This window comes from Xenopus tropicalis, chromosome 7, assembly GCF_000004195.4.
Source record: "Xenopus tropicalis strain Nigerian chromosome 7, UCB_Xtro_10.0, whole genome shotgun sequence".
In the NCBI taxonomy this organism is placed as follows: domain Eukaryota; kingdom Metazoa; phylum Chordata; class Amphibia; order Anura; family Pipidae; genus Xenopus; species Xenopus tropicalis.
The window spans coordinates 106,040,537-106,184,715 of NC_030683.2; the positions used below are offsets into that span (position 1 = coordinate 106,040,537).

A 144,179-nucleotide genomic window follows, 5' to 3' on the forward strand; every position below is an offset into this window, starting at 1 on the left:
TTATATAGAGCTGCTGTTTAAACACCTACACTATAGTAATAAATAGAACATGAGATATAGCACTTACAATAGTCCTTGTACACTGCTCCAGAGAATAGATTTGCGCAACCATATTCATTATGGGACAGTTATGTTTGGTATTAATGCTCATTTACTTTAAGCCCAATAAGTCTTCATCTAAATAAACGTTTCTCCAGAAAACAAAGGCAACAATTTTTTAAGGTCACTGAAAAAAACAGCTAGCTGAGCCCTGATTTGTGAACTAATTATCCAGCCAAAGAATTCTGGGAGCTTTTATTGACATGTGTAGGGTCAGCTTTATATTGTCCTGAGGAGTACTTACCCATGTAATGGCTACCATCCCAAGCTTTTGGCTATTTGTAAGCCCTATAGTTCTCACACAAAATGGGCTGTACAGTGTGACTGCCCCCAGGAGTACTCTCATACTATGGGTTGTACAGTGTGACTGCCCCCAGGAGTACTCTCATGCTATGGGTTGTACAGTGTGACTGCCCCCAGGAGTACTCTCATACTATGGGTTGTACAGTGTGACTGCCCCCAGGAGTACTCTCGTACTATGGGTTGTACAGTGTGACTGCCCCCAGGAGTACTCTCATACTATGGGTTGTACAGTGTGACTGCCCCCAGGAGTACTCACACACAATGGGCTGTACAGTATGACTGCCCCCCAGAGTTCTCACACTATTGGCTGTAAATTGTGACTGCGCACAGGAGTTTTCACACACTATGGGTTGTACAGTGTAACTGCCCCCAGGAGTTCTCACACACTATGGGTTGTACAGTGTGACTGCCCCCAGGAGTTCTTCTACACTATGGGTTGCACAGTGTGACTGCCCCCAGGAGTTCTTCTACACTATGGGTTGTACAGTGTGACTGCTCACAGGAGTTCTCACACACAATGGGTTGTACAGTGTGACTGCCCACATGGGTACACAAACAAGGACTTAGAAAAGGCATGCACCTTACATGTAACCTCTTACCTTGTGCAACAAATTGGCACATATGTGTTTGTGAAGTCTGAACAAACCAAGATGCAGCACTAATATGGCCCTCATGCAGTCTGATAGAGCCCTGCCTGCAGTAATGTACACTAAATACCATGTGTTGCAGTTCAATTCAGTCGTGTTCCCAAAAACCTTCTTGTGCTGAGGGCTTCAGGGAGCACAGCTTGATGCCTTTCCCCATTAGCCCCATATGGGCAAACAGCTTGAGAGATTCTTGGAATTCTGTGCAAAAATGTTGATTTTAAAACCATACCAATATGGGCCCTTAATTTGTAAATGCATTTATTTGCATATTTGTTTCTGTTCTGCCTGACTGCCAGGTGAGTACTCTGGGTTCAACCCAATACTGGCAGTTATTTCCCCTTGTATCTCAGTTTGTGCACAGTGAGCAAACACAACACTCCCTGATAAAAACATTAAACCTCATCTCCACTTTAGTTAAAAGGGTAATATAGCCATTTTATAGGCACTCTTTATCTGCTCTTTATTTTCCTGCAAATAGGCACTCAATTAAGATCAAGGGCTGCGCAGCGGGTTCATGCTGAGGGAAAGTAAAGAAACTCCATTGTGCCCCTCAAGCAATGGGCAGCAACTGTCTGAAGGTGAGGTGGTCATACACGGGCCAATATAAGGTTCCCACGCGTATGGGGTCATCAGACAGGCCTGTCCAACCAATATCTGTCTGTAAAACAATCAGATCTTTCAGTGTATATAGTTAGGCAATGTCAGTAACAAAAGAAAAACCCACTTCCTAGACCCTGGGCACACAAGAGCTGCACTGCTACATTCAGGGATGATAACAAATACATAAGATTCCTGTCCATTTAATGATAGGTCTAGTTATATAACAACTGCTACATTAAAACCACCACCACTATAGCTAGGCTGTGGGAAGCAATATGGCAGCTCCTGATCTTCATTTTTTAAAGATGTTGACAGCCCCTACCTCATATTGACATTCTAATTAGGGGAAAATATCAGATTAACACTGATTTCCAATAAGGTGTAAACCCTTTTAACTCTTTAGGTGCCACAGAATTTATAGTGCTGGCACCGTGTAAGTAAAGATAGCCATACTCAGGCCAATAAAAGCTGCAGAGGAAAGGATTCAGCAACTTATCGGTCCGTTTATGGGTCGCTTACCCTGTATGGGGTGCTTAAGGTGTATGGGGCACTTACTTGGGCTTACCAGCCCAATATCTAGCTGAAAATTGGGCAGATGTCAATCGGCCACATCAATGTGGTAAGTTATCACCCACCTCAAGGTGGACATATCAGGGAAAGATCTGCTCCTGGCGACCTTGCCAAATGAACGAATCATTCAATGTATGGCCAGCACCATAGATGCCATGTTTGCAGCTTCCTCTTTATTCAATGCAGATTGAAAGTTGCCCAGCAAGTTGTGATTCCACACATAAGGAGTTAAATATTCTGTTTGTTCACTGTGATGGCGCATTAAAAAAACTGTATAAGTAGCGCTTCCTTCTTTTTCTTCCAAAATATCTATGGAGTGATGCAAAAAAGAAATGCATGAAAGAAATTCAGCGAGAGAGAAGAAGTGGGTAGTAGAGAACAATAGAGGGAAGCGTGTGCCCAGAGAGGAACATGCCGCACATACAAAGTAACAAGACTGCAGTCATTTTGCCTCACTAGAAGGTACAGTTACAGCCTGGTGCTATTAGGGATATGATGGAAGGCACAAAGCACCAGGAAGGGGACTTGTTTCTAAAGAAGGTCTTTGAATTTGCCCTTTAAAAAAAATTCTGTTTATTTCATACCTATGGATATACAGAACAGTTTTTAGGGTAGAAGAGAAAAATCACATGCCCTGGGCCCCTAAAGGCCAATATCCCCAAATCACATTATATGGTTGTTAGAAATTTTCTGCGTATTTCCTATTGGTTACCAAGTATAAGCATAAGCTTACCTCTAATGGGCACTATTTGCATGTAATCTGTATGTTTTATGTATACACTTATTTTGTACAGTGCTGCAGAATATGTTGGTGCTTCTTCATAATAAAATAACAACAAAAACCTCAACATATTCCCCAGTTCTGTACAACAGAACCAACCAACTATTTTTTTTTTTTAACAAAATTTTTCAGCCTTGTTATGCAGTCGTCTCTTCAGGCGACTTCCCCGCTCGTCTCTAAATCAATATTCTGAGAGGAGCAATGCTGCAGTTATTGTCCTGACATCTGGCAGAGAGTGCAAGAAGAGGCGAATGAATGAAAGTGAAGAGGTGATGGATAGATGGAGGGAAAGCAGGAAAAAAGGGATGTGGAGACACAGCACAGACTGACAGAGAAACATAGGTATCAGGGTTGCACGGATATGGGTGCCCTGGTGTAATGCAGCCCACCCCCCCCAGGATGGGAAAGGTTAACACGGCTGCTATTTCTTTATGTCTTCTCTGCAAAACCAACCAGACGTGGAGAATTAACTGTTTCTTGGCACAATCTTTACTGAAAGGGAGGATATATATTGGATATGAGGAGGGGACTGGGTGGGTAGATAGGCAAATAGCTCCCCCCTTCCTAGACATTTGCAGCCAATAACAGCAACTGGCTGGCAGAGGGTGGCTTGTTTTAGCCAATGGAATCAAACAGACATCAAGTCTCATTTTTTTCCCCATGTTTTTTCTTTTTTGGAAAGCACAGAAGAAATTCATTTTTATAAAAAACAAGTGCTTAATTTTTATGGTCTGTGTGTTTTGTACCAAACTGACTCCTGCTGCAAAGAAGAAAAAACACAAAAAACAAAGGAAAATAACCGAACAGCAAATATCAGCAACAGATTTTTCTACATTTTTGCATGGATATTGTTCACTGGGAATTGAAAGTACTCACTCCAATACTGGATTTTATACCTGAGGATTTTTTTTTTCTACAGGGGGCAACAAAAAAAGGTAAGTGCCTACACTAAGGCATTGCCGGTATGTGTCTATAGGAATTGTGTTGCTAAATTGTCTTTGTTAGGTGGGCATTGCTTTGGGCATTGCATGCAGGGCACAGTACAAAGGAACCCAGTATCCTTAGCTGTATAAGAACCCACAGGCTATGCTCTGAGTCCGGTTCAGCAGTCGGATCACAGAGTGCGGCTGTTGCTGAATTCACATCTATTGATTCTAAAGCTGATTAGGTCATACTTGCAAATGTCCTATTTTACTACCGGCTTTTTGATGATATGCTCAGTACATCACTAATATCTGTGTCTTAAAGCAAATCCCCAGATACACATTACCTAACAATGAGATTTGCATTATTTTAGGGATTTTTTTTTCTCCTATTTAATTAATGTGTTTTTTTTTTATTTTTAATTTGTATACAGTGCTATATTTGTGTAGCTGCCAGTTATATTGGGGAATATAGGATAAGCAGGTGCCGGGTGCTTATGAGAGCATGTGTTTGGAATAATAACTAATAATCAGTTTTATGGCTGGATGCAAACAAGGCTGCTTTCATTACAGGGACCAAATGACCAAGTTATTCATGATACGAGTGAAGATTTATAGCCCGGGGTGTGCGCAACATTGTGTGTGAATGGAGTTAGCCACTAGGGAAAATTGTTTGGTTTGTTACTTACATTGTTTGAATGTTTAGACAGAGCTGGCAGATTGTGTGTGTGTACCTGTATGGAAAGGAGGTTCCACAGTGCAGTAAGGCAATAGCAACATGTATGAATGGCACTTGCCTCCCCCCCCCCCCCCCCCCCGCTCTGGCATGGAATACAGCAATGTGGCAATGCCTGTGGATGATATGGGATTGTGCACAGTTAGTAAAAGGGCAAAGGGAGTATAGAGACAGCATCCCGAAAGCAGCAGTTAAGGATGGGGGGGGGGGGGGGGGGGGGAAGGGTGCCATTTGCACAGTGTGGGTTGCCATGGAAACAGTACAGGCTGCCTGGCATATTTTGCATTGGTTAGGTGCACTGTAGAATGAATGGACAGATGAGGGTGATGGGGGGGAGGGAGAGACAGAGATATATAGATTAAGGAAGGCTACCTGAAGACTGATTCACTTCTTTGTTGGTTGGCCTATGGACTATAGAGGAATATTCAGGGCCAAACGACAGGCGCTGTCAGGGGCCCCAATGTTAGAGAGAAAGAAATGAATGTAACTCCGGCCCTTGGACCTCCAGCCGCTGTTCAGCTACAACGCCTCAAGTGTCAGGGCCACAGAATTCCTGTGGATTTCTAAGAAATATTTTATATATTAATTATTAAACAATATACTGTAACCTGTTATCAGAAATTTCTCACATATCCACCCCCACCCCCGGGGCCACTGTGATAAATGCTCTCTTTGTCCTACCCTAAAACCTGCGCTAGGAACATTTCATGCAAATGGGGCCCATTGCAGAATACAGACCTGCCGACCATGTGCAATAGCATACGGCAAGGAGCCAGCTGGAAAGGTGTGAAACACTATTCTACACAATAGGCACAGGTGGTAGCAGTGAGAGGGAGAGATAACAGCTCAGGGCCATGGGACTCACACTCAGGGTTCTGATATAAAAAGGTGCTATCAGCTAATGGCTCTGCATTTCACTCACTAGTAGTTTGGCTGTTCCTCCCTGATGCCATTTATCAGCCCACATAGTGCATGTGGGGTCACCGACTGGAACTCTTAGATAAAAAGGCTTGGTATTCTTATTTATTGTCCTTTATTTATATAGTGACTTACATATTCCTGGTGTTATACATCCCCATAAACAGTCTATACCCCAATAAAGCTTGCCATCTAAGGTCCTTAGCACACATTAACATTATGATTTTATCCGGAGCCAGTAAAATATGCTCCTGTACATGCACCTTGCTAGCTAGCTTTATGTAATGGGGAGATATCTGTACCCCAGAATCAAATGTACAATAATACGTTGTGTAAAGGTCCAGTGTCAAGGAACGGCAGTTTTTAAGCAGGGAAAGGCATGGTCTATCATTCAAATTACAATGCAGCCAAACAGCCAGCCCCCTAACAAACAAGCCATGCCCTCCCTTTGTCTGACCCAGCCAAACATATAGGGTTTTGTCCCAGAGAGCTGCTTAACCCATTAGCTCCCAGCAACTTGTGCAGCAATGCATGGCCTGGCAACCATTTCAACCAGTTCTCTTTATATATATATATATATATATATATATATATATATATATATATATATATATATATATATTATATATATATATAAGGCTTCTACAAAAAAGATTCACATTAAATAATTCAATATTGATTGATACATGTGATAGCAAGCTAGTGAAATTAAGTTGCCTATTTACATTAGAACAGCGCTGCCCAACTTGTGGTACAGAGGGCCAGAATTGGACATTGGACCCTGGTGGAGGGCCGATAAAGGAAGACAGTGTTGATCATTCCCTTTTTTTAACCACCCCTACTTTAAAGCACAACCATGTTATTACAAGAACTTTTAAGATCATATCCACATTATTGGTGGTAGCACATCAGTGGTGCCCACTGCTAGAATATCACCCACCACTCATATGTAAAAAACGTTCATGAAGCTCTATTTAAAGATACCCTCAAATCCAAATGCCCCCCAAGCACTTAATTACACACCTTGGGGCCATATAATAACCATTTCAAAATGCTAACAACCCTCACCAGGATCAACTCCCACAGGCAGCATAGGGCAGGCAGAGTATGGCACACACAGGCAGAGTAGGGCCGGCAGAGTATGGCACACACAGGCGGAGCAGGACAGGCATAGTATGGCACACACAGGCAAAGCAGGGTAGGCAGAGTATGGCACACAGGCAGCATAGGGCAGACACAGTATGGCATACACATGCAGAGAAGGGAAGGCAGAGTATGGCATACACACACAGGTAGAGCAGCACAGGCAGAGTATGGCATGCAGGCAGAGCAGGGCAGACAGAATATAGCACACACAGACAGAGAAGACCTGGCAGAGTATGGCACACACAGGCAGCCTAGGGCAGGCCGAGTATGGCACACACAGGCAACATAGGGCAGGGAGAGTATGACACACACAGGCAGCGTAGGGAAGGCAGAGTATGGCACACACAGGCAGAGCAGGGCAGGCATAGTATGGCACACAAAGGCAGCATAGGGCAGGCAGAGTATGGCATACACAGGCAGCATGGGGCAGGCAGAGTATGGCACACAGGCAGCATAGGGCAGGCAGAGTATGACACACAGGCAGTGTAGGGAAGGCAGAGTATGGCACACACAGGCAGCATAGGGAAGGCAGAGTATGGCACACACAGGCAGCATAGGGAAGGCAGAGTATGGCACACACAAGCAGTGTAGGGAAGGCAACGTATGGCACACACAGGCAACATGAAGCAGGGTAAAGCAGGCACAGACAGATTAGGGCAGGAGACAGGGAAATCGGGCACTCACAGTCTGAGATGTCAACAGTACAGGGGCTTGCAGCCTGAATATGAGGTGTTAAACATGGGGCCAGTTGATCTTAATACTGATACCATTAAAAGCTTACACAAAGGTAAACAGACACAGCAGCCAGACTTTAATGGGGGGGACATACAAGGGGAGGCCGCGGGCCTCCAGTTGGACAGCACTACATTAAAAGAAGCAGAGGGGTTTTGGACATCTTCATTCCAGAGCCCCAGTAGAGTATAACATGCCTAGTGTGACATGCAAAGTACTGTACTTTATAATGCACATCAGATTTAGGTAGGGAGGATGAGGGATAGCAGGTATAGATGATGAAGATGGCAACAGTAGGGCAGCATTGTGAAACTTATATTAAGTGCTGTCCAACCTGCAGTCTTTCAGTTGAAACTTTCAAATGGAGCTCTCTGCACACTCTGGTAGCTAAAGGCTGTTTGGGATTTTAGAAGCTGTAGTCAACATAGATCTTTTCCCCAGGGTACAGAATTTAGATACATTATAAAGGACCATCTGTATTAGCTCACGGTCCAAAATCCTAGTTACTAGTATGCCTGCAAGAGTAAGGTAGACATCAAAAATAGGTGGAAAAGGTCCCCATAATTATGTGTTACCGTAGCAACATGACAGAGTCTAGAAGTGGAGCATAGTAGCACTTAGATATGACCTGTGTAAACAGTGTCAGTTAGCTGTTGAAATAGGATAAATGTAGCCCTACTGCTGTATTTTACTGTATTCCCATACCTGTTAACACACATATACACACAAACACCTATATTTATGTGTGTGTATGTTTATGTGTATATGAATAACCTTTAAAATATATCCTTATAAATAGTGTTTTGAAATGTCATCAGTTATCCAGTCTGGACTGAGCTTCAAAATAGACCCTAGACCCTAGCATTTGCCAGAATCCACAGATTGCCAGTTTAGACCTGTCAGTTATAATCAGAGTTTAGTGATGCCATTTGACTCAGCAAATGATGTACCCTGTGTATGGTTACATTTACAATATGTAGTACACCGATACGTTCAGTGACCCCCAAGTCAGACACAGTGCCACGGATACTGGAAGTGCCAGTAGTCCACACTCCTGACCCCTTATCCTCACACGAGACCACACAATGCAAACTTCACTATAGTACAACTATCCACCAAGCAAATGAAGGTACGGCTGTAACTCCCTTAGGGATCAGCTGCCTTAAAACATTCTTAGTCATTCAGTGGAAGTGTTTGAGATTCACCTGTTTGCTTCTGAGAGGCCACAGATAAAGCAGAATACAAATGCCCACAAGAATGGGGCACAAAGATCTTGGCAAACATTTATATCAGGTTGAAAAAAAATACTGCAGAATTATTGAATTATAATTTGACCCTTCTGTGCTATATTTCCAACTTCTGTATTAATCCAGCAATGGGCCTTTGGAATTAGTTTAAAGCTGTATCATAGTTATATTTGTACATCATTTTTTAAACCTGCAACGGGGACACTTTTACTATGAACTGTAGTAGTCAATAGAATGGCTAGGTGGCATTTAGCACACTAGATAAGTGCCCCACTGCCAGTCAGTACAATGGCACTTTCCTTACTTCTGATATTAATAGGGCAGTTTATCTTCTCCCTGAGGGGAAAGTCTCAGACTGAAAACATGCACCCATAAAGTCCTTAGACTGAATTTTCCACGGAAAAATGATCACTTTCCCTGAGTGATATCTGATTGGTCTTATAAAGGCCAATAAAATGCTCACTAGATCAAGAAAGGCCAAATGAGAAAAAAATAATGTCTTCCCAACTATGGAGGCAGCCAGCAAAGTTTTGCTCTACCATTACTGTGCCATGGGTTTTAAGAGCATTAAAAAACGTGTACAATTTTTTTTGTGGGGAGTGAGTGGGTTCTGTTTAATGTAATGATTACTGCATGCTATATATTCCTATATAGGCTGAATGGGCAGTTCCAGATATAATCCTCAGGATCTTTATGGTGCTGTACAATGTCATATGTTCTGTTGGATATTGTAGGCTATGAATAAAGCTCTGTTTCTGTTCTAAAAATAAGATCCTCAATGTTTCCTAATTAACTCTTAAACTACCACTAGTCACACAGCTATATTTGGTTTCTTCCTTTTGACCCAACCTTCCTGTCATCCCAATGCCTTCTGTAGCTTGATGGTTCCTTCACAAGAATTCAACTGTAGTGTGATGGTTCCTTCACAAGAATTCAGCTGGAGGCATGGCCTAACATGACCCACCACATATAACACCACATATTTCTTAACGTATTGTGATGTAAATCTAGTGTCAGTCTCCTTTTCTTCAGATACTCTATGAAACTGACCTCAAAATGCAGATGGAGCTTAAGATATCTAAAATAACTGTGTAATCCAGTCATCCCATAGCAAGATAATTCTGGCTTTTTACAACTGCTGTCATTGACTACAATGCAAGAAGGTTATGCAGTACAATGCCGTGTCATGATAGATAAGCCCTTTCATTGAAGGATTATTTATAATATCTATAGCTCCATCTGTGTCAAAAATCCAAATCGAAAGGCCATGGATGTCAGCGCAATAGCGTAACAATAGGGGAAGAAGACTCCATGGTTGCAGGGGGGCCCAGCGGACAGACAGAGGCCACTAAGGACCACCAAACCCCCTACTCGCCTGTCACTGAAGTTGTGAGCATAATGGAGGGGGACCCATGGAGGTCAAGTTACATCCCTGCATCTGCATAAGGCAGAACTAGATTTTCTGATCAATAAAATGACTATAGTACATATTTCCCCCTCAGCCCTAATAGCCTATATACTGGGTCCTCTTAGAGCTGACCCAAGGTCACCATTAGCTTTCCTAGAGCTTCTTATTGACAAAATCCTGCAATCACTGTATAGGGGAAAGCTGACATTAAATTCTGTGCATCTCTGTTTATCTAAGCAAACAATGGAAACAGAAGGCTGGCCCCAAGGGAAGGCCATTTGCTTTGCCAAATGCAGAGGCTGCTGGGGGATACAGGGAGGTTGGACTCACAAAAGCTTGAGTGCTGTGAGTTTGACAATCTTGGATCAGAAACACAGATAGAGCTGGAAAGGTACAAACAGATAGATTGATGGATGGACACTACAGAACTGACAGCATTGCATACTGCAGTCTAAATGGCCCCTCAAGAGGCTCTGCAGCAGCTTAGTCTTCAGTTCTGGATGTTGTTCAGATGGACAAGTGCAAGCCACCTTTGTTTATACAGAGTGAAATTACTGCTTGCTTTATATTTGTGCCTGTAATATCCATTTGCCCCAGAGCTACACAAGCATCCAGCTTGTCTCCAGCCCCATAAATACATTACTAACTAGTCAAGCACAAAATGTATTAATATTCTCAAAAGGCATTTCATTTCTTGCCCTGCTTTTCTTTCTCCGAATTAGGATGCAGTGGATTCTCAGAGCGCCGTGAAGTAATTGATAGCGCCAGTGCTCATCCTCAATTTTGAAGTATAAATATTTTATGAAACATGCAGTTTATTTCCATTTTTTCTGCCTGAAAGCAAAAAGCCTTTCAGAAAATGCCTTCAAACGCCTCACTTAATAACTTGGCACAAGGTGCAAAGTGCAATTTTCAGACACGAATGACCATGTTTTTTTTCCTAAAATGCAGCCTGTTTTCCTCGAATATGTGGTGTTTTATATAAAGAATTTTACACTGTCCAACTGTCCAATGCTAGGGAAGTATGTATTAACATTGTAGACAAATATCACTTGAGATATTGCCTATAGCAACCAATCAGCAATTAGATTTGAACGGTCATCTGCAAGCTAGAAAACAAAAGCAAAGATCTGATTGGTTGCTATAGGCAACCGCACTGGTGATGATTGTTTCCAGTGTTAATAAATATGCCCCTAGGTCTGTTATTCCTGCCCCAGCCTGGTTGCTCAGATACATGGGACACTGGTTACAGTTTAACCTAGTGTCAGCAGTCACCTCTTTGATCTGTGCTGCATCAGTGTTTGACTAGAAGTCCAGCCCCCATTGCAAGTTTGCTTATGAGCACCTGTAACTTTACTATAGTGTTATAGGAGCATGGTTTAGTGGGCTATGGGCAAAGCATGATGGCAGTAGGGACACATCCTGGGAAAAGAGGGAAATTATGGCTTTGCGAGAGAAAATAACTAAGCCCATGTCATTAGGGTGATATATAATCCACTCTGGGAGTAGGTATTCTCTTGTACTAGTTCAGCAGTAAAATTATGTTGGTTATGGCTAGTTGCTATTTAAAAGTAAAGCATCACAACACATTTCGCTTCAGAAGTATTAGACTATATATATTAAAGGTGTAGTTGAGCTTAAAGTGGACCTGTCACCCAGACATAAAAAGCTGTATAATAAATTAAACATGAAACCCAAAATAATTTTGTTATTACCACATCCATACCCATTATAAAGGCAATATAAAATCCCAGCTGTCAATCATATATTGCCTGCCCCGCCTCTGTGCCTTAGGCATAGAGGTGTGGCAGACAGTTACTTTCACTTTCAATTCAGAACTTCTTAGATGTTGCTGCTTTTCTCACATTCCCCCTCCCTCCTCACTATGTAATTATGTAACCAGTGCATGGACATGGGTATCAGGTCCCCCCATACTGGCACAGAAACAAGATTTTGGCAGGATGCAATGCCTGCTTTGATAACAGTGTCCACAAAATGGCCCCTGCCTGCTTGCTGCAATTGTGAATTCCAAGTCTGAAGAAAATAAGATTAAAATAATTTATATAGTGTAAGTAAAGTTTATTTTGCTTGCCAAACACAATAGAAAACAATTTGAAATTATTTCTTAAGGTGACAGGTCTGCTTTAAATTAGGCAGTTGGTCTTTATTTTTCAGGGGGTGTATGTGGTTTTTTTTTTTTAATGATTTACCTTTTTTATTCAGCAGCCCTTCAGTCTGGAATTTCAACAGTCATTGAGTTTGAGATGAAACATACCTTAATTATATTTTCAAATATGCAACAGCAAAACAGGCATTTAGAAATGTTTTAGAAGTTCCAAAAAAAATCAAATATTGCAGGGGTTAAAATAAATATTGTAAGGAAGCAAACCACAACCACTATTGGCTTCTGCATGTGAAGAATGTGCATGGGCCATGTGCTGGCGACTATGGAACTAAAGGTACATAACAGGAAATAAGGTGGTTCTAGACATGATAAGAGTGTGGCATTTTGAGGGTTTTTTCCCTTTGGGATTGGATCAGAAGGGGAGACATTAGAGGGTGAGGACAGAGCTTACTAGGAGAGGGATGCCATTCTAACTAGGGTTACCAGATCGCTTGAAAATTTAGGGACACGTCCTGAAAATACAGCTAACAAAGCTGAACTGAGTGCAGTTTAATTTAAATGCAATTAGCGCTGCCCTGCAATATGTATTTATTAGATGTGTCCCTGAATTTTCAAGTGATCTAGTCACACTAATTTCACCATTAGAAGTTGTGTTGTACCTTTGCTGAGGTTAGTTTAATGGGGAAGACAGTGGAAGAAGCTTTCCTTAGGTTGTAGTTAAGGATAGGGCTTTGGTCATGTAAGGCTTGGGACTTACATGGGACTCAAGATCAGATCATGTTGTAGGCAAGAGTAGGAGGACTAGCATAAAACCAGGATGGCAAGCTGAAGCCAAGTTGCAATGACAACTGGGACTCTTGTGCCTGGGTTAATAGGACAAACAGGTAAGAGATGGCTGTAATTAGTGCATGTAAAAATCTAGATATAAGCACCCATCCCTTGATGAGAATAAGCATGTCACAGTTTTATCACCCTAATATTTTAGAGTTTGTGCAGTGAATCTGCTGCTGTCCTAAAACAACCTACCTATACAATATTTACAAATTCCAAAATGTGTTCTGACAACACTGATCCCTGGATAAATTCAGAACTAGATTGTATTTATCTGAGACTGACAGGCCTTGGCTGTTGCCCTGGGCCCATTGGCCAATATCTGCTTTAATTGGAATCTGAGTGAGCTTGACAGATATCAGGAGCAAGGAACATGGGCACAACTATATTTTGCATTCCCAGCGAAGGTCAGGTGGATAATCTAGGTTGATATATAAATGTCTAAAATTATATATAAATGTTTCAAATAATTGTAATGCTATTTACTTGGACTTTTCAATCAATCCAAACATTTAAAGGTGAATATGAAGGACAGTAGATTACCAAAATATTTCCCTCAAAAATAACACATAGTTGCCAAGCATTCATGCAGAGATTTTCCTGGGGATAAAACACAGTCAGATGCCTGTGAAGTTAATAGAGATATAGCAGTTGGATCTGATTAAAATATAAACAACATGCAAAAGTTGGTATTTATATAAGAAGAGTATATGTGGGGGGGGGGGGGGGCAAAATTCGAGATATTGTTAATTGTGCCCCTAGGTATAGAAAATGTCCATATGCCCAAATACCCAATCTAATATATAGGTACAAAATAATGTGTTATTTTAGATTATTTCTCTTCTGTTTCTTTATAGAATATTAAGTGTGCAGAGCCAGAGTTGGATAACAAGGGGCCCCTGGCAATGTAAAAAGGCTGGGAAGGGGAAAAAAACTCATAAATAAGACATGTCCAACCTGCTGTCCTCCAGCTGTTGAACTGCACGTCCCAAATCCCACTGACAGCCAAAGAAGGCTGCAGGCTAGACATCCCTGCTGTATATACTAAACATTATCTATAAATCATTATACAGTATATGTTCTTTGTATTTTTACCTGCCTCCACCCTTTAGACAAATTGAACCCCCCAAAAAACACCCTCAGTCCTACCAAAAAAACATTTAAGTAGAGATTTTGGAAAGCAAAAGGTTAACCTTAATTGCAAGTATCAGCTCAATATAAGAAAGCTGGCCTGTGTATATTTAAGGAAAACTCCCTATGAGAAGTGTCCTTAGCAGAACCAGAGGGGATGACAAATCCTATAAATGTATCTCCATATATCAAAGCTACACAGTCATCACAATAATTGTTAGCGGGGCTTAGGGGGGGAGGCATGCCATCGGCTCTACATGCAATGTATTTCTTTTTGCTTTGTGCTTTTAGAACTCTTTATAGGGAAGGCTCTTTGTTATTCATATGCTCGCCAGCTTTGTCATACTCTATAATTGTATAATGGCGCCTTCAAATGCACATTATGTAATATCAGTGAGGAACTGAAATGCATGACCCTATTACCCTTTAATGTAGAATGCCAATAAGATGTGGCTGGAGCCAAAGCTTTGGATGTGACAGAATCCCAAGATTTGCATTGTGAATAACAAGCTTATGTTAAAGGTTGTGCGTAGTTAACCTTGAAATTGAATTTCATGCCACTGATTCTCAGCTCATTCTCATTAAGCTGCTACTGAGGCTAATAAACAGGGGCTTTACAGACAAAATGGGGGCACAAGTGTGGTGGTAAAATTCCAAGTGTATCTGTATTTTAATAAAGAGCAAGGCCAGTTTTAGGGTACAGCAGTGGGGCACAATGATTGCAGGAGCAGTGGTGTAACTAAATGTTATTGAGTCCCCACAGCAAATTTAATGTAAGGGCTCAAAACATTGATAAGTTGACTCATCTCATCTATAATTGTTCCAGACCTTGTTTACTGAAATCTAATATCAAAGAGCTACAGTAACATTAATATCTATATTTTGTTTGAAAATGCTGCCAAAACTTCATCTCTTCCGTTCTTCTCAACCGGCACAAAGATTGCAATGGAACAGTTACCCAGGTCCTCAAACTTGAACAGTTTTTTCCTCCACTTCAGTACTTTGCTCCTGCGATCATAACAAAAATGGCTTATCAAATGCAATGGTGAGGGAATGAATGGTCTAAGCACATAGTAAGAGAAGTCATTATACTATAAGTTTAAGCCTACATAAATAATAAATAGAGTTCATTTATAACACGGGTGCACTTTCGCTTTATGTGGCAGCCTCACAGCCTGCAGTCGTCCCACCTTGCTTTGCTATTTTAGGGTATTTAAGCAAAACTACATAGACAGCACATGCATTTTTTATTTATTTGTATGCAGCATAGTAAGAGCTTTTACCATTTGTTTGACCTAAATAATGCTCTCTGAGGCTGCTGGGAGTTGGTATTCTTAGCAGCAGGAGAGGAGTAAAAACTTTGCTTTGCTTTTGCTGGCTGAAGATGGTGACAATGTTGTGTAGATAATTCACTGGGGTCAGTACACGGTGCCAGCACTGTGACATTAATCCATACTGCCTACTCTGCACGGCGTGCTTGCATATTGTGATGTAATGTGCTAGAAATAACCTTGTGACGCGCTTATCTTTCAGCATTCATGTATATCCAATGGCATGATGATTGTGTATACAGTATGTGCGTCTGATATAACATTTGAACTATATTTAAACTGGGTTGTATTATTCAGAATAGGAAGTACCAGATCCAAACTGGCATACAATGTGCTTACAATAGGTTTTTATTACTTTCCTCTTGTCAGCAACTTTCAGCCCTCAGTTGTAATTAACTTTTGCCCAGAGGAGTTGTGGGGTTTACATTGTACCAAGCCAGAGGGATAAACACATAGGGATGTCCAATGTGTGGCCTTCCGGCTGTTCAACTATGTTGCCTGCAGCCCCTTCTTCTTTAAAACTGTCTCTGAATAAATGCAATGGATCAGTTAGGGAATAAGGAAGGTGAGTTTTGGTTTAAGAAATAGCTGTATAGTTTTATAGGCTTTTCACTGTGCATACAGGCACATAATAATGGCATCACATGCATACTACCAGCCTCATTTAAAATCCTTCTGCTGTGTTGTTGATTATTGATCAATTAAGGTGTAGTATAGTCTGTGGTATTCATTTGTGCTGATTGTAAAGTAGATGTGACTGGTACAGGTATGGTATCCATTATCTGGAAACCCATTATCCAGAAAGCTCTGAATTACGGGAAGGCCGTCTCCCATAGACTCCCATAGACTCCATTTTAATCAAATAATTAAGATTTTAAATTTGATTTCCTTTTTCTCTGTAATAATAAACCTTTACCTTGTACTAAGATATCATTAATCTTTATGGGAGTTGAAACAATCGTATTGGGTTTAATTAATGTTTTATTATTTTTCAGTACACTTAAGGTATGGAGATCCAAATTACAGAAAGACCCCTTATCTGGAAAACCCCAGGTCCCAAACATTCTGGATAATGGGGTCCTATACCTGTATAAGGAATGAGTTGGCAACATTACCCGACAGCATGCCATCTGTATACAGCAGTACCCATGTACCCATGTTGGAATTCCTTTACTGCACTCATGCATTTTCCTGACAGCCTCATACTATTGTATTTGATTTGCATTTATTTGATTTGCAATTATAGTTTCATGCATTTAGGGATACTACTCTTTTATGTTGCCACAGACCCAAAAAAGTGCATGTTAAAAGTACATTTTAGGTCCTTTTTATAATTGAATTAAAAAAAAAGTAGTCGTTAAAAGTAGTCGTTAAAATACAGTTTCCATAACCACTTGCCATGGTGAAGCATGTAATGTCACGCTTATTTGTTAACGTGCCTAGTGATTTTATGCAAATGCGCAGCCAAGTGTAAAATTCTTGTGTAAAATGAGGTGTTAGCTTAAAAAAAGCCGTGTAAACACAAGCGGTAAGTGGCGGTGCTTTTACACAGCATTTAAACCACTTTTCATGCATTTTTTGCCTCTTGAATTTGTCCTATGGACTTCAATGAATTCTGCCAGATCTCAGGTGGTGCAAAATAATGCTGTAATTTTTCAGCGCAAGTCTAGTGAAAAAATTAATTACACGCCTTCATAAATTTGCTGATTATTATTTCAAATGAATTGTACAGTCTCATTTAATTCATATATAGGGCTGCAGTAGAGTTTAATAAATAGGCCACCTACTGTTCTTAGACATAAAATATGTTATACGGCATTAGAAATACAGCGCAGTGATTTTTAGTATTTTTTAGATGCAAAGTTTTGTATTAGTGTTTTTTGTGGTTTTTACAAATCATGAAAAATTTGTTTTAGTCCATAAAAACAGGAATCATGAAAAAAATACAAACAATAGGAATTTTAGAAATAAAAAGTACACCATAAAAATCATGTCAGAATCCCTTTAAGATTATTACCTGACCCATGCATTAGATCTAGTAGCACACAAGTTGCAGAGGCTTTGCAAAGGCGGTAGTATATAATTAGTGATGGGCTAAATGTTTCGGCAGGCATGGATTCGTGGCGAATTTCTGCGTTTCGCCATTGGCGGACTTTCGCGAAATGGATGAAAAAATTAGCCGTGGAAAAATTCGCTGCACGTCCAAAAATTGTTGCAAGAATAGTCGCAAGCGTCAAAAGAATAGTCGCGCGTCCAAAAATTGTCGCAAGTACATCAGGCGCAGCATACACATGACGTCACTTCCACAAAACTACTCGACCCCCTACCCCTCACCCCCCCTGCTCCATTGCTGGATTTTCTATGAAAATCTGTGGTGGATGCTGGGGGCATATTTTAAATCTAATATATAGGCACCTGAGGTTCGCCCCTTAAAACCTTCCTCACAATTCGCAGGCCTTTGGGTGAATATATATAATTACGGCCCTGCCCCCACCACTTGCACCCTCTCTCACCCACCTGCTGTCCCTCCTGCCGTTTCTGTTCCAGTGTTATCACTTCTCCTTGGGACTGGGCGGGCAGGAGATTTAAACGGCTGCCATAATCTCCCACCATATCCCCAATAGAGATATAGCCAATATTTGCCTTTGTGGCCTGGCCAACAATCCAGGCTTGAATGTATTACGCAGACTTGGTGACCATCATTCATATCTATCCCAGATTGCACAAAAAATGCACAACCTTTCTACCTGATAAAGTATGCATTTGTGACGCATGGGCAGATATAGAGGCTGATTTACTTGTGTTTACGTGCACAGGTGCAGTTACCCATAGTTACTAGTGATGCATGGTTCGGCAAAAAATAAACCTGGTGTCTGACCCTATCCCGCCCTTTCCCAATCTGAAACCAACTTAATATACTAGTGCCCGTCACACCCTACTCTAGCAACAGTGAAGGGGTTGGGCAAGCACAAGTACAGAAATAAGCAATGGAATTAAGAGCAATCTAAGAATGCTGATGTCAAGGTGGCACAGAGAACAGAATTTAGCCAACGCCTCTGTGACCCGCTGGAAGAGAGGCCATTCAGATTTAATTTTCTAACTAGCTACAGTAATTGCTAGCTCCTTATAGCAACCAATCAGCAATTCGTTTTGATCAGTCTAACACAAGTTAGAAAATGAAAGCAAAAACTGGATTGTTTTGCTATCAGTTGCACATTACAGTAAAGCTCATTACAGTGTATATAGGTAGGGAGACTGTAATGTGTTACTATACATTCCTCCTATCAGTAATTCTGTTTCATTTCATTTTGCTCGCCAATCATCCAAGAACTGCTCACATTCAGAAAAATATACCCTTGTTAGTCCAAATATTTTCATCTTAATTGCTTCTGGTGTATAACACATTCTCCTGAATGACACATTGCTTTGGGAAACTAGCAGCCATCATTTGGCCGAAGCATCTGTCCCCGCACTTACTGGGAGTCAATGAATGAATGAAATAAGCATAGTTAATAATGAGAATGTGTTCTCATCTACAATCCACGGAAAACTAAGCCCACAGTGCTTTCCTTGTATAATAATCCTGACCCCCATCAACTCTATAATGCATAATTAAATGCATCACCGATGGAAGTCGGAACAGACAATAGATAGTCAATGTAATTGTAGAAATGAAATGTAGAAAAAACATAAATAGAAAAATAATAAAACATTAATCTATAAATAGATTTGTTCTGTACTTAAGAGTTTACATCCTAATTATACTATTCCATTTTACAGCCATGAATATAAATTTAAATACTGTGTGTAAATAACCTCCCGGGATCCTCTGGGGACCTTATAAGGTTCTAGATCAATATGTGTGCAGCACTGTTAATATAAGAAAGAAAGATCTTATATTCAGGGAAAAACTTCAAAGTCCTAGGTGAAAGTGAAAACTGAAACAGTTCCTGCTATTGGTTGTACAGGTACAGCTATTTAGGATCAAGTAAAAGCTACTGTTTTTTTACTACAGAGAAAAAGTACTCTACAAGAGATGGCCTTCCAGTAATTGTAAGCATTCTGGATAATGGTTTTCAGAATAACGGATCCAATACCTGTACCCCATATTTCTACCTTAACATTGAACCGTCCCTGTTCTTTAGAGAGTAGCAAGCAGTTTATTTTAGGGTACTTTTTATGCCTACATTTGTTGGGGTGTGTACTGATTCCTGTTCCCTGCAGATTTAATCATTCACTTTGGCTGGTGTCTCTGAAGTTTCTATATTTTTATTAGGTCTAAACCTGTGTAATTCAGTAAAAGGTTTTATATAGAAAGATAGATCCCATTTCCAGATTTTAAATGGGGGTTTCTGACAAAACCTATTTTATGACACTACAGTTTTATTGCTATTGTTACTTTTTATTACTTACCTTTCTATGCAGCTCCTCTTTGTGAATGGTATAAGTTCACAGAGCAATAGTTTTTTGGCTTCTGGGGTCAGTGACCCCCATGTGAAAGCTGGAAATATATAGAAGAGGAAGACATACTATAAAATACTAGTTAACACAGAGTGAACCACCCTTTTTAGCACTGAATACTGTATGTGCTTTCCTATTTACTACTTGATGGCACAATGTGCCAGTCAGTTTTAGCCTTGATGCCTCTTCAACTGAGAAATATGGAAACAGTATGGAAAAGTATCAGAAGAATCCTTAATTATGTTCAAGTGATTAGAAGAGAAATAACTTGCAGTCGAGACGTGCCACAGAAGGAAATGGAAAGCTTCAGCTTTCGTACCTTCATAATCTTTCCTAGAAATCATTTTCATGTAATTATTGTAACAGTAATATAGACTTGAGTGGAGACAGCATGCAAAAGTAATGAGAAATACAGTATAGGGTAACAGTGGCAAATGAAACAAAGACAACCTGAGAGGTAAAGCAATGGGAGGGGTTGTATTTGCATCTTGTTTTCTAGACTTTAAGCCCCCCGGTTATGGTTGACACCTTTTCCAGCTTTCTTATAATGTTGTCTTTCTTCAGGTGTCAACCCAAGCCCCCAGTACAGGAATCAAAGTGACCCTAGCGAGTGCTTGGATTTATGAAGCTAACATAGTTTGCTACATGATTATTTTGATTATGGCTTACATTGGTAGCCTTGGGCTTGTAAAAAGCATAAGTGCAATGCACAGTATATGAGCTTCCACTTCCACTCTGCGGCAATGTTGACCTTGATCTAATAAACCACAGAAACCAATCACATTTTCTATGATTTTCTTACAAACCCAGGCTGGTAAAAGTTACTCTACCTGTTGATTTGTTGTTATTTCCGCCTAAACCAGAGTTCGTTTGATGCAGGATTAAAGTACATCTAAACTCCCAAATACTTTTTGTACTTTTGCAATTCACTTTATTTTTTTTTTTCTTTTTAACTATTCTTAAAATAATAGCCATTTATGAAATAGCGGTCAACTGAGAGTCTGAAACTGCTGTATGAGGGGCTTCATGGTTAACTGAATATGCAGGTGGCATTACCAATGAGGCATTTCATATTACTTTCTGAATCTTAGCACTGTGCTAATGTTAGGAGGGAAGCAGCTACTTCCAGGTCTGGACTGGGCTTCAAAATAGCATTTGGCATTTCAAGTACACAGAGGCCCAAACAGCCCCCCACCAGCTCAATAAAAATGACTGTCTATGGCATCTTACAGCAGCCCTTCTGGCATTTGCCCAAATCCACAGACTGCCAGTCTGGCCTGGCTACTTCCCTCTAGCTTATTGCAGGTTTATGTCTCCTAATGCATGTCAGGTCCTGTCAGGGACTTGGATCCCATACACTCACATATTTACCTTAGAAAAAAGTGTATTTAACAATTCCCTTGAGACTATAATAAAAAAGTACAAAGCTAAAGCAAGACAATTGCTAATGTGTCCAAAATTGTGATATATTTGCTAAAGAAAAAAACAAATATGAAACATTTTGTACCTCTTGGGCACATAGATACAAACAGGCCCTCTTCAGACATTCTTGGGCCTCTATAACCTACATATAGGCACTTTGTGGCCCCTAATCATAGACGTAGATTTACAAAAACACTCTAATTTAGAAAAAAAAATGATTTCCACGAATGTCTGACATTTAGAAAAAAAAAATCTGAACTGAAAAAGCATGTGCTGGAAAAAAAGTAGCGAAAATTGTGACTTTTTCAACTTGTTGCATAATAACTGCAACTTTTTTGTATTGTTGCACAAAAGCCAGCATCCAAAAACCTCTATAAGATTCAATGCAAAGAAAGATCTTCCAGTTGTAAGGGGGACATCGATGACTGCTACATGATCTTGACAAGTTTTAGATGGAGTATTTTCGGATTCAGAATTGTCACAGTTTGTTGCAGAGTTTTCTCGCAATTCCTGCTAAATAATCTGAATTGAAAAACACACAAATTGAACAATTAGTAAATGGCCCCCATAGTGTACAATGCAGCATTAGTCCCATGACTGCACTGGTGCCATATTAGACTAAGGGAACATGAGTCAGCCTATGATTCCCATTGTGTAGCAAACAGACAGCGGCGTGAGTCAGACACCGGAATGCCAAGCTGTCAGGCAGTATGAGCCAGTTAGTTGTACCAGGAACAAATACATGTCACATCGAGGTAGCACACTTGTAACTTTAAATATTTAAAAACTATATTAAAAACACACTATGGAATATTTACTTCAGTTACCAAAAGTTTTGGCACATACTGGGAACAGTTTAACTGAGGCTATTGTGACCTGAGACAGGGATGGCCCTCATTATAACAATATAAGTGCCTATTGTGTCTCTTTAGGAGTGTTAGCTTCTAGGATAGCATATAAAAGTAAATGAAGGGGTTTTGTGTTTTGCTAAGCCTCATAAAAATATTTTATGAATAATGTGTTTCTCTATGGCATTGCACTCAGTTTTTAGGTTCAAATTATCTGCTGTTGCTTTCTCTTTTGAATCATTCTCTTTGCGACAGGAACATCAGTAGCTGTAAGCAGACCAAAGATGGCTGGTAATAATTAGGAATACTTACTGGGGTCTACAAAAACTAATAAAATAAAATAAAAGCATGTAAGCAATCAGTCTAATTTAAAAACGGGGGGGGGGGGGGGCTACATCTTATGATGTTCTTTTACATTTTTACATCATTTAATATGACAAAACTAGACTTATTTGATAACAATTACTTCACTTTGTCAACACTGTACCTTTCACATCCATGGAAAACAGGCGAAACAGTTGTCTTAATTAATATGGCCCATATGTGTTTAAATAGTTATTCCTCTGTCTTATTTGTCTGCATTTTGTGATAAAGCCCAGAAAACTGCGGTGATGCGGTCACCATAGTTATTATTGGGATTGCCCAGTAGTGTGACATGTCGGATTGTTATTCACCATCATTGCTTTCAGACAATCATCACACCCATCAGCCATTTTCAAGGGCAAATACTATTGATTATAAAAGCAATTGATTCACACCAGTTCTCTGATACTGACACTTTTTAACTAGTTGGAACATCGCATTTCTAACACTGAGATTACAAAAATGCAGTGTCAGGACCCACAGGTTCCCTTAGGAAATCACAACACACAGGTAGATCAAAAATTTAAATTTATGGGGTAAATTGATCAAATGTCAATTTTCAACAGTGGAAAAAAACAAATTGGCGTGAATGTTTTTAAAAAAAATTCTCATTGTTTCATAGAATGTTTCTAGTATGTACAAATGTAATCAAGCTGCAAGACTTTAGATTTGCACTGAATTAAAATTCTGACTTTTCATTCAGTCAACTGATTTGGGCCCATAGCATAGCACTTTCAGGTGAAAAAAGGGCAAGTGGGTAGATGCTTTAGCAAGGTTTCAGAAAGTCAGGAAAAATTTTGATGAACTAATGAGAAAAATGCTACATTTCACAGGGCTCAGAGAAAGAATATGCCCTTTGATAAATTTGCCCCAAATGTTTTGAAATGTGAGACCCAGGATTTGGTTTATGTACAGCTGGGCAGAAAGGAACTGTGCTGGGTGAATTATTCTACTCACTTCAAACAAGAGAAATACAGACCCCAATCATCAAGGTAATTCAAAGTGCCAAAGTATTTGGTAAACATAGATAGGACACATCATAATATCAACGCAGAACATATCTGAAGAGTAAAAAATTGTGCCTAATGCTTAAACCAGTGTTCGTCAACCAGTGGCTGGATGTTGCTCCCAGTAGCAGGTGCTTATTTTTGAACTGCCAAACAGAGTCTACTGTAGGCTGCCAATCCACATAGGGGATACCAAATAGACAACCATAACAGTTACTTAGCACCCCCAGGAACATTTTTCATGCTTGTGTTGCTCCCCAACTCTTTCTACATTTAAATGTGGCTCATGTGTAAAAAAGGTTGGGGATCCCACAGCGCAAAGAAAATACTCAAAGTCATTTTGGGATTCTGGATGTAGACATATTAATAGGCGCATGTTAAATATGTGGCTACGTCTTGTCAACCACTAGATCATTTTCTACTATTCTTGGGTCTGTTTGTAAAGGAAATTCTCTTATCCTTGTCAGCTGATTATTTTCCTTGCTGTCAAAATTGAGGTGTATTGTTTTTTGGCATTAAGCACATCTCCCCAGGGCAGAATGTTAAAGGTGCCCAAGCATTCCCGCCCTCAATTGCCATGACTGGGGGTGAGCATGCCTCTTCTGCCTACCCCTAGTTCCAACCCTACATCTCCCTTATGGCATGAGTAGGCTGTGCCATGCTAGCCATGAATTAAATAAATGTATTGGTTGGCCAAGTAAACTCATCTGACAAACTTCAGGCAAAAGAATGACACCCCTCCTTGATGAATGATTTAAAAAAAAAAAAAAAAATAGAGAATTTCCATTAGATATTATTTTTGTCAGGCAAATGTCCTTAATGGGTCCATTTAAGTTGTGATCTAGTTTTTCTTATATTGGCTGAGAATATCCCAGGTGAAAAGTAGGACCCGTGCTACTTTATATATTTGGATACTACAAATTTTAGTTTGAGTCCCCACTAATCACAAGTGGGAGCTATAAAGTCATGCAGAGAAACATTACAAAGTGGCTGCTTATTGCATGGGTGTCAGCGGCCGAATTATTTGAGTGCATAAATACGTATAAAGAGATAAGGGATAAGGGAATATTTAAGTAAGCAAGAGAAAGTGGCAAAACTTTAGAGCATTAATCCATCTGTAATAGCTCTATACACATTGCTCTTTCCCTTACTTGCCTTCTGGAGAAATCTGTTCTTAGAATGAGTCAGCCGGTGTGTTCTCTGTTAACTGACATTTTGCTGTGGATTTAGGGGCCATTTTTTATGCTGGGTAAAAAACGGCAACAAAATTCAACATACAACCCCAGGCTTCCCTACGTAAAAAATGGCATAATTTGTTATTATGTGTTTTTTCTTCTGCCAGAATTTATGTAAAATAACAGCTTAAAATCTGGTGTTTGGACAGTGAAAGTGCCCATTGATTTTACACAGCTTTTTATACCGTTTTTTTGGCGAATTTTGTTTCGCACTGGTTAAGGGGATGGAAGATTTAAACTATGAGGTTAGACTGTCGAGGTTGGGGTTGTTTTCTCTGGAAAAGAGGCGCTTGCGAGGGGACATGATTACTCTGTACAAGTACATTAGAGGGGATTATAGGCAGATGGGGGGGGTTCTTTTTTCCCATAAAAACAATCAATGCACCAGAGGTCACCCCTTTAGATTAGAGGAACGGAGCTTCCATTTGAAGCAGTGTAGGGGGTTTTTCACGGTGAGGGCAGTGAGGTTGGGGAATGCCCTTCCTAGAGATTTGGTAATGGTTGATTCTGTTAATGCCTTTAAGAGGGGCCTGGATGAGTTCTTGATCAATCAGAATACCCAAGGCTATTGTGATACTAATATCTACAGTTAGTACTAGTGGTTGTATTTATAGTTTATGTATGTGAGTGTATAGATTGGTAGGTGTGGGTTGTGTGTGCTGGGTTTACTTGGAAGGGTTGAACTTGATGGACTCTGGTCTTTTTTCAACCCTATGTAACTATGTATAACAAAGAGGCCCCTTAATGTGTTGCTCTCAGAATAGTCAGCAAATTGCTAACACCAAGTTCATGGCAAGATATTGTAGCGCAGAGATTTTCCATTATCATTCATGGCGCAGGCTAATAAAACAGATTGATCCAGCATGCAAATGTCGGAGTAACATTAACAAATAGAAATGATACCTTCAACAAGTGGATGAAACTTGATTAAAATTCGAGAGAGTGATTTTTCCCACCATTCAGGAAATCATAGCAAAAAAATCCATGTTATCTCATGTCATTTTTTAAACTTGAATTTTTAAGAAAAAGTGAAAACTTAACCAACAGATCATTTATATTATAAGTGTCCTATTATAGAATGTTATCAAATCGGCCGATATATATCTGTATATATTTACAGATCTTTCCCCTTGAGCCACCATTTTGTGATTGGCTGTGTGTTCCCTTAGAGATCACCTGACAGGAAATAATGCAGCTCTAACTGAAACAGGAAGTTGGAGAGTAAAAGATCTCTGTACATTCATTGGCTGATGTAACATAGCATGTATGTGTGCCCATGAGCACAGAACCTCATATAAACCAGTGGGTGGAGCTTAATTCTTTAAACGGCAGATTTTCTATATGGGATTATACAATCACACATACTACTAGAAAAGTGCAATTTTTGATAAAAAAGTTTTATTTATATGAAAGTGTTTTAAATATGGACTCTAAGGGGCACATTTACTAATCCACGAATCCGAATCACGAATGGGAAAAAATCGTATTGGAAACAAAAATTTCGGAAGATCGCAAATATCACGAAAATGCTTACGAAAAAATCGTATTAGTCACGATAATATCGTATTGGCGATCCGAAAGTCACGAAATTTTCGTACCGAACAATTGTAAACAGCGGTAAAACCTTTCCGATTTTTTCGTGCAAACGTCCGAAAAAGTTGTGCACCGTACGAAAAAGTCGTGCGCCGTACGAAAAAGTCGTGCGCCATACGAAAAAGTCGTGCAGACGCCCGAAAAAATCGGCGGAAATACGCTCGGAGCGTTCGTGCTTTTGTAAATGTGCCCCTTGGGCTAATTCCAGAAATGGAATACACTCGGGTGCAGGCACATTTTGAAAGTCTCGTGTTTTTATGTGTATATTGGCTACATGTGCTTGCACCCGAGCGTATTCCATTCATTTGGGTGCAGGCTCATGTAGGAGGCATAGGGCGGTATTTTCAGCAATCGCTTTTCCGCTTGCTGAAAATATCCGCCCTACGCCTCGTCTGGCATTAGCCTTATGCAGTTTGATTTTACCTACCACTTTAGGGGTATAGATCCCCTTTAACACAAATATGTTTTTCAAATTCAAATTTTAAGCTAAATAAAGAGGAAAAAACCCCAATCTCGAACCTTTTTTTTGCGTAATTGGGTTTTAATAAATGGGATAGACATTTCAGTATTTACTTACCAAAGGATAACATGGTTACTGCTCAGTGAAAAAATGACCAATACTTAATACTTTTATATCCCTAAAAACAGATATGACTAGAAAAGTAATGAGTTGGAAAAGGTCCATTTGTTAATAAGAAGCATTTTCCTGCATGATTTTTATTATAACAAACCTGTGACCCATGTACCATGTTATCAGGGCTCTGTTTTTTTGTATTTTTATCTTGCAACCTCCAACCCCACTTTTTCAGAAGGAAAGCACTGGAGGTGATTTCAGGCATTTTTCCAAGGACTTCTTCATGCGCATTGTAAAATCACTTTCGTCTGGGGTCTGGCTGTACTCTGCACCTAGCACTGGCTTTATGCCTTCCCTCACAGATCCTCATTAATACAGAGCTGGCAACCATAGGAAGCACTGTGTTCATGGAGCTGAAATTAAGGGAATAAGTCATGGAGCAAAGCATAAAAAACTTGTCAGATTGCACCCATTTTTGGACTTTGCACCGTGCCTTGCACTTTGTAATTGACCCCTCATGTGTGCCATAAACCTTAAAAGGGATATTCACCATAAATTGTACTTCTGGTATGTTGTGGGCAGTGGAATTTAAACTGTAATCTTGTTGCTAGGATCCCACTGACCTGACAAACCATAAGAGAACGACAGACTGGGCTATGGAGAGATGAGGTACCTGACTAGGGGTCACTGACCCTGGCACCCAGTAAGAGCAGATAATTTAAAAAAAAAATGCACACACACAAATCGGGGACCAATTACATCCAAAAATGAGCGCAGTGTGTAAAGTGCAATATCGGCGTGTTTTTTTTTACCTACAACGCAGCATTTTTTTTACCAATAAATTCAGTGTAACAGTGGTCACAAGGGCTGCTGCAATTGTGGCATTTAAATGTGCTCAATTGCCTTAATACAGTTTCACTGAATATCTTTGGTGTTCAGATCTGCTCAGTGTTAGGTCAGCAACAGGCCAACCCAGACGGCTTTGTTCCCCAACCCCACCACCCCCTGCACACAATCGGACACACATATGGGCAAATTGAGCAGCCGTCAGTGGGAGACTGAGGGACTAGTGATTACCAACATTTTTTGCCAGGCATGGATACATGGCGAATTTCTGTGCTTCGCCATTGGCAGATTCTTTCACGAAACAGGCACAAAAATTCATCACAGAAAAAATTTGCAGAGTAAGGTAAAAGTTGCAGTTGCATAAAAAAGTGAAACGGGGCAGATTCGCTCATAACTACAAGGGACCGAACTAGAAGTACAGAATAGTGACATCATTAGGTCCCCCCCACTGCACCCTAGGCTTACATTAGGGCAGGGATCCCCAACCTTTTTTACCCGAGAGACATATTCAAATGTAAAAAGAGTTGGAGAGCAACACAATAATGAATAATGTTCCTGGGGCTACAAACAGGGGCTCTGATTGGTTATCTGACAGCCCCTATGTGGACTGGCAGCCTACAAGAGGCTCTGTTTGGCAGTACACCTGGTTTTTATGGAAAAAAAAAAAACTTGCCTCCAATCCAGGAATTCAAAAATATGCCTTTTTTATGCACCTGCTTTGAGGCCACTGGGAGCAACATCCAAGGGACTGGGGAGCAACATGTTGCTTGGGAGCCACTGGTTGGGTATCACTGTATTAGGGAATCCTAGAGCTACCGGCACATACAGTCAACAGGCGCACTGTACGCCATTCATAAAAAGGAATGCGATGGACCAAGCATCAGCGAGCGCAGCTATGCATAAGGGGCGCCTTTTGACACAAGTACCTTTAATGAATGGGATTTTTTGCACAATTGCATGTGTCAACCTCAACTGCATCTGCACTTACCAGTTGTAAATGAGCCCCATTATTTGAGAATATTAATAACTAGAACATAACGATAAAGGTTAATTCCACCACTAGTGCTCCCCTTAATAAACCCACTGAAGATATTTTAATTAAATGCAAATCCCATGGGCTTAAAAACCAGGGGGAGGGGCACATACAATTTCTAGAGCAGAATATTTCCTGTTTTTTTAGTGGTTTCTTCAAAAAACTGCATCTCCTGTTTAAGAAATCTCCATGTTGAGCAAATACACAATCAAAATCTGCGTGAAGCTGCTGCGTGGCATACGGGGGAATTAGTGGCAATGCTGCTGTTCTGCGTATTTGTGAATGTACAGATTTGCACGGAGGGTTTCACGCTTGTATGCACATACATAAAGCATATGATTAGTACATCGCTCTATGTGCTTCAGATGTCTCCCGTTTCACCTTCCTCCCTTCCCCAGCTCGGCGCTAGCTCATCTGCATGACAGTCAGGTACAGAGACATTATATTCTGTGGAACGGCACAAAAGAGACGCACGGCCAGAGGAAGGCACATTGTAAAGATGTGTAATATACAAGATGTATGCCCAAGAGCCATGTTCTACTTAATAGATAACCAGGGAAGGAGTAGGGAAAGAAGAGACACTCTGTCCTTAGAAGCAAAATGTTCCATGCATAAAACTCTCAGCCACAGAAAGGGACGAGCAAGGCAATGTTTTTACTACATATCCTTTATATGTGGAGTTTATTTTCACTTAAAGGGGAACTTTAATCGCTACAAGCCTGCACCTTGACAGACAGGGAGCTTCAGAAACCCATTCCTTTTTTTATAAAGGTTAACCTCAGGTCTGGACTGGAATTCTAAAAAGGTGGTGGCCTTTTAGGCACACAGAGCACTGATACAGCACCCCATTTTTGTTCCTTTTTGTTTCCTTTTCATAATAAATTTTAAGCTTTTTGGGGCAGGGACCTCATCCCAACTGTGTATGAAACCCCTAAACGCTTCAGCATATATTTATGTATTTCCATTGTACAGGTATCGGACCCCTTATCCGGAAACCCATTATCCAGAAAGTTCTGAAATATGGAAAGGCTATCTCCCATAGACTCCATTTTAATCAAATAATTCACATTTTTAAAAATGATTCCCTTTTCTCTGTAATAATAAAACAGTACCTTGTACTTGATCCCAACAAAGATATAATTAATCCTTATTGGGGGCAGAACAGCCCTATTGGGTTTATTTAATGGTTAAATGATTCCCTTTTCTCTGTAATAATAAAACAGTACCTGTACTTGATCCCAACTAAGATATAATTACCCCTTATTGGGGGCAGAACAGCCCTATTGGGTTTATTTAATGGTTAAATGATTCCCTTTTCTCTGTAATAATAAAACAGTACCTGTACTTGATCCCAACAAAGATATAATTAATCCTTATTGGAGCCAAAACAATCATATTGGGTTTAATTACTGTTTAATTTTTTTTTTTTAATAGACTTAAGGTAGAAGATCTGAATTACAGAAAGACCCCTTATCCAGAAAACCCCAGGACCCAAGCATTCTGGATAATGGGTCCTATACCTGTATAACCTAAATAACTATAACCTTGTTTGTGTCTACATCTTGTAAAGCTCTGCATACAGTTGTGGTGCTAAATAAATACATACATACATACACATATAGGCTTAAACAGACCCCTATCAGTTTTATAATAGTAATTGTGTATTGCATCTTATAGCAGCACCTCTGGCATTTGCCAGAAACTACAGGTTACCAGTCTGGGCCTGGATAACACCACTCCATGCACACTTGCACCATATGAGCAGATCTTTCTCCCAATATGCGCATCTATGGTGGGCCCTAGGGTATAGGAGCAGTTAGAGCAGATATTGGTTGGGGAGGCTGTCAGTGGTCCCCATACATGGGCAGATAAGCTGCTGAATTGGTCTGAAGGACTCAAACTGGTAGTGTAAACCTGCCCATGTATAACCACCTTAAAGGACAATGAAAGGTTAATATAAATTAAAAGTAAGTCTAAAGGCATTCTTTTTAAGTACTTACTGCATATCTAAATTCCCAGATCCCTGCTTGCTTCTCTGAGATATGGTGCTGGCAGCCTACAGCAGTGTGAAGCCTACAGTGACATCACTGAAATCTCTCTCCCCTTCCTGTAGGTGCCAGCGGCAGCCTTCCTATTCTCTGAGCATGTGTGTAACTTGATCCTGTCTCCTGTTCTGAGCTACACATGCCCACCAGCCAATCAGAAGCGGATCTGGCAGAGGGGAGGGGGGGAGGGAAAGAAACACATGTGCAGTATGAAGCAAGGAGGGAAAGGAAGGGAGAATACCTTTTTAGAGATGGCTGCCTGTTCTAGAAAATGTGAAGTAGGTGTGACTGAGTAAATATTTGATTAGGTGAGTCAAAAGTGTGGTGTTTTTACTAAATAATAGGAGGACTATTGGGCAGTATGCTTTTTACATTTTGACTTGCATTCTCCTTTAAGCCTACCAAGCCTTTTCCTGCTGTAAACAACTCAGTTATGCTGTTTGGCAGCTGCCCATGCTTTATACCAGATTCAGGATTTTGCTTGATAAGGGAGGGCAATATTTACTGTTGGCTACAGTTTATTGAGTTGCATCAGGGCCGGAACTAGGGGTAGGCAGAAGAGGCAGCTGCCTAGGGCATAACGATTGGGGGGTGTCTGACAGGAGCCTCTCTTGCCTACCCCTAGTCTGTGCTCCGATATCATTACCTCCACCGCTTGTTGGGGCAATGAAGTATCGCTTTGCGAACTGTGCGTCAAAACACACATGGGAGGGAGCGATGCAATAGCGATGGTGCAGTCTTATAGGGTTGCTACATGGCCGGTATCTTATAGCCAAGGCTGGTATGCAGTTGCTGATAAATTTGTAATACCCAGCCATATACCCTGAGTAGCTTTTCTCCTCTCGCTTCCATGTGACATTTTAGCTGTGCTGCCTTACATTATCTCCCCTTATTGCCGCCTCATTGTCCCACACTTTCTGCATCACAAACCACCCCCTTTTTTGCCCCCATCTGCCATTACTTTTTAAAAAAGGTGGCAACCCTATGTGCAGAGTGTCTGTTTGCATAGTGAGAGCTGGAATAATGCTTCCTCTGCTGGGGCTCAAGCATCAGCCATAAGGGTTCATTTACATCCGCAAGTGCAGTGGGCGCAGTAAATAGCGCCTAAAAACACTTTCATTAAGGCACTTGAATCAATATGCGCTCCTTACATTTCCCTATAGTTGCACTCAGTGGCACTCAGTCCTTCCTGCCTTCTGTTCTGGATCTACTGCCACCTCCTGACTAGGGAGTGGCGCACTTATGCCAAAAGAATAGGGCGCACATATTATGGGCACACTGAATACCAAAATGACACTAGGCAGACTGCGCCCAAATTGAGACAAAGCACACGTGAACTCGCTTCCAAAACAGAATCTCTTGTACAGCCTCTTAGACCCAAGATATAATTTTGTTCCTCTGCAAATAAAGACAATTTAAAGTTATGCCCCTATGGGAATTTTCACATATTTTTCTCAACAGAATGACTGGCATTAACTGATTTCAGTATGTGCTGTAGGTCTGTACCCAAGAGATTGGGCATGGATGCTAAATGCAGCATTAATCACCTCTCACTCACCTCTCACTATACCTCCGGGTGAATAACTGCCTAGAAATAAGGTTAAATCCACCGCACAGAGGAACACAGCAGCATATAAATAACGAATCCCTGTAAAACTGGAGTCCCACAGCTCTCCTGTTCCTGAGATGCAGGGGGGTCACTGATCCCGACAACTTGATAGAAAAGAAGAACAGAATAGAAAATCTAAAAACATAAAAAGAGGGAAGACCAATAGAAATGTTGCTTAGAATAGGTTCTAATACAATGTGAATTTAAACATGAACTTCCCCATTAAGATGTACTTTAGCATATTAGAAATCTGCTAAACTTGTCTAAAGTTAAACATTTTTTTGGGGTGGGGCACTTTTAAATCCGTTTACCATTTTAGTTTGATCTCACAACCTGCACATATATTTACTAGCATGGGTTTGTTTATTCATATGAGAGGGAGCTGCCATATTGGTTGTATTGGAACAAACTGAAATCTTGCACCTAGGTGGACTTGTAGTCCAGTAACCCATAGCAACTAATCAGGAACTGGCTTTCATATTCGGTGGTTTGTAACAAACCCCCCCATGAGTAGCTATTTTTAATGCTCTTTTCTGTTCTCTCCATATGCTCTGCTATTTGAATGCCAATGTTTCATTTCTCTTTTTATTTGCATAGCTTCAGACAGCAGCATGCCAACACTCTGTGCCCTATTGTAAAATCCTCTCTGCATAATGTGGCGGCGAGTAAGACAATGCTACGCTGTGCGGCAGTGCTGATTAGGCAGCTTTCTATAGCTGGGTTATATCCGCTCATCCCCAACTGTGTGATGGGGCCGGGGGGGTGCATTTTGCATATCTCCCTCAGTTGGATTCTTTTGCCTGCACTGCTTTCTGCTCTACACTTATCCCTATACACTCCACCCAGCTCTAAAGAAAATCAGTTTGCGTTAAAGGGGAAGTAAACCCAAATATAACATTTTGCAAGCATGAAAGCTAAGCCTAAGCCATTTTTCACTTATTATATCTCCTGTCACTATTACCACTACAATACCATGGCAGGCCCTTTTTCTTATGGACTCTTCCAGCAGCCAGCAGGCCCCTCGTGCAGTGTGGTGTTAAAAGCAAAGATTCACTAGGAATTCACTCAGAATCCCCACTGGGTTTATTGCAGTAAATGCAGATTGTTTATTGTAGAAATGGGAATCTGGAAAAAAAATAAGTATCAAAGGTTCCATCAGCAGCTCTATATGTTTCAATTAAAAAGTCTGTTCAAAATCAGTTGGAGAGTTCTGCAGATGCAGTGCATATGGTGCAGTTATGTTGCCCAGAATAGCTGCACTGTAGCTGTGAAATACATGTGGCATAAAATTTAGATGAACAGAACTTCAGCAGACCTTACCTTGCATATAGGATGCCCATGAAAAAGTCATTTCCTAAGCCCTGCGCTATGCATCTTTAATAAGTGTCTTGCCTATATGTCCAGGTATGATCTCCTAATATTTCTGATGGGTATCATGGGAAATCAGGCAGCCAGGAAAGTCTTAGGGATACAAGACCACAGGAGATTTTCATCAGATTTTGTGGGACAGATTTAATCTGAACTTTTATGCAATACCATGCAACAGCATGAGATTTGTAATGTAATGCTGGATCAGATAAAGTCGGATAGAGTGTGTTGTTCCTGCATCTACAAGCGACAGTCAATGTATTTCAATATGCAAAAAAAGTTGCTGCATCTGGATGCAACGATATTGGGTCAGACTCAGGCGCAGCATACCGCGACAGTGGTGTCACATCTGATGGAAAAAGACTTAGTTTACGCATTACCAGTTTTTGTACCAGTCGCATTATATTTTGATGCTTGTGACTACATGCGATTTGGTGCATGTGTTTTGTCGATCCAACGTCCGTCAGCTCAAAAGACTCAGAGTTTAGCCTTTACTTACCTACCTAAATGAGAAAGTGCTGGGGTTGTTTACTGAAAATGTGCTGAAATTTAAAGAGCAGTTATAGTTGAAGTAGAAGTGGTGTCTATAGCAGAGGAGTTTCACAAAAGACTTCCTATTTATATCAGATATTTCCCTGATATTTCTTGCTTACCTCCTTGGGGAGCACAAAGCAGAGCGCAGAAGGCCAATAAGGGTGACATTTGAGGAATAATCCTGAAGAGAAGTAGCATGACCCCCCCACAAACCTTGAGTTTCTGCTTTCTTCAGTAAATGAGGTAAAATCTCCCCTTTTGGACCTGCTTTGTCTGTTGCTCTGGCTCCTAATTGCATTTCTTTTATAGCCAAAGAAACCACTAATCCAGCCCTGTATATGTTAATGTGCTGTTTTGCAATAAAAGTAGCTCATTCTTGTATTTTATTGTCAACTCCATGGGGCCCGAGCCTCCTCCTTCCTGTGTCACTTATAAAATTACATTTTCATAGACAGATTTCAGATATAGGGTTGCTTTAAAAGAGCAATTGGAAGAGGATGAAAAACATATCAGATAATAACATACAAGTGATTTGTAAACACCAGCCTGAATGAATGGAGGGATGAATCATTGACAATTATTCTGCTTATTTAGACAATAGGCTCACAAGGTGCTTGATCACCCCGACCGAAAGGATAATTACCTGGTTTGCCCTTACCTTCTGCCCAACCCTCGCCTCCTTCCCACAAGACGCATTGTTAATTGTATCTTTGTGAAATTATAGTGTCCCTTATAATGAGTAAGGGGGCCAGTTGCTTCAGTTGTCATTCAGTGTACATTTTAGCCTTTGGACTCTTTGGCTCTCGGGAAATTTGTGTCCTTGAATGATGATGTGCATTTGTGTTATTGAGTCTGCGAGCGGCTGATTAGGTACTGAGGATGAATGGCTGCCATGGCCAACAGTTGGTGCCTCATTTGTTATATTTGAACTACAACTAGAGATGGAGCTTTCACAAACCAATCACAATGCTGGAATCGATAATAAGGTTTCAGATAAATCAATTGATGCTACTTTCATTTTGTGCCAGTGTCCATGATAAGCTGGGGGTAGGAGCACCAGGGACATCAAATATCGAAATATCAAACATCAAAATAACAAGGGACAGAGACAATGGAAAGTATTGGGTGGGTTAATTTGGTGCTTTCTTTTTACCCACCAAAGTAGTCATTGTTAGAGGGTTGGTTTACCAAGAAAATAGGTGGTGTTCTGGTAGATTGAGGTTGCATTGGGGCATGAAAGGCTTCAATATGTGGCTGGTATTAAAGGGGTGAGGGGGCAACACTAGTTGCTCCCTACATTGTGTTAAATATACTGGGGCAGCCACAGTTCTCTGTGCTCTGAAACAAAGTACAAAGAGCTATGGAAATTGTGCAAGAGGCAAAGGCAGTGTGCAAAGTACATTGCAGCTGTTGTTGCGTTTGCACACTGCTTCAGGGATTGTTTTCTTGTAAAACTGTGCACCTAACGATGGCCATAATGGGCAAAAAGCGTTTGGTTATGTTTTTGATCCAATACATTTTGTATTTTTTCTATGTGAGTGCCCCACCTTGTATATATTTCTTTAGAAGAGTATATTTCCAGATAATAGTCTAACTATGTCAGAGATTGTAAATGACCAATTCTCTCTTGCTAAAATCCAGCTACAGATACTATGATACATTTTCCTGGACATTTGCATTCTCAGCTTTCAAAACAGCCACAATATTCCTAAATATCTCTGCCCCTCCCAAGTATAATAAATATATCAATCAAACCTGCATTAACACCTGGAGAGAAGCGAAACCCCAACCTATCACTTACCTAACCATGTTTTTCATCCAGCTAAAACATTCCCCTCTCAGCACAAGGGTCTGTGCACATTAAAGCAGATTTATGAACTGATGCTTACATTTACAGCTCCTCAGGGGGAATGGAACATGAGGCTGCAATTACATTTGTTCAGCTGATGTGGAGAAACATGCCTGTCCTGTGTGCTGAACCTGTTGCACTTTGCTTTCTAAAAAGGCTGCCCTCCAGCAGTTCATGAACTACCATTCCCAGCATCCTTTTGTCATTTTTTTTGTTGCTCTGAAATAGATGTTAAGTTAGAACTCTGAGTACCAGGACCCCCCCTCCTATCTAGAAATCCACATCTCTAAGGGATTCCACATATTCCACATGATATTAGGAAATAACATAATAAACACAATTGTTTAGACCAGCGGTTCTCAACCTGTGGGTCGGGACCCCTTTGGGGGTCGAACGACCTTTTCACAGGGGTCGCCTAAGACCATTGGAAAACACATATTAAAGGGTCGCGGCATTAGGAAGGTTGAGCACCACTGGTTTAGACCTCTTATTCAAGTAGATAGAACATCAGCAGCCAAAACATCTGCCCTGGTTCTGTCTTTGTAGATGCTGACAATGTGGTCGTAATGAAAGGGGAGGTTTTACACCCCTAATAGCTACGTTGGGCAGGAAAATGCATTCTGACCAGCATAGTCACATTTGCCTTGTGTCCGAAAGGCCAAAGAGAACCTCAACCCTTATCCCACTTGCTAACCAAGGGAGTGAATGTCCTGCTCCTTAATTAATATCTCCCAACGCACACAAACACACTCAGGCATTCAAAAGGGAAATTTATTTGATGCAGACACTGGTATTCTGCAACAACTTGCAGTTGGTCTTATCCTGTTTTGTGGGTTTCTCTTTGGCTGTTGGTGGGGTGCTGGGATCTTCAGCTGCAGGCCACAATTTTGGCACATGTAATTTGTATGCAGATATGAAATCTATTATCTGAAATTCTTGGGACTTGGGGTTGTCTGGATATAGGGTCTTTCCTTAATATAGATCCCATAGCTGTACTATAAATATGATTAAGATTGTAAAACATAATATATCTTCGTATCTTTTCCATGTACACCTCCGTTCCATCCCAGTAGGGCTATATATCACTAACGCAATATTTTGAGCTTTATTTATCAAGCCTATAGAAAATCTGTCTAAAATAAAATGTGTGACAGAAGCAAACATGTTCAAGCAGAGTTATTGTGCATGCAGCTTTAGGAATGGATAGAAGATTAATAAATGGATAGAAGATTAATACCAGCTCCACGGCAAGGGTTTTATTATATGGCACCCAGCGCTGGCTGGAAGTGTTACAGAGAGACAGTGAGCAGCGGGGTGAGATGAAATATATCAGCAGTCGGCAAATCCCAGCACTAATCCTGCAAGCGGAACAGTCAGACTCATCACCCTTTTGCTTAAAAATCTTTATATTTTTATTTAACTTCTGTATTGCTCTGGGATCCAACCTGCCATTCCCTTGGTGTTCTGAAATTCAACTTCCAAAGTCAATCACAGAGTGAATAGGACTCTCTTTTTGCCTGAAATACTAGGAAGCTATTAAAGGGATGGGTTGCCTTAAGATTACATTTTAGTGTAATGATCAATGATGTACAGTAGGGTATAATGTAATGAAAAGCACAGCGATAGAGTGCAAGGTATTGCTGCCTTGCACCACTGGGGTCCTGAGTTCGATAGAGGGCAGATCACTGTATGAGTTGGGTTTGTATGATCTCCCCATGCTGGTGTCGTTTCTATATAAAGAATCATGTACCCTGTGATATTCAGAGATTGGATTAGACCTTTGTCTTTCGTGGTTTTTGCAATATCCCTTTAGATTTATCCCTCATTATTTTTGTTTATCTGTCTGTTCAGGTTCTTTAGGGCTCTGGCACACGGGGAGATTAGTCACCCGCGACAAATCTCCTGTGTCTCGGACGACTAATCTCCCCGAAATGCCATCCCACCGCGGCGGCGCGATTTCACTGATTTCACTGCGCCGCCGCGCATGCCATCCCACCGGCGATTTAAATTTTTGCCAATGGGATGGCAATCCAGGGAGATTAGTCACCCGCGAACAGGGAATTTTGCCGCGGGCGACTAATCTCCCCGTGTGCCAGAGCCCTCAAAGAGCTGATGTGTATGAAGCCTATACTGTGTGACTGCTGTCATTTAGTAATATATCCAAGTGTTGTAACTAGGGAGGCAACAAATCCAAATTTGGATTCGGTTCAGCCAGGAGCGTGGATTTGGCAGAATCCAAATCCTGCCGAAAAAGGCCGAATCTTGCATCCCTAGTTGTAGCTGCAACAAAACAAGTATAAAGAGTGGCGTGTAAATGAACCCCAGTTTTCCAGTGTGTGGGTGGCACAATGGCCCTGTGGTTAGCATTGCTACATCCCAGCTCTGGGTCTGAGCAGGGTTTGTCTTTATATGGTTTTCGTGCTTCAGTGTCTACATGAATTTCCATGGATGATACCTCAATCTAAGAACATACCAGTAGGTTCACTGACTTCTAATAAATCTGGATTTTATATGGTAAGGAGGTTACCCTCTGGTAAGGAGTTGCACCGGGGAAGCAGCTAAAGCCTCACAATTTTTCTATCCAGTACTGCAGAATAGGAGGATAATAAAAATATTAAATATAGTAAATCATTAAGGTTTGGATATTCCCAATGATTCAGGCAAAGCGCAGCCCTGACTCTGTTCTCTAGTCACCACAGGAGCCTTTTCTGGGCAAAAACACTTTGCAAGTTTGCATTTTGCCCTTGTGATAAATGAGCCCTGTTATCTCTTGTATTTTAGCTCCTAAAAGAGAGACATTTTTCATTACCCCATGAATCCGCCAAGGCTAAGACTTTATTAATTAACTGTACAAAGCTGCGGAGAGCAGTCAGAGTTAATACAGTTTACACTTCATTAAGGTACATAATTAGGACACACTGTAACGGCACTGCATTAGCATTCCCTCTACAGAACACTAAGCATGACGGCAAGGAAACAACCAAGCTTTGCCTTGGAATGGCACTGATCTGACATCCTGGTTGAAGCTGACAGTGCCAATATATTGAAAGTATTTTGTATTTTAGGCAATTGTTCATTAAGTATATTAAGCCTTAGAGCAAGCTTGGGTCTACTCAATAATAAAGCCGTATTTGTGTTTTTTTTTTTTTCTTCACATATGCATAGAAGCAAGCCTAGTCAAGCAAAATGTAGGGAAGGAACATTAAGACAAAAGCAAGGACATGGGGTTTTAGTATAAAAAAGGCTACAAATGAAAATTGCATATGGGAAATCAAAGGCCTATTTACTAAAGGAAGCAAAGTAGTGCACGACTGCACCCTATTAACAAAGGGACTTTGTGATTATATATATTCTTTAGCTGATGGCAATTCAAGGGTTCCTTTAGCAGCTTGTGGCAACCCAAGCTGACTTGCAATCAGTTAATTGGATGCTAACAGACCTAGACTGGCAATTTGTAGATTGTGGCAAAAGCCAGAGGGGCTGCTGTAAGATTGCATAGACAGTTATTATTTATTGGGCCTGTTGGGCAGATTCCAGAGTTCAAATGGGGTGTGTGGGGCCCACTGAGGCTGCCACCTCAGGGGCTCCCTCACCCCCAAGGGGTCCTGATGACCAACCACTCAACCCTCTCCCAAGTGTGCGGACCTTATACTTAACTTTGCCACGTTTGGGGGGAGTGAGGTCAGCATTGGAGCACCAATGCTTTGAATTGGGTCTGGGTTGTCCGGACCCACTGGATATTTTCCAAGTGTTCCACCAGCATAATACAACCCTGGGAGGTTTGGACTGAGATTCAAAATAGGACCTGCCATTTCTAGTACACAGAGGCCCAAACAGCCACTCACCCATTCTTGCCAAAAGTGTTCTTTGGGCTTGCCCCCCTTGCCATTGCTCTGGGTTCCTTAATGGAGAAAGCACCACAGTTTTAGAAACACTTGCTTTTGTTCATGTTACTATGTAACACTGATAGCTCAGCATATGCATTCCATCCTACTAAGTTACTTCAAGGAAATATTTGAGGTTAGAGTGCCTTTATGGACCCAAAAGAAAATGTTTATTGTATGAACTGTGTATTTTCCTCATGGAAACACACTCACTAAGCACCAGGAACAACTTTCCTCAAAGGTAAAGAAAGTATCTCCCAAGGGTTTCTGGGAATGTGATGTCTGGCAGGGCTACCCAACCCCCCTCTACCTTATAGATTTATAGAGGCAACATGGCCAAGTAATGAGTAAACTGTATCTCCAATCAATTACAGTGATTGTCACCAGGATTTTGAACCAGCTTTGAAGAACCTCATAATCTCACAATTTTACTAAACTCTGATAAATCTACTTCCCCACTAAGAATCCTTAGTCCCAGCTGTTTGTGGGGTGCAAAGAACATCTGAGCATATTATAAATGTGATAATAAATTCCTCTTCCCAGCACATATTGTAACGTCCTCTTGTTCCACTGATAAGTCTATTGTCTCCCGGTGGAGTTAATGTTCTGCTAGATGGGTGCCGAGTGTATCTTGTGCTGTGACAGCAGTCGTTCTCAAGTCACTTCCCCGCAGTCTCACACAAATACAATAAAACAAATGACTGAGAACAGTTCTCTGTGGTAAATGATTTAGAACCCCAAGGATATTCATCAGCAAATAACAGAGTATTGGGAGGCAAACGATCGCTAACGGGCTGAATGTAACAATGATTGAGGCAATTAGTCACCCTGGAACACGGTGATATAAAGAAAATACAGGTGGGAGTCTGCTGGAGAAGGTCAAGTTCCAAAAAAAAAGAAAAAATAATTTGCAGTTTTACTCAGAAGAATGTCAGACCATGGGTTATATTATGTTATAGATTTAATATAGATTAACATCATGACATTTTATCTTAAAGGGGAACTATACACTATTTTTGAGAGGATTTTGTATTAAAGGGACAGTGTACCTTCTTGTTCAACATGAGAGCAATATATGAAAATATACTTCATGTTTGCTGTTTTGTAAGGTGTATCATTTTTGTAAGAGTTGCCATGGTCCTTTATTAACTAAGGTTATAAGCAGGTTTGGACTAGGATTCAAAATAGGCCCTGGCATTTGAAAAACCCAAACAGCCCCCATCAGCCCAATAAATAGTGACTGTCTATGGCATCTTACAGCAGCCCCTCGGGCAAATAAACTTCCCAGAATCCACAGATTGCCAGTCCAGGCCTGGCTATAAGGTTAAATTATGTCATTAATTAAAACTAAAGGTGGTTTTATTTTAAAGTGCAAGATGGCCGTGTAGAATTTAGGCAACCTTAGTGAAACCGCATGTTTCCATGGAGAACTGCTTGGCATGACTCTTCAGGTAAACACAGCATCCTGTATATACTAATGTGCAATTATGTCCCAAGGCAGCACCCATAGCAACCATTCGGCTTTGATTGAAGTCAGACTGCTTTATTTTGATCAGTTAAAACCACTTTGGGGCATGTAGCATAATTAAATGTAGTGATATTATACTATTTACTATTATACCAATATAATGACCCAAATAAATGAGAATTAGCATTATGCTTTCCTCTGCTGCTCCTGTTTCCTTCCACAATCCCAACCCATATTGGGAGGTTAATTGGCTTCTGATGAAATTGACCCTATTATGTGTTTGGCAGGAAATTAGACTGTAAGCTCCATAGTGTCATGGACTTATGGATGATTTAAGATTTTCTGTAGAGCACTACATAGCAGCGCAACACTATACAAAAGAAGAATACTATTAAATAGCATTTAACTATCAAAATAAATGCCTGAATAAATGAGAGTAACTCTTAGGACCCATCTAAAATGAAAACGGGTTAGGGTAGAACTGGCTAGCAATGTATCTCTTTCGTATAAAGGGGCTGATAGATTTCAGCATCACAACTGTTGAACACTATTATGGGATGCTTTTCTATGTTAAAAAATAAGACTGTAACCCTTCTCTTGCAATTACTGTTTGGCTTGTAATGTCTATAATGCTGACCAGTCACACTGAAAGCACTTCCATTTAAGCTGGCCATACATGTGAAAATCAGCTCTTTTGGCATCAGACAAGCAGCTCTTTCACCAATATGCCCACCTTGAGTTTGCCAATATTGGGCTGATCAGATGATCATTCAGGCCCACAATCAGATCATTACTGGAGCTATGCTGGCCACTGGGGAAAAAGGCTGCATCAACGTGCAAATGAGGTTCTTGATCCAATGGCAAAATCAAACCTGCCCAATCAATTCCTGCCTGATTTTTGCCCAAATATCAGTCAGACAGGCCTGTCAGCTGGCACCATACATGGGCCAATAAGCTGGTCTGGAAGGGATTCGGAAGCTTTTATCAATTTGTGTATGGCCACCTTTAGGCCATGGGCAAACAGAGAGTATAATTAACTCCTTCTTACCTTTAAATTTATAAAGAGGTGGTTATCTTGACTCCAGGAGTAGGAACTAATAAGGTTTAATGCAAAACAATTATCCATTAGTCATTATAATAAAAAAGTAAGTACAATATATAGAACTATATATATATATATTTTTTTTAAATGAATAGGTAGAATCCATGTTCAAAGGTGTGTATGGCCTCTCTAACATAATGTTAACTATGAAACAGGTTAGTTTTCCCTTTGAGAGTTTTTCCCTTTTAGAGTACATTGGCAATGAAAAACGAGTATCTTCATTGCATTCCTGGGTCTATAGAACAGTCAGATCGAGGGAAGTATCTGAAAGAAAAATCTAATGTAACACCTAAACAATGACCTTGTGTTATTGAGTCACAGCAGAGATGTCAGGCTTAATAATGCAGACGGAACAAGGAAGCTCAGGGTTTGAGATGAAAGACCAATAAACTCATTTACTAGCAAATTTGCACCTGGGCAGTAACCTATAGCAACCAATCAGTTATTAGCTTCTCTTAGCTTTTACTGTGGGACATCATTACAATGGAGACCCCAGGGTCAACCTAAAGCAGGAAGCAGCTAAAGATTTGATTGGTTGCTGCTGGTTACTGCACTAGTGCAAAGTTGTCCACTGTTATTAAATGAACCCCCATGAGTTTCTGAGATATGACCATTGCTGGACCAAACAAGAGCTTGCTGGAGACAGCACCCTGCTACTCTTGATGGACATATGTAAAGCTAGGGATGGAGAACTAAGGCTGATGCCACTAAGGCTGATTCTTGGCCTGTGGAACAACGCAGGCCAAAAATCAACCCCTATGCTGGCATCAGACTTCTTCTTTGTCTGCACCCAGAACCATTAAATGGGTGCACTTCGAATATCAGCAAAGAAACGTGAGAATTTGCATTTCAGAGCCAACCTGATGAAGGAAGGTGTGTACTCTCCGTAACAATTTTTTCTATTTGATACGGTACAATAAATGTAACACAGCAGTGAATATTGGGGTGTGTGGATCTACTTGAACTACATTGATTGACGTGACCATACATCAGAAGGTAAAGCTATTTACATGTACAGGCAGTGCTCCAATTCCTAAATTTCATTGCAGCTACAGGGAAATGTGAGTCTTCCCGATGGGCCCTGACCTTAGTGGGCCCTTTGCCCTTTCTGAAACTCATATTAATGCTTTTCTACCTTTTTCATGTTCTGTTTATGTTAAATTTATTCCAAGCAGTGAGAAAGATAGGAAGGACTAAAGGTGGCCATACACGTAACAAGATCGTTCTCACCCTCCACTGACGTTCAGATATGGAGGTAGAAACAATAGAAATTCTACCTCCATGTGCCGATTCAGCCCTGAACGTAGATTTTGTTCGGGTGCCTTCAATGGCGTCCAATCAAAATCTTTTAACCTGGCTGGTCGACGAGTTGACTGATATCCGCAGCCTTTTGCAATATCGGTTGCCTCTTCGAACCACCATACACACACCGAATATCATACGAAATGAGGTTTCCTACGATATCATTAGTGCATGTAGGGCCAGCTTTAGCTTAGAAGTCTGTGATGGGGTCATGGAAATGACTGAGGCCAAATGTATTGCCACAGATAAGTAGAAGAATCCAGGGAGGCTGTTAATTATAAAGAGCCAGTGGGGTGGGGTTCGGAGAGCTGCTAGCTTCCATTGCAATCAGATATCATTCAGTGGGGTTTATTTAGGATTTGCCTGGGGCTGGCAGGAAACTTGCACAGAGATATATTAGTGGGTTTGCTATTTGTTACTTTGGTCCAACTTCTACGTAAATATTGATTCATTATTTCTGGTTAGGGATATTTCCAGCTCAGGAATCAATGTTTTATGTAACCCTGTGAACAATAATGACATGTATGCTTGTCATATCCTTAGCCCCCTTGGCACAGTGACTACTCATGTCGTATATATGGCTGCTCATGTTAATGTCAGGAACTGATGGGTGCTATAATGTCATCAGGGCATGTGGCTCATCATTAGTACAGTGCAACCAAAGGGTTAATAGCTCACACATGCACCAATTGCTTCATCCGGCTTCATAAATGACCTTGAGATTGTCTGCACTGAAGACAAACTGTATTCATTCCAATAGTGGAGGGCAGAATAAGGAATCCATAGTTACATTTAAAGATCTTTGTAAAGTACAGAAGAACAAAATATATACATTTATACGTTGTAATAAAATGGAGATGTGAACATTCTATAAATGTCTTAAACAGATGTATGAGAGATCAAAGTCACACACAGCCCCTTGTTTGTGCTGGGGGTAATACAATATGTTTAGTAGCTTAGCCTCGGTAAGTTTTCTTAGCTCAATCATATTGCTAATTTATTATAAGGGCCCCAAATTCTGCAGTAATGGTAACAATTGGTTTCATACTGGTTCTACTCAATATATGCTATTGTACAGATACAGGAGAGATTGCTATAAAGTCATACAAGACACTGCCCACCATTGAAATAGGGGGAATTAGTTACTATGCAACAAAGCTAATATGCAAAAGAGATGGACTTATTAATCGCTTGCTGCTTACAAAGACACCTATATAGCATCGCCCCACTTGACTCAGAATATCACTGGATCTGCTGATCAAGCTAAAATGGGACACCTTGCACCTTTGATTAGCCATATACAAGCAGTAATTCTGTAATACATACAGTCAAGGAGGAGATTGCAAATAAGTGGTACAGCAGGAACATTTGCCACCCCAGTGTAAAACATACCACACATAAATATAGTGCCTCTTATTAATTGCTCATAAAAATTTAGGAAGTTGTTATGGAAACCTCTTTATTTTATATTTTGTCTGCAGGCTAGTGATACTGTGTGTATTGTGTCTCTAATAGGCCTGTAATGTCTTAATTTGCCCTTGCACAACATATTTATCGAGATTTATTGCTGTTTTATAGTCCAAATCCAATTGGCTAGCTGCCAGAGAATGGCTAAGGATGTGCACAGTTTGTTATCTTTACCTTGGCCAGATGCTAATGCCTACCAGCAGGGGTCTATGGCAACTAAGTTAAAGGCAGCATTTCATGCCTATATGCAGTAATGGCAATTAAATTCTAGCTTTAACTTCTCAAGTATTCAGAGCTGTCTTTAGGAGGTGGAAATTGGGGTAAGGAACTAGGAATTGGAGCAACAGTTGTTAGCACTTCGTAGGTAGAGTGGTTAATTTGCGACCCTTCAGTTGTGATTGACATCTGGGGGAGTTCCATTAGTTGTTCTTCAACAAGTGCAGGGCTATGGGATTGACTGTTCTACTTCATTTACAGTACTGAATTAAGGGCCACGCAGGCCTAGTGTGGCAATTCTTACACAAGATTATCATCTAATATAATCTTTAAAATGATGGACTGACCTCTCCAAAGAGTGCAGAGAAGCAGTATACATCTACATGTATTCAAATGCACATTGACTGTCATACTCACTAATAGCCTGGTTCAGAAAAAAGCAAAAAAAGGCAAATAATAGACATAGTAATAGGTTGGATGCACTGTGTTGCTCCCTGTGCACAAGGCATACCAGTTATAACATTATATAAGGCCCTGGATCTTTGCAGTTGTTTTATTAAGAAAAAACCCAAATGCACCATTAAAAGAACCGACAGAAACACATACCTTGGTAAAGTACTAGAAAACTTTGCAGATCCCTCATCCTCTCAGTTAAACTTCCATATGCTTAAAAGATCATGGTGGCTGAACTAAAAGCCAAAAAATCTAGGATTACAATTTTCCAGTATTGGAAAGAACACTATAGAACACATCTTGGTGCTGGCATCCTCACACTGTTCCTCATCACAAAATTGGTCCCCTGGATCTCTGCACCTGGAACTCCACCTTCCCCACCGTCTATGCAGACCTTTAAACCAGTATATGGGCCCTTCCCGTTTGCTCTTGTCTAGGACAGACCCCAACTATGGATGGCCCTAACTGTCCTATTCCTATGGAACATATTCTGCTCCAGGATTGATGGGTCTTTCCTGCTGGTACTTTCCAAATTACATTGCTTTTCGTGTGTCCAAGTGATTTATTCCAGGAAAAATATATAATGGCTATGCACATGCATGCCCCATAGGTTAAATATGTAGAATTAGACTAATTGTTTCTACAGGAAACAGGTAATTGTAGACAGAAGGGGTTACAAAGACAATACCAACGACTCAGATGGGCCAGGGATAATGCACCAACTGCAAATAAATAGCAAGGAAATGCTTCTGTTATTTCTTCATTTCTTCAACTAATGCTGCTTCATGGTTAGTGCAGGTTGTAAGTGACACAAAAATGCTCTATAACATACATGTGTGGGGGAGTCTCTCTCAAAGTAAGAGTGATGTACTATGCAGAGCTGCATTATTCATGGAACTCTGCTCAGTAACTCGGTAAAATCAGATATAGCTATTGTACATACCCCCTGACTATGCACATTTGTACATCTGGATTTACTGAAAGAAACTGTAGAACAATGCTTATAATGAAGAAACACATTAGGCTTTAATCAAGAATGCAAATACTGAAAGGCTAACACAACTTAAAGAGGATGTAAAGGATATATAGCCTCTTTCAAAAAGGTTTTTCTTACTATCTTCTATTAAATAGATAGTGTGATTTATTGTTTGCATTGCCAAGCAATATATAATTGCCAAGATACACTGTAGAGATTAGAATAGATTAAAAAGGCTAGGGTGGAAGGTTCCAGTGAAGACTAAGGATTTAGGAACAGAGATAGGGGAAGAGTGAGAAGTCCCCAAAATATCCAAGAAAGTGGTTGAGCATACGGTCTCACGTGAGAGTTTGGAGCAAATTTACTTGTTGCACTGGCACTAATTTACCAGTCTTAATGGTTTGGTTGCGAAAAGCAAATTCTGCTCAATGGAAAGGAAGGACAGCTTCTTAGATATACAGGGGGAGGACTGGGGAGGGCTCCCATCGCACTGATTGATGTGGAAGGCAAGTGGTTTATAATGTCAGTTGAGTTTTTTTTGGTAAACAGACATATGGTTAAAAATTATAGCATGGATTCACAGAAAATTTCACTGATGGCAAAACTGTACCAGGCAAAATAGTTTGCTCATCCCTATTATTGATGGTTCTGCTGTGGTTTTAAATTGCTTTAACAATTCAACAAAGAACTAGTGATGATCAATAGGTATAGTGCCAGGAGAGCCCATGTTTTGGCTCCCCCAGTTGTTCCTTATAGAGAAGAACAATATCTTTCCATTTGTCCACTATTTGGAATCATCTTCTCATAATAATTCCAGGATTGAATTTTTCCCCCTTTTTTTTTCTGTCTTCGTAAATATGTATAATCACTCTACAGAAGAATGTAACTTTATTCATTAGTCATTGTTAATCCATTTACATCGAGCTCTTTCATCATATTAAAATACATTAAGTATAATGAGCTAACGGCAGGAGGAAGCAGTACCACGGAGGTCTCACTGTGCCAGCATTATGTTTCTGCAACTGCCTAAGATTTCACAAAGGGTTCCATTATATTTGGGAGGGGGAAACAACATGGAAAAATAATCTAACTTCAGAATATCATTTTGTAAAATCATATGGCAAACCCACACTTATTCTGTTTTTCTGTGCTTATAATAAGAGCAGGCTGTGAAGGTGCAACATATCGTCAAAGCCTTACTGTGACTAAATAGAGTGTTGAATTGCAGAAAGCTGTAAGCGCTAGCAATATTTCCACTGTAAACTGCCAGGATACACAGATCATGCAACATAGATTTCCAGTGTAGGATGCCTGGAAGTACTAGGGGTTCAACCAGTGTTTCCAGTGTGGAACACCCCAAAGTACTGTGAGTGCAGCCAGTGTTTCAGTGCAGCATGCAATGTGAGCACTAGCAATATATGGCAATAAGTACTGTGGGTGCAACCAATATTTGCATTTTAGAAGCACCGTGGGTGAAACAAATATTTTCATTTTCAAATGTCAGGACTCACTGTGGGTGCAACCAATGTTATCAGTGTAGAACAGTGTTGAACTGTGATTCTTGGGTCCCTCTAAAAAACCTTAGACTATAGGCCAATCTCAATAATATTTTTCGCTCGATTTCTGTTCTTCAAATATCTTTTCCTTTCAAGCTATAATATATTCTTCCATATTTGTATCTTCTTTGTTCCTATATAGAAATGGGAAATGGCCATGAAATAGGCCAAATGGTAAAGGTACGGAATTGTTATGTGGCCCTTTGGCTGCACCTGGACTTTTATTTCCAAGGTACCACACCCAAAGGCTGTTGGAACTTACTGGAGGTTTGGGGTGGTGCCAGAAATGGGGGAGATTGACATTTTCTTTTTGATTAAGTTGGGTAACCATTTTCATAGACTGCCTGAGGCCCTCTTGTTTCGCTGGGTTGTATAGAGTTTGCATTGGAGTGCAGTAGACTAGACTAGTAGGCAGTTCTATTACATTAGGGACCTCCTGGAACATCCTTGATATTTTAGCACTGAAAGGGCCCTGACAGTTGACTACTCCTGTGAGCAAATAAAACCACAGCTTTAGCTCATACCTGTCATTAATCAAACCCTTGTTAAAATGAAGATGATTTAGTGCTTCCTGCCTGCACACTCTGAAGATAGAATGCACAGCTTTTGTTGCCCATTCATCTGTGTGGCACCTTTTCAGAAATGTTACAAGTCAGTCATCTTAGAGAAACAGAGAATGAATTAGGCACAGTGTGGGGCTGGGTGCCAATCCCCTTTACCCCAGCAGCGCAAGGGACCCATAGACTTCTGGGTGTAACATCATAATCCTTTTAACTGAGCTGCCAGGAAATAAAAGCAAGTAAATCCGCCTTCTAATCTCGTGCATGACAGTTAACATGTTCAGAAAGGTAAAATGAATTTCTCTTGTACAGGAAAATTATGCCTTATCATATTGTTTGCATCTATAGGAGTTTAAAAGTCATATCACTGCTTTAATTATTAATAATTACTTGATGTAACATTGGTAGCAAATGTTTCATTCTTATGTGTTTTCAACTTATACTGTAGTGTATAAAACATGTATTTAAAACATAAGAACAGTAAAATATCTATGAGGTTCATAATTCCAAAGAATGGAGACCTGTGGGCTGCAGTGAGTGTGCATGCATCAGCAATCATCTAGTTTACACTGTACCTGCTATACCATAGCCCATTCCCAGAGTCTGCTATCTCCACTGCTACTATAGGCACCATCTCTCCCTACTATACCTGCTATCCCACAGCCCCAGTCCCTTCCCAGAGGCTATTATCCCCCCACTGCTACTATAGGCACCATCTCTCCCTACTATACCTGCTATCCCACAGCCCCAGTCCCTTCCCAGAGGCTATTATCCCCCCCACTGCTACTATAGGCACCATCTCTCCCTACTATACCTGCTATCCCACAGCCCCAGTCCCTTCCCAGAGGCTATTATCCCCCCACTGCTACTATAGGCACCATCTCTCCCTACTATACCTGCTATCCCACAGCCCCAGTCCCTTCCCAGAGGCTATTATCCCCCCACTGCTACTATAGGCACCATCTCTCCCTACTATACCTGCTATCCCACAGCCACAGTCCCTTCCCAGAGGCTATTATCCCACTGCTACTATAGGCACCATCTCTCCCTACTATACCTGCTATCCCACAGCCCCAGTCCCTTCCCAGAGGCTATTATCCCACTGCTACTATAGGCACCATCTCTCCCTACTATACCTGCTATCCCACAGCCCCAGTCCCTTCCCAGAGGCTATTATCCCCCCACTGCTACTATAGGCACCATCTCTCCCTACTATACCTGCTATCCCACAGCCACAGTCCTTTCCCAGAGGCTATTATCCCCCCACTGCTACTATAGGCACCATCTCTCCCTACTATACCTGCTATCCCACAGCCCCAGTCCCTTCCCAGAGGCTATTATCCCCCCACTGCTACTATAGGCACCATCTCTCCCTACTAAACCTGATATACCACAGCCCCAGTCCCTTCCCAGAGGCTATTATCCCACTGCTACTATAGGCAAATCTCTCCCTACTATACCTGCTATCCCACAGCCACAGTCCCTTCCCAGAAGCTATTATCCCCCCCACTGCTACTATAGGTACCATCTCTCCCTACTATACCTGCTATCCCACAGCCACAGCCCCTTCCCAGAGGCTATTATCCCCCCCACTGCTACTATAGGCACCATCTCTCCCTACTATACCTGCTATCCCACAGCCACAGTCCCTTCCCAGAGGCTATTATCCCCACTGCTACTATAGGTACCATCTCGCCCTACTATACCTGCTATCCCACAGCCACAGTCCCTTCCCAGAGGCTATTATCCCCCCCACTGCTACTATAGGCACCATCTCTCCCTACTATACCTGCTATCCCACAGCCACAGTCCCTTCCCAGAGGCTATTATCCCCCACTGCTACTATAGGCACCATCTCTCCCTACTATACCTGCTATCCCACAGCCACAGTCCCTTCCCAGAGGCTATTATCCCCCCACTGCTACTATAGGCACCATCTCTCCCTACTATACCTGCTATCCCACAGCCACAGTCCCTTCCCAGAGGCTATTATCCCCCTGCTACTATAGGCACCATCTCTCCCTACTATACCTGCTATCCCACAGCCACAGTCCCTTCCCAGAGGCTATTATCCCCACTGCTACTATAGGCACCATCTCTCCCTACTATACCTGCTATCCCACAGCCACAGTCCCTTCCCAGAGGCTATTATCCCCACTGCTACTATAGGCACTATCTCTCCCTACTATACCTGCTATCCCACAGCCACAGTCCCTTCCCAGAGGCTATTATCCCACTGCTACTATAGGCACCATCTCTCCCTACTATACCTGCTATCCCACAGCCACAGTCCCTTCCCAGAGGCTATAATTCCCACTGCTACTATAGGCACCATCTCTCCCTACTATACCTGCTATCCCACAGCCACAGTCCCCTCCCAGCTTGCTTGGGACTTGGGGTTTTCTGATAGAATGCAGCACTCCATACAAAAACAAAACATTTAAGCATAAAAACCCATCAATATGTATTTATTCTAGCATTAATAAAAAAAAAAGTATGAGGTCAAGAATGGGAAATAGTATTTTTTGAACTTTCTGCACAACACAAGTGTCAGAATAACAGATACTGGTAATAGATGGGGGTTGTTGAACGACGGTAACACAAGTCTATTGAAGAGAGATGTTGATCGTATTATGTAGCTGCTGTGTTGGAGAAATAAAACATGTCAGCTAGACATCCCCAAATAGGCTGTTCTTCAGGGAGCTTTTGAATGTTTAAAGGTAAGAATAGCATCTCATAAGAATTGTCAGCAAATTCTGTAGACAAGCAGACATACAAAAGAAACCTGGAACTCAATAGTGGGAAATTGTTATAAACAGGAATACATTTAAAGGTCTGAAATGGTTAGATATAGTAGTATTAATTCAGGAGGAGATAAAAAAAACCAGAGAAGCAATCATAGGTGAAGAAGATGTGGAGCAATTGTTTTTTTTTTGGAGTAAATTGTGCAGTAGACTGAATGGAGTAACGTAGTTAAGAGGCAATAGTCTGGTCATAGAAGGAAAAGCGGGTAGTATTGCATAACAGTGCTGGAGTTCTATACATTTCATACTCTGGGGCAGAGACATACTTATATGTACAGTAATACCTTTAGTCTGTGTAATAGGGGTCCACTCTTCCTGTCATATATTTGCATGTAATTAAGTAAGGACCAATTCTAAAGCCAAAATGATACAATGCATAACAGTATATAGGGCTGTTTTACATAGTAACATAGTAGCTTAGGTTGAGAAAAAAACAACTGCCCATCGCATTCACTCTTTTATATCTACATATAACCTGCCTGACTGCTAGTTGATCCAAAGGAAGGGAAAAAAAATAACCTTCTGAAGCCTATTCAATTTTCCTTAGAGGGGGACAGAATTCCTTCCTGACTCCAAGATGGCAATCGGACCAGTCCCTGGATCAACTTGATACTATGAGCTATCTCCTATACCCCTGTATTCCCTCACTTGTACTGAGAGCTATCTCCCCTACCCCTGTATTCCCTCACTTGTACTGAGAGCTATCTCCCATAACCCTGTATTCCCTCACTTGTACTGAGAGCTATCTCCCATAACCCTGTATTCCCTCACTTGTACTGAGAGCTATCTCCCATAACCCTGTATTCCCTCACTTGTACTGAGAGCTATCTCCCATAACCCTGTATTCCCTCACTTGTACTGAGAGCTATCTCCCATAACCCTGTATTCCCTCACTTGTACTGAGAGCTATCTCCCATAACCCTGTATTCCCTCACTTGTACTGAGAGCTATCTCCCATAACCCTGTATTCCCTCACTTGTACTGAGAGCTATCTCCCATAACCCTGTATTCCCTCACTTGTACTGAGAGCTATCTCCCATAACCCTGTATTCCCTCACTTGTACTGAGAGCTATCTCCCCTACCCCTGTATTCCCTCACTTGTACTGAGAGCTATCCCCCCTACCCCTGTATTCCCTCACTTGTACTGAGAGCTATCTCCCCTACCCCTGTATTCCCTCACTTGTACTGAGAGCTATCTCCCATACCCCTGTATTCCCTCACTTGTACTGAGAGCTATCTCCCATAACCCTGTATTCCCTCACTTGTACTGAGAGCTATCTCCCATAACCCTGTATTCCCTCACTTGTACTGAGAGCTATCTCCCCTACCCCTGTATTCCCTCACTTGTACTGAGAGCTATCTCCCATACCCCTGTATTCCCTCACTTGTACTGAGAGCTATCTCCCATAACCCTGTATTCCCTCACTTGTACTGAGAGCTATCTCCCATAACCCTGTATTCCCTCACTTGTACTGAGAGCTATCCCCCCTACCCCTGTATTCCCTCACTTGTACTGAGAGCTATCTCCCATACCCCTGTATTCCCTCACTTGTACTGAGAGCTATCTCCTATACCCATGTATTCCCTCACTTGTACTGAGAGCTATCTCCAATACCCCTGTATTCCCTCACTTGTACTGAGAGCTATCTCCCATACCCCTGTATTCCCTCACTTGTACTGAGAGCTATCTCCTATACCCCTGTATTCCCTCACTTGTACTGAGAGCTATCTCCCATACCCCTGTATTCCCTCACTTGTACTGAGAGCTATCTCCCCTACCCCTGTATTCCCTCACTTGTACTGAGAGCTATCTCCCCTACCCCTGTATTCCCTCACTTGTACTGAGAGCTATCTCCCATAACCCTGTATTCCCTCACTTGTACTGAGAGCTATCTCCAATACCCCTGTATTCCCTCACTTGTACTGAGAGCTATCTCCCCTACCCCTGTATTCCCTCACTTGTACTGAGAGCTATCCCCCTACCCCTGTATTCCCTCACTTGTACTGAGAGCTATCCCCCTACCCCTGTATTCCCTCACTTGTACTGAGAGCTATCTCCCATAACCCTGTATTCCCTCACTTGTACTGAGAGCTATCTCCCATACCCCTGTATTCCCTCACTTGTACTGAGAGCTATCTCCCATACCCCTGTATTCCCTCACTTGTACTGAGAGCTATCTCCCATAACCCTGTATTCCCTCACTTGTACTGAGAGCTATCTCCCCTACCCCTGTATTCCCTGACTTGTACTGAGAGCTATCTCCCATAACCCTGTATTCCCTCACTTGTACTGAGAGCTATCTCCCATAACCCTGTATTCCCTCATTTGTACTGAGAGCTATCTCCCATAACCCTGTATTTCCTCACTTGTACTGAGAGCTATCTCCCTACCCCTGTATTCCCTCACTTGTATTGAGAGCTATCTCCCCTACCCCTGTATTCCCTCACTTGTACTGAGAGCTATCTCCCCTACCCCTGTATTCCCTCACTTGTACTGAGAGCTATCTCCCATAACCCTGTATTCCCTCACTTGTACTGAGAGCTATCTCCCATACCCCTGTATTCCCTCACTTGTATTGAGAGCTATCTCCCCTACCCCTGTATTCCCTCACTTGTACTGAGAGCTATCTCCCATAACCCTGTATTCCCTCACTTGTACTGAGAGCTATCCCCCATACCCCTGTATTCCCTCACTTGTACTGAGAGCTATCTCCCCTACCCCTGTATTCCCTCACTTGTACTGAGAGCTATCTCCCTACCCCTGTATTCCCTCACTTGTATTGAGAGCTATCTCCCCTACCCCTGTATTCCCTCACTTGTACTGAGAGCTATCTCCCCTACCCCTGTATTCCCTCACTTGTACTGAGAGCTATCTCCCCTACCCCTGTATTCCCTCACTTGTACTGAGAGCTATCTCCCATAACCCTGTATTCCCTCACTTGTACTGAGAGCTATCTCCCCTACCCCTGTATTCCCTCACTTGTACTGAGAGCTATCTCCCATACCCCTGTATTCCCTCACTTGTATTGAGAGCTATCTCCCCTACCCCTGTATTCCCTCACTTGTACTGAGAGCTATCTCCCATAACCCTGTATTCCCTCACTTGTACTGAGAGCTATCTCCCATACCCCTGTATTCCCTCACTTGTACTGAGAGCTATCTCCCATACCCCTGTATTCCCTCACTTGTACTGAGAGCTATCTCCCATAACCCTGTATTCCCTCACTTGTACTGAGAGCTATCTCCCCTACCCCTGTATTCCCTCACTTGTACTGAGAGCTATCTCCCATAACCCTGTATTCCCTCACTTGTACTGAGAGCTATCTCCCATAACCCTGTATTTCCTCACTTGTACTGAGAGCTATCTCCCTACCCCTGTATTCCCTCACTTGTATTGAGAGCTATCTCCCCTACCCCTGTATTCCCTCACTTGTACTGAGAGCTATCTCCCCTACCCCTGTATTCCCTCACTTGTACTGAGAGCTATCTCCCATAACCCTGTATTCCCTCACTTGTACTGAGAGCTATCTCCCATACCCCTGTATTCCCTCACTTGTATTGAGAGCTATCTCCCCTACCCCTGTATTCCCTCACTTGTACTGAGAGCTATCTCCCATAACCCTGTATTCCCTCACTTGTACTGAGAGCTATCCCCCATACCCCTGTATTCCCTCACTTGTACTGAGAGCTATCTCCCCTACCCCTGTATTCCCTCACTTGTACTGAGAGCTATCTCCCCTACCCCTGTATTCCCTCACTTGTACTGAGAGCTATCTCCCCTACCCCTGTATTCCCTCACTTGTACTGAGAGCTATCTCCCATAACCCTGTATTCCCTCACTTGTACTGAGAGCTATCTCCCCTACCCCTGTATTCCCTCACTTGTACTGAGAGCTATCTCCCCTACCCCTGTATTCCCTCACTTGTACTGAGAGCTATCTCCCATAACCCTGTATTCCCTCACTTGTACTGAGAGCTATCTCCCCTACCCCTGTATTCCCTCACTTGTACTGAGAGCTATCTCCCATACCCCTGTATTCCCTCACTTGTATTGAGAGCTATCTCCCCTACCCCTGTATTCCCTCACTTGTACTGAGAGCTATCTCCCATAACCCTGTATTCCCTCACTTGTACTGAGAGCTATCTCCCCTACCCCTGTATTCCCTCACTTGTACTGAGAGCTATCTCCCATAACCCTGTATTCCCTCACTTGTACTGAGAGCTATCTCCCCTACCCCTGTATTCCCTCACTTGTACTGAGAGCTATCCCCCATACCCCTGTATTCCCTCACTTGTACTGAGAGCTATCTCCCCTACCCCTGTATTCCCTCACTTGTACTGAGAGCTATCTCCCATAACCCTGTATTCCCTCACTTGTACTGAGAGCTATCCCCCATACCCCTGTATTCCCTCACTTGTACTGAGAGCTATCTCCCCTACCCCTGTATTCCCTCACTTGTACTGAGAGCTATCTCCCCTACCCCTGTATTCCCTCACTTGTACTGAGAGCTATCTCCCTACCCCTGTATTCCCTCACTTGTATTGAGAGCTATCTCCCCTACCCCTGTATTCCCTCACTTGTACTGAGAGCTATCTCCCATACCCCTGTATTCCCTCACTTGTACTGAGAGCTATCTCCCCTACCCCTGTATTCCCTCACTTGTACTGAGAGCTATCTCCCATAACCCTGTATTCCCTCACTTGTACTGAGAGCTATCTCCCATAACCCTGTATTCCCTCACTTGTACTGAGAGCTATCTCCCCTACCCCTGTATTCCCTCACTTGTACTGAGAGCTATCTCCCATAACCCTGTATTTTCTCATTTGCTAAAAAGCCATCCACCCCAGAAGCTATCTAATGTATCTGCCTAATTCAGGGAGGGAATTCCACAAATCCACCACCCTCAATATAAAGAACTCTTTATGAGTATTAAGATCTTCAGTTATTCACTGTGTCTGAAACTGTTTCCAGCCTTTGAGTTGTAGCTATCAACTAGTTCTGAATAAAAATGAATAAAACAAATGAAAGATCGAAAAGCAATCACGAAATCCCAACTCATCTGGAATCCTGCTATCTCATCTCATTTCTCCTGCCGCACCTATCAATACATGGAAGTGCATTAGGCAAGTGATTCATCTTACATATCAGTCAATTTACAGACCAGCAGCACTTCTCTCAATTGATGGGAACATTTTCCATAATATCGCTATGCAAATGGAGAAGTACAGAATGTATATGCTATGTCATTTGCTGATTCATGTCTGGGCTTTTAATTTACCTTTTATTGATGTGAATGTGTATACTTAAGGCAATGTCTCATTAGACAACAACGATGACATTTATGGAATCCAGTGCACCCCATAAACCACTGCTGGTACCAATCAGATAGGAACTGCTTGGACAAACATTGTAATGTCAATGGAGCCATTGATTGCTCATAAATACAACTCACCGACAGCGTAGGCATTCTATTGAGAAATTAAGGGAGTAGATATTGCCATCAGCAGACTTGAATGAGACTACAAGAAAGCTAGAGGATTAGGCTGTGGGCTCAAGGCCAATTCACGTACTCATTTTCAGGATGTAATGCCACCCCAGATGTCCAAGTCTGATACTGATTCATTAGTTTTAGATGGCAACAAACTGGATAATTGCATTAAGTAGTGTGATGTGCTAAACAAGCCTGCAAGTGTTCCATTGTAGGGTTCCTTATGGTAATTAAGGTCATTGTGAAAATATCACAAGGTTCACTCAAAAGCGGCTGGAATTGATTTGTCCAAGTGCAATAGATTCTTCCAACCTAAAGGTGCCCATATACTATAAGATCCGCTCGCTTGGCGATGTCGCCAAGCGAGCGGATCTTCACCCGATATCCCCACCTACGGGTGGGCGATATCGGGTAGCAAGTAACTTAAAAAAAAAATAATCCGATTACATTTGTGGTTATGGGGCAGTCGGTTCGGGGACCGCATCGACGAGCCGATGCGGTCCCCAATCCGACTGGATTTTCTAACCTGGCCGATCGAGATCTGGCCAATTTTAGGCCAGATATCGGTCGGCCAGGCCACTCTGTTCTGCCCATACACGGGCCGATTAGCTGCCAAATCGGTCCAAGGGACAGATATCAGCAGCTATAGTCGGCCCGTGTATGGGGACCTTTAAGTGTATAGCACTTTTACTTTGGGACGGGAGTTGGCAATTGGTACGTAGGTAATTATATCTTGAAACATTTATGGGTGGGTATTTACCAAATGTCAATAACTTAAACATTCTGCTTGCTTGCTTTTGATGGTGGCCCTATTTGCATCTTAAACACTGATAGTTTATATACTTAGAAGAACATATTTTAAAATCAGAAACTTACCTTTGGTGTCCAGAATCACTTACACTGTATCTTATTATCTCACTTCCCCTGCTGGTTTCAGTCTATTACCACAATTACATGCCTTCTAAGGCCATGGGGCAGCCTATTTCATATTGTGAAACTTGCTGAATGTTTGGTGGGCCCCTAGTGCTGCAGCAATATGACCGAGTGTCATCTGAGACATCACATATGCTTTAGACTGGTCCCCTAGATAGAAACTTATTAGGGAAACTCAGCTACTAATCTTTACTGCTGTTCACAGGCCAGCAATTGGGACCATCTGCCTGTCCTACCAAAGACTAACCAGAGTCAAATCTGAGAGTGTGTTTTTGTTATTAATTTAAATATTTAATAAAGAATGTTGTAATATTGCATGTTTATCATCCCTTGAGATCCAGGCCCAGAATAAAATAGTTGTAGTACAGATGTACCTGAAGGGACACACACTGCCCAAGCATGAACTGCAAGTAAAAATACCCCCATAAAATGCACTACAAATGTATGTACAATACAATCAGAATGTACAGAGAAATGTTTAGGAATAAGGCCCTGCCCCACAGAGCAAGGAATGTTAAATCACTTGCCACACACCACAAGTTTAACACACATTAGAGCCTTCTAGCTTTGTGACTAAAATATGTGTTTTCAGTCTAAATATGTCAGTGATCCTGTAATTGGGTGCTTTTCATTCTATGCATTATTAATGGAATTCATTCTTTACTTTTTGCTTTGTTTTCTCTAGCTGCTGTGATGGTGCTACTGACTGCTTCCAGTTTCAATCCTGCACATGATTCCATTGTTATCTTTCTCCCTAACCACACCTTCCTTATTCACCTACCATAGTGTTGTAATGGCAACATTTCTGAAACCATCTAATACTGTTGTACATTTTAGGACAGCCTCCAGTAATTACATTAGGTCTGAGTTATCAGTACATCTTTATTTGAACCTTATGCACTCCATGTCATCTGTTCTGCCCCTTCTTGTAATCTGCTCAGCTTTCAATTTTCATAAGTCCTACCTTCACGACCAGGCGTCCTGCATCCTCTAGCAGCTTTCAGCTCTTTTTCATCCATCCTTTGTCATCCTTCCTGCATCATCTATCCTAACTCTGACCCTAAAGGTGGCCATAAAAGGGAAGATTTAAGCTGCCTCTTTGGCTCCTTCTTGTATGGTGCCCTCTGCCAGTGCTACCTGATATTTCTCCAAAAATTGACCAGATGTTGATCAGGCTGGTTTGATTTTCCTAACGAAAAACAGTTTAAAAGAGCACAGTTTGTATTTCTTGTTTAAAATGCCTTTATTGCATACATCTTAGGGCAATAAAGGCATTTTAAACAAGAAATACATTTGGTGATGTTCTAAACTGTTTTTCGTTTGGATATACCGATGGGAAGTGGCCACTGGAGAACCTGCACTATTCTAAAACAGATTCAAGGTATCGTGCTGACTTCTACCTGCCAAGCTGGTTTGATTTTTCTGTCAGATCGAAGAGCATTAGGGTGAGGAAGGAGGAGGACTAAGGAGGGGGCTAGGAGTGAATACAGGTATAGGACCCATTATCCAGAATGCTCGGGACCAAGGTTATTCCAGATAAAGGATCTTTCCGTAATTTGGATCTACAAACCTTAAATCTACTAAAAAATCACTAAAACATTAATTAAACCCAATAGGATTGTTTTGCATCCAATAAGGATTATTTATATCTTAATTTGGATCAATTACAAGGTACTGTTTTATTACTTAAGAGAAAAAGTAAATCAGTTTTAAAATTTAAAATTATTCGATTAAATTGGAGTCTATGGGAGGCTGCTTTCTGTAATTCGGAGCTTTCTGGATAACAGGTTTCCGGATAAGGGATCCCATACCTGTAATAGTATACAACGTAGATGGAAGTAGGACAATTACTCCCTGATCCAGATTGCAGTGTGGAAACACAACAAATGACACTGTGTGCATAAGTTTCACATAAAGATGTACTGATAAGTCAGCCCTGACAATAAAATGTATTTGGCAGTAAATGTCCTAGTATGTACACATAAACATGCACACTTTTAATCTGGAAGACTTCAGTCAAACCATTATCAGCCAACCATTTTAAGGATACAGTGATACTATATCTCATATGCAATGTATAACTTTATTGTCACAGTTAATGAGCACCATGTTCCATCTATGCCTCAGGCAGGACAGAATGGGTGGGCTACTTGGGAAAGTGGGTGAACTGTTGGTGGGCGGTGCGTAGGCCATCAGAAGAGACCAGCATACAGAGTTAGAAGCTCACCCCACATTACGATGTCGAATGTATGAGCTGGCAGATAAAGCAGTTAAACGATCAATACATAAAGATCCTAGATTGCATTAATCAATATGAGTTGTTTTTGTTATTGAGTAGACTGTAAGGTCTATTGGGTTGACGTTGATATCTGATCTTAGTTTGCTTTGTTCCCTTTCTAGATTTTGATTGGAGTCAATATTTCTTTTTGTAATGAAGACGCCTTTTTTTGTAAAAACTGTTAAAGAAAACGATTCAAGAGGAAAGGGAAATAAATGTACAAAGCCCTTCATGATTCTATATCAGAGAACAGCAGAATTGTGAAAGTGACTAAAGCGCCAAAGTCAACCCAGGGACAAAAATAATTCTTCTTCCATCGTCAAAAAAACCCCCCTATATTTGCAGCTGCTGCCATTTGCCATATACGTGGACTGCCATGTATCATCTGCTGACAGTGTTAGTCAGTGTTACTCTTGATGTTTTTAGCATGCACTCAGTGCTCCGTGTTGGTGCTCTGCAGGCCCGACGGCAGGGTAACCAAACGCAGACACTGCCAATGTTGCTTGCACACATTAAACGCCCGCCGGCCTCCCAGAATGCTTCATCAGGAAAGAGCCAGTCTGTTCCAGACATGTGCTATGGGTATTTTGACGTAATGGGCCAATTTGATACCACCTTTAACTGTACGACGGGTACATTCCGTTACTGCTGTGGTACTTGCCACTACCGCTTCTGTTGTGAGCATCGCCATAAGCGATTGGACCAGGAAAAGTGTAGCAACTATAACACCCCATTGTGGGCGTACACAACTCAATCTATTACTACCAGTGCCAACAGCAAGCAGAACCAGAATGAACATTCAGACCAGACCAACAGCACCGTCTACGTCATATGTGGTGTCATTAGCTTCACTCTAGCTGTGGGCATTGGAGCCAAGATTGCCTTCAACAAGGCCTCCCGACGCGCACGTGGGAGAGAGATCCATGTACCCAGGTGAGAGAGAAAATGCTTATCCAATGCTCTTGTTATCAGGAATGTCATTATTGGTTCCAATTTCCAACAGTTTTGATCTGAGCAAATTTGCCTTGTAGAAACTGAATGTTCACTAGAAGATGTGGATGATTATGAACACTGATATATACTGTATATTCTATGCTACAAATCAATAGCTGGTCAAACTGGGTGATTTCAGAGAACAGATAAAAAGGACATTCTTTTAAATAAAACAAGTTGCACACTGACCATCCACAAATGTTATTACGGTCCATGCAATTTATGAAATGCATTCTGTGAATTAAAAATCCATGTTTCCTTCTTTATAAACTACTATGGGATTATTTTATTTTTATTTTTACACTTTGTCTGGGGGAACTAAACAGAAATAGTGACCCCTGTATAAATCAGTCCCTCTCCTAATGTTCACCAGTGTCTCAGGGCTCAGGATTGATCAAATTACTTATTCTACCACAATTGTTTTGGAAAGCCAAGAACTTTCTGTTTCACTGTTTGGCAATAATTATTACAACCAATACCACAAAAACTATAAATACTTTTTCATTAAAGTGATACTGACACTAAAAAACCTCTTCAAAATATCAGTGTACATTGCCTAGTACCTATAGGTCATGTTGATTGTTTTGTAACTGATAGGGCTGCTTCTGTAAGTAATTGTTACTTGAAGTTCCTAACCTGACTGTTTTGCCAACCTGTATGTCCCTTCTCAGCCTGTCAATTACAGCTTCTAATGCTAACGGACTACTGCTGCACAAATATGGCCGCCCACTCATAGAAGAACATGGGGGATCAGATAGGTAATATAAAAACATTGGGGAAACATTTTTGTGGCAAAATTATAATTATGCATGTAGACATTGTTATTTAGATCAGTTAGATCAGTTTAGCTTTTGTATAAGGCATCCTTTTCATATGGTAGTGCCAATGATTGCATCAGGAATAGTTCTACAACATTATATATTCTTTACAAATCTGATAAAGCTCCTCTGAAGGTACTTTAAAGCCTTGCTTTAGAAACTGGTTTTGATTTACAGCACTGTGTCAGGCAGGTCATCTCCGAGAGATGCATTAATCAGATAAGATACTTGCTCCGGGCTGTTCCATCTTCACTGAGATTCTTATACAAAGCAGAAATGTAAGATATGGCTTCTTGCATGAAGGCATTCAACCAAAAATTCTATGCATGTTGCTATTAAACACCATATTGAAAAACATAAAAAATTTAAAAAAAACACCACTTATTGTCAGTTAACTAAGCCTAACATATTTTTGCTAATACTTTCCCTTTAGGCTAATGTCACAACGGGCGACTTTCCCGGGGCCATTAAACACGAGGTAAGTCGTCCAAACTGTGACAAGCTGTTCTTTAGGTGGTACATGGGAGAGTGTCAATTGCAACACTCACTCGTGAACAGGACAGTTAATATGTGCCCATTAGTTAGATAAAATTAGTAAGCACTCCAGTTTAAAGCTGGCCATACACGCACTGATAATATCGCTGATATCGGTCGACTCGCCGATCGGGCCAGTTAAAATAGATTTTGATTGGGCGCCATAGAAGGCGCCTGACCAAAATCTGCCTTCAGCGCTGAATCGGCAGAAGGAGGTAGAAATCCTATTGTTTCTACCTCCTTATCTGCCGTTTCAGCCCTGAACGGTTTGTGGCCGATTGTACGATCTTTCGCAAATCGCCACGTGTGTGGCCACCTTTAGTCAATGCCAGCCTATTGCAATGAGCCTTCCTGGAGCATTATCAGTGGCCAGGGGAATTCATTTGCTATTAATGTCAGTAAAACCACCCACTGATCCATTATTACTGGCTGATGGCACTGAATAAACTACAAAAACTAAGTCTGGCTCATTGTTTACCATGAAGATATGTAATAAAGGAATATTTAAGAAAGGGAACTTATCAAAACAAAACAAAAAATCACATGAGAATAAAAAACAAGTAAAAAGATCCTAGTTGGTGTCCTTTGGTCTATTTGGGCCATGGACACTTCCCCTTTTACACAATGTACTTCTAAAAAATACTTCCCAGAGCAGACACATAAAGACAGCCAAACATTTGGCTCAGACATACAAACATCTCTCTAGTTGAAGAAAATGAGAATCAGAGGGCTAAAAATGTGACAAGAGTCAATCTGGCTAAACACAGGAAGATTTGAGATTCTAATTTGTTGTGTATGGGCCTTCCCCCAACTGATTGGGCAGATATCTATAAGGCAGGTTTTAAAATCCCATTGTGGTGAAAGCCACATTAGCTTGCCCCACCCAATGACCTGCTTAGGCACCCATTATGATCCGAAATTGGCCCAAGAGCCAGACAATAGGATTAGCCCAATATGGACCACCACACAGGTGGCCATATCAGTCAAAGATCTGCTCAGTTGGTGTGGAAACCAGCAGTAGGAAACAAGGTAAAAGTAAAAGAGAAATGATGTAAAGGAGAAAAGGGAATGTACAAAACATTGTCTGACAGTAGGTGATAACAAAGGTGAAGGAAGATGAAGCAGGAGTATAAAAATGTGAAAATAGATAAAAACGGTATAGAGGAAAACCAAAAGAGAACAAAGTGATAGCATAAGAGAAGGGAACAAATGCAACAGAAAAGTGCAGAAATTAAATGGAAAATTGTAATAATGGGAAGGTATAAAACAAAGAAAAAAATTCAAATCGCATAAGAAATACCTAAGCAAGGATACAGCAAACTAGCATAACCCCTGCTCAACAAATGGGCCATATGTGCTAGTAAATCAATATGGCTGTTGCTATAAATGTGTATATTTGTTTTGTGTTTCAATTAAAAATAACACATGGAAAAATGAATATCCCCTCCGGGTTCAAGGGTGAATGGGACTAAAAATCTAAACCACAACGTCAGTTTTTGTGGGGATCTTATTGTTTGGACCTTGAATGGTCATATAGTTAATATATGATTATTTGGTCCGCAAGCTGCACCTCTTGCTTTGGTGATTGGTTGCTTTGTATGTAATTCTGTATGTCCAAAGTTTAAACCCACTTATTGCACAGCCCTGTGGAATATATTGACACTTTATAAATACATGTTAATAATAATAATAATGATGATTTTGTATGGGAGGTGAAAGAGGGTCCATGTCCCTTCCAGGTTAGCTGGCTTCCTTTTTCAAGTAATATTTAAGCCACCAAAAAAATTGCTTTAGGACCCCATCCCCCAAACTATAATGGAGATGATCTGTTTTGTGCGTGTATACTAAAATTGCACATGAATCAGGACCCCCAAGAGGCTGCATATATAGTCTTAGGACCCCCAGAGGCAGCTTCATCTGCTGTATAGATTATTCCATTCCATCATGAATCACTATGTTCTCTGGCTAAAGTCTCCTGTTGGTGGGAGAGAGCTCATACCAAGGAGAGTTTCATTTAAATGATATTGATATTGATGGGCTAGAAACAAATCTTTAGTAGAATGACCAAAACCTTAAAAAAAGAATACATTTCCTGCTTTCAGCTATACGTGTATTGGAGCTGTGCCATATACTCAGAGAGAAATGAAAGAAGATTGATCCTATTTGACCTCATTTCTTAAATAATGGGCAATAATGCATTTATTGTCATACACATAAATCTCCTAATGGTATGTTTTAAATATCTCATTGCTCACTGTTAGATTATTTATTTTAAAGACTGTTTACTATCTCACAAGTGTCTCTCCGGGCAATAAATTAGAGGCAAGGGGATAAGGGATCTTTTTGTAATTTGAATTTCCATTTAAACATTAAATAAACCCAATAGGAATGTTTTTCCCCCAAGAAAGATAAATTACATCTGAGTTGGGATCAAGTACAGGTACTGTTTTATTATTACAGGGAAAAGGGAATCATTTAACCATTAAATAAACCCAATAGGGCTGTTCTGCCCCCAATAAGGGGTAATTATATCTTTGTTGGGATCAAGTACAGGTACTGTTTTATTATTACAGGGAAAAGGGAATCATTTAACCATTAAATAAACCCAATAGGGCTGTTCTGCCCCCAATAAGGGGTAATTATATCTTAGTTGGGATCAAGTACAGGTACTGTTTTATTATTACAGAGAAAAGGGAATCATTTAACCATTAAATAAACCCAATAGGGCTGTTCTGCCCCAATAAGGGGTAATTATATCTTAGTTGGGATCAAGTACAGGTACTGTTTTATTATTACAGGGAAAAAGCAAATGTACCAATGTAATTCTTTAAACATTTTCTTGGCCAATATCATATTGGATGGATTCCAATCTATGGTTAAACAGTGACAACAGTTGTTCAAAGTGCAACTAGTAAGTGACACAAAGCATGAGAATAAGTGAAGCATTTACTCGTTAACGGAGAAAGAAAGGTAAAAACTAAGTAAGCTTTATCAGAAAGGTCTATGTAAATACAGCACTTAAAGAAACGCTGCACTGACTTCTCTGTCAAAAGATTTGTTGTGTCTGTTTTCCTGTGCCAGAGACACACAGCTCTCTCCTCTCTCCCCTCTCCTGCTCCCCCCCTCCCTTAAGAATGCTAAGAACTCCCCCCTCCCCTTAGGAATGTGGATCTGAGCCAATCAGCAGGAAGCTTCCTCATAGTCTTACTAACTGCGCATGTACACCGGTCTGGATGTCTGTGCAGGAGTGAGGCATTATGGGAACTTTCTTTACACAGCTCAGCGTTTTTTCTTCCTGTTTGGCTTCTGATCATCTGAACAGGTGGAATATGGGGAGACTTAAGGGCACTATTGAGAGAACTGAAGGTATGCCTGCAGCTTGAGATTAACTCTTTATTAGCCATTCCTTCTCCTTTAAACAAATATGTTTAAAGTTTTGGCCATAAAGCGTGTATGTAAATATAGCTTCCATGAAGAAAAGTCTGAAAAAATATTTTGATGGCTATCAGAGATCTAGCCAATAGGCTAGATCTCTGATGGCCATCAAAATATTTTTTCAGACTTTTCTTCATGGAAGCTATATTAACATACATGCTTTATGGCCAAAACTCTTCCTTACTGTTAGACATCTCATAATATAAAGATAGTCCTCTCTTTGCTGCTATAACAGCCTCTACTTTTCTAGGTGGGCTTTCCATTAAATTCTGGAATACTGGTTTGGTTGGATTTGCTCTCAATTAGCTACAAAAGCATTAGTGAGGTTAGAAGAAAAGTTGGGGATCTGGCATTCCAATGCATGTTATGGGGTTCAGTTGGTCTGAGGTGTAAGCCAGTCAAGTTCATCTCAGCAAAATGTTCTTCTATGGACCCTACTTTTTAGACAGGGCATTGTTAGGTAGAAATAGAGGGCCTTCCACAAACTGTTGCCACAAAGTAGGAAACACAAAATTAGCAAGAATTTTAATGATTGATGTAATGATGACTTAAGTAGCCAATCCCAATAGGTACATAGGGATGTCCACAATAGTTATATAGTTTATATAGATTGCTCATAATGTCACTTTGCTACCCAAATGATTTCCATAAAATAGGCAAATTATATGACATGCCACATATTCGAGGGTCAGATTAAGAGATCATGAGTAGGGTGTTGTCATAAAAGCACCTGACAGTCTACATGCAGGCTCTAGGCTTCCAGTGTGAAAACCACAATTGATATCTTGGGGTTAATCCCCAGGCAACATTAAGCAGCGTCTACCACTCCCCACAAAAGTTTCCAGGTAGTCGGTTAGTTCTTAGCAACTAGTGTGACATTGACTTTGAATCAAATGTATTTGCCTGATATATTATTAGCAAAAATTGTACAACTGAGTCATCAATTCTTTCATAATTACAGAGCTCTTGTGGATATTCTCCGGCACCAATCAGTTCCAGGGAATCTCACAGAAAGGAACAATAGCACAACTCTTACTTCAGGAATCCATGATAACGGGCCATCACGGCCACCTAAGAACCTCTACAACCCTGTCAAGTCTGCCAAGAGCAACCATGGTGAGTAGACACTGACATTTGGGGGAAATTATATGTTGAACATAAACTAGGGGTATATTTATTATGCTGTGTAAAAAGTGGAGTGAAGCATTACCGGTGATGTTGCCCGGGGCAACCAATCAGCACTTAGAATTCAACAGTTAGAAAATCAAAGCATCTGATTGGCTGCTATGAGCAACATCACCTGTGATTTTACACAGCATGATAAATATAAGTGACAGGAATTTTGGGCTAGTGATGAATATTCCAGTAATGAAACTAGGGCAGTGTCATAATTAAAATAAATGGAACATATTTGCCAGGCCCACTTTATAAGGCCACACCCATGTTAAAGGCAACAAGAAAACAATAAGGGGCATATTTATAATAGTGTGTAAGCCAACATTACTGGTTATGTTGCCTGTCAGCAATTAGATTTAAACAGTCTCCTACAATTTTGAAAACAAAAGCAAAGATCTGATTGGTTGCTATGGGCAACATCACCAGCGATGCTCTAGGGAGAAGAGGAGATTAAAGCCAACACTGCTAATAAAAATAAACCCCCTAGTGAAAGGACATAAATGAGCTTGGGATTTATGCTAGTGCCTATGGTTGCTGTAATGAAAAGGGGCTTTCGTTTTATAGGATCCTGAGCTGTGGTACAGTCCAGACTTACACCCTGTACATTACACATACTTGTTTGTCACTAATGGCTCACAGTGCAAATTCCTTGTAATAGTGGGAACAACACAGAATATTAGGAAAGAAGAAGAGACTATAAACAGGAAATAAATATGAAAATATAGACAACACCCCAAAGCCTTAAATCACCTACAATTTACCATTTATGTATGTACAGAAAGGTACCAAAGCTACAAGGAACAAGATGGAAAGCATGTCATTTAGATTTAATTGTTTTTCACCAAGCCAGTGTGTTGCAAGCACTTTCTATGCAGCCCTGATAGTCTGGGCACTAAAGAACTGAATATCCTGAAAATCCTTAGCTGTCAGCCCACTCCTCTCACATATACATACAAATGATAAGTAAAGATCCATCATGATTCCATCAGAGACAAAGGATTTGCCAGCAGCTCTGGCCCCGCCAGCACGTTTTCTTATCTGTTATAAAACACTTGATCCTCTTTGCTCTTCAGCCCTCTTAAGATCGACAATGATTTATGCCCTATCAGAATAATATTGTCATTATTCTGCTGATTAGTCTGTGCTGTTTCAGAATGCATTGTTCATCAAGCTGAGTATCACTTAATCACCCCATTTTTTTTAAAAAAAACTAAAATAACGCAGTATTATTTCTTGTTTCATTAGCGCAGTGGTCTCCAAACTGTGGCACTGGCCCCAAAGGGCGATCGGTAGACGGGACAGTGGGGGCTTATTTTGAAGGTTAGGTAGGGTTAGATTTAAGGATATGGAATATTTGCACTCCTAAATATAACTGAAAGCCCAATTAGGAGTCCATTTAGTTTCAGACTTGAGGTGCTATCTATTCTTAAAACAATGGCTGAATATCTAGTACTACAGAGTAGAGTAACTTTGATATGAGCTAACAGGAGCCCTGAACAAAAGCTGGCCCTCAATGGGCGTCTTGAACCAAAAACATCTGATATCCACTGCATCATACACATTCATGAGCTCTGCTGTACTGTGAAACAAGGGTCAATTTTTATCCTCAAATATCCATTGTTTAACCCACAATTCAGTATTTCCTCCCTGGCATTTTGGCATAATTGCGGCTCTGCAAGTAGTTGTGCCGGGTGCAATAAAGCCTGTGTAACTGTACATGCATGTGTTCTCAAATTGAGTGCAGGTTGTAGCTAACATTTTCAGAGTAGGGATTACGCCACTTCTGATGTTAAACCTGATAGTTTAAGCACAAGTCAGCTCAAAGCAAACCTGTTGTGGGACTCCTAGAATTGCAGCTACGTTCAGCATTTCCCAGCATATGTATAGAAAATAAAAACCAATGGCATATCGATCTTTTATCTTTTTATCTTATATCTCAGATAAGATTTATTTCATTTGTACTTTTATCATAAACATTTTGTAGAACAATTTCACTCTCCATCACTCATTACCCACAACAAATGCCCTCTTTGCACTGCGCTGAATCCTTTCCCATATTTAGTGCAATCTGTGCAATTTAGTGCAATGCAAATAAAGATTATGCCTATGTCTCATAGCCCTATGGGCTCAGCCGACCATAGGGCTCATTTACATCCAAAAGTGCAGTTGTCAACTTGCTTCAGTGCAACCGCAGACAATTTGAAAGGAACTGCCTGCACAGTTGCGTCCATTTTGGGGAATTAGTCGCAACTGTAATAGGTAGAGAATCACAGTAGCCTTAAGTGTCTCAGTGTCATGGGGGAAAAAATATACATGCAAGTCCTTTGGGTCTGTTAATCTATTTACTAAATACATCCAGAACAACAAAGGTCAACAGTGAGATGCAATGCTCTGTTATCCATTCGTCACAGTATTTAGCATACAGCCAATACTTCATTCACTCTAGAATAATTATACACTGGGTCTTGATTTCAATTTCCATGCCCTGGCAAGCCATTCAATTGCAGATAGTCTAATTTCACCCAGCAATATTAATTCTTGTTACTAGCACTACTCTGACTGTCAGATCCATTCCTTTAGTGGATATGACACAGTGCAGCTCAGTTGCCGTTGAAAGATCTGGCGTTCTTGTACACAGCAGCAGAGCAAGAAGCATTTGTAAACGCTTGTTTGTGTGACTCTGCCATGAAAGGAGAACAGTCTCTGCTTTTCTGCGCTGCGGATCAAGCAGCAGGTGCGATGTTTCGCATACAGACACAAAATGAGAAATCTGTCATGGGTGTTAATAAGAAGCACGTTCCATCAGATGTTACTGTGCAGGGAGGAGAGCTAAACACAGCTAGAGAGAGAGAGAGAGAGAGAATGAGCTCTGTTGTTGTAACAAAAACAAATGTAGTAAGGAGCAATGAGTTATGGGAACAATGTGGCTTATAAAGCAATGGGTCACTAAAGTCTTCACTCGGGCAGTAAGTGCCATTTGATTGTGTCCATGCTGGCTAGCTTGCATAGAATAGTGGGCTGGTGCAGAAGCACTGGGAGAAGAACTTGAGCGTTGCATGGCATATTTTTTGTGCACCAGTGGACATTGCACAGGAATGAGAGATATTTCATGGACTTTCCTTCTGCCTAAGGAGCCATATACGGTGCCTCCTAGCCTTCTTGTATATTTTTTTATTCTATTGAAGCCAAAGTGTGCTCCATCACCCATGTGCAAAAGTGCCTCAAGGGTGAAATGACTTCAAAAAGGCTAAGTCCAAAAATCTTCAGGGTCACCTGGCGAAAAGGCTGAAGATCCTAAAGTGATCCTTTGAACCTACCTTTGTCCGAAGACCAGGGCAGGCCCCTTTACCCCCAACCTCCCTAACCAAAAGGCCCATAGGAGACGAAGGTCTCTCTTCATCACAAGGTTAGGGGGATCCATTTGTCCTTCAACCCTCCAGCTCAAAAACTTATAAGTGTTAAGGATAAACAAGTGGGCCTGCAACAATAAATGCGCCCATTGCGGGGCCAGGTATCAAGAGGGAAAGGATTCTGATAGCCACACATAACCCTCCTAGACCTGTGCTTTGACCCTGGAAGTCTATTGCTTTGACCCTGGAGGTCTATTTATAAAAAAAAAAAAAATATCAATACACCCAATGCCCAACAGGCAGGGGTAAAGAGCATAGTACAGTGTTCTCGCTTTCTTATACTGCAGGTCATCCACTGGCATGTCTTTTAATAAATATTGCATTTCATGTTAAACGAAGACATGTAGCCTACAGATATGGTCAGGGCTGGCCTGGGATTCAAAATAGGCCCTGGCATTTCAAGTACACAGAGGCCAAACAGCCCCCCACCAGCCCAATAAATAGTGACTGTCTATGGCATCTTACAGCAGCCCCTCTGGCATTTGCCAGAACCCACAGATTGCCAGTCTGAGCCTAGATGTAGAACACTATGGAGAGGGAAGCAGTCCAAACAGACTGCACACCAGTCCTATACTTTACAATACATTTATCTGCTTGAAGAGTTAACACCCTTACAGGCAATGTAATTACAAGCAGTGAACATCTCCGATTCTCTGTTCTAGGACCCGAGGGGAAACATTTAATTTTTCTAATTAACACGGATCCCCAGTCTATCTAGTGAAGGAAAAGAACAATGATAAAAATGCAAATGAATAATGTTTTTACCCATTCTGGCTGATGCTAATTGGCACCCTGCTTGCCAGTTTCCTCGGTCAAGGATTAAATGACTATATAGGCTAAAATGGCTTTCTTATTAATGTATTTTGTCATGGGAATGCTATAAGCATATTAACTTTTCGTCATACGTGTAATACATGTCAGGCGTGTGTTTACAATATTAAGCCAAGGTATAACTGTAAAATCAGGGATACATTTTAGAGGGTACCCTACTACCCTACAAGTCCAATGTACACACCTAAAAAATGTCAATTTCTTTAGTGATCAATAGTTAACCAACCTTCATTTAGGTAAGTATGTCCTTATATTTTTGGAGGAAACTGAAGAATCTGGAGGGAACCCTTGCATACACGGAGGACATACTCCTACACTGGACTGTGTCTTCTTATTTGATATATTATATATACAACATATAAAAACAAATTAAGCGTTCTCCACAAATTTCACCTTAAATGTTGTTCATAGCCAGCTCCATCCAATGTATATCAACACAACATTTGCTCTAGTTCTAATATTCCTAATACTCCATAACATCCAGCATGTAGTAGTGTCTGCTGATTTTAAGCAAATTTATGCTATGGCTTAATATGGTCATACAGGGGCTGGTAAAGGCTGCTGACCCTGCCCCTCCATACTGATTTGGCAGGTTATTGGCTCACATAAAGGGGCACTTACAACAGCCTGTGCCACCAATATCTGACAAAAATCTCCCTGCTAACTACTGGGCAGGTTAGAAAACTTAATGAAATAAGCACATTGGCACATTGATGGAGTTGTTTCTTAGTGGGTCTCCCTAGGCTTAGGTGAAAAACTTGCCTCAGTCGGCAGTGAGCGACCAATTGCCAGGGATAGGAAAAAGCCCTCTCTGGTAACTTTAATAGTATTGATTAGAGAATTTTTTTGCCAGGCATGGATTTGTCGGGAAATTTTGCATTTCACTATTGGCAAACTTCTTTGCAAAACAACCGAGTGAGGAAAGAATTTGCAGTCACGTCAAAAAGTTTCGGTTTCGTCAAAAAAGCTGCGGTCACGGCAAAAAAAGTTGTGAGTGTCAAAAAAAGTCACGCGGTAGCCACATTTCCTGAATTTTTCGCAGATTTGCTCATTACTTTGAATTTCTGTTTTTGGCTGTTCTAGTGCAGAGAGTGCAATAATGGGCCTCTTTGACCTGATTTGAAGCCAAAGAGTTAAGGACGGAGCAGGTGAGTGGGGGGCAGCAAGGCTCCTAGCTCAGGCCGCAGCCATCCCAGAAACGCCTCTGTTTGTCCCACATTGTGATTCGCTATTCAGTCCAGAGGCAAAATGATCAGACCATCCCAATTGCACCCAGTGCATTGGTGGACACAGAGATTCAGTGGTTTAGCAATGTTGCCAAACATATCTTACAGTGTAACCCAGCATTGCTCGACTTGTAGCAAAGTCTGGACCAGTTGTTAAATTGCCCTTTATAATTCACTGGAGCAATTCCATTCACTTGATGAGGAAACCATTGCTATTTCAGTTGATTGCAAACAGTGCTGCCCTTCTTGATGGATGTTTGTAGTATCCTCCTTGGTCCTTTTCACCTGTAACCTATGCCTAACCCCCCCCCCCCCCCCCAAAGCTACAAGCCTAGGGTGCACATTCTGGGTATTCCCCTAAAGTGACAATATAGTAGAACCACATTTAGCATAATGTCACCTTAGGGAAATGGGTTCAGAGCTGAGTGAGTGAATTATCCCCATGTTCCCATGTTATGCACAGAGGCTTTAAACTCAACCTACAGAGATTAATGTGTTCATCATCAGTTCAGATCTTCCTCATCCTCGTTTTCTTTTCTATATTTACATTAAACGATCACCAAAAGACTCAGTATCAGCTAATAGGTTACTGTGGCAACCAATCCCTGACCCACAATGCATCACTTATTTCGCTACATTTTGCTTCAACTATTTTCTTTTGCCTTTTTTTTTTCATTTACCCCCTCCCCTTTTCTTTCAAGTATGGAACGATTCTCCCCATCTGCTTGCCAAGGGCAAATAAATTAGCACAAATCAAATGGTAGAAGTGCCATGGCTTTGCTTCATGGCACCTCGGAATCTATGACAACTCTCTTTAATATCATTGCTTAAAACTGCTCTAATTATTTTTGGATGTGAATGCAATTCCTATGGCTTCGGCTGACAGAACTGTGCATGAATTTCCATGTTAATTAGAATGAAAACGAGTGCTTAATCAGCACCACATTCACAAGTACTGAAATGAATTCTATTTTTCGTAGGCATTTTGCTGGTTGGAAGAATAATAAGGAACCTATTATTTATGATATATCGCTGCCATTATTCAGCATAGCCTTCTCTCCCTGCATGTTGTGTTTCATGTTTAAATTACCGGCCTCTAACAATAAATATAAAGCAGTAAGATCAGTGGGGTCTGTGTCAGGGGATTTTTCCTTTAATGATTTCTAATAAATATACATCAAGGGCTCATTTACAATATATGGGAAAAGTGCAAAAAAACAAAACGTTGTGCCTGTGCTTACAGCTTCCTGCCGGTGCAGAATACAAGGGGGATGGCATTTGGTTGGGACATGAACTTTATGGGACGCAGGCAGCTCCTGCACAACCCTGAATCGTATGATCCCAGGGGGCGGCCCTTAGTACTTAAAATGGCAATTTTCTATTTAGGATTGCCCAATGGCACACACCACTAAAAAAATAATTTTTTATTAAAATGGTTAATTTAGATGAAGCAGGGTTTTACAAATAGGCTATTTTATGTGATATATTTTATAGAAACCTACATTGTTGGGGGGTATAGTTTGTCTTTACTGGCTCCTGTGCAATTTGACATTAGATTGTATTATTTGTTACAGTTACCTCTCCATCCCTAGTGGGTGCAGGAAAACTGGCTCTTCAAGTCAGTTACATTTGTGCTATTACAGCTTTTAGAGCCTGTGGTGTTTATTATTGCTTTGGACCACCACTGTTAGGCTTTTAGCCATGACTTGTTTGGATCTGACAAATGAAATTCTGCTAGCGGGATGCTGCCTTATTCCTTTAGAGCCAGACATGTAGATGCTGCATGGCTGATTAACAGTCCATTCAGGTACATACTAAGTGGCTGCAGGGAGGTGAGGAGAGTCTGCATCAGGCATCTGAAGTGACTGCTAATCAGCCACACGCTATCAGAGCTGTTTTACCGGGAGGGGGGGGGGGTGCCTATATATGTTACACAGCCCCACATATACCACAGATGATAGAAGATAAAGCACTGGGATAACTAATTCCAGAGACCATGCATAGCCAATCCCAGATAAGAAATATATCCCTTCAATGATGTGCTTTAATTATTAATTAGGACCTGCATGAAACATGTCTATTTACCAGAGCCACATAGGAAACATCATGCCAGTTGCATGTGATTTAGTCTTTGTCTCCATCACTAGAATTGATAGAAACACCCTTCCTGAAAGAGAAAGCATTTTTTTATTCAACTATGACCCCCGAGGCTCTGCTCAGCTTATAACCACATAGTATAATAAAAGACAGACTGCTGCATGGTGTAATACAGTAGCTAAGAAGGAAAATCAGTCCAATCACTTATTATTTTTATTATCATCATCACATATTTATAAAGCACCCATATATTGGACTGTATAAGAGCGTATACATGAAACATACAAATACATAAAAATACTGATCAATACAGAAGGCAATGAAGCCCCTTGCTCAGCAATGCTTTAAGTACTTACATTTTTTTATCCACAAATATCAGCTTTTGATCAGTTTACCAGCTTTTACCATTTTATCAGCTTTCCATATTTTCCCTATGCTAAAATTATTGTCCTAATTTGACAGTAAAGATTTGCTTCCCTTTTCAGCTGTAATAGCTGTAATAACAAGACCTGTCTAGGTAGGAAACTGAGATACAGTAAATGAACAGTCTCAACAGGTAAGGCACGTTCTGCAGCTTTCTCATTAGAACTGGTCCAATTTGGTGCTTTTAATATACAACAGTGACACCTAGTGGACAAGTGAAAGGTTTTCTTCACAGTTACAGTTGTTCACTGCTTATTATTTGTAAATTCAGTGGTTTTTTTGTCATACACAGTACTCTGTGGAGCCCATAGATGTTCTCTTGCTCTGCAGAGAAAGTCCTCTCATTGTACTTGTGTATTGGTTAGGGTGCTGGTCAGGCTGCACTGCACTACAGGGCTTCTGGCTATGCTCAAGGAATAATAGTATTGTGTGCCACTGGAACAGTTCCATTCTGTATGCATATAACATTCTCTGTTGTCCTTACAGATAACATGCATCATAATTTCATCCTCACTGTCAACAGCCCAAAGCATTCAGCTACCCTGGGTAAGTGTGTTACCTGTAATCAATATAAAATAAATGTTTTACAGGACTATACGGGGGATTTGTTATTGAATCACATATCATGTAATATACGGGAGCTATAAATCCTCTTTTTGGATCAACATTTGAAGCATTGAGGTGCATAAGCTTTTAAAGCTGCATAGACTTCTTCATGCAATAAACTCTGCTGTTTTATTAAAGGCTTTCATATCTGCAGTACTTTGTTGTTTAACTGTGGATTCTGGCAAATGCCAGAGGGGCTGCTGTAAGATGCCATAGACAGTCACTATTTATTGGGCTGGTTGGGACTGTTTGGGCCTCTGTGTACTTGGAATTCCAGGGTCTATTTTGAATCCCAGTCTGGGCCTGATGTGAAGCTTAATGGAAAAACCTGTAAAAATAATGGTGGACAATAATCCAGTGGTAACTGTGGTTTGGAATATTTCCTTAAAGTTGCTAGAGAGAGAGAGGAGACATGTAGACTGAATGAGAATATTTCCTTGTCATTAGCTATCACATATGGGTCAGTTATCAACCACCGGGGACCATGATTTTGTCTCTCAAGGTCAAAGACCCCATTTAGAATGACTTCAGTGACGGGATTACATTCCACTTAAGAAGCATTGATTTACAAGATTAACACAGTCCTGCACAATTCCTTATCAGAAAGGATCTTTAAACGTATTGATGCACAAAATGAATAGCTTCTGTATTTCCGTTCTGCTATAACATCTAAATCCCAAGTGTCTGAATAACACATTGACTACCTAGAAACTGCTGCTTGTACATGTATCCATACTGAACCTTCTTATGTCCATAAAGAAACCTGTAGCCTATGTTGGCCACTGTAAAAGTTATTTACCTAAATGGACCTGTTCTAAAGGTACAGGTAGAGAGACCTGTAGGCTATAGTAACATTTTAAAAAAAAAGAATAGAAATATATTTCAGCTGATCCCTCAAAAAGTGTTCATCATTTTCAAGCCAACAAGCAGTTGCTGCCTGTATTTTTACAAATGAACACATATCAGTGCCTTATTTTCATTATCATTATATCTTGCATAAAAAAAGGCATTGACTCAAGGGATAGAAACATAATTTTGCCTCTTTATAGGTCCCTGGTAAGGCCTCACCTTGAGTATGCAGTGCAGTTTTGGGCTCCAGTCCTTAAGAGAAATATTAATGAGCTGGAGAGTGTACAGAGACTGCAACTAAACTGGTAAAGGGGATGGAAGGGTTAAACTATGAGGTTAGACTGTCAGAGTTGGGGTTCTGAAAAAAGAGGCGCTTGCAAGGGGACATGATTACTCTGTACAAGTATATTATGGGGATTATAGGCAGAAAGGGGGGGTTATTTTTCCCATAGAAACAATCAGAGCACCAGGGCCCCCCCCTTAGATTAGAGGAATGGAGCTTCCATTTTAAGCAGCGTAGGGGGTTCCTCACGGTGAGGGCAGTGAGGTTGGGGAATGCCCTTCCTAGTGATGGGGTAATGGCAGATTCTGTTAATGCCTTTAATAGGGGACTGGATGAGTTTTTGAACAATCAGAATATCCAAAGCTATTGTGATACTAATATCTACAGTTAGTATTGATGTTGGTGTATGTAGTTTATATATGTGAGTGTATAGATTGGTTGGTATAAGTCTATATATGTGCACTGGGGGCTCACTTGGAGGGGTTCAACTTGATGGACTTTGGTCTTTTTTTCAACCCAACGTAACTATGTAACTATCATTAAAGGGGCTGTAAAGTAATGTAATTTTGCCTAATGAATATAATATAAATCTCTGGAACATTCAAATGTAAATGCAGTTTCTATTGGATGCAGCTTATTGTCATTTCCTGTCTGCTAATTCTGACTCATGAAACAATGGAGCGGAAGCCAACTATGAATAAGCATGCAAGGCACTATGGGAAATGGAGTCTTGGCTAGAGAAAAGCCGCTGCATTATTTCAGTGAGTCAGAACCCGCAGTACAAACAGTGACTGACAAATGTTTAATCCAATGGAATTTACATTTACAAATAACTTTTCCTTCCCTTATTTTTTATAAGTGCTTGGTTCTCTCTCCCTAGACTACAGAATGAACAATATACAGCTTCCAACTTCTTCCACAAAGTACAACACCTTGTCTTTTTCCCGTTCTTTCCACAACCTCTCGCATTTGCCACCATCCTACGAGGCCGCCATCAAGTCTGACATCAGCAGATACTCTTCCCTCAAGAGACTCGGTAAGGGCACGTCCAGGCTGAAACCGATATCCCTCTGTCACACTAGCTGAGCTGATTGGAGCAGTGCTATAGAAAATGATATTGACTGAATAATCATTAATTTCAGCAGCAAATAAACCAACAGTAATACCAGAGTATCATAGTATTTTATAGTTAGTAGTTCTATAGATATACAGTATAAATATAGGCAAAAGAAGTATAAGAGTAATAGGATTCATGAACAATGACTATATATTGATTATTGTATTATTTCGTGTTTCCCTTATATGTGAAGCGGAAAAAGATATGGATGATTTCTACCTGAAAAGGAAACACCTGGCCGAGTTAACACGTGGTACGCTCCCTCTTCATGTCATGAAAATGAACTACGATCATGATGGCTATCTGGAAAAATCTCAAGCACCAAGACGAGTAATGTCTCAGGAGCATATTCTCTCGGACAATCACTACCCTGTTCATTATGATTACACCATACCTAGAGACCGCCTTGTCTCCCAAGAACGCCTTCTTTCTCGGGAGGTATTGCATTCCCAGGAACACCTGCTCTCTCCTGAAAGGATGCACCGCCGTGGCCCATCACCATTCCAAGAAATGCGATTGGTCCACCAGAAAGCTCTGTCCCACACCAATGTCTGTGCCAGCACCCCAATGCTTGACCGTCACCACATGATAAAGATGAACTCCCATCCTACATCTTCCAACTCACCCAAGACCACTTGGGACATGGGCAACCACACAGCCAACAGGCGACAAGCCTTTGCTGCCAAGCGCCAAAACACCATTGAGCAACTTCAGTTCATCCCTGGGCACCTCCCAAGTCAGCATCTGCGCACGGGGAGCAAGAACGAGGTCACTGTTTAAACACTTATTTTGGCTCTTTCTTTTTTTTCCCTCCTTAGAAAAAGAGGCAGTTGGTTTTTGTACTGTAGTTTCCTGCTTTTTCTCATTGCTTTATGTCTAATAGCTATCATGAAAACCAAGAGTACAGGCAGAAGACAATATCATTTTTGAGTCCTCGTCAGGACAATGTTTTAATGTTTCATTCACTTTTTTTAAATAATCCAACTGCCTCCACCGCCAAGTTCACGATTCAGTTCTTGGCACCAACTGATGTCAAAGATGATGATATCTTAAAGACAGAGACAAGCAGGCTGGAAACAGGAAACATAGCGCTGGCTTCCTGGTTTTTATACTGGGTTGGTAGCACCTCGTGATGGTTCAGTTCCATGGAAGAGTGGGCTGAAGGAAACAAAACAATCAGTGAAAGTTGTTGAGGTGTTTGGCCAACTTCAGCCGGCGAGAAGATTACCGAGCCAAACTGGAAACAAGTGACCCTTGTGTGCTCTAATCAGGGTAACGTCAAGAACTGACTCCAACTTAAAGAAAAGTTGCACACTTTTTTAACTCTGTTTCTGTACGAAAAAAAAAAAGTGATATAATGCATTTTGGATGGACATAAAAATGCCATAAAACCTTTACACATAGAGTTTTTTAACTTAACTATTGTCTTGAATGAGAAATAAAAAAAAAAAAAAAAGAACAATACCTTTGGTTTAATAGATGCCAAAACTGTCTTGTTCGTATTCCAACTGGATAACCATCGAATAAACTTTACAGAAACATGAGAGTGAGCTCAGAGAAGGAATTGTACCCACTGTTGCTTCCCTTATCTAATAGTTGATGAAAAGACTGCCTTGCCAGGAGTTTGCCGATCGTAAAGCAGAAAGACTTGTTCTTTCAGAACGATTTCCTTTGGAATATAAGAATTTTTTTTTCATTTCTTTTAGTCTCATTATCGTTTCAAAAACAGAAGCCATTTGGTTGTTGAGAGTGAAATTTCCCAGTTACGTCTGGTGTGAAATCTATCACTTCCTCATCAATTTCTATTTCGTTTATTTTTTCTTATTCAATGACCTGACGCTATTTCAGATGAGCTTTTAACTCCACGCTCTCAATGATATAGCCAGAAAGCTGATCTGAGAAGCCTGCCCACCACCCACTTCCTTGAAGCTCTTTCCATCACAAATGGCCTTAACCTTTTCGATAAATATTTGCCGTTGGGCAGTCTTTTTAATTAAAGTAGTACTCCCAGATTTGATGTACTCTGTCAGCTGCCAATGTATAGACCTGTCGTGACTGAAACATTTTCCTTTGCCATAATAGTGATCGAGATGTCAACAGACCAGGCTGTCCTGAGTTCCAGGAACCCCCCAAACATTGCCTATATACAAGTATTCTTTAGGAACACAGTTTATAATACCGACAGAGCCATTCTTTCTGACTTTTTCTCAACTGCCAGTCCTACTTGCAGATGTCTTGCTGCTAAAATCTTAACTTGATGGAGAACTTGGACTGATCCCTTAACAAATAAAGCAACCAACATAACACCCGACTACTTCGTCATGGCTGATTTGTTGAACAATCAAAACTCTTTGACCACTGAAACATGAAAACTGCTGTGTAGCATGAAAACACAGACAGATAAGTGTGTTCCTCTCTTTTTTTACCCTCCTCCACCAAACCATTCAGACCCTACTGCTTATTTTTTGGTGTTATGGAATATCATGGGAATGTACATTTTTGTAACAGGCTGAAGATATTTTTTATTTTCTTCTAATACTGTGGCATCTATTTTGGCACTGATCACTGTTTTTCATGCTGATGTGGTTTCAGACGAACTTTTTTTTCTTCTCTTAGGACAGTTGCTAAGTGTTTTTATCAAATTTGAGGGTCACTAAATGCCTCCTTTATCTTAGGGTAAGAAGCACTACACTGATCACCCTATAGCACTACAGCTTAAAGAGCAATTGACATTGTGATTGTGATTGCACCTTGCCAGAACCTTCAAAACAAAAACACTAAAACAATAGGTGAAGATTATAGTGGCTCTTTATCAATACCGTGCCAACATAGTATATTCAATTATTATTTTAGGCAACTTAAGTACTTCAGTTTTTACCTGAAACGCATATGTGCAAGGGAATTTGTGCAGAAAGCTGCCCTTCCCTCTATTTTAAAATTTCAAAACCCTCTGAACCGAAGAGCATTCTTCATGTCCTTGGACAATGGGAATTTACATGGATAAGTGTATTAAAAAGTATTGTATTGCCTCTTTATTAAAATTAAATAATCTATCCACCTAAACCTGTATTCACTAGGAATCTTGGATATATGTGACCTGAATCTGTCTGAGCCGTATGATTCCACTTGATCTGAACTGAGTTGCCAATTGAATCGTAGCTGGAATACTCATCTATGTCCTGTTTGCCATAAATGACATACCTCAGTTTTAATCCAAAAGATGGGAGCCATATTGTTGTTCTCAAGTTACAGTATAGAAATGGTTTATTATAGGTTTTGAAGCTAATTTGCCGTGTTTTACATGGACGCTATAAGTGCTGCTTTGTATGAGTCTTTTTTCCTTTCAAAATGTCCCCTATGTGAGGGGGAGTTCTTTGCTTGTTGGTGTTTCTGCTAGTTTCTCAATGTTTTCTTAGCATATTTTCACCATTACTTGTCCAAAAACATGTTTTTTTGCTTCCCAGTTCTCCATTGTTAATTGTTTAAGTTGTAGAAATATATACTCACCCCCCCCCCCCCTGTCATTTGCATGTACATACACAAACTATCAAGCTATTGTTTGTATTTTTGTTCAACATTTATATCACTGAGACATTACAGAGCAGCATGACCTTTTAGAAACAAAATGTCAGGTGGAACAGCTCTTAGGGGAAGGTCAGAAATGCCCTTTTCTGTATGGGGCAAATGAGAATCTAACATCCACAGAAACAATGAGTTTTCATATTCTGACACCAGCAAGAACAACATTAGAAGGAAAGCTGCTTTCCCACCTTTTTTTAAACATATTAATTTACTACAGTTCCACTGATGTTTGGATGGTCTGCTATTCATATAATACACTGTCTCATCATTGTTTTATGATTTGCTATGAAAGGGCCCCCTAGGGAGTAGACATTGGGCAAATGCCAGGTTAACCCACATGCCATTTATTTGGAAATGATTACGTTTGACCACCTATAAGGATGATCTTATTACACTGGTCTGGTGGCAGTGTGACTTAAGCAAACCAGCAAAGAGCAGCCACACTGACATGAGTAATTGATCATCCTGATATTGAATCATGCTGCAAATACAAAAAAACACCACATATTGATTGGCCAAACTGATAACTGGGGAAGGGGGTTCCAGACATTGGTCAATAATAATAATATTTGGCCATAATTGTAAGGATTTTATGAACGCCTTGTGTAGTGTAACCAGTATGAGAGTTGGTTTAAGATATTTACAGTGTCCAAGTACCCAAAATGTATTGCTGAAATGAATGCTGAACTGAAATTGCATAATATTTAGGTAAATATAAAGGCGCCAAACGTAAAGCAACAATTTGCACTCCCTTGTGTAAACCTAAATATTACCCTGTACCTGTATGAGTGCACAGATATTCTTTGCCATCTGTGGCAGTGTGTAACGAGGCTATGGTTCTGAAATGATCAATTTAGTATATTTCTGTCTATTTCATAAAGCTCAAAAGAGACTCTAAAGGAAATGGCACAGGGGGCTACAGAAAACACTGCAGGCAAAGCACCTGAAATTGACCAGTGTGCCATTACTATTTATTGTTTTCACTGCGGTAAAAGCCTAAGCGCTTTAAAGCTAAGGTTATAAAAGCCATTGTTTTGTATTTTTGAGAAGGTGAGGGTTCATATTGCTGCACCAAATGCCATTAAACCCAGCCATTAACTAAAATCTATATCAAGGGTAGCCAAAGGGTTATATTTAACCACACCAGGGGCCCAGCCCTCACATTTCATCAGATTAAGCTGCTTGGAAAATGTTGGAGACCTTAAAGGGCACCTATCACCTTTAAGTAAGAAATCTGGTGTATAACTATGGAGCAAATTTGTAGCCACATTTAGTAGCCCATACCATCCAATCAGCAGTTAGCATGACAGGTCTAATAATAAAAGCAACATCTCATCTTATTGGGTTACAGGAGTGGGGCAAACATTTGCCCAGGTTGGCACCAATCCATGGTCTGTCATAGATCTGTAGTGTGCAACTTCTTCCTCGTAGCTTGTTTCTAACACTATTCATGGCCTGGATCATATCAAAATGATGAAGATGTTATGGAAAGGAGTCTCTAAAAACCATGGGTACCATCAGTTTGACAGCACCATTCTAGATCATTCCAGAGAGACTTCTATAGGCATAAACCATAATTATTAGAAATAGGTTGCTCCTATTTAGTTCAGGGGCTTATTTGTATACTTAATTGTGTATTATAATATCCTCCACTTCTTAACATTCACAATGTCTTCAGCCTCAGTGTCCTTGTGTGTACGTGCCATTTTCTTTTGTCTCTGTGCTTGTGCCAAAAAGGAGGTTGATATTTAAGAGAACCGCAAAGCTCAGGAAAATCCTCATGAGAATGATTGCCAAAAGCTGCTCTTTAAAAGGGCAACTTGTTTCTAAGCATTGTTATCTGCTAAAGGTACATTGTGCCTCCACATTATCCGGCCTGTCTGTTTTATTTTATATCAAGACAATTGTTGTATATTTTGGTATTCCTGTTCCATGCCAGTTTGATGTTGTCTATTAATAAACCTAGCTTACAGCTTTTTTCGATATGTATGGTGCAGCCACAATGCTTCTCTGAGCCAGGGCTTCACCTTGTGGTTCCACCCAGAGCTCCATGCAGGATATAGAAACATAAGCAACTGTTTCCTGGGGAACCATGATTAGCGGAATAGAGGTTTGGTGATTTTTACAGTCGGTATATTTGACATGATGAGCGCTGTGCTTCCCATGTTTTACATAACAGGAACAGAAAGCTGTTTGAGAGGATAGTTCTGATTTGGAACCATATGTAATCTGCTATCAATGGCTCGATCTGATGTAGACATGGAAGAGAATCAACCTGTACCAACTAATGCAGGTCAACGTGGAGTCTGTTAGGCTGGGGGTCAAATATTTCGATACTGAAAAGTGGTGACATAAAGAATTGACATTGCATTGTGTACTATTGGGGTACAATATCGCACAATATCTGCATACAAAATACTATTAATGATATCAAGCCATAGGCTCTGCCTACTGTTAAAGTGGGTTATGATCTAATATATCCTGGGGTTATTCAATACTGTACTTTTTGTTGACATCAGGTTAAAAGCATAGCAAGTTCCCCTGCCCAAGGTCATTCCCCAAACCCACCCATGGAAGTCAATGGGAGGCGACTCATGGCAGATAGTGGGAGATTTCACAGCCTTGTGTGGACTTTCCCACTGTTATCAATTCTTTATAAGACAAAAAAACAGCATATTTGTGAAGATCCTACCACCTTCATGCTATAGCAGATGCTGTCAGACTTCTGACCTCCCTCCCATGGAGGTCCAACTTTAATCAGGGCCACCCCTTTGTTCCTAACAACAATCCAGATATAGCAAAAACATTTTTCAGTCGTAGTTCCCAGAATACATAGGATATAATGTTCACCCCACAACTAAACTGACATTTAAGGTGGGTTTTCATGTGCATTTAGGAAACATATTGGCTTTCTCCAGTGGCGTAACTATAGAGAAAGCAGATCCATTGGTCACGGGGGAAAGCCTAGGGGACAGGGGGAGCCCAGACCATGGGATCTGTTTTTTTCTATAGGTCTAAGAACTGCCCCCAGAGGGCACGGGCGGTTGGTGGTTGTTACACCTTCTACCACTGCTCAGACCCTGCTGGTTGGCCGGCCCCATACTTTAGGAACCACTTTAGTGATAAAAAAAAAACATAATTTTCCTAGGTATGACAAAACCCTCCCTTCCTCTGTCCACGCAAGGAAATATTCACAGCGCATGTGTCCCTTAGTAGAAACCAACCACAAATCACTGTTAAATCTCCTTAAGTTTCTTCTCCATGTAACGTGACAACGATTTTTCATGTAATATGGCCCATAGGTCACATGATGTTCTGTAGATAGAAATGGCACCAGACTTTGTTACCTTCTGCAATTATAAAAGCTTTTTCTTCCTTCCTATCTCTTTTTATAAAAAAAAAAAAAAAAGAAGAATATAAATAACAAAAAAAAAATGCTTTTAACTCTTTGGGTATCTGCCGATTCTGGTAGGCCGTTCTAACCTTTAAAGGGCTAATAAATGCTTCTTAGCTTTTTACTGCCAGAGGGGCACCACTGTGTTGGCTTCTGCCTGGCAGCAAAAGGAGTTTATTTTCTGTCCCAGAGAAATGTTTTTTAACTGTGTGTTTTCAATCTTATTAAAAGATGTTTGGAATGTCAGACATATATATATATCTATAGATAGGTACACATGTAGTTGTGTGAATTCAAACTATACACCTAGATTAGATTTTGTTATAAAAAAAAACATAGATACATATATATATTTGGGACATGTTTTCAAACCACAATGTCCAGGACTTTAATGACTTGCTTGCTTCCATACACTCTAAACTATGAAGGATTTAAAATAGGTGAGTGTTATATAATCTTGTTTTTCCAGGTCTGTCTTGCCCCCAGACATTGCATATAAGGATTAACTGTTTAAGGCTACAGCCATACTGTATTGTTGTCTTTAGTTGCCTGATGTGACCCTCTCATGTAGCTTGTCCCATTGCAGAGTAGGCAATACAGAGGCCATTGGGTGGGTTGTTTGGACGATAAGTCCAAGGAAAGCTGGTGCTGATGGCAGAGGAAGGCCCAGTGTGATTGGCTGCTTGAAAATGGACTTGTATATAACTTTTTGCTCACGTGACCAATCTGTAGTGCTAACTGTTTTTCATTTTTGTGGCAAGTACTGTAAATCCCACAAGGCCTTTGCTTTATTGCTTCCCAGTAAATGAGCATTTGGTATCATCTTGAAAGGCCAATTGTTCTTCCTACAAAAGTAGAAGAAAAAATATGTTTGTAGAAATCAGTGGCGTAACGATAGAAGAAGCAGACTTTGTGGCTGCCGGTGGGCTGGGGTACCCCCTTGTACCCCAGCCCACCCGCAAAATTTGCCTTCCCTATGGCAGTAAAAAAACTCCCTCCTCTCCAGTCACTCTCCTAATTGTGAGCAGGGAAGGAAGACACAGATGAACAGAAGATGCCAGCGAGGGGCAGAAGTCTAGCTGGGAGGGTGGGGGCAGGGAGTTGCCCTGGAAGTATCTCTGTGCCCCGGGCTCCTCCGAAGGTCCAGTGCACACTAGTTACACCACTGGCAGAAATATATATAATGTGTGTATGTGTTTCTGCATCTCTATATCATTCTCACAAACACGCACACATATATATATATTTATACAGATGGTGTAGTTGTTGATACAGGCATGGGACCTGTTATCCAGAATGCTCAGGACCTGGGGCCTTTCTGTAATTTGGATCTCCATGCCTTAAGTCTTCTTAAACATTTAAATATTAAATAAACTTCCAAAAGTTATATCTTAGTTGGGCTCAAGTACAAGTTATTGTTTGATTATTATAAAGAAAAAAGAAAATCATTTATTAAAGTATGAATTGCTTGATTAAAATTAAGTCTATGGAAAATGGCCTTCCTGTTATTTAGAGCTTTCTGGACAATGGGTTTCTGGATAATGGGTTACATACCTGTATAAAGTATGCTGGCTTTCATCCGAATGGCAATGTGCTTTGCTATCATTTTGTTAATATATTTAAGGGTCTGTAAAGGTATGGGGCTACTGCATAGCTTTCATCCCTTCAAAATACATTTTGTAGGGAACCTTGGTCACTGGGTCTTTGATCTGTATAAGAATGGTGCCAACAGGGTCACCTTGTGCCATGCCTGCTACATGATGTGCTTAGCAGACATAGGAATAACATGCAGTTTCATGTGGTAACCATTCTACTGTAAGCTTTGCAATGTACACCAGGTATATGTAAAAAAATCATGGGAGAGGGGACAGACATGGAGATATAGGGACAGCAAGAGCTTCTGTTGCATATGGCTGCCTCTGTCATTTGGCTGCATAGGAAAACACAGTATGGCTACAGGCCTCTTCATTACAGAGGTGTCCAGTTCAGCATCTTATTTAAAAAAAAAAAACATAAATAGAACATAATAATGGAACATACAACTTGTAATACAGGAATCTGGATTGCTTGGGACCTAAGGTTTTTTTTAAATAAAGTGTTCTTTCGCTTTTTGGATCACATTAGTCAATTGAAAAATATTCAAAATGAAAAGGACACACAATAGGATTGTTTTTATCATCAGTAGAGATTTATGTGGCATAGTACAAGGCACTGTTTTATTATTACAGAGAAAGGTGAAATCTTAATAAACAATAAAAATGATATGCTGAAAATTGACTCTATGGGAGAGGGCCTTCCTTTATTTTGATCCTTTCTGGACACCAGGTTTCTGAATAATGGATCCTATAGCTGTAACCTATACACAGATCTGTGATAATAGTGATATTACTATTATTTTGTTCTTCCTGAGAATCCATCCTGTTGCTGTCTGTACTAATTGACTGGGTTCCCATCCTGCTAAAGGCTACACGCAAGCAGAACTTTACAAAACTAAAAATATTGTATTCAATAATTATGTTTTTTTTAACCTGGGTTTGAAGGTGAATGCTGTTTTTTTCTTAACCTAAATAAATCATGAACCTGTGCATCGGATTCTCCTCTTGCCAACGAGCCAGACCTGAGAACTAGAATTTATGTTTCTGTTTAATGTAATTTGACCACATTAAAAGCCTTCTAACTTCCCATTGGTGTTCTGTGTTCTGCTTTTATTGCTTTTTTTTTTTCTTTTGTGTAAAAACAGAATTTGTTAAGTCATGGTTAAAACTGCATTCTGATGGGCCTCCCAAAGTCCATATTTCGTGGCCATGGTATATTCTATATACATTGAGGTGACTGCAAAGCAGCAAGTTGAAGACTAGGTAGAAACTAAAGGGCAAAATCTGAAATTATAAGTAAAGTCGTAGTCTACCTTCTGTCCATATGAACAAAAAAAAAAAAAAATTAGCAGGCCAGTGAGAAACCTCTGCATAATAAGGAAGGAAGGGGTTTGTTTATTCAGAGGGCTTCTCAGTATGCTGCTTGGTTGTTTCTATGAACAGGAAGTGGAATGTGACTTTACTGTTCAGACTAGCGCTATTAATTATTCTCATGTTAAACAGGGAGTATACTACAGTATAACTATATATGCTCTCATTAGACAAACGGAATGTGTACTGACTCATTATATACATGTTTTGCTTGCACTGCTTAAACTGCTTAAGTTCATTCTGATGAAGTGGCTTTATTACTTACCCCACTGTGGGTAACAGCTTGTCTGACTCCAAAATCCACATGATCACGGGAGGTGAAATGCAGTGAGTGAGTCCTGCCAAGGGACTATGGGATGCAGATTCATACAGGCAGCTTGTTTGCCTAAAATGGGTGCTTCACATATGCAGTATGTTATAGAATGTCCTTTTTCTAGTAACTTTGCAATTAGTCTTCATTTTGTACAGTTTTCAAATTATTTCTTCCTCTTCTACATCTTTCCAGCATTCGAACGGGGGTCACTGACCCCAGCAGCCAAAAAACTATTGCTCTGTGATCTTACAATTTTATTATTATTGTAACTTTTTATTACTTATCTTTCTATTTAGTCTCTTCTATTCATATTTCAGTCTCTCTCCTATTCATATTTCAGTCTCTAATTAAATCCACTGCCTGGTTGCTAAGGTAAAAAGACCCTAGCAACCAGATAGTTGCTGAATTTCTAAACTGGAGAGCTGATGAACAAAAAGCTAATTAACTGGAAAAAACACAAAGAATAAAAAATGAAAACCAATAGCAAATTGTCTCAGAATATTATTGTCTACATCATACTAAAAGTTTATTTAAAGGTGAAGAACCCCTTGGAGGGAGAGTCAACTTCATTGGCTTAATTGATTTTGGGAGAACAGACTGCTTATTCCTCTGGATTTTTGTATTTTATTATACATGTGAATTACATTTAGGAAAAGGATCTAAAGATAGACCTTTATGTTCTTTTGCACTTGGCACTTGGCAGTCTGCAATATCCATAAAAAAATCAGTAAACCTTAAATGTTAGGCAAATTAATGTAACTGAACAGAAGCAGCTTTGATGAAAGCAGAGGCAAAACTATAGAGGAAGCAGACCCCGCAGTCGTGGCGGTGGCTGGGGGACAGAGAGGCCCAAACCGTGGGGCCTGCTTCCTCTACACATACCACATACAGTCACTGCACCCCAGGCGTGTAACCCAATGGGCTGCACCGCTGGTATCACTTTCCCTCCAATCCCGTGGGTGCAGTGAGGATATATAGTGTTTAGTTCATGTTTGGCACATTACTCTCTCCCCTGCTGAGCTTGTGACACATAGGAAATAATAGTTATTCACGGTCACAGCTCTGTATGTGCTGCACGTACTGCCGATACCCCGACAGTATATCAGTCCACCAATCCAAAAAAGAAAGTGTAAGGAGAACCCAAACATCGCTGAATAAAAATCACAGTTTATTCAATCCATTTAAAAACAAACTATGCAAGTGTATATTGGACCATAAGCTTGACGCGTTTCGTAGCGTCATGCCACTTTCTCAAAAGCTGTATAAAGCCCAAAATAAATAGATGCTTTTTATAGTCCATTTTTAAATGGATTGAATAAACAGTGATTTTTATCCAGCGATATTTGGGTGCTCTGTACACTTTCTTTTATTTTAATCAGTGACACAAACAACCATTTATTGGCTCAAATTTTAACAAAACAATTCAAAAAAAGCAAACATACTATACCAAATGACAAACAGGTGCATCCCAGTGCCTCCTAATGTGTTTTGCACCATTGGGTGCTTCATCAGAGGAGGATGGTGAGCTTGTTAGACACCCAGACTTTGTGACAATCACATCCCTGGTTGTTCTGGTCCGGCTGCACTTATTATTCCCCAGCCCAACTTACTGCACAAACGTTTCTTCATGAGCTGGAGAAGCTGTGCACCAATTATATGGCTGAGAGTTAGAGTTGAGCTTCAGTTATTAGTTTATCACAACACAGATATATTGTATAGGATCTACAGTATAACGTGCTGTCCTTTTTTTAAAGGTGTTTTTCTTTAAAATGAAATAATCTGAACAATGAATTGTTTATGTGACAGATATTGGTGGTTGCATTGCTCTCTGTATTACTGTTATATTACAATCTCTATGGGGAAATATACAGATAGAAGAAAATGCCTGAGAAATTCAACTGCCACATCCACATATATCTGCAGTTTTCACTTTGAAAAATCAGGTGACTTTTTGCTATGAGCACTAAGAGGTACATATACAGCTGATCCTGCCACTTCTATTTGTAAAAATACTCAGTTGCCGGTATGGCAGCTATTTGCTTGCTAAGTGTTGAGAATTGCACAGCACTCACTGCTGGATGGTTTGGATCAGGGGCATCACTACAGAGGAAGCAGACCTTGCAGTTGCAGGAGACTCAGAAGCATAGGGGGCCCAGTAAGACCCTAATTAATGAGCAATTTCAATATATATTGGCAGAATAGGTCAACTTACCAATGTTTTAGGGCCTTACATTGAATTTACTGTGGGGCCCAGTAACATCTAGTTAAGCCACTGGTTTGGATGTAGGAAGGTGGCACTGCCAGTGCCATAGAATTACTAGTATAAACACTGATAAAAGTGCTGTTTGTTAATTGGAAATGTTATTAATAGGGCAGGAAGATAAACATATAGGTAATCCGGTATTTTTTTTCCAAACAAGGGGGCAAGCAACCCTATCTATTTTTTTATTAAAAAAAAGCTACAGATTATTTAATGAAAGTATATTGGAGATAGGTTTCTTTAGGGTTAGGGGTAAGTAGGGAACCTGAAAAAAGGGATTTTATGTTTTGCCTTCAGATCCCCTTTAATACAAAGTAAATATATACTGGGCCATGAAAGCAAATTGTAGCTCCTTAAGATTAGAAATTCAATGCCTGATAATTGTGACAGTTATCATACAAGGTTATTCTTGTCTCTCAGATGGAGTATCCTCTTCTGTGATGTCTTACAGAGTGCAGCAAGTAAAGAACTGAGTGTGCCACATTCCATCCCTGGTTGTAGGTAATTGCTTATCAGTAATGAGGAGAAGCCACTACGTTGGAACCCCCCGTAGCACCAAGATGCTTGCCATTCCCTTTGAGGGAGACAACTGGCAGTTGCACAGCTATGACTGAGCAGAATAATGGATGAACAACATAGACGCTACCACTTATTAAAGAGTGTATGTCGCTGATATCTGATCTCCCCAAGCTACACAGATGCAATAAGTGGAAAGAACTAAACATAGATGGTAACCACATTTACCAAATATTTGCAAGAAAGGGGCAATAGGAAATTCATAGTCGGTGCCATTGTAAATGGTGTAAATGAACTAGATAATGTGGCCACAATGGGCAGAGGAGTCTGGGGCCCACTTGGGTTTTTCCTGGTATCCCACTGGGTCTGAACCTGTTCACAGTGGCTTATTGCTGCTGAAGTTTGCTGCACATTTATATTTAGAATTGTGCCATAGGGCTTTTGTGTCAACTTCAAATGCTACATGTCAATGCCTAACTTACTCTGAATGACCCATATAGATACTGGGTGCTGATTTGGACCTTTTTGTCCAAATGTGTAACCCTCTGTCACTAGCTAAGGGCTGCATTAATCTATGCATGTGGTCTCCATTAATCCAAGCATGTGGTCTGCATTAATCCATGCATGTGGTCTGCATTAGGGCTGCATTAATCCATGCATACGGTCTGCATTAGGGCTGCATTAATCCATGCATGTGGTCTGCATTAGGGCTGCATTAATCCATGCATGCGGTCTGCATTAGGGCTGCATTAATCCATGCATGTGGTCTGCATTAGGGCTGCATTAATCCATGCATGTGGTCTATGGCAACACATTTTCACTTCCTCCAAGGGTCAAACATTTGCAGTCATTTAATAAAGAGATTTATCTGCCCTACAAAAGGGCTTCGGGTATGAAATACCAGTAATGATATGAAATTATATATCGGTTTAGTAAAGCACTGTTCTTTCCCTTTATAGGTACAAGAATCTACATAATTATGATTGCAGGGCTGCTTCTTGCATCCAGAGATTCCGGACAAATGCTCCCCAGGTGCCGATACAGATCTGATCCAGTCCTGAGTGTGGGGACCCCTTGTGGTGAAACTGAAATTAGCAACACGCTGATATTTGTGTTACTTTAGAGTCCTGCACCTTCATGCAGAACTATATTGCATACAAAGGTTGTGTATTGAGGTGTAATGTTTCTTTAGAGTGAGAGGACATTGTTCACAGGGAGCGATAATCTTGCTTTTTATATGATTTTCAGTATATTTTCAGTAACTGTGTCCCACTTCCCCTCCACTTCAGGGTTCATTTCATATAATGACAAAATGTTTCTCTTTTTACACACTAAGGTGAAATGAAGATTAAAATCAATATATTTTGTATAAATTATGATTCTATTATTTTTAAAATGACAGTGCTATCTCTCTCTCTCTATATATATATATATATAATGAATTGAATTCATTAAATGAATGAATTCCAGTTTGTCTATTTCCTAATTTTCTTTTGTAATAAACCATTTTACACTACTGGTGTAATTAATGTTTATGGTACTCAATATAGTACTGATATTGAAATTTAACAGAATCAACCATTATAAATTATATATTTCATACCTTTTTCATTGACTTTATTATTAAAATCCTTTTCTTTGTTGCTGATAAAATCACCTTTCCTCTCCTGGCCCTAGATATCCCCCTCACCTTTGCATTAAGGGCTCTGGCACACAGGGAGATTAGTCGCCCGCGACAAATCTCCCTTGTCACGGGCGACTTATCTCCACGAGTTGCCATGACCCGCCATCCCACCGGCGAACATGTAAGTCGCCGGCGGGATGGCACAAGCGGCGGCGCGATTTCCCGAAATCGCCGAAAAAGACTTGCGAGTCTTTTTCAACCCTATCAACCCTAAGGGCTCTGGCACACGGGGAGATTAGTCGCCCGCGGCAACTTACATGTTCGCCGGTGGGATGGCAGGGGAAGGCAACTCGTGGAGATTAATCTCTAATTAATCTCTAATCAACTAATCTCCCCGTGTGTCAGAGCCCTAATAGAATAAAACCCTGTACTGATTGTGCATTTATTTATACATATAAATGTTATCTCCTCAAAAGCACTTTTTTCTAAGACTAAACATACACTGACCTTTAGTGATAACTTGCTGTGTAGAGATCTTGTTGGATGATACGCCTTTCATTCTCTAAAATAATGGCACCTTTGTATTCTTAACCAGAGAAGACAATAAAATCTGCTTGGTAAGCACAGGAGTAGCTGGTATCATTCACTTCTTATATAATTGGCTTCCCTTTCTGTTGATTTGTTGTTAATTGGCCATGGGACATTGTTAATAATTGGCTTCTTACCATTATTACTCTCATTGGCAAAGTTCTTTCTTTTAAGCAATGACATGAGAGGTAGTTAGATAGAGAACCCTAAACTTGCCAGGTAAGCAGGAAAAATTAAAATATCAATAAATATTTTAAGGTAACATGAAACCTACCTTTTGGCAACTGTTCCATATCAATCTATGTCAATTTTCTACAAACTAGAAATGAAAGCAGCGATATGACTGGTCGCTGCGGATAACTGCAGTCATGTAGTTGAAAACAATAATTCAAAGTTTTGTTGTATCATATTCACTGCTGGGTTGATCTTATAAATTAATATTTTCTCTTTACCAGGAAACCATCGAATTATGTGAGGAACCTCCCCAAGAGACCGGCGAGGTAACTAGCAAAGAATTTTATTAACACAACACATGGAAAATTCATTTTAGAAGCTTCTTTAGGCAGCTGTGCCTTGGTCCCACTGTGTTTAAAAGGGTTTATTTCTTCTGTAAGCTAGAGGGTTCTATATAACAACAAATTGTATCCCTCTTAACTAGGCGATACTAAGAAATCTGATGTTGATACCTGCCAGCAACAAAGCTCAGGAAAAGAACAAGTGGACATTATAGAGAGCCTCAAAGTCTCCAATAAGGTTTGAGCAGAAAGATCTCAATAAAACTCTTTAGCAATGTACATTTAAATCATCAGTATACTCCCTCTTTCAATATAAGTGAAGGAATAGGGCTTGCAATGAACTTACTCTTAGCCTAGTGTTGTAATGAAATATCTATTGTATTTGTTAATTCTTGCACTGAAGGTAGCAAAAACGTAAACTAACGTTTGATTTAATTTCCTAGGTCGTAGGGCACAGTCAAAGCAAAACACCAATTCTCTCAGAAACCCTCTGTAGAATGAGCTGCTATTTATTTCAAACGGCTTTAGCTTTAGAATGAGTAGGGTTGTTTATAGAGAGGGCCCCATTCCATGGGGCATTCCATCAAAAGCCCAATGCGAGGAAATTGCTTAATGAAGGACTATGGCTAAGGAAGTGTTTATTGGGATTGGTTAAATCTTTGAAAGCCAAACATGCATGTTGTTAGAAGATAATGGGGAGGGACCCATAGTTCTGTGTGTATTTGTGTATTTATTTGAACTATAAATGCTAAACAAAAACATTAACATTAGCGATAAACAAATTGTTTTGTCAGGCATGGATTCACTGCGAAATTACGCATTTCACCATTGGTGAATTTTTTGCAAAACTGCTGTGACAAAAAAATTGCTGAAAAAGACTCTCATTGACTGTAATGTTTTTGAAGTGAGAAAAAAGCGTAAATAAAGTAGTACGGTAGCCGCATTTTTACAAAAAGAATCACTCACTAGGAGAGGGATGGATCTCCTATATTTGCAAGGAGGTATTACAGTTATGTCACATATGAACCTATGAACATATGAACTTCACTATATATTTGTTTAACAAATCTATATCTTATTAGCTCAGGAGTCTTATTATACTTATTTTCTCTGTCCATTTAATCTCTCTCTGTATTACAAGAATATAAATGCTTCAATAAACAAAGTTCCTGAATTAATGTTTTCCTTTATGAAGTGCCCATAAACGTTATCATTAAGATTTGTGTGTTTTCATAGTGTTGCATTAAAAAGTGAAAATTCATGCTTATGTTATGCAGTTTCAGTTGAAATTGGCCTTGCCACTATGGGAGAGACGAGCAGCGGAGAAGCTGGAACACTGACATATATGGCACCAGAAGTGCTTTCCTGCTTTTATGGCAACTATATTGAATATTATTATATAAGTACCAGTTTTAGAAACCAAATCCTTTTTAGGTGATGTTTCATGGTGCTTTCCAACTCAGTCTGGGGCATTTGGTACCATTTGTTTGAAATGAAACCCGCAGTGCTTCACATGTGCTCCAAATGTTTCTATCAGTACAGAGTGACCTAATGTATTTCTTATTCCATATAGAAACACAATGGGGCTGATTTACTAAGACACGAATTCGAATCCGAATTGGAAAAATTCCGATTGGAAAACGAACATTTTGCGACTTTTTCGTATTTTTTGCGATTTTTTCGGCGCCTTTACGACTTTTCGGAAATTATCGCGACTTTTTCGTTATCAATACGATTTGCGCGAAAAAACGCGAGTTTTTCGTAGCCATTCCGAAAGTTGCGCAAAATCTGGCGATTTTTTCGTAGCGTTAAAACTTGCGCGAAAAGTTGCGCCTTTTTCGTAGCGTTAAAACTTAAAAGGCGCGACGTTTCGCGCACGTTTTAACGCTACGGAAAAATCACAACTTTTTGCGCAAGTTTTAACGCTACGAAAATTCGTAATGGCTACGGAAAACTCGCGTTTTTTCGCGCAGATCGTATTAGTAACGAAAAAGTCGCGATAATTTTCCAAAAAAAATCGCAAAATACCGATCATTACGAAAAAAACGCAATCGGACGCATTCGGCCCTTTCGTGGGTTAGTAAATGTGCCCCAATGAGTGGAGGGGTGGATAGATAGAAGGAATATCTGAAAGATCTGTAAATTAAATTCTTTCATGTGCCTTGTGTGAATTATTCTTTAATAGTTTTCTTTTTTACCCAAATATTAATTTTTAGGACGATGTGTGGTCACTGGGTAACACAGTCATTGAAATGGCAGAAGGATATCCCTGTAAGTAAACCCCAGTAATTCTTGGCATGTACCATAACACATAAAGAAGGTGAGGGGGTGTTTATATGCTATTCTGTAATATAGAATAGTACCATCTTATGTAAATTTAACAATGAATGAATATTGAAAATAAAACCTTGTCAGCATCATATTGTTTTGTTACACTATAGCACACAGCAAACTAAATGAAGTTCATTAAAAAAGTCATCTACGGTCCCACTCCAGTATTGATGTGGAACAGATGGTGAGTTATTTCCATTTAAACATGAACAGGGAGTGAGAGGGAGGTGGGGAAATGGGAAAATAAGTGAAAGTGAGAGAGGGTGGCAACATTCTGCTTGTAGGAAAATGGACCCTAATAATTAATCCGGAGGAACAATAGGTCCCACTAAACCTTTAAAAGAGGGGGAGTAACCTCCTATTGCATTCTTGCACAGCTTCTGTGTGTCTGTGATTGGATACAGTGACATCAAGCAAGTCACTTTAAACAAGGAGGCTTATGGGATATTCAGAGCACATGACTGTGATAATTGTATAATCAGTCTTTTAGAAGCATTAACTTTTCCATACATCTGAGAAATTAGATATTATATTAAATCCATAAACAATTTCTTTTTCCAGGAGTGAAACATTCCACGATTTTGTTTACCAAAGCCTAAAGAAATACCCAGCAAAGAGACCAACTGCACAGCAGCTCTTGTCACACCAGTTTATCACAGGCATGAGGGATGTAAGGGGCATAAAGATATATATTCCAAAGCACCCATAATAAATATAAAAACCACTGGCACTCACGTAAAGAAGGTAAAGTTTGCCTGAGTGCAATCCTCAAAAATAGGAAACAAAGGTTGAACATAAAGAAGTCGCTCTCTCGGGTCTTATGTGCAAAAATAAAAAAGTATTTTTATTGCATGGTGAACTGACGTTTCGGCTGAACACCTCAGCCTTCCTCAAAGTTGAAACATGGAGTGCAAAACAAACAATAAATACAGCTAAAGGCGGGAAAATACAGACAAGGGATGTGGGCTAGTGACGTCACACTGGCCGTATACAGACAGCGCATAGTCACCAATAAACTACAATAAAGCCTAGTGAATAATCTAAACTAAAACAGCAACGAAATGTATACATAGCAGCGGGTTTCAAAATAAAACTATGGGCTGTAGCGAATAGAAAGTAACAACGGCATATCTGATCGCAGAGTAACCAAAAGATAGATGCATAGTGTCAATTATAGACCTGTTAGGTTACAGATCCAGTTAATAGTGAAGTTATACATGCAAGAAATACAGGACAAATGAATATATATGTGTATTCTTGATATATGTGTGTTCATTTGTCCTGTCTTTCTTGCCCACATCCCTTGTCTGTATTTTCCCGCCTTTAGCTGTATTTATTGTTTGTTTTGCACTCCATGTTTCAACTTTGAGAAAGGCTGAGGTGTTCAGCTGAAACGTCAGTTCACCATGCAATAAAAAGACTTTTATTTTTGCACATAAGACCTGAGAGAGCGACTTCTTTATGATATATATATATATATATATATATAAATATATATAAATATAAATATATATAAATATATATAAATATATATATATATAAATATATATAAATATATATATATATATATATATATATATATATATATATATATATATACATACACACACACACACACACTAGGGATGCACCAAATCCACTATTTTTGACCAGGCCGAACCCTGAATCCTTTGTGAGAGATTTGTCTGAATGACCAAACTAAATCTGAATTTGCATAAACCAGTCAGGCCAAGGAAGGGTTAAAGAAAACTGTGTGCATAGCACATGCCAAAAAATGTTCAAATATCTGTGTTTATGTGACAAAGTCATGAGATTTTAATTCAGTTCAGCCAGAAGCATGGATTCAGCCAAATCCATTCTCAGCCTGCTTAGTAGAGCAACATCAGGTTCAGTACAAGAAGGAAACTGGTCCTTTCCTCAATCCAAGCAATGTGCTGGAGATAAGGCTGGAGAAACAAGCTCTAGTCAATCCTCTTCAAAGTCAAGTTACTTATAGACATCACTTCAGCAGTGTCATATACTGAGAAAAAGGGAGGCCAAAACAAAGTCCTGTTGCAAGAGACCCCCCCACCACCAATTTTTGGCTGGACAGAAAGGAAACTTATCAAACAACAAAAGAACATTAATACATGCTGCATTTAGACATTTTCAGAAAGAGTGGGGTTAAAGGCAGCTCAGGCCAACTCAAATTTTTATATTTTCCTCAAGAGATTCTGGCAGCCTGATCTGATAAGTCTTCTCTGATTTTAGTCAAGCACATCCTAAGAAACCTGCGCTAACACTGGTAGCACCGATATGCAGGTCATGGTGCTTTATTTTTTGCTGAAAACTCCACAGAATGAATCTGCTACTCAAGAGATCTCTTTCCATCTGGATCCAGACTCTAAATCTCTCACCTTTCAGAGATGGGGTGTGAGAAATCACAACTGGAAAACTAAGGTCCCTCTTAAACTATGCTATCTACTTTGCATACCTTGAATGCCTGCCAAGCACAGGGGGCAAAATAGCCCCAAAAGTTCTGAGCTCATTTGACAGTTTCAGAAAATCATTGCCAGTGCATTTCTATCAAATATGTAAGATCACGTGCCAAGTCAAGGCCCTCATTATACGCAAGACTTACACCAGACCAGTGTACTAAATCTAGTGTATTCTAAAATCATTAGTTCCAAGCAAACAGCAGAATATAAGTACAGAATGTGTATATATGTAATATATTTTAATGTCAGGTGATAAATGGTTGCAAACTTGTCACAGACCCAACACACTAGGGTTTTTAAGATCTCTGCAACCAATTACCAACTACCATCTGAATAGTCAATGTAATGTACCATTCAAAAATAAACTGCAGGTTGTCTTAGAATACCATTTCCTACATTAGAATGCATTTATGTTAAAGGACAGGATACCCCCTTGTTCAACATGAGTGCAGTTAATGGGGCTTATGCTGAACATACTTTTTGCCAATTGTCCTAATCATGAAAAATATTGTGGCTGGTCCTATAAAGACCGAATATGGAAAACTATTAATCCTGTGCAGCCATATCAGCTACCTTAGCCTCACCCTTTTTATTCTTGCCTTGTTTTCTGTTTGTTTGAATTATTAAATATGCAATATAAAATCTTTTTAAAAAAAAAAAGCATGAACACAATGGTTTTTAGTATCTTGAGATATGAAAGGCAGTATATAATGGCCCTTTAACGATTTCCTAAACACATCACTGCAGTGAGAACAAGGAAGGCTGAACTAACTGCCAAATAGACAATAGCAAATATAAGCATAAGGCAGATTGAAAACAGTGTTCGCAACTGGCTTATACGTTTAGATACAACTAGCCAATGAGAGAAGTCCTAGAATGTTTGTTATAGAGATACTAAATGGTCAGGTTAGATATTTTTACTAGCTCAGAAGGTACATTAATGGCAGCACAAGTAGTAAACACAAAATCAAGAAAGTTAAGAAAAAGTATTTTAATAGTTTTATAAGTTAAATAACTTAAGACTGGGAAAAACTAACAAAAGCAGGCCTTTAAAAAACAAAGCGAGGAAAGAATATGGATTTTAATTGACTCCCCAAGTTTCCTCTTGCGTCCCACCCACCCAGTTTAAAAGTTCATATGCAAGATCCATTCATGATCTCCAACCATCCCTCCTGCCCTTTGGTAATGTTTATCACTGGTGCTAAAGCCTCCGGAGAGCTCTCTTTTTGTCTGTCTTCTTTTTTGCTGCAAGTTTCTTGTCCCTATCTCCTGCATGTTTCTTTGCCATGGGTCCATCCCCACTGACAAGTGTGGCTGAGGCAGAGGAGCATGGGTCTGTAGGATCCTTGCCCCTTAAGCTGGAACCCTGGGCGTGGATTTCAGTCATAAGCCTTGCACGGGAAGCGTACTCTTCATAGTTCTCCAGTAAGAGGCGCCCTGCCTCCTCATTCAGTGCTGACTCTGGGTTCGGATGAATCAACAAACACTTTATTGTCTTAAGAAAAGAAATAAATATTTGCGTTAGTGGAAAAACAGCCTATATCCTATAGCTAAAACTTGGAATCTAAAGTAGATGCAAAATTCAGCCATGTAGCTGATGTCTGCTGCAAATGTTAAGAATGCTGCAACAGGAAAAATAACATTCAATTTCATTTTCAGTATATAGACAAATCCAGCATGGAACAAGCACAGTATAAACGTTTATCTTTTCTTGATGCCAACATTCAGCGAATCAGGATCAGTCTTTATATGTGGCATTTTAACTGGTACATCCTCTGAAAAGTAAAAATGCCAACTACAAAAAAATTACTTGGTGCAACCCTGAAACAAACGCAGCACAAGGTTTCAGGGAAGCAAAGCAATTCCATTCTCATGTGCAATATCAGCGCTAAGGAATTAGGTGTGGGCAAGATTGTGTGCCTGGCACCTATAAACTTACATGCAACCGCAGCCTTGTAAATGTTATTCTGTTCCTTTGAACATGACATGCCCTTAAAGAGCTTTATAATGGATAAATCCACTGAGCCCAGTTTCACTATACAAGCTTGTAAATAAAGGAATGGTTACATACTTACCAGCAAAACATGCCTTATGCCTAGCTCAGCTTTCCAGTCTTTCTTTAGCACATTTACACAGATCTCTCCATTAGTGCTAACATTTGGATGGAATATCTTTGTTAGGAAGTATCCCTTTGGTGGTGCTGCTGGGAAGTCTTTGCCCAAAATCAGCTTCATTCGAAAGATACCTCCTGCATATGGAGTGCCTTCTGTAAAATATTTAGAATGTATTTGAATAGTGGAGATTAATACATACACATTACAGAACAGATAGATAAGTCATTAAAAAATGTTGTCGCTAAAATTTACAAGTAGACACCCCTTTCCAACATTAATGTAATAATTAGGGCCTATGCTGAACATACTTTTTGCCTATTTAAATATCTATGGCTTTCATTTTATGCAGTTAACAGGGCAAAATCTGAAACTACCATATATAAGCAAGTATAAGCCGAGGTACTTAATTTTACCTAAGAAAACTGGAAAACCTATTGACTTGAGTATAAGCCTAGGGTGAGAAATGTAGCAGCTACTGCTAAGTTTCAATAATCAGTTAATAAAAGGACAACTCTGCGTGACCCCCTGTGAATTCTACATAAATATATAATGTTGGCAGCTGCAGATTGTCGAGTAATATATCTCCAGAACACTTATGTATTAACAATTAAAGCAAACTGTCATGATATAGTGATAATGGGGCATCTGTCCTTCCATAGGGCTTAGTGAAAACCTGGTGGGAATTATTTTCTACCATAGGTGAAAAAGTGCAGAATGCCAACACAGGTACTAGCTAGGCCCTAGCTTAGACGGAGGAGGAGACTGACTAACTCATTTATTTATGGCAGGGGTCCTCAAACTATGGCCTGCAGGGGGGCCATAGCTTGAGGACCCCTGTTCGAGCCTGTCAGGTTGGCAGGGGCAGCAGGGGGTCACACAAAGGGGGTCTGGAGGGACCCATGGCACCTGACACATTTTGGGTGCTGAAAAACTTGGCTTATACTCGAGTATATACGGAAAATGTAAAGTCAAATTTCTTCCTGTTTATACAAGTGCAACCAAAAGAAGCCCACACACCATTAAGCTCTGAAAAATGGGGTATACTGCCCCCTTTTGAGGCCTATGGAACATGACTTTTTGATTGATAGCTGAAGTAGAAATTGTACCTGGAAGAGACCAGACTCCTGTTTTAGGGGTTAGTCCCAGAAGAAAAACTGTAATGAATGTATACTGGAAAGTTGCTTAGTGCAATATTTTCTCTCACTATGCAAATATAGGTTTTTGTATACACCCATTTTACTAAGGCTTAAAACTACAGGTCACCTGAGAACTACAAGAGTTTCAATAAGGAGCTACTCATTGTTAGAAGACAACTCTCCTGCTTTGCAAATGAATCCAACATAAGATGGGTTGGGGGCCCTCAGTCAGCCCTAGAATTCTTACACCACCACCTAGAGGTGGCAGAAACCTTATGGAGCATAAGGAAGCGCCCCAGCTAACTTGTTATGTGTATAACGTATTATCGGGGGGCACTTGCTCATTAGGTCTATACCCCAACAGGGAGTTCTAGGTGTGCAACAGGGTTTTTTCTTTTGAAATATACTATTGTTTCCACCATACAGAGTGCAGGCTCTTAACATGCACCACTGGGATAGAGGGAACAATTTGTAGGCAATAGGTACCCTGTAAGAGATCTTTTACCAGAGGCCTGTGAAAAATATTTACCTTGTGAGGGGAATTTTAGAAACACCTCCAGTGATTATATAAACTTACCTGATAGCCTGGGCCAGAGATCCTGTTAGCAGAAAACTGCACAGACCTGAGGTACTTCTGTAAGTGACCAGTGTGAATGTGCAGTAAAGTTAAAAGCTGACTTTGTAAACTGCACTACACATGTGCTGGCCCGGGGCAAGAAGGAAGAATCGGAGGGTTGCGACAAAGTTTTCATACAGAAGAACCCAGGGTCGGTGCAGTTTTGAGACAAAAAATTGAAGATCTTTGGCAGTAACACTACTGAACCATACATTCCTAATTACAACTCAGCTATACCTCACCTGGTCCTTCAATGTTAACTTGGACATCAGTTATATCTTCTTCATTTGGAATGATCTTTATTCCTTCTGGAGGGTCAGATGTCAGAGTGGAGACTTCTTTATAGACCTGACGAATGATGTGTGGGGGCAAGTTTTCAACGTTTGAATTCTGTAAGAAAAAAAAGATAACTAATCATTACTAAACAATAACCATATCTAGTTGCTTTATAGTAATTAGTACCAACTGACTAGGAAATCCGGTATCAAAGCAGCATCACAGGCTGATACCTCTCATTCATAACTCCCAAAACCCAGCATTATGCTCATCATAAAGAACTGCTGGAGATCTAGAGTAGGGTATGATAACCAAATAAGACCAGTAGCGATATCACGGGCCAGACAAGGCAACAACAAAATCAGATGCAATAGTAAATGTATTATCAGATTGAAAATATACAGATATTACCATTTCCCTAAGCCAGTCAGGCCAACCTACAGGCCCAATTATACAAAACATTTCCCTGGTACCAGTATGACAGCTCCCTGACAGCTCAGATGCACATACAGAGTCCCCAAACTCATGGGGTACAAAGCCAGCGATGGAAACGGATGGGAGAAGTCAGAAAGGGTTTCGGGGAAGATTAGGAAATGTATTTCCTTCCCAGTCAGCCCTCAGAGGGGTAGAAGCTGAATGTACAGCACATGATGCTGCCAATCTAGGTATATACATTAGCAATGCTGCCAATCTAGGTATATACATTAGCAATGCTGCCAATCTAGGTATATACATTAGCAATGCTGCCAATCTAGGTATATACATTAGCAATGCTGCCCTGACACAGTGGAACTGCGCCTCCCCCGATCCCCATAAGAGCAGGAAAGCCCCGATACTTACCATGCCTCTCTGTGCCAAACGGGGGACGGAGGAGAACTGTTCAGCGCCGTGACGGTGTTTGATTCTCTGAGGCTGGGTACGAACAGTCCAGGCCTAACTGTAATTCTACCCAATTAAAAACAAAAAAAAAGGATATGACGTTGGTGAATAACACGGTCTGGGCCTAGTCCTGCATACAAGCGTCAACACTTATAGTTTCTTCTATTTTTTACTTTATTTTTTTTTATATTTCCTTCTTTGGTTCCCACCCCAGTTCCCAGACCCAAGCCACCTATCCTTCCTTTCACTCCCCCGGCACTAAGCCTCTCTTGCTTACCGACGCCCCTTCATATAACCTTCGGCTGCTTGTAGGCACGCCTCACTCCCACTCCGCTAGCTCCTCCAATCGCAAACGTGGCGCGTCACGTGTTTACACCAATAAACTGCTAGGAAATGGAACCCGCCCCCATTGAAAGTGTTTGACATTTGCGCTAACCAGTAACGTAGCAGAATCATTAAGTGACAGCCGTAAGAGGGAGGTTGTTAGGCTGTTACCGATTGGACAGTTTGAATATAACTAAGTGACGTAGCTGGATTGGGTGCAGTTATGTAAAGCGTACGTTAGTTTTTGTTCCTGGGGAAGTGAGAGCGCTGGGCCATAGGGTTTCCGGTGGTTGCTAGGGGGAATGGTTATAGGACGGCCGAGGTGTACAAGGCTGGTTGTTGCTGTTCTTACCGCCGAATGCTATTTTTAATAGTAATAGCAAAATAAAACTGCTAATAAAAACAGCTGTGTGTCTGCAAATGAAGCAAGTGAATATTTGTTATTGATATAGAGGCCGACAGATCTACATTTCAATTGTTCTGCGCATGAGTCTCAATGAAAGTGATTGGCATGTATTTAGCTGACAGGCTGCTGGACTAGGGCAGGGGTGTCTGTGTTGTAAGGGAGGCCTGCAATAACTGGCCAGAAAAGAAATAAGGATGGAATTTAATATAATTGCTTATAGTTTCTAGCGGATATCACCTTGTCTGAACAGTCTTGCATGTGTCTTGGCCACACTCCCACAGAAGGCAAATTCTGGACAATCAGTAGCCTGCAATGCTGCAAAGAGTATTTGTGTACAAGCCACAGCAAGCAGGATACTTGCCCCCTCATTGCTGTACAAGCCACAGCAAGTAGGATACGGACCCCCTTCATTGCTGTACAAGCCACAGCAAGTAGGATACTGACCCCCTTCATTGCTGTACAAGCCACAGCAAGTAGGATACTGACCCCCTTCATTGCTGTACAAGCCACAGCAAGTAGGATACTGGCCCCCTCATTGCTGTACAAGCCACAGCAAGCAGGATACTGGCCCCCTTCATTGCTGTACAAGCCACAGCAAGTAGGATACTGGCCCCATCATTGCTGTACAAGCCACAGCAAGTAGGATACTGGCCCCCTTCATTGCTGTACAAGCCACAGCAAGTAGGATACTGGCCCCCTCATTGCTGTACAAGCCACAGCAAGCAGGATACTGCCCCCCTTCATTGCTGTACAAGCCACAGCATGTAGGATACTGGCCCCATCATTGCTGTACAAGCCACAGCAAGTAGGATACTGGCCCCCTTCATTGCTGTACAAGCCACAGCAAGCAGGATACTGGCCCCCTTCATTGCTGTACAAGCCACAGCAAGTAGGATACTGGCCCCCTCATTGCTGTACAAGCCAGAGCAAGCCAGATACTGGCCCCCTCATTGCTGTACAAGCCAGAGCAAGCAGGATACTGGCCCCCTCATTGCTGTACAAGCCACAGCAAGTAGGATACTGGCCCCCTCATTGCTGTACAAGCCAGAGCAAGCCGGATACTGGCCCCCTCATTGCTGTACAAGCCAGAGCAAGCAGGATACTGGCCCCCTCATTGCTGTACAAGCCACAGCAAGTAGGATACTGACCCCCTTCATTGCTGTACAAGCCACAGCAAGCAGGATACTGACCCCCTTCATTGCTGTACAAGCCAGAGCAAGCAGGATACTGGCCCCCTTCATTGCTGTACAAGCCAGAGCAAGCAGGATACTGGCCCCCTTCATTGCTGTACAAGCCAGAGCAAGCAGGATACTGGCCCCCACATTGCTGTACAAGCCAGAGCAAGCAGGATACTGGCCCCCTCATTGCTTTACATGCCAGAGCAAGCAGGATACTGACCCCCTCATTGCTGTACAAGCCAGAGCAAGCCGGATACTGGCCCCCTCATTGCTGTACAAGCCAGAGCAAGCAGGATACTGGCCCCCTCATTGCTGTACAAGCCACAGCAAGTAGGATACTGACCCCCTTCATTGCTGTACAAGCCACAGCAAGCAGGATACTGACCCCCTTCATTGCTGTACAAGCCAGAGCAAGCAGGATACTGGCCCCCTTCATTGCTGTACAAGCCAGAGCAAGCAGGATACTGGCCCCCTTCATTGCTGTACAAGCCAGAGCAAGCAGGATACTGCCCCCCACATTGCTGTACAAGCCAGAGCAAGCAGGATACTGGCCCCCTCATTGCTTTACATGCCAGAGCAAGCAGGATACTGACCCCCTCATTGCTGTACAAGCCAGAGCAAGCAGGATACTGGCCCCCTCATTGCTTTACATGCCAGAGCAAGCAGGATACTGGCCCCCTCATTGCTTTACATGCCAGAGCAAGCAGGATACTGCCCCCCTCATTGCTGTACATGCCAGAGCAAGCAGGATACTGCCCCCCCTCATTGCTGTACATGCCAGAGCAAGCAGGATACTGGCCCCCTTATTGCTGTACAAGCCAGGGCAAGCAGGATACTACCCCCCTCATTGCTGTACAAGCCAGAGCAAGCAGGATACTGGCCCCCTCATTGCTGTACAAGCCACAGCAAGCAGGATACTTGCCCCCTCATTGCTGTACAAGCCACAGCAAGTAGGATACTGGCCCCCTCATTGCTTTACATGCCAGAGCAAGCAGGATACTGGCCCCCTCATTGCTTTACATGCCAGAGCAAGCAGGATACTGGCCCCCTCATTGCTGTACATGCCAGAGCAAGAAGGATACTGCCCCCCCTCATTGCTGTACATGCCAGAGCAAGCAGGATACTGGCCCCCTTATTGCTGTACAAGCCAGAGCAAGCAGGATACTGGCCCCCTCATTGCTGTACAAGCCACAGCAAGCAGGATACTTGCCCCCTCATTGCTGTACAAGCTACAGCAAGTAGGATACTGGCCCCCTTCATTGCTGTACAAGCCACAGCAAGCAGGATACTGGCCCCCTCATTGCTGTACAAGCCACAGCAAGCAGGATACTGGCCTCTTCATTGCTGTACAAGCCAGAGCAAGCAGGATACTGGCCCCCTCATTGCTGTACAAGCCACTGCAAGCAGGATACTGGCCCCCTCATTGCTGTACAAGCCATAGCAAGCAGGATACTGGCCCCTTCATTGCTGTACAAGCCACAGCAAGCAGGATACTGGCCCCCTCATTGCTGTACAAGCCACAGCAAGCAGGATACTGGCCCCCTCATTGCTTTACATGCCAGAGCAAGCAGGATACTGGCCCCCTCATTGCTGTACATGCCAGAGCAAGCAGGATACTGCCCCCCTCATTGCTGTACATGCCAGAGCAAGCAGGATACTGCCCCCCTTATTGCTGTACAAGCCAGGGCGAGTAGGATACTGGCCCCCTCATTGCTGTACAACCCAAAGCAAGTAGGATACTGGCCCCCTCATTGCTGTACAAGCCAGAGCAAGCAGGATACTGGCCCCCTCATTGCTGTACAAGCCAGAGCAAGCAGGATACTGCCCCCCTCATTGCTGTACATGCCAGAGCAAGCAGGATACTGCCCCCCTCATTGCTGTACATGCCAGAGCAAGCAGGATACTGCCCCCCTTATTGCTGTACAAGCCAGGGCGAGTAGGATACTGGCCCCCTCATTGCCGTACATGCCAGAGCAAGCAGGATACTGCCCCCCTCATTGCTGTACATGCCAGAGCAAGCAGGATACTGCCCCCCTCATTGCTGTACATGCCAGAGCAAGCAGGATACTGCCCCCCTTATTGCTGTACAAGCCAGAGCAAGCAGGATACTGGCCCCCTCATTGCTGTACAAGCCACAGCAAGCAGGATACTTGCCCCCTCATTGCTGTACAAGCCACAGCAAGCAGGATACTGGCCCCCTTCATTGCTGTACAAGCCACAGCAAGCAGGATACTGGCCCCCTCATTGCTGTACAAGCCAGAGCAAGCAGGATACTGGCCCCCTTATTGCTGTACAAGCCAGAGCAAGCAGGATACTGGCCCCCTCATTGCTGTACAAGCCACAGCAAGCAGGATACTTGCCCCCTCATTGCTGTACAAGCCACAGCAAGCAGGATACTGGCCCCCTTCATTGCTGTACAAGCCACAGCAAGCAGGATACTGGCCCCCTCATTGCTATACAAGCCACAGCAAGCAGGATACTGGCCTCTTCATTGCTGTACAAGCCAGAGCAAGCAGGATACTGGCCCCCTCATTGCTGTACAAGCGACAGCAAGCAGGATACTGGCCCCCTCATTGCTGTACAAGCCATAGCAAGCAGGATACTGGCCCCTTCATTGCTGTACAAGCCACAGCAAGCAGGATACTGGCCCCCTCATTGCTTTACATGCCAGAGCAAGCTGGATACTGGCCCCTTCATTGCTGTACATGCCAGAGCAAGCAGGATACTGCCCCCCTCATTGCTGTACATGCCAGAGCAAGCAGGATACTGCCCCCCTTATTGCTGTACAAGCCAGGGCGAGTAGGATACTGGCCCCCTCATTGCTGTACAAGCCAAAGCAAGTAGGATACTGGCCCCCTCATTGCTGTACAAGCCAGAGCAAGCAGGATTCTGCCCCCCTCATTGCTGTACATGCCAGAGCAAGCAGGATACTGCCCCCCTTATTGCTGTACAAGCCAGAGCAAGCAGGATACTGGCCCCTTCATTGCTGTACAAGCCACAGCAAGCAGGATACTGGCCCCCTCATTGCTTTACATGCCAGAGCAAGCTGGATACTGGCCCCTTCATTGCTGTACATGCCAGAGCAAGCAGGATACTGCCCCCCTCATTGCTGTACATGCCAGAGCAAGCAGGATACTGCCCCCCTTATTGCTGTACAAGCCAGGGCGAGTAGGATACTGGCCCCCTCATTGCCGTACATGCCAGAGCAAGCAGGATACTGCCCCCCTCATTGCTGTACATGCCAGAGCAAGCAGGATACTGCCCCCCTCATTGCTGTACATGCCAGAGCAAGCAGGATACTGCCCCCCTTATTGCTGTACAAGCCAGAGCAAGCAGGATACTGGCCCCCTCATTGCTGTACAAGCCACAGCAAGCAGGATACTTGCCCCCTCATTGCTGTACAAGCCACAGCAAGCAGGATACTGGCCCCCTTCATTGCTGTACAAGCCACAGCAAGCAGGATACTGGCCCCCTCATTGCTGTACATGCCAGAGCAAGCAGGATACTGGCCCCCTTATTGCTGTACAAGCCAGAGCAAGCAGGATACTGGCCCCCTCATTGCTGTACAAGCCACAGCAAGCAGGATACTTGCCCCCTCATTGCTGTACAAGCCACAGCAAGCAGGATACTGGCCCCCTTCATTGCTGTACAAGCCACAGCAAGCAGGATACTGGCCCCCTCATTGCTATACAAGCCACAGCAAGCAGGATACTGGCCTCTTCATTGCTGTACAAGCCAGAGCAAGCAGGATACTGGCCCCCTCATTGCTGTACAAGCGACAGCAAGCAGGATACTGGCCCCCTCATTGCTGTACAAGCCATAGCAAGCAGGATACTGGCCCCTTCATTGCTGTACAAGCCACAGCAAGCAGGATACTGGCCCCCTCATTGCTTTACATGCCAGAGCAAGCTGGATACTGGCCCCTTCATTGCTGTACATGCCAGAGCAAGCAGGATACTGCCCCCCTCATTGCTGTACATGCCAGAGCAAGCAGGATACTGCCCCCCTTATTGCTGTACAAGCCAGGGCGAGTAGGATACTGGCCCCCTCATTGCTGTACAAGCCAAAGCAAGTAGGATACTGGCCCCCTCATTGCTGTACAAGCCAGAGCAAGCAGGATTCTGGCCCACTAATTGCTGTACAAGCCAGAGCAAGCAGGATACTGCCCCCCTCATTGCTGTACAAGCCAGGGCGAGTAGGATACTGGCCCCCTCATTGCTGTACAAGCCAGAGCAAGCAGGATACTGGCCCCCTAATTGCTGTACAAGCCAGGGCAAGCAGGATACTGGCCCCCTCATTGCTGTACAAGCCAGGACGAGTAGGATACTGGCCCCCTCATTGCTGTACAAGCCATAGCAAGCAGGATACTGCCCCCCTCATTGCTGTACAAGCCAGGGCAAGCAGGATAGTGGCCCCCTCATTGCTGTACAAGCCAGAGCAAGCAGGATACTGGCCCCCTCATTGCTGTACAAGCCAGAGCAAGCAGGATACTGGCCCCCTCATTGCTGTACAAGCCAGGGCAAGCAGGATACTGGCCCCCTCATTGCTGTACAAGCCAGAGCAAGCAGGATACTGGCCCCCTCATTGCTGTACAAGCCAGGGCAAGCAGGATACTGGCCCCTCATTCTATGATCCCTATATTAACCATGCCGCACCAGGCTTGGAGTCTGGCAATATGTGGATTGAGGCAAATGCCAGAGGGGCTACGGTAAGATGCCATAAAAGTCACTGTTTATTGGGCTGGTGGGGGGCTGGGCATTTGTGTAGTTAAAATGCCAGGACCTTTTTTGAATCGCAGGCTTGACTTGTTTAGGCACCTGTTGTGAATTCCTTTTTTGGAAGAAAAAAAAAAAGGACCAAGCATGGCAATTTTTTCACCAGTATTGCTTCACCATCATACTAGATCTCTGCTAACATGGGCAACTAACCGCAACTAACCGCAACTAACCGCAAAATGCCTTTCCACTGGCAACAATAGGAGTCGCCGGTGGAAAGGAATAGGAGGAAACCATGCAACTTCGGAAAGCTGAGGCGATGAGTAGGCCTTTCTACCGGTGACTTCTGTTGTTGATAGTGGGAAGGCATTTCGGAACAGTAAGTCGCCCGCGGTAGCAGAGATCTGTCACAGGCGACTAACTCGCTCCGTGGGACATTAGCTTGTTAGTGCTGTCCAGCTGGTGGCCGCCACCTGTCTGACTGCTTACCTGTGTGTAAACTTTAAATGGTTTAAATCAGTATTGAGATTAACTGGATAACTGTCCCCCTGCATTGTTCACACCTCAGATTCAGGCTGTAAACCCCTGTATTGTTTAAATATGTAATCCCTTGTACTGTTCACACCTTTTAATCCCTGCAATGTTCACACCTCAGACTGTAAGCTCCCACATTGTTCACCTGTTCACACCTCAGACAGACTGTAGGAGCAGTATCAGCATTGTGTCACTGTATGTGCTGCTTGCCCTATGCTGCCTGTCTGTGCCATACTCTGCCCTATGCTGCCTATGTGCCTGCCCTATGCTGCCTGTGTGTGCCATACTATGCTTGCCCTATGCTGTCTGTGTGTGCCATACTATGCTTGCTCTATGCTGCCTGTGTGTGCCATACTCTGCCTGCCCTATGCTGCCTGTGTGTGCCATACTCTACCTGCCCTATGCTGCCTGTTTGTACCATACTTTGCTTGCCCTATGCTGCCTGTGTGAGGTGAACCTGGCGGGGTTTGTTCTGGGAGTTTGTTAGCATTTGGAAATAGTCATTATATGGTCCCTAAGGTGTGTAATTATGTGCTGGGGGTTGCTGTGCTATCCATAGGGGAGGAGGAGGCATAGGGATTTAAGGGTATGTCTTAATATGATATAATATAATTCTTTCACATATGAATGAAGGGTGATATCCCTACACCAACCATTTGTGTTTTTGCTGTGCTACCACTATTAATGTGGGTATGGTCTTGTGATAACATGAGTGGGGTAGAAAAGGGTAGTGATCAAAACTGGCTTCCATTATCGGCCCTCTGCCATGTAGGCCAGAAAAATTCCTCCCCTTGGTACCACAGAAATTGGACAGCACTGGCCCAATTCTTTAGAAAGGACAACTATGAAAAAGAAGATGTCGATGCTACTGAAAAGAGTTCCCCACAACTCTGAGAACATGACCTCTTCTTCTGTGATTTTGTCTTGCTTCTCCTCTGGAAGGGCACCAGATACATTACATCTTGAGTTAGGACCAGCTGGCTTTGGTCAGAATTGACTATCCAACCATGTTCTTGCATACAAAAAAAAATACTTGATCTCTGTTTTTTCTCAGAATTTGTGGAGCTTTCGATAACAAGAGTAGGCCATTCAGTGATAAATGGAGAGGAGGTCAGACCAAAAGACAAGTGAATCGATAGTGTTGCTTGCTTCACACTGTAAACCTGAGGAACTCCTGATAAAAGATAGCTATAGGGCTATGGATATATGTGTCAGATCTACTGATCAGTCTGCCTGGGGATATTTCTCAGATAATGTTCAGAGATTCCATTTAGAATCTTTTTGTCAATTGACTCATCTTTTCTCTAGAGTTGGTCTAAAATCCCCTATTCCCAGCGTAAGTAAGGGGTCATAAAAACTCCCCGCATAGAGCAGGGAACTTGGCTGCGGCACCCCCCACCATATGCACCGGACATATTAAGCAAGAGGAAGCAAGCTGCAGGTAAGTACCCGGTGTATAAGACGACCCCCGACTTTGGCACAGATTTTTCAGGGTTAAAAAGTCGTCTTATACGCCAGAAAATACGATACTGCTTATTAGAGACAAACCAATCCAGTTGGGTTGAATTAATGTTTAAATTATTATCTTCTCCATTGATGAACCAGTACAAGTATAATTATACTTGAAACCAAACTTGATGGAATCTAAAAAGATCTTTTTTTGTTTGTTTTATTGAATTCAAATCATAAAATAATTTTGAGTCTCTTGTTTGTAGGACTCGGAGGTTTACTTAGTCCAGTCCCTTATTAAACCTGCTGATCTTCCTGGAATCTTTAGAACAGTGATCCCCAACCAATGGCTCGTGAGCAGCATGTTGCTCACCAACCCCTTGGATGTTACCCACAAACCAGATAGTTATTTTTGAATTCCTGACTTGGGGGCAAGTTTTGGTTGAATAAAAACAAGATTTACTACCAAATAAAGCCCCCTGTAAGCTGATAGGGTGCATAGAGGCTGCCTAATAGCCAATCACAGCCCTTATTTGGCACCTCCATGAACTTTTATGATGCTTGTGTTGCTCTCCAAGTCTTTTTACATTTGACTGTGGCTCACAAGTAAGAAAGGTTGGGGACCCCTGCTTTAGAATTTGAAAGTGTCAGCAATTTGTTCCTGAACTTTTGGGGTTGAGTTTTTTTGTTATTCTTAAAGCGGAACTTCACCCAAACACAATGTGTGGGAGCCCATCAATATTCTCTTTGCCTGAATCCACCACATTAAAGTGGCCACTGGCCCAGGTATGGGACTATAACAATGGAACTCCAAGGCTGGCTGTATTGATTGATTAGGCTGGCTTGTACATCTTGTTGGCCGAGGATCCTGTTAAGCTGTGAATGCAGTCCTCTCCTGATGCACCCTTGTCTGTTGCACTCCTTGACCCCAACACCTTTGTAACCTACCTATAAGCACTCTACCAGATAAATTTTATATTTTCATAGAAAATATGACAGAAATGGGGCCACATTTTTAAAAGCTATTTCTTCTTATTGATCGTTATTGGAACTCCTTCTAGTTTGCTACCCTCCCATCCCACCTAGCCCTCTGGTCTATCCAGAGCTTGAGAGAAACTTCAAAGAAGGTTCCCAGGTTCAGAGCCCATCAAGCCCTCAGAGGTTCTAGGTATTGAGTTTGCCTTATTCCTTGTTGTTCTCACTTGGTGATAGCTTGTTGGAAACAGCAGGGAGGATTCCCAATCCCAGAGAACTTTATATTAGAAGAATGGACTAGCCCCTCTATAGTGATGTACATGTCAAAGATTGTTCAACCTGCCCTAACAATACCCAAGCTCAACTCGGCTTGCCACATTGCTTTATATACCCGCTTTTACCCCATCTTTGCTGTCATTGGAGGGGAGAGATGAGTAACACATAGCTCTTCCTGGTCTTTGGTCTTTGGTACCTCATCTTTTTCACTTTGGTTGTGGCCCTGGCTGTGTATTTGTTTTTAAGTAGTTGGATTGTGTGAAAATTATTAATATTCATTAGCCTTTATTTATGAATAATAATAATACTAATATTTAGAGCACTGCAGTCTAACTTTTTACATGTAGTAGGCCAGTTGGTTGCACTGCTTCATGTTCAAGTGTCCGATATATACAATGATATAAAAAAAATGCGCCTTCCTGAATTCTCCTATGAGTCCTCTAGTCTCTGTAAGACTTGTATTCCAAGGATAATACCTGTAAAATATATCCTTATAATACACAAGAGTGTATATACTTATAAATGGTGCTTAGTGATATCATCAGTTATAACTGGTGCTTAGTAGTGATGAGCGAATCTGTTCCGTTTCGCTTCGCCGAAAAATTCGCGAATCTTTGAAAAGATCCGCGAAACGGCGAAAAATTCGAGAAACGGCGAAAATGTCGTGCGACAAAAAAAATTGTCGCCCGCGGCTATTATTTTGTCGCGCACGGCTCTTGTTTTGTCGCGCGGCTCTTGTTTCGTCGCGCGGCTCTTGTTTCGTCGCCCGCGGCTCTTGTTTCGTCGCCCGCGGCTCTTGTTTCGTCGCGCGGCTCTTGTTTCGTCGCCCGCGGCTCTTGTTTCGTCGCGCGGCTCTTGTTTCGTCGCGCGGCTCTTGTTTCGTCGCCCGCGGCTCTTGTTTCGTCGCGCGGCTCTTGTTTCGTCGCGCGGCTCTTGTTTCGTCGCCCGCGACTATTCTTTTTTGACGCCGCGACAATTTTTGGACGTGCGGCGAATTTTTCCGCGGCGAAATTTTTCATCCGTTTCGCGAAACAATCCGCCAATGGCGAAACGCGGAAATTCGCCGCGAATCCATGCCTGGCGAAACTTTTCGCCCATCACTAGTGCTTAGTGATTTGTGTCACATGACTAAAATTTGTGTATTATAAAGAAATGACACCCTGTTTCATAACCTGTATAATAGCACAAGGGCTAATATACAATCATAGAAGGCCTCAGTAACACTAACACCAAAAAATTAAAATGTATCAAAATAGTTAGGATATAATGTGCTGGTGCCCTGCACTGGTAAAAGTTGTGTGTTTGCTTCAAAAACACTACTATAGTTTATATAAACAAAGCTGCTGTGTAGCCATAGAGGTAGCTATTCAAGTTGAGATAGGGCTAAATGGCACAGCTTACATAGCAGAAAATATATAAGGCTCTGTTAAACACCATTGTGTTCTACAGAGCGCAACTGCTATGTAACCTGGGCCTTAGGGTAATGGCACATAGGGAGATGCTACTGTGGGCATCAGATTTCCCAGAAATGCTTTCCCACCAGCAATATTGTAAATCACAGGAAGTAAAACATAGGCATTGCTTCAGCTTGAAGTAAGTCAGTAAACATGGGGCTTCATGCTGTGTTCTTTCTCCCACCCTTGGGAAAAATTATGGCAGGGTATTTTATTCCCAGAAGTATGGGATCCCTTTTTTGGAAACCCACTATACAAAGAGCTTCAAATTATGGGCAGGCCATCTAATTTTAAGCAAATAATTCTAATTTTTAAAAATGATTCTATTTTTCTCTGTAATATTAAAACAGTACCTTGTACTTGATCTTAATTAAGATATTATTACTGCTTATTAGAGACAAACCAATCCAATTGGATTGAATTAATGTTTAAATTATTTTTAACAGACTTAAGGTATGGTGATCCAGATTACTGCAAGATCCTTTACCTGGAAAACCCAAGGTCCCAAGCATTCCAGATAATAGATCCTATACTGTTCTCCAGAAATGTGTGCTCTTTCTGTAATATATCTGGGCTTAAATAATAACCCCCTACCCTAGGGAATTCTATTTTTCTTTTTTCTTCAAAATGATTCAAAATTCATTGTGTACTGAGCGAGGCATTCAGCATGTAGCTATTTTATACACCACTAGGTGGTAGTAAATACCAGCTTAGGAGGGACAAGAGGGCAACCGTTATAAAGTCACTGGGTGCTTTGCTCTGTGGATCCTTGGCAACAGCACCTTATGAAGTGAAATATGTGATGCATTTACTTAATTTTTAAATCTGTTCTCAAGGGTAGTTACTAGTGATGAGCAAAATAATTCGGCAGGCATGAATTCGCGACGGGAAATATTTGCTCATCACTACTAGTTACATGCATTTAGGTTCTGTATACAGCACTGTGTGCAGCAGAAGTACTAATACACTAACATTCAGTGGGGATGGCAATTGATTTCATAGGTGGATTGTTATAGGGTATTTCATAGCCAGTATGTGCAACAGGTATTATATTATTATTATTATTATGAAGAGGCTTACTTATCAACTATCCTTGATAGGTTTCTACTGCACAGCACTGCGTACATAAGTAGCGCTTTATAAATAAAGCTATACATACATAGGTCCAAGGCAGAACGCATTGGTCCACTTGTAATTAGTAATGATTTACACTCCCTGTGCCCATTTATTTCTATCCAGAACATGTTTATTTGTAAGGGTGTTACAGGGTATGTAGTCTGGGGATATTCTGTCTAGCAATTCTGCACATTCGTCCCACTCATTTAGTTCAGGGGCATAAATCATCTGACATCTAAGGCTGTGGAGTTTAATAAATGGCAGTGCAAGAAAATGGGCATTTGGGAGCTGATGGCAGACTTTACCGTTGTCCTTCTGATTGTGCAGAAATGTTATTCCTCAAATAACCTGCCATAGGTCTCACAGTTTGGTTACATTAATCATTTTTACCCAAAGTAACATTCTGATTTCCCCCCCTATATTTTAGGCACTTGTCTTGTAAGCGAAGCATCAGCCATGTTGTCAATTCTTTCAGAATATCTGCCTACATGATTGAAAAAATATTAGAGCCCATTTTTTGTGGATAAGTAAGAGTTAATGAAGTAGGTATGGGATCCATTATCCAGAAACATGTGATCCAGAAAGCTCCGAATTATGAAAACCCCTTCTCTCATAGACTTCATCTTTTTCTCTGTAATAATAAAACAGTGCCTTGTACTTGATCCCAACTAAGATGTAATTAATCCTTATTGGGGTAAAATCCTTTTGGGTTTATTTAATGCTTATGTTATTTTTAGGAGATTTAAGGTATAGAGATCAAAATTATGGAAAGATCCCTTATCCAGGGAACCCCAGGCCCTTGCATTCTGGATAACAGGTCCCATACCTGCCTTTAGTAAAATATGGAAGAGCTTACCACCAATGAGTATAATAGATTTGGAATGCACTTGACACTTCTCACGATGGCAGGTAGATTGGCACACACAGAATAACAATGCCATCAGTGAATGGCCAGCATTATTGTTAAGATCTAGGCAGTCTTTACAAATTAAAGGAGAACTAAACCCTAAAAAAGAATATGTCTTAAGATGCTGTATTTTATATACTAATTTACTGTACCAGCAAATAAATTCAGTAGCCATATAAAGTGGTCCACAGCACACCCCCTTATCTATTAAATGCCAGTGGCACTGCACATGCTCAGTGTGCTCTGGGCTGCTGCTGAGAAGCTGAGCTTAAGAGTTGTTGGAAATTATCAAACCCTTGTCAGACATACTTATTACTAATCAATTCTGATGCAAAATATACCGGTTTCTATGTTGCCATATAATCACTTCTACAGGTGATAGAGCAGTTCAGTTAAATGCATTATCATCTGAAAAGCTGTGCTTTATATTTAGCTGCCAATGGACATATTCCACATATTGTGGTTTCATTAGGTAGTGAAATGTTGGGAGTTGTAGATCAGAAATAGTTCAAGGGCCAAATATACATTTTTGTTTCCACTAAGGGACCACGGTGATCCCCATCTCTGCCCTAAACTTAACCCACACTGAAAGGGACGCCACCTTTTCTTCTCCTCTGTTAATAAGATAAAGTGACAGACGTACTTGCAGATAAAACAGTTTTTTGGGCAATATTTAGGAGTATCAAAAATGTTTCAGAGTGCATAGTATTTATCTGCAAATGAAAAACAGCACCCAAAACAAACGCTTAATACTGGCTTTGATGGCAGCTCTGTGCCAGGAGTCCATGCCAGATACTTGTTGCAGCCACATACAACTGTGCTCTGTGACCCTGGGCTGTGACAGCTCTGAGAAAATGCAGTCTCTTTTTTGGCACAAGAATAAACACATTATAATGAAGGGACAAAGATCTTAGGAAGAGGAAGTGCCTGTATATTCACAGTATTCTGAAAGCAATAGTGCTATAGGCAACAACAGTCTTCTGTAACTACTATTGCCACCTAAACACTATACCTAGTCATATTGCCTCATAGGGGGCAGCTCTCTAGTCTTAGACTGAGGGTTTTGGCATTTTGGGTTAGTTTATTGGGTTACAAACTAAACATGTAATCCTAATTGCTATTCAATATGGCCCTTTACTCATTTGGGGTTCCAATTCTGGACCCACTGTTCTAAGGGCAATTGCTTTCCTTGCTGCTATTTCTACCTAGAAAGGGACCCACTTCTAGTTCTATCTCTCTCTCTCTCTCTCTCTCTCTCTCTCTCTCTCTCTCTCTCTCTCTCTCCTCTCTCTCTCTCCCTGTCTATCTGTATTGCATTTCCTGGTGTTACCGGCAGTGTCGGACTGGGGTGCCAGGGGCCAACCAGAAAACCTTAGACCAAAAGCCCCCAGAGGGATTTCCAGCAGTTATTAAAACATTCAGCAGCTAGGAAACATTTTTCTTACAATCAGGAAAGTGTTTAATGAATTGGCACATTTTATAAAGCAGATTAGTGTGGCAATCTCTCAAAATGTGTTGGAGTTAAAAAGTTGCCCTTTATTCTATGCGATGGGGTGCTCTGTAGCAGCACAGAGCTCTAAAGCTGATTCATTAATCCCTAGGAAGCAACAAGCTTTGTGTTCAAATTAAGACCATGCAAGTTAATGGGGGGGGGGGGGGGCGAGCTTGTTAATTCTGAAGAGTATTTTTTTGCCATGCAGTAACAGTACAAAATACCAATTAATAATAAATCAGTCTCTTGTTTTTACCAAGCATTATGAGTAAATCATTTCTCAACAGGAGAACTTGTTTCACTTGCAGAAAAGAGCCAATTAATATACACAGCATATCATTTCCATTCATCAGTACAAATGTTTTAAATATAATAGTAGAATAAACCATTCCTGCTTGTTTGGCTTGTCCTTGTAATCAGGTGAAAGAAAGAGAGTTACTGTATCTCTAAATGGGGAGAAACAAAAGCAATAGGGAACAGGCAATGTTATGTGGGTTCAGAACAGGAAAACACTGGGTTTGTACACATGATTGTGCTGACAACATAATAATATATACAAATATATAAAACTCTGGCAAAATGTATGTAATATGTTTGTGTTACTTTGCAACATCCTTGTGCTTTATGGGAAAGTTGTGTCCATGTCAGCAATAGAAATGGCTCAGTAGAGTGGCCAGTGGTAAGATGAGTTGTCAGCCCATCATTGCATATAGATACATGATCAAGAAAAAAAGACCAAAGATCATCAATTTCAACCCATTTAAATAAACCCCAGTGTAAATATATACACACACTCGTACCAACCTTTCTATATACTCACATACATATATGCATTCTATATTCCAATACTATACTAAACTAAATTTAGATCTTAAGATCACAATAGCCCTGGATATTATGCTTGTTCAAAGGAGAACTAAAGCCTAACTAAAGAAGTAGGGCGGAAATGTTCTACATTATGTTTTAGGCTTCTGTACCAGCCCAGGCAACCACTGCCCTTTAGCGGGGAAGATCTGTGCCCCCAGAGATGCCCCCAGTAGCTCCCCATCTTCTTTTCTGCTGATTCACTGCCAATGCTCTGTGCTGCTGTCACTTACTGAGCTTAGGGACTGACACACAATATACTGTATATACAAAGTATAAATGTAACAGTAAAAAGCTGATATGGCTTATATGACAGACAAACCTAATTTTGACAACTGTAACAACCTATATCATTACTGAAACTTTAAACCAGTGCAGTCAGTTTATAATATAAAATATGGCATTTCTAGCCATATTTGTTTTTAGGGTTAAGTTCTCCTTTTAAGAAGTCATCTCTTAAAGATGTTAATAGAATCTGCCATCATATCACCCAGCAGGGCATTCCCCAACCTCACTGCCATAGTCAGCTGATCCTAGCACAAGGCCCCAGCACAAGAGCCCAACTTATATGCACATCAAAATGCCCTTACTCAATGTACCAGACACAACTGTTGAACAAATCCCTTTTTCTTTTCCTGTTCTCCAGTCTCTTTTACCCTCTCTCTTTGTTTCTCTCAATCACATTCTGTCATTTTCATTGAATTTAATGATGTGGTCTCCTGCCACCTTGTTATGTAAACTAATAAATAAAGGACTTTAAAAATAGTAGGAACAGCTCCTAAACTGACGCCTTTTGGCTATTTTCTGAATGAATGAATGATCGATTTTTAAGTGCCAAACAGTTTACATTAAAAGTAAAACAATTGTTCATACTGGAATAGAGTTTCTTTCAAAACAGTTGTTAAAATCCCATTACGTGTAAAGCTTATATCTGTCAAAATTGTTAACAGAAATTTTTTTTAATAATGTTTCCCTCATTTTGCCAAAAAGATGAAGTTAAGCTCCACCCAGCAGGTCTGTAGTGGTGATAAGATTACCAGAATAGTTGTTTATTGAAAGGAAGAAAAGAATGTTGACATTTAAGGTTAAGGTGCAGAGTACCTCCTTGTTGAACATGATTGCAATGAATAGGGCCTGTACAGAACATACTGTTCTGTTCTTAAGAAAAATGATATTATATTATGGAGGCAGAGAAGGAAAGGATAGATTACTGGGGGTGCCAAGTGGAAAGAAAGGGGGCATGGCACACACAAGAATGGCAATGCTGTTAAGGAAAAGCATTGAGTGCCCCTTAATAGTTGTTGGATACACCCCAGCAATTCTAGTCACCTGTTACCCCAGGCTGGCACTCTTCCAGGCATCTCTGTAGGGCTGGGTTAGCACAGCACAGTACAGAACTTTTACAAGATGATAATAAAATAAGATTGATGAAGGTAAACCCAGGAACAAGAATTGTCATCAAACTGCTTGTATCTGATTTTTACTTTTGCCTACATACTCGGGATGAAGGTGCCAGGAACTCGGCTGGAGTTCTGCAGGGTCATGGCCTGTATGAAGCACTTGGCAAGATCTGAATGAAATATATCTGGGCGGTGAATGTGACTAAAGCTGTGAGCATGAGAAGAGAAGGTGCAGCTCGCTGTTCGGTTCAAAATGTAAGCAAAAGAACGATATGGCAGATAAGAACCATCTGGCCCACCCAATCAGGAAGGGAAGTTATTGGAATGCGCAAGGCTACTTACTCCTGAATGCGAGCGTGGTCCTGGCAAGAAAGGGAAACAAAGAAAGGTGGAAACCAAGCTGCAAGTGCTACATTACCAGGAAACCAGATCTGAGATTGTGAGGGCAGGAAGCCGATCAATGCTCGAGATTTCATCAGGAGCCATAATGGCATTTGCTCGAACAAAAGCTAAAACATCAAGTATATTTACATTCACTGATTGTGCCTACACTGGCACTTACTAGCACTCCCATCTCAAGCACAAGATCATAACAACCCTTTCTAAAAACTATAATAATAATTAAAAATATACTTACATATACAATGAAAATGTAGCAATATATGCTCTATGTAACTGTAACTGCCCTTTTTTTAAACAGTAAAAGTGCAGTAGCGTTTGTATCACTTTGGCTTAGTTTGTAAAAAAAAGAATGAATTATTGTTATCTATTTAATTAATCTAATTGTTCTATTTACAACCCTTTTCCCCCCTAGATCGGAGACAATCGTGCTGGCCCATGCTTTATATTTTCATATTTAATGCAATATGTATAACCCTGTGGTTAATAAAGGGAATGTTACACAAGCTACACTGTTGGATTAACACTATTGCCACAGCAGGTTTAACAAAACAAGAATAAATGGCGTATGCTACATATTAACACATTTATAAAATGCCAGCCTATTCTTCAGCATTATATAATAAATGTGTGTATACATTATACATATAAGTAAATATACAAAATAAGTGGTAAAGAGGGACCTGCCCAAAAGAGCTTACAATCTACAATCTATGGGTTACTGCTCCTGGGCAACCTTAGTGCCTTTTATTATATAACCCCCTTAGATCATTCACAGATGCCCCATGCTGGATGCCTACAGTAGGATGTCATAGGGTGGCTAGTACTAAATTCTGTCATGATTTTTATGGTATACATTTTATTTCTAAATGACACTGTTTACATAGCAAATAATTCACTCTACCATTTAAAATTTTATTCTTGAACCAACAAATGTATTTTTTTAGCTGTAATATGGGTGTGTAGGCGCCATCTCAGTGCATTGTGCCTGAGTCTGAGCTTTCAGAAGGAGCCATCGCTACACATTAGAACTGCGTGCAGATAGCCTATTGTTTCTTCTACTCCCATGTAACTGGAGGAGTCCAAAGTGGGACTTGGATTTCTTACTATTGAGTGCTATTCTGATATATACTGGAAGGTGCGCAGCAGTAAAGTGTGACTGAAGTTTATCAGAGCACAGGCCACATGACTGTGGCACTCTGGGAAATAAAGAATATAGCTAACCCCATGTGAAATTTCACAATTAAATAAAAAAATCACAATTAAAAAAAATCTGTGTTTTTGAAAAATGGATTTCAATGCAGGATTCTGCCAGAGATGCTCTATTCTATAACTGAAAAAACATATTTTCCTATGCCAGTATTCTTTTAAAGCAGGGCTCAAAAGTTATTGCTTGGTACCTGTTACTGAGCATTTTGGTCTAAAATAAATCTTTCTGTCAGGTTTCCTAAAGCAGAATAAATGGAAGATCATAGTGCAAGCTACATGAGTGATGTGGAATGCAAGCTGCAGCCTTGTAGGCTTTGTCATCTGCCTTGTGGTATATAAAGTTGCCAGGGATCCTTATCTGACATCTTAACTGTAAAGAATTTATTTGCCCAACCCAATCTTTAAGCATTGATCAACAGCCCTGGATGTTACACAAAGTGAGGTCCTATTGTGCGTAACTGTAAAAGCACTGTGCGATTTTGTTGGAATATTTCTTTAGTGTAGAAGGGCAATATGGCAACAGTTGCACTTGTTGTACACCTGTACCCACCTTTTGCTGTTGTGGTGTAACTCCCAGTACTCGCCAACAGCCAGAGGCCATGGTATTTTGTGTGATTGTGCGTCACCTACCTGGGTGACCAGCAGGTCCAAACTGAGAGTCAAAATAGGCCCTGGCATTTCAAGTACAAAGAAGTCCCATCAGCCCTTCTCCAGCCCAATAAATAGTGACTCTCTGTGGCAGTGATCCCCAACCAGTGACTCCCAAGCAACATGTTGCTCCCCAACCCCTTGGATGTTGCTCCCAGTCTCCTCAAAGCAGGTGCTTTTTTTTTTAATTTCGTCCTTGGAGGAAAGTTTTGGTTGTATAAAAACCAGGTATACTGACAAACAGAGTCTCCTGTAGGCTGCCAGTCCACATAGGGGCTACCCGATAGCCAATCATAGCTCTTATTGGCACCAACCCAAAACTATGTTCTTGCTTGTGTTATTTCCCAACACTTTTTTCATTTGAATGTGGCTCACATGTACTGTATAAAAGGTTGGGAACCCCTGGTCTATGGCATCTTACAGCAGCCCCTCAGTCCGGGCCTGGTAATTAAGATAACTGGATGTGTGGTGCAATATTACAGCCATCAGCGAGTTTGCCAGGGAGGGCAGAACCTAACCCCTGACTGCCATTGTGAAACAGACTACGACATTGCAGATTTCCTGTGTGTATATTTGATGATTTAAAATGTATTTGTTTACCAGTTCCAGGCAGAGAATAACAATACACTGACCTCTGAGAGGCACCTGATAAGCAGACTGGCATAACAAAAAGTCATCCAAATGTTGCTTTTGTAAAGTCAGAAGGCGGCGCTGAATGGGTGCCAGCTTTTTCTTTATCAGAAGTCTGTTCAATGTTAACCTCCTGAAAACCTGCACAAAATCCCTCTGTTTGGAAAGTGCAGATGTGCCCCGGCACTATGGGGAACATATAAACAGCACTGTGTTTAGCGTCCATTTAGCATGCACTTAACATGACAAACAAATGTACAGTGTAAACATTAAGTAGCATTGCTTGAGTACATTATATATATATATTTGGGAGTAAACTTTAAAAGCTTTATAGATAAAACATGCCTTTATTGTATTTTGTATAATTCCATGCTCTGTAAAAAAGACATTAATGGGTTAGAGTGATTCTGTTTGGGTAAAGGCACTCAGAGCTACTTAGCAGCTACTTGTCAGGGCTACTACAGAAAATCCCCTGCCATAGACAATACTGAGAATTGCCTCTGCTAAAACACATGTAGAGCCAGTTATCAGTAAATGATCAGCATTGTCTATTTTAGTAGCTGTGACAAGTAGCTGCTAATATTAGCTCCGTGTGTCTTCAACCTTAGGTTTGAATAGTACCAGCATTTCATAAAATATTTTTTAAAATGAAGCATTTTTTGTGAGAAGCCAGACATTGGCATTGTCCTAAATGAGCAGAAGAGTCTCCCTATGGACACTCGCTGTGATAGGCTGGAGTCTCTCTTAGCACTGCTCTCCCATTATCCCCTCTGTCTAGGAAATGCCCTTTTACATGGGCACAGGTGTAGTAAACAGCTCGCCAACCAGCATTAAAGGTAATAATTGGGCAAGTTAATTGCAGAGAACTTCTGATCTGGTTTGAAAAAGATCTTTTTACAAAGCCTAATAAGGAAGCAGTCAGGAAGCTTCAGAGAGGCCATCTCCCGGAGAGTCCTTTTGAAGCAAATCATTATTTCCTTTTTCTCTGTAATAATATAACAGTACCTAGTACTTGATGGTAACTAGGCTGCATTAAGCCATATTGTTGGGTTTATATATTGTTAAAATGTTTTTTTATCAGACTTTGGGTATAAAGATCCAAATTACAGAGAGACCCCTTATTCTTCTGTCTTTGTTCTTTTGTCTTATAGCTACTTCTTAAGCCCTAAGCAACTTATAAAGTCACAATCACTTACCCTGTCCCATGTTTTTTCCCCATAATGCACTGGTTTTCCACAGAATTCATGTGTCATTTCAAGTGCAATGCAGCCTTTGAATCAGACACAATTGCACTATGTGTAACTTAGATGCACTGCAACCAGTTGATCAAAATGGACACAATTGCAGTTGTACTTGGCTGTAAATTGGACACAATTGTGCCAATATTTTCACAGTCTGCCTGGTGTCAGCTCCGGTGTTTGCATGACATGCAAGACATGGCTGCCGTGCTATCTTTCTTCTACATTCCAAGATGTAACCCCATCCACTTCTTTGAAAACCCAAGGTTGGGAACATGTGAAATAAAGGCTCTGTACTAGGGGTAGACAAAAGAGAAACATGATTAGGGTGCAAGGGTGGGGAGCACTAGGTACATATGTCTTCTCCCTGCCAACCCTAACCAGTAAAAGTCCTAAATGGAATAAAAATGTATATTTCCAAGGACAATGTTGTTCATTAGACTGGAAATATATTGGGAATCTAATGATTTTTAGGGCTCTGGCACACGAGGGAGTTTAGTCGCCCGCGACAAATCTCCTTTGTTGCGGGCGACTAAACTCCCTGATATGACATGCCACCGGTGAAAATGCAAATCGCCGGTGTGATGGCATACGCGGAGGCGAGATATTTTTGCAAATCGCCACGCTGCGTATGCCATCCCACCGGCGATTTACATTTTTGCCAGTGGGATGTCATACCGGGGAGTTTAGAAGCCCGCAACAAGGGAGATTTGTCGCGGCGACTAAACTCCCTTGTGTGCCAGAGCCCTAAAAGTAAGCTTTATTACATACTTTGCACAATGGCTTCAACGAAAACAGGTACATTTTTGTCCAATGGTGACTTTATACTCTACTGGGTTCCCAAATCTTATATTTTATTTGCATGAAGCTAACCTTTTCATACAAAGAAAATATTGTTTGCATTGTGTGTATTTATTATTTTCATTGTAAAGCCTAAAGCTCCTGGCATGATGCAGTTTGTGGGTTGTTATATCTGCAGCTTCTTGTAATTAACTCACCCCCCCACGCTGCTCTTCCTAATTCTTTTCCTCCCTAAACCAATCTATCCTTCCCGTTGGTTTAGCAGACTCTGTATAATTCCCATTTATGATATCTTTAGCTTTATCATGGTACAATCATTAGCAGACAGTGATAATATTATAATGCTTGTCATTTTTATCTGGAACTCCGCATTTTGTTTAGACATCTATGTAGGATGTTTTCCTAAGAACACTAAAAAAAGCTGTGGTTAATGTTGAGGAATAAAAGCTTACGTGAAATAAGCTTTCCTCTGAAACAAATCAAATCAGTGGACTGAGAGGCAGCGCCTGATGCACGCAGCGATGGCCATGGACCACCATCAAAGAAGCGCCATGAGCTCATCAGTGCTTATCGACCATCAAAGACACTCTGTGAAATAATAATCATACATTTGTAAACCAGCAATTTTGATTTATGTGCTGTGGGCTGTAAACAGCTGAATCACTTTCCATAGACAAATTTAATGACATCTGCGAAGTAATATTTTTCATAGCAAGCCATCAGTACCAGTACTATAGATTCCGCTGCCTCTATTCCGTGAGGCATACTATGCAGTATTTCAGATGTTATATTTTTATTTTCCAAAATCTGCTTCCCTGCCTTTCTATACAACATTTTTAATCAGCGTTATGGACCCAGAGGCTTGGGGCAGTTCTAACTGTAATGATCTGAGACCCAGAGGGAGGATCTTACCCGGTTCTCCAGCTGGAGCAGTAAAGGCTGAAAATGTTTTCTGCCGCTGAAGAATCTCTGAGGAGGGGAAGCCATCATTCACTGTTCTGCTCCATGAATTTGTCCAAGAGACAAGAGAGACTCTGAGAAGCGGAGCTAGATTAACAGCACTATGTGCCCAGATGTTCTGTATTCTGTAGTGTTCCACACACTGACCAAACTAATAGAAAGTCCTCATTATGAAAGAACAGATGTACAAGAGCTGCCTGACATCTATGGAAACTTTCTGCCATTCACAAAAGCAGTAACTGCTGACATACCCCTATATGTAATAAAAGGCACTAAGTTTGCCCAGGAGCAGTAACCCATAGCAACAAGATGTTTGCTTTTAAACAGGTGACCAGTAAATCCTACCTGCTGATTGGTTGCTATGGGTTACTGCTCCTTGGCAAACTTAGTGCCTCTTATTTCATAGTCTCCATAGAGCCTAAATCTTATTGTTTAAACTCAAACTCACTGTCAACTAGTATTAGAACTATGTTTTTCCAGATAATGGGTCTCCCCTTTGAGCACCATGGTTTACGATTGCCAAAAAAAAACCAAAGACAATACATTTTGTTGAGCCATCAACATGGACTTATACGGCTTGTAGACCCTGATTGTGGCGATGCCACAAAGGCCCGGACCTAGGGCGGCATGAATTTAGGGGCGGCATGCCCGGCTGGATTGGCCCAACCCCCCTTCCTCCTCCGTGGGCGCGCACTGGGTGTGCACTTATGAACGTGCTTGGGGTTACTGGACCGCTGGAGGGGGGTGATGCGGTGGGGGGGGGAGGGCACGGAACTATGGGTAAGTGAAAGGAGAGGCACCCCTAGTTCCAGCCCTGATTTTGACTGCAGTTTCTACCCATTTGAAATGGTATCTTCTTCTATGGCAGCTCTCGCAATGATCTCTGGGTAGCTGTTCCTGAGCATAGGGCTAAATTCACATGGAAGTTATTGTACGATACAAAAAATAAAACCAATATCACTATGTGTTTCCCATTATACATGTATTGCATGTGGGCAACTTGCGCCTCCCCCCCCCCCCCACCGCCCCCCGCACGGAGTGATTTCTGCTTAAACCCACTCATTTCTGAGAAGCAGGACGGGCCAGCACATGTGGGCAAAGTAAATCAGGCCTATATGTGTTAATAGTTATGAGATCACTAAAATAAACGCTAAGAAGAATGGTGCCACTGAGACACACACAAGCCTCTGCCATATATTGTGGAGTGTTTGTTGGAACAAAAAGAAACACTTTCAAGAAACACATCAAATCCCAGATAAATACAGTAAAGCCCTTTTGGCTCATCAGAGAATAATGTTTTACTTAATGAAAACACAAAGCAATTGTACAGTTAGTAATGAAACGTCTGTATAGTTCAGCGAGCCTGAAAGAAACAGATCTGCAGTCAGTTGTATTGTAAGCAAGGGGCAGAACCAGAGACCCTCTCACAGCTTTCAGCATTCACAGCCCCAGTGGATGTTCTGACTTTTAAAGGCTTATTTACAACACAGTGCAATTTTTGGACACAAATCACCATGTTTTTTTTACCCACAATGCAGATTCCCCCCTCCAGAATTCCAGCATTAATTTGGCTTAGTGCAGCTACACAATTGGCCTGATGTATCAAAACGATCACATTTATGACTAACATTTTCAGAGTGGGATTGTATCGTGACTTCACTTGTGTTTGTGGCCATAAATAGAGTTATTAGTCTCTAATACCGAATGAATGTGCATAACGCTATTAACAAAGGTACTTGCAAACACCCCTTTTATCAGCAACAATTCGAAAAAGTCATGGTTGCTGCAACTTTTACTCACACAGGCTTTTTCAGACATTCAAGGAAAAAAAAATGAGAAATTAGAGAGTTGTAGTAAATCTACCCCTTAGAGGTCACTAAGTTAAGGTGGCCATACACAGGCCAATTTAGCTGCTGATATCGGTCCCTTAAGGTGCCCATACAAGTAAACGGATCTTCACCCGATATCCCCACCTATGGGTGGGCGATATCAGGGAGCGTGTACGCTAATTCGATCGTTTGGCCCTTGGGCCAAACGATCAAATTATATTGCCGGCAATGGGGCAGTTGCTTCGGGGACCGCATCAACGACCAATGCGGTCCCCAATCCGACTAGATTTTCTAACCTGCCCAATCGAGATCTGCCCGATTTCAGGCCAGATATTGGTCGGGCAGTCCCGTCGGTAGTCCCCATATACAGGCCGATTAGCTGCCGAATCAGTCTAAGGGACCAATATCAGCAGCTAGAATGAGCCCATGTATGGGGACCTTTAGACCGATTGGGCTGCTTATCGGCCCATGTAGGGGCAGCAACGAGGGGCCTGCCCGACCAATATCTGGACTGAAATTGGGCAGATATCGATCAGGCAAGTTAAAAGATCTAGTCAGGTCGGGGACCGCATCACCTCGTTAATGCCCCATTGGCGCCATTATAATTTGATCATTTGGCCCCAGGGCCCAATTATCAAATTAGCCTAAATTTGCCCGATATCGCCCACCCGTAGGTGGGGATATCAGGAGAAGATACGCTCACTTGGAGACCTTGCCAAGCGAGTGGATCTTTACGTTTATGGCCACATTTAGAGTTCACCAGTTGATAAATACACTTCTAAAAATCCCATCAGAATGAATAGAGTGTGCATTTTCATTACTACACGTTCATGTTGTTTACCAACGTAGAAGCTAATTTGCTACTGTAATGGTAAACTGTGTGCAAGTTGTTCCAGCCATTCCACTGAAATTCTGAGGAAAAACACAGCATTATGGATAAAACACTTTGCACTTTCCATGAGTTTTGGTAATGATCCCTGTGTAACAGATCATCTTCCTCAATGGGATATTGGGGGCCCTAATGGGATTTGGATGTAGAGTCCAGTAATGATGTCCATGTATAGGAGTAGGTGTTACATTGTCTGCTTTCCTTGCACATTATGGGTGCATTTATCTGCAAGTCACTCTTTGGGAGTCTTTCTGCACGTGTGCTTATATTCCAGTAACAATCATTTTCAAGAACTTTCCATCACTGACGCTCATTCATTCCACATTTCTGTCCATGCGTTCTCAAAAAATATATGAAGGCCACGTACACATCATTCTGTTGCATGGCACAGCGGAGTCAATGAAGGCAAAGCACAAGTAGATAAGAAGAGCACTTCATATAGATCATACCCTGATTCTACACCCGGAACTTTTTTCGCTGGTATTCATAAAACAGTTCCGCTAGGTCCTCTTTCATCTTCTCTTTCCTCTTCTTCCTATGGTATCTCCATGCGCAGCTAAATGAGACAAATGCAATTCCCATGAACAGCACCGTTATGCCCAGTGTGAAGAGGACGGAGCCAACAGAATTAGTAGCGTAGGCCAGACTGGAGGTGGAAACGCCAATGATAAAAGCCACCATTCCAAAGGCAAGCATGCAGCTGTGGCACGAGTTCTCCACTCCCCCGGTGGTGGTGCTCACAAGGTATGGCCTTTCAGTGCTCCTCTGCTTGGGTTCGGCCCCAGAATCCTCATTCTCTGGACTGTCCTCATTAATCTCTACTGAAATGTCTCCTGGGATAAAGGTGGTCGCCATTTAGGAGGAGCTTACTGTCACAGATCAGAATTTCCTTGTTTAAGAAAAGAAATAACATGGATATTATTTAAAGAAACAGATTTTTACAGCAGATAAAGAAACATATAAAGTTGATACTCCATGATCCTTCAAGGTATCTGATTGTAATGTACCAATACCTACTAATCATACACAGGGATTCTTCCTTCCTTCCGTCTTAGGGGCACATTTACTAATCCACGAATACGAAACGAAAATTTCTGAAGATCGCAAATATCCCGAAAATGCTTATGAAAAAAAATCGTATTAGTCACAATAATATCGTATTGGCGATCTGAAAGTCACGTAATTTTCGCACCGAACAATTGTAAACAGCGGTAAAACCTTTCCAATTTTTTCGCACAAGCTTCCGAAAAAGTCGTGCGGACGCCTGAAAAAATTGGCGACAATACACTCGGAGCGTTCGCATGAACGCTCGAGCGTTCATGCTTTTGTAAATGTGCCCCTTAGTGTATGCGCAGTAGAGCCAAAGTATAGCAGACGCGGGCTTTTTTGCTCAACTGCGTATGTGCGGGGCCCTGGGATCCTTATACAGAAACTTGTTACCCAGAGAACTTGAAAACCCATTATCCAGAAAGCTTAGAATTACAGGAAGGCCATCTCACATAGACTCAATTTTAATCAAATAATTTAAATGTAAACAATTATTCTTTTTCTCTGACCTGTTATCCAGGATGCTTGGGGCCTGGGGTTTTACGGATAAGGGGTCTTTCCGTAATTTGGGTCTTCATAATTTAAGCATTAAATTAACCCAATAGGATTGTTTTGCCTCCAGTAAGGATTAATTATATCCTTTTTAGGATCGAGTACAAGGTTTTGCTTTATTATTACAGAGAAAAGGCAAATTTTTGAAAATTTGAATCATTTGCTTAAAATGGAGTCTATGGGAGATGGCCTTCCTGTAGTTAGGAGCTCTCTGGGTAACAAGTTTCTGTATAAGGATCCCAGGGCCCCGCACATACGCAGTTGAGCAAAAAAGCCCGCGTCTGCTATACTTTGGCTCTACTGCGCATACACTAAGGGGCACATTTACAAAAGCATGAACGCTCGAGCGTTCATGCGAACGCTCCGAGTGTATTGTCGCCAATTTTTTCAGGCGTCCGCACGACTTTTTCGGAAGCTTGTGCGAAAAAATTGGAAAGGTTTTACCGCTGTTTACAATTGTTCGGTGCGAAAATTACGTGACTTTCAGATCGCCAATACGATATTATCGTGACTAATACGATTTTTTTTCAAATGTATGTATATATATAGAGAAAGAGAGAAAAAAAGAGCACATGCTGCAAGATCATAACATGACATTTGTAGTTTAATTATTACTGATAATCATGATTATTATTAATGTTTATTTATAAGGCATCAACATATTACTTAGTGCTTGATTGGTAAAAGCAATGTGCACTCCTAATCCAACCAGCAAGAGCAGTATATGTGCCAATATGTCTGGAATATACCATATGACCCTGGCACAGTACAGGGCACATTCTGTTGCTTTCCAGGTACTGCCAGACCAGTCCTATCTCTCCTTCTGCTACAGAATAAGTCCATACTGCCTGGGAAATGCTTAGAGCAGCAGCCTCCCATGAATTCCAGAAAATACACCTTTCGGAGAAGGCACCCTGCAAGTATTATTATCCTAAACTGGAAGCTTAAACTGGAAAGCCGAAGCGATCACAATGGATCTCCACTACCGCGGGCGACTAACTAAATCTGCATTGTCGCTTGGAGTACAGTTAGATTACCATTCCAAGCAATAGGATCCTCTGTGTTACTAGACAAAGGTGTTTGTACAGGTACAGGAACTGTTAACCATAAGACTCGGGACCTGGGGTTTTTCCGGATAAGGAGTCTCTCCATAATTTGGAACTTTATACCTGAAGTCTACTAAATCATTTAAATATTAAATAAACCCAATAGAATTGTTTTGCCTCCAAATTATGCATTGCTTATTCAGGTATGGGATCCCTTATCTGGAAACCTGTTATCCAGAAAGCTCCGAATTACGAAAAGCCCGTCTCCCATAGACTCCATTTTAATCAAATAATTTAGAATTTTTAAACTGATTTCCTTTTTCTCTGTAATAATAAAACAGTACCTTGTACTTGATCCCAACTAAGATATAATTTATCCTTATTGGATGCAAAACAATCCTATTGGGTTTAATTAATGTTAAGGTATGGAGATCCAAATTATGGAAAGACTACTCTTGGTCTTGTGCATTCTGGACAAGAGGTCCTATACCTGTATTTTAGTTGGGATCAAGTAAAAGGCACTGTTTTATTATTACAGAGATAAAGGAAATAAAAATGTGAGTTATTTGATTAAAATGGACTCTATGGGAGATGGCCTTCTCGTAATTCAGAGCTTTCTGGATAATGGGTTCCATACCTGCATTTTGAATTATTTAGAATATGTTTTTGTGAAATAAATCGACAGGAATGATAGACCCACTCAGGTTTTATGTACTGCAGGTTGATGACATTCTATTTGATGATACAGGGACCTGTTATCCAGAATGCTTGGGACCTGGGGTTTTCTGGATTAGGGTTTTTTCTGTAATTTGGATCTCCATACTAGGGGGAATGTAATATAGTTCCCTAACCAGAACAATGTTTGCAATGTAAATAAATATTCACACTGTGAACAATATTACCTGTGAATGTAATATACTCTTTGCAAACCCTTTGCCCCTCACACCACAGTAGGACAGAGATTGCACATTTTTTAGCTTGTGCCATTGCGCAGTATATGTAATAAAACTTATGAACAATTACACTATCTTCTAGCACATTGTAAACATTCGCAATGCGCAATTAAAATTCACAATGCAATAACAGTCTAATGAAAAATATTACATTGCGAAATGTGATTTTTTTTATTTTTATTTGTACTCAGTTTTTTCCTTTTATGACTTTTATTACATTCCCCCCTTAGTCTACTAAAAAGTAATTTCAACATTAAATAAGCTCAATAGGATTGTTTTGCCACCAATATGGATTCATGCAGCTTAGTTACCATTAGTTACAATGCTATATGTTTTATTATTACAGAGAAAAGGGAAATTATTTTTTAAAATTGGAGTTTTTTGGATAATGGGTTTCAGGATAACAGATCCCATACCTGTATAACCAGTGTAGGTAATACAGGCTTCTATCAGCTGAGTACAACTGATGGAGCAGTCTTGCTGGGGGGCCGGGGAAGTGTTAAGATCAGCCCAATGGGATTCTAACCCCCCTCTGCCACCCCGGCAAGACCTCTCCATCTGATTAAAGTGCAGTTTACCAAGCACCTTCTATTTCTATATGAAACATCGCCTTATCTATAATGTGATGGTGTTCCTGCAGCCCCTAATGCTGTTAGAAGATGAGTAGATTATCAGTCTGTTTAATATTCTTACCTGCTTGCCTCCTGAAACTTTAATGACTTTTCCACGTGCAGAAAGTGGCCCCGCACTTTACTTGCCACAGTCGTGATTGGATTTCCGCTCGACTGATGATTTTTCTCCCTTCGCTGTATGACATGAATGTGCCTCCAGATTCCTTTACTCTATTACCCTTTGGTAATTATATTTCTGCTTGTGCCACCTTGCTACTCACTGCAGAATATGTGCTACCCTTGATAATACAAATCTCTATTTTTTTCCGTCTCTATCCAGTAATTCCTTGTTAATCTGGCTTTTTATGTGCACTGTTGCCTTTCTCTCGCTTCAAGATTAATCTGCATCGTCTTCTGCATTTTCCTCAGCTTTAAAACTTTCTCAAAGTTTTTTTTTATATCACTCAGTACCAGTTCCCTCCCATTTCAATTAGAGTCCAGACTTGGAGATGAAAATGATAAAGCAGCCAATTAGGCAGTTCCTCTCGCTGCCTTTCAAGAGCTATTACTGCTGCTGAGTAGATCGCTGCCTTCCTTAGCAGCCGGGGCTTATACAAACACAGCAGGGCAGGCACACTCAGTGAAATGCAGCTTTAGGAACAAAGCTGGGAAGAACGACAGATAGATAAATGGATATGTGAAAATTGGGTAATTGCACGGAAACAAGGAGCCATTATAATAGTATAACATTTCTTTTCTACTGCAGGGTACAGCGTCGGACTGGGGTGTGGGATGCCCACCGGGGCTGCTGACCCTGGGGCCCCCACACCCCTTCAGGGGACAGTGAAAAACAATTGCACTTTGCACACTGTGTCTTAGTAAGTGATTGGGCCCTTATGTGTTTGTGCAGGGAACTGTGTTCATTTTTAAGTTTTGCTTAAGTCTCTGTTACTGACACAATTAAAACTCAGGCTTCAGTACATGTATGAGATTGTATTGGACTAAGATGCCCAAACTGTCTGTGGTTGGTGTTGAGATAAAATGAACTCCCTTTGGCTGGGAATTATGGTGCAACGGTGCAAGCAGGGCCTCATACTGGGCATACTGCTATACATAGCATAGCCATTTTCTAATTGTAGGTGGAAGATAGAATAATGACAGCCCTATTCAAAGGCCACATATTTTGCTATTGCTTTGCCAGGCTGACCTTTTTATAGATGGATAATTAGTGCTAGCAAAGGGCAGACTCAGTGGCAAGTACAGCTGGCTGCAAGGTAAATGGCACCCTGGGGCTGATTTATGAACATACGGGAGATTCTAAATTGCACCAGGACAGTTATCTAAATAGCAAACCAGTCAAATATTTGCTTTCACTTTCAAATTTGTAGCCGACTGCTGAATGGTCAGCACTGGCAATGGATAAAGAGATAAAATGAGCTCCCCGTGGCTGGGAGTTGTGGTGCAACAGAATATCTCAGGATAGACATGTCTAGTATAGCCGTATTGCCATTTTATAGCTGTTTAAAAGAAATTTTAGTTCAAAAAATATTGTAGGTTTCATTGAGGCCATATTCACAGGTGGGGAGATGCTCTATCCTGTCTCATCCGTGTAGAAACCTCTGCACCCTCACTGCTATCCCTGCCTGTGCCTGAATTAGGATCAGTTTATTTTAAGGTTCAGCTTATTTAAACCCCATGCTTTTATATGCAGGACTGTAAACAATGATATTTTGGTGTTTTTTTTACTGTAAAATGATGCATTAAGAAACAATTCTTCATTTTGATTTGTAGGTACCTCTACTTAGGGATGGCCGGTTTTCTGTGCAAAATGATGACCATTTTACCATTTTCTTCATTCATTTTGGTAAGGGCTCAGAATCCTGCAGTTACTCAGATAGTTGTTCAAACCACAGTAGTCTGAATGCTGTTACAAAGTAAGCTAGAATCTCAACCATAAAGCATGGCAGAACTGCTGTTTTGTGAGAGAAACTTTTCTCGAACTACTCCTCTTTACTAATTATTGGACATTGTTCTCTGCTACCTATTTCTTTATTTTTTTGTGACAGTGTCTCTTTAAGAGGGCATTTACAAATGGTTGGATTTTTACGTGCTGAAAGTCGCAGAGAAAGAAAGATTTACTATGCGTCAAAATGGCTTAAATTCCAAATCTGATAATTCGCCAGCTAAAACCTGGCGAAATCATGTAGAAGTCAATGGCTAATGGCAATGGTTTCATATTTTTGACTTTTCTGAGACTTTTTCCCGCACTGACTTTTTCAATCATTCGTGGAAATGAGTTTATTCGAAGTGTATTTTTGCTACTAAATTCCAGTAAAGAAATTCTATGATTTTGTAAATGTAGCACAGGTATGGGTTCCATTATGCAGAAACCAAATATTAATCAGCTAAAAGCAGCTGTACACTGAATTCTTCTCTTAGGTTACCTGTCAGATTGTAATAATGTCTCTCCGGTTTTCAATAAATCGATATATGATATGTGGCCTGTGATGTTTGCCGTAAAAGGGATATTATTCTACAGTTCTGTTGTTATTTACTTTGACAATTGGCAAGCAGAAAAAAATCGGATTTTACCTGTATACATGCATCACCCTTTATTATTATGAGGCTGCCTACAACCACTAGGGTTTGCTTAGTATACGTGGCACTACAGCTTCTGCCATGGGTACTGCTGCCATAGTAATGGGTATCCACCAGGCCCAGACTGGGGTTTGGCAAATGCCAGAGGGGCTGCTGTAAGATGCCATAGACAGTCGCTATTTATCGGTTTGGTGGGGGGCTGTTTGGGCCTCTGTGTACTTGAAATGCCAGGGCCTATTTTGACTCCCAGTCAGGACCTGGTATCCACATCAGTTCAGCCACTGTGATTTAAATAGAGTCTAAGGAAAAACATAACAATTTTTAGTGGCAAAACTGCATTATGTGTAACTGCACTTCCCACAGTACATGAACCCCACAATGGTAGCATCTTAATTTTGGGTCCAAGTAATGTATGAAGAATGGGATATGGGAGGGTATGATAATTAAAAGGGGTTAAACTACTTTTTACAAAACAGGGCAATTATAGGTAAGTTCTCTCTGATGCTGGAGTATCAAATGAATTACTGCTGGGCCAGTATATTCCTTTAGGAAGGAATGACATAAGGGAAATTTATTTTGCAACATGGTTATAAACAACTATGCCTTAGATTACAGAAGAGCCACTTAAACCCTTTACCAAACTAAGCAGAGACAGCACAGGCCATTGAGAAAAGCAATGGAAACATTAATTTCTTTCATATCGCCTTTGGGATATTAAGGGAAAATTCATTTTTGAAAGGGTACTTATATTTGGACAAGCAGATCAAATAAACTGTCTTCAGCCACTGCTTGGTGGATATGTATACACCTGGGGGGCAGAGGGAAAAGAAATAAATCAAAACAAATGATGCCAAAAGAAAGGCAATGGGGATATAATGAAACAGAAAGTGAATATGCAGGAATCTCTTCATTTCCCTCTTGAGAGATGCAGGTTCTTCAGCGTGTCAGGGAAGAGAAAATAGGGTTGATTTGCTTCATGGGAAATGAAGGGCTACAGGGCTTGGAGATACTGGGTAGGAGAGGGTCAAACGAAAAAAGGTAATTATTCATTTTAGGGGGCATAATAATCTTATATGCTTTATTCCTATCTGTGTGCCGCCAACTGTGAAGTGGCTGTGGTTAGAAATAACTGGGACCGTGGGGCTGTTCTACTAATTCCCAAGGGCCACATACAGCCTGGATTCTGTCAGGGTATACACATAAATTATCATTTTTCAGTGGTCACAAGAAATATGATGCAAGTATGGGACCTGTTATCCAGAATACTGGGGACCTAAGGTTTTCCAGATAAGGGGTCTTGCCATAATTTGGATCTTCATACCCTAAGTTTACTAAAAAATAATTTAAACATTAAATAAACCGAGTAGGATTGTTTTGCCTCCAATAAGGATCAAGTACAAGGTACTATTTTATTATTACAGAGAAAAAGGAAATCATTTTTACAAATTTGAATTATTTGCTTATACAGTTATAGGACCCGTTATCCAGAATGCTCGAGACCAAGGGTATTCCGGATAAGGGGTCTTTCCATAATTTGGATCTCCATACCTTAAGTCTACTAAAAAAATCAATAAAACATTAATTAAACCCAATAGGATTGTTTTGCATCCAATAAGGATTAATTATATCTTATTTGGGATCAATTACAGGTACTGTTTTATTATTACAGAGAAAAAGGAGATCAGTTATAAAGTTCTGAATTATTTGATTAAAATGGAGTCTATGGGAGACGGGCTTTCCGTAATTTCGGGTTTTTGGATAATGGAAGAATTTCTGGATAACAGGTCTCCAGATAACAGATCCCATACCTGTATAGTATATAGTCAGCTCACTACATAGAGGGATGTTTTTCCATAGGGAATCATAGCACTAGAGTAGCTATAAGAGCGTATTACTGACTGATAAACACTGCAACCAATATAAGGGTGAGCACACACTATAAATAACAAATGGAGTTTACACATTCAGTTCATTCATTCTGGGGTGTAGTGAGAATTATACAGAATTCACCAAGTTTCCTAACAGCACCATGAGTTGGCACAGTTAACAATCCCATTTTCTTATTTGCTCTGTAGTACTGGGGCTTTTGTGGCCATTTGCACATGTTGGTTTGCAGTGGCCACACTTGAAGTTATTTGCCCCAAAATTGTCCTTATGGGCACAATGTAATAGGCATAGAAATAGAGCCTGCAGTCTGCACGGAATGGGTAGGGGAAACCATTGCTAGCTTGTGATAATGATTATATTCATGGATATTTCTTTGTCTCTTCAAAAACATTTCTCTGCAATGATATTCGGCCCGAGCAACATAACTGCTCCAATTCAATCTCCAGAATACAAATCACTTCCCTTCTGGATTCTTAACCAGACAAGACCAAATGGCTGCTTTAAAAAGAATAACATTAAGGAGGAATAACATTAAAGGGTTGTTCATCTTTGAGTTAGCTCTTAGTATGATATAGAGTAATATTCTGAGACAATTTGCAATTGGTCTTCATTTTTTTAATTATTTGTATTTTTTTTTAGTTATTTCACTTTTTGTTCAGAAGCTTGGAGTTTCAGCAGCTATCTGGTAACAATTACCATAAAACTGGAGCCTCACAGAGTAATAGTTTTATGGCTGCTGGGGTCAGTGACCCCCATTTGATGAGGATTTCTTAACCTTTTGTTAGATGTGACCCAGGCTTATCCTGGGACTTTGGTTGATAAGCCAAGATTATTGTTATTATTATATGATTATTATGATATTATCCTAATATTAATTTATGATGTTTTTAGCTTTTGATATTTCTTGTTTGTGAATAAACATGGACACTTTTGCATCTAATACACTTTGTGGGGAGGGAAGTGGGCCAATGGAGGGCAGTCTATGGGGGCTTTTGCCTATGGGGGGGTTAGTTCTCCTTTAAGAAATGGCATTTTAGCAATGAGACAAGGTCAGGTGGCTGCCCTCAGGAGATTACTTGTGTTCCCATAGAGTGTATGTAGCTTTCTGAACCCAGCTTCTGTGTTTAAACTCTATTACTGAAAAAGTGGGAGCACAGAATTTGTTCTGGACTAGGGGACCAGAGGACTAGGTGGCCAAATTCTGTTGGTCTGGGTCTCCTCTGAACTTGTAGCATGTTACTTTCTTACAAGCAATGTGGCTGAACCTTTCAGGTGGGGGCTCCATTGTGGTTGAACCTCCCATCTCAAGATCAGTGTGGCACATCCCTGATGTATCAGTAACTGAAGTAAGAGCAAAGGTGGCCATACAATCTTAACTATAACAGCCATTTAAAAGCCATCTTAGCATAAATGAAGCAGCTCTTTTCCTGGTGCCTTTCTGGGGATTTAGGAGTCACTGAAGCTCTTTGAAGAGTACGCATCAGGTATTTCTCAAAATATGCTTTCATTTTTACTGGAGTCTTAATGATGATATTAAGACTCCAGTAAGATTGTAAGCTCTACGGGGCAGGGACCTCCATCCTCTTTTATCTGTATTTATTGCTATACTTTGTATTTATCTATTATTATCTTAATAACTGTTTGTATTAATGTATTCTACTGTACAGCTCTGCATACATAAGTAGCGCTTTATAAATAAAGATATAAATAAAATAAAGATATACATACATATTTCATTTCAGCTCAACAGAGCAACAAGTATGGCTGCTCAAATGCCTATTAACGCAGAATAGTGCAGAATAACGTATTTCAATACCTTTCACTAGTAATGAATAAAAACTATACTTACAAATATGGCCTATTTGTCTTTAATTGCATTAATTCCCATGGGAATGCCCTGTTCCCATGGGAAGCAGATTACACAGAGGTACACAAGCCTTTGCGTTTTTTGTTTTTTTATTCATGTTTGACCCTTCCTAGACATAGGAAATGATGCTGTAATTATCAATAGCAAGTGGCTGTGCAAACACAAACAAGTGATAATAATAAGGGATGTAGCCTATATCAACACTACTCGTAACTGCTCTCCGCAACTGACGATTGTCTTCGTTTCTCTCATCTTGCATAAACAGTGCTTGCCACAGTTCCACTTTATGGTCTAGATAATGGAGCCATTTGGCGGGCTGGATTATAGCAGCCTGCACAATTAATTGTCCTTTTATCATCATTAATTTGTGAGGCTAATGGATTGCAACATAAACTAATGCTAGGCCCCATAGCTGACTTTGGATGCCCGTGGTGACTATAATGTAGAGTATAATAGAGAGGAAGGAAGCGCTAATGCCCAAATTAGGGAATTATGGAAGATAAGGCTGATACCGCAATTATTTCAGATTCCCCCAAATTAAAGCAACAGCTCATGCAGGCTGGTATAATGTCCAGTGTTTGGTGTGTGAGTGTCTATTTCCTTAGGCACAAGTGAGCTGCACCTATTGATGCCGGATGCAAAGGAAATCCTGAAGCTACTACTTGGTCCGGTGGTGGTGGTAATTCCAGGGTGTTTGCATCAATAGGTACAGTAGCTCTCAATTTGGAATGAAAGGCAGGAGGGACTGAGCAGCGCCAAGTGCAACTATATAGAAATGCAATAGGCGCATTTTGATGCAAGTATATTGAAGGTGGCGCCATGCACAACTGATTGCAGGGACCAACTGCACTTGTGGACTTAAATGAACCCTGATATTTTTGAGGTCCGATTTTCTGTGTTATGGTGGATGTCTGGATGCACTTCTGGAAATCCACTAATCCCAGTCTACTGTCTACCAAGCAGCAAATCACATGTGCATAGTGCTCTTTGCTTTTTGGCAACATCATATGCACAGGCTAAGGCGTTACCATGAGACTCAAATGTAAATAGTGTGGATCAGCCCCTCGAGCATGAGAATAGAAATAGCCACATAAGGGCTGGGATTGGCTATTTGGGAGGCCCGTGTGGGCTGGATGCAGTAGGCTTTGCTAAGAGTAAACGTGTTGCCTCCCAACTTGCATCCAGGAATTTATTGAACCTGTTTTAGGGCCACTGGGAGCAACATCAAAGGGTAAAGCTGGGATTTGGGAACTGCATTGAGATTATGGGGTTCACTGTGTTTGTTTCCTTAGGGAAGACCCTTGACTTTAAGACAACGAGTTAATAACAGCGGCTATTGAAAAGTAAATACAAAGTCTGACTGTCTTGTATAGGCTGCATCAGAGCCCGTGTGTCATAGCACCCTCGGCCAGAGGGGTGTTTAATCTACTGAAGTCTCAGGGGTCTCAGTAAGTGGCATTTAGAGTTGAAGAAGGTAGAGGAACATAAACCATGGCTGTTTTAAAGTATGACATTTTATTAAAGGAAAACTATACCCCTAAACAATGTAGGTCTCTATAAAATATATTGCATAAACCAGCTCATATGTAAAACCCTGCTTCATCTAAATTAACCATTGTCATAAAAATATACTTTGTTAGTAGTATGTGCTATTGGGTAATAGATAGAAAACCGGCATTTAAGAATTAAGGGCCACCTCCTGGGATCATAGGATTCACAGTGCACGCAAACAAAGCAAGGCACACATACATGATCACATACATAGGTCACATCAGCCAATTAATAGACAGAGCTCTGTCTTTTACTCCCACACTTACAGTTAGGGCCGTGACAGACGGGGAGATTAGTCGGCTGTGACTAATCTCCCCCATATGCCATCCCACCGGCTAGAATGTAAATCGCCAGTGGGATGGCATACACAGCACTGCGATTTGCCAAATTATCACTTGTTGGTGATTTGCCAAGTTGCCTTGAGAGGAAACTTCGGTGATTTAGGCACCGCGTATGCCATTCTGCCAGCGATTTACATTCTACCCGGTAGGATGGCATATCGGATGGCAAATAGGGAGATTTGTCGTGTGGTGACTAATCTCCCCGACTGCCACAGCCCTTAGAGCTGCATTATTTCCTGTCAGCTGATCTCTGAGGGAGCACACAGCCCATCACAAAATAGTGGCTCAAGGTAAAGAATGATAAAGAACAATATTTACTGATATATATATTCCAGTTTGGCTAAAGATTCTTTACTAGGTCACTTAACATAATATAAACTATCTGTTGGTTAAGTATTCATTCTGGGGGTATAGTTTTGCTTTAAGACTGGACATCAACTGCAAAGCGTTATTAACTCTCATTTATTAACGGAAATGGAGTTATTACAGAATAGATAAGCTGTAACCATAGTGTCCCTTTAAAGTCGAAGGTCTCTCATTACCTGATCTTCCTCGCTACCTGACATAGCAGTGACCTTCTGGTCTTTAATTACTTGGAACAATTCTTGTCAACAGTAATTGATTAAAATTTTCAGCTAATGGAGCTGAGAGCACAAACTTAAGCTCTTTTAATACGCTCGGATCTAGCCCTTCTGCTTCCATAGTCTTATCCACTTTTAATTTTTTGAATCCAATAAAACTTCTTCCACCGTAATTAGACTTATATCCTCTTTCTTTTCCATTTGCAGTGATTGCGCCGGGCCTTGCCTTCAACTGCTCGGTAAAAAATGAAGATAAGTAAGTAAATTGACATTTTTTATTTTTTGTCATATAGGAACTTTATTTATTATTAATAATGTTGTTTTGTGGCTTCATAGTTTTACAGATTTGATAACATTGTTTCCTGGGAAACTATAGGGCGCATTCACTTACCCAGACGCAGTGAGCAAAGTGCCTTTTAGGGTGATTAGATCTCAGCAGGTTTGAGCTCCTGAATTCTTTCAGCAAGTAAATGTGAAAACCTGATAAATAAGTAAAAAAAAAATGTCTGTCAGAAAAAAGGCAGTTCTTGTTTCCTCCCTTGAAATTGAAATTAATTGGTTAAATCTGCCCTCAGTTGTGTGGTTTTCTTTTATCTCCTGTGCAGCCTCACAAAGTTTGCTAAGTTCAGGGGAACACTTACTATACATGTATTGATACCTACCGTATATACTCGAGTATAAGCCGATCCGAATATAAGCCGAGGTACCTAATTTTACCTAAGAAAACTGGAAAAACTTATTGACTCAAGTATAAGCCTAGGGTGGGAAATGCAGCCGCTGCTGCTAAGTTTTAATAATCAAAATAAATACCAATAAAATTAAATTAATTGAGGCATCAGTGGGGTATAGGTTTTTCAATATTTATTTCAAAGAAAAACAGTAAACTAGCTCTGTAAGCGGAGAAGAGGGTCAACAAAAACAATATGAGTACTACCCCACGCTCATTGCACATTGGCAAACTGGCAGCAGACCCGGTCCTGGAGGAGATGTAAGGGGAAATAAGTATTGTTAGTGGGAGCCTAGGCCAGGGCACTGGAGGGTCTGGTTGCAGGTGGCCTAATTTGCACACAAAGGAGAGAGGGTAGTTTAGAGGGACCCATGGCACCCGACTCGAGTATAAGCCGAGAGTGACTTTTTCAGCACATTTTTGGGTGCTGAAAAACTAGGCTTATACTAGAGTATATACAGTATATATCTAGGTGTATATATATATTTAGATAGATATATCTGTATCACCCAGATTCACAGTGTAACATACCCCCAG

General features: G+C 41.0%; 2 protein-coding genes across 2 annotated transcripts; one reads left to right on the forward strand and one right to left on the reverse strand.

Moving 5' to 3' along the window:
• The first annotated feature begins 3,623 nt into the window (after positions 1–3,623).
• On the forward strand, positions 3,624–88,259 carry shisa7 (shisa family member 7). The gene is made up of 6 exons (XM_002939964.4): positions 3,624–3,935; positions 60,926–61,736; positions 67,545–67,699; positions 76,233–76,292; positions 78,365–78,520; positions 78,795–88,259. Exons 2-6 carry the CDS (start codon positions 61,180–61,182, stop codon positions 79,379–79,381), a joined length of 1,515 nt encoding a protein of 504 aa, XP_002940010.1. The 5' UTR covers positions 3,624–3,935; positions 60,926–61,179; the 3' UTR covers positions 79,382–88,259.
• An 11,884-nt stretch (positions 88,260–100,143) lies between these two features.
• ube2s (ubiquitin conjugating enzyme E2 S) lies at positions 100,144–104,210 on the reverse strand. The gene is made up of 4 exons (NM_001016438.2): positions 104,150–104,210; positions 103,276–103,423; positions 101,243–101,433; positions 100,144–100,662 (listed from the first exon to the last, which is right to left on the reverse strand). Exons 1-4 carry the CDS (start codon positions 104,150–104,152, stop codon positions 100,369–100,371), a joined length of 636 nt encoding a protein of 211 aa, NP_001016438.1. The 5' UTR covers positions 104,153–104,210; the 3' UTR covers positions 100,144–100,368.
• Between the last annotated feature and the right edge of the window lie 39,969 nt (positions 104,211–144,179).

Excerpts from the sequence above, each read along its gene's own strand:
- shisa7 (XM_002939964.4), top strand. The coding sequence starts at position 61,180 with ATGTATCATCTGCTGACAGTGTTAGTCAGTGTTACTCTTGATGTTTTT. Across the intron at positions 67,700-76,232 it reads GTCTGCCAAGAGCAACCATG|ATAACATGCATCATAATTTC; the intron begins GTGAGTAGACAC and ends TTGTCCTTACAG. Across the intron at positions 76,293-78,364 it reads AAAGCATTCAGCTACCCTGG|ACTACAGAATGAACAATATA; the intron begins GTAAGTGTGTTA and ends CTCTCTCCCTAG.
- ube2s (NM_001016438.2), bottom strand. Across the intron at positions 101,434-103,275 it reads AGTTAACATTGAAGGACCAG|AAGGCACTCCATATGCAGGA; the intron begins GTGAGGTATAGC and ends AATATTTTACAG. Across the intron at positions 100,663-101,242 it reads GCATAAGGCATGTTTTGCTG|ACAATAAAGTGTTTGTTGAT; the intron begins GTAAGTATGTAA and ends TCTTTTCTTAAG.